This window comes from Peromyscus californicus, unplaced genomic scaffold (genome assembly GCF_007827085.1).
Source record: "Peromyscus californicus insignis strain IS unplaced genomic scaffold, ASM782708v3 Scaffold_3__1_contigs__length_106647218, whole genome shotgun sequence".
NCBI lineage: Eukaryota > Metazoa > Chordata > Mammalia > Rodentia > Cricetidae > Peromyscus > Peromyscus californicus.
This window is the reverse complement of record NW_026294551.1, coordinates 64,430,093-64,573,847: the sequence shown is the minus strand read 5'-3', so window position 1 is coordinate 64,573,847 and position 143,755 is coordinate 64,430,093. Positions and strand designations below refer to the sequence as shown.

General features: G+C 44.0%; 9 protein-coding genes across 9 annotated transcripts; 6 read left to right on the top strand and 3 right to left on the bottom strand.

Moving 5' to 3' along the window:
* Window positions 1-7,174: 7,174 nt before the first annotated feature.
* On the top strand, window positions 7,175-8,176 carry LOC128121356 (olfactory receptor 2A12-like). The gene has a single exon (XM_052755992.1). It carries the CDS (start codon window positions 7,175-7,177, stop codon window positions 8,174-8,176), a length of 1,002 nt encoding a protein of 333 aa, XP_052611952.1.
* A 4,389-nt stretch (window positions 8,177-12,565) lies between these two features.
* Window positions 12,566-15,191, bottom strand: LOC128121785 (serine hydroxymethyltransferase, cytosolic-like). Its single transcript, XM_052756779.1, has one exon. It carries the CDS (start codon window positions 14,901-14,903, stop codon window positions 13,467-13,469), a length of 1,437 nt encoding a protein of 478 aa, XP_052612739.1. The 5' UTR covers window positions 14,904-15,191; the 3' UTR covers window positions 12,566-13,466.
* An 11,380-nt stretch (window positions 15,192-26,571) lies between these two features.
* On the bottom strand, window positions 26,572-30,674 carry LOC128122593 (protein RoBo-1-like). Its single transcript, XM_052758232.1, has 4 exons — window positions 30,596-30,674; window positions 29,745-29,897; window positions 28,874-29,005; window positions 26,572-26,813 (listed from the first exon to the last, which is right to left on the bottom strand). Exons 1-4 carry the CDS (start codon window positions 30,672-30,674, stop codon window positions 26,572-26,574), a joined length of 606 nt encoding a protein of 201 aa, XP_052614192.1.
* A 12,304-nt stretch (window positions 30,675-42,978) lies between these two features.
* On the bottom strand, window positions 42,979-43,950 carry LOC128122592 (olfactory receptor 11L1). Its single transcript, XM_052758231.1, has one exon. The coding sequence runs from the start codon at window positions 43,948-43,950 to the stop codon at window positions 42,979-42,981; it is 972 nt and encodes a 323-aa protein (XP_052614191.1).
* Window positions 43,951-58,990: 15,040 nt separating this feature from the next.
* Trim58 (tripartite motif containing 58) lies at window positions 58,991-74,080 on the top strand. The gene is made up of 6 exons (XM_052756825.1): window positions 58,991-59,425; window positions 61,301-61,396; window positions 64,234-64,464; window positions 65,309-65,331; window positions 65,428-65,528; window positions 69,681-74,080. The coding sequence occupies exons 1-6, from the start codon at window positions 59,006-59,008 to the stop codon at window positions 70,268-70,270; spliced, it is 1,461 nt and encodes a 486-aa protein (XP_052612785.1). The 5' UTR covers window positions 58,991-59,005; the 3' UTR covers window positions 70,271-74,080.
* Window positions 74,081-83,440: 9,360 nt separating this feature from the next.
* LOC128122827 (olfactory receptor 2W3-like) lies at window positions 83,441-84,424 on the top strand. Its single transcript, XM_052758589.1, has one exon. The coding sequence runs from the start codon at window positions 83,441-83,443 to the stop codon at window positions 84,422-84,424; it is 984 nt and encodes a 327-aa protein (XP_052614549.1).
* Window positions 84,425-107,440: 23,016 nt separating this feature from the next.
* On the top strand, window positions 107,441-108,388 carry LOC128122591 (olfactory receptor 2W3-like). Its single transcript, XM_052758230.1, has one exon. It carries the CDS (start codon window positions 107,441-107,443, stop codon window positions 108,386-108,388), a length of 948 nt encoding a protein of 315 aa, XP_052614190.1.
* Window positions 108,389-116,913: 8,525 nt separating this feature from the next.
* On the top strand, window positions 116,914-117,834 carry LOC128123067 (olfactory receptor 2AK2-like). The gene has a single exon (XM_052759031.1). The coding sequence runs from the start codon at window positions 116,914-116,916 to the stop codon at window positions 117,832-117,834; it is 921 nt and encodes a 306-aa protein (XP_052614991.1).
* Window positions 117,835-132,284: 14,450 nt separating this feature from the next.
* LOC128123140 (olfactory receptor 2AK2-like) lies at window positions 132,285-133,205 on the top strand. The gene has a single exon (XM_052759185.1). It carries the CDS (start codon window positions 132,285-132,287, stop codon window positions 133,203-133,205), a length of 921 nt encoding a protein of 306 aa, XP_052615145.1.
* Window positions 133,206-143,755: the final 10,550 nt, after the last annotated feature.

Below are 143,755 nucleotides of genomic sequence, written 5' to 3'. Positions count from 1 at the left end.
CCAGAAAGCAGCCAACATCAACTACCAGGGAAGGGAGAAAAGGAATAGCAACCAGTCGATCAGAGCAACAAACGACAGCATCCCAGCAGTAGCAAACTCTTCTCAGTTCCAACCTTGAGTGCAAATAGCCTTAACTCACCAATTACCAGATGCAGACTAATTAGATTAGAAAGCATGGTCAGGAAACACGCGCGGGTAGGGAGGGCATCTGTAAACCACCGAGGTGCAAACCAGCAGGGCACCACAGGAGAGTGGAAGGTCGGAACTCAGGCTAAGCAAACAGAAGCCACCTGCAAGCTGGGGAAGCTGTTCTTATAAATGATACCAAAGGTTCTGAAGCTAATCACAAGAGTGAAAGGGAACTGTTACGTATCCGCAAAGGGAATGGAGTTTGCACAGACACCTGCAGAACTTTCTGCCCAGGAGATGGGAACACACATTCTTCTCAATGGCACACAGAACCTTCTGTAAAATTGGTGGCATTATAGGCCACAAAGCAAACTTTAATAAGTAAAAAAAAGACGTGATTTCCTGCATCCTAAAGGTCCCATGACTTTTCAAAACAGCACCACTAGCTGAGGATCAAGTGTGAGCCTATGGGGACACTTCACAGTCAAATCATAAGAGCTTCTATCTATTCACTAGAGATCACATTAGATTCTTAGCACAGTCACCAAATTCAACAGAATTGCAGGATACAAAGTCAACACATGATAACCAGTAGGATTTGTAGACTCTGTCAATGAACAATGGAAAAAATAAGAAAATAATGCCATTTACAACAATTTTCACAATGAAGCAGAAGATTTCTGCACTGGTAATGAAAGGACACATTTGATGCAAGTTAATGAGGATGGACAAATACAGACATCAATATTCATGACTGGAAGACTTGATGTTGTTTAAATCTTGATGCCTCTCAACATGTTGACACATGAAATGAAATTCCTGGTGAAAATCACAGTGGAGTTTACCAGAAGTAGAAAAATACATGCTAAAATACATGGACATTGTGCTGGCTGGTCTTATGTCAGCTTGACACACAAACTGGAGTTCTCTGCAAGGAGGGAACCTCAACTGAGAAGATGCCTCCATAAGACCTGGCTGTAAGGCATTTTCTTAATCCATGATTGATGGGGGGGCCCAGTCCATTGTGAGTGGGCCTACCCTTGGGCTGGTGGTCCTAGGTTCCCTAAGAAAGCAGACTGAGCAAGCCATGGGAGGCAAGTCAGTAAGCATCACCATTCCATGGCCTCTGCATCAGCTCCTGCCTCCAACTTCCTGCTCTGCTTGAGTTCCTGTCCTGACTTCCTTCAATGATAAATAGTGATATGGAAGTGCAAGCTAAATAAACCCTTTCCTCTCCAACTTGCATTTTTGGTCATGGTGTTTCATCACAGCAATAGAAACACTAACTAAGACAGATATCTTAAGGGATCCTAGATAACTGTTGTGGAACCTTGAAGGGGTGGAGCCTTGCTGGAAGAAGTGGGTCATTGGGAACAGGCCTTGAAGTTTGGCAGTCCCACTTCCTGTCTGTTTGCAGGTTCCTGATTTGAGATGCAGTATGAACAGCAACCCCCCCCGCCCCGCCCCAGTGTTCCTGTGGCTGTACTCTGTCCCTCATGATGGACTGCACCACTCTGAACTTTAATTCTAAGAAAATTCTTCCTTCCTTAAGTGGATTTTGTTGGATGTTTCTCACTTCAGATGAAAGCAACAAGAAAAATAGCTAATTCAGAATCCCATTTCAATTGGCTGGTAATAGAGATGTTCCCAGTTTGTTTCCATCCGGATTCTTCTCTTGCTTCTGATCACAATGAGAAAGGTTTCAGTCTTACACCACTGAGGAACACATTGGCTATGGATGTCCATACACAGTCATACTTCTAGTGCTATATCTATTTTATCTTATTTCTAATTGTTTCATTGATTTTTATCCCTTGCTGTTTATCGTGTGTTGAGGTATGGTGCTTATATGTGTCATAGTAGATGTGTGAAGGTCAGTTCTCTCCTTCCACTTGTGCGTCCCAGGAATCAAACACATGGCATCAGGCTCAGCAAAGGTGCATTTGCCTGCTCAGCAATTCCGCTGTCCCCATATTAATATTGAAAGGATAGCTTTTTGTTGTTGTGTTTTTCACTCTTTGGCTTTTGGAGGGCCTGCCACCCAGCTCCCAAATAAATACACAGAGTCTTATTATCACTTATAAATGTCTGGCCTTAGCTTGGCTTATCTCTAGCCAGCTTTTCTTAAATTATCACCTCTGGGCTTTTGTCTTTCTGTATTCTATATACTTTTCTTTACTTCTTACTCTGTGGCTTGCTGTGTAACTGGGTGGCTGGACCCAGGTGTCCTCTCTTCTTCTTTTCTTGCTCCTCCTTCTCTTTTTCTCCTATTTTTTCTCTCTGCCTGCCAGCTCCACCTGTTGCTTTCTCCTGTCTAGCTATTGGCCATTCAACTCTTTATTAGAACAATCAGGTGTTTCAGGCAGGCAAAACAACACAGTTTCACAGAGTTAACAAATACAATATAAAAGAATGCAATACATCTTTGCATCATTAAGCAAATATTCCACAGCATAAAAGAATGTAACATACCGTTAATATTCCACGACAGCTTTTATGTTTTTTAATTTTTATTCTCTTTCTTGCATTTATCTATTTTATACACTTATTTTATTATTGAGGATTTTGTTGATTTTTATCCCTTGCTGTTTATTCTCTCCTTCCTTCAAAGTGTCCCTCTCTGCCCTTTACTTTGCTTGTTCTGTGCTTTCTCCACTCCTGCTATCTTAGTCAGGTACCTAGTTCTACATTTACCCTAAACAGCTTTCAACATCACAGCACAATTTTCATTATTGTTTACCATTTGAGTTCTATAGTTATTGATAATATGTTACTATGATGTAATTAGTTGTGAGTGTATTTTTATATATTGTTCAACTTAATATTGTTACTGTTGTGGTAGTTTTCTTTCTTTTCTCTGGTTGATACTGGGAGTTGAGTCCTTAAGGGGAGACTCCTTGATAAGAAGATACTTAAAACCTGGAGATAACCAAGCCAAAAGATATGCAAATCATCACACAAGAAAACAAGAAACAAACAAACAAACAAAAGACAAGATGACTTCTCAAAAAGATCTTAATTTCTCATTACTGAAGTGTGTAAAATGCCAGAAGAAGAATTACAAAAGTTACATAAAAACTAAAAATTAACCAGTTATTCCAAAGAGGATATAAAGAAAAGAAGAATGAATGAAGTAAAGAAATCAATTCAGGATCTAGCTGAGAAAGTTAGAAATGCATGAAGAAGTTAGCACAAGGAACCAAGAATTTGCCGCCATCGATGAAGACGTCAGAACCACAGATGAAGGAGTCAGCACTGTGGATGAAGATGTCAACCTTATGGGTGAAGTCATCACCATCGATGATAAAGAAGTCAGCAGCATGGATGAAGTCAGCATCATGAATAAAAAAGTCACCATCATAGATGATGAAATCAGCACCATGGATGAAGTCAGCATCAGGGATGACAAAGCCAGCACCGTGGATAAAGAAGTCAGCACCATGGATGCTGATGTTAGCACTATGGATACAGAAGTCAGCACCATGGATGAAGTCAGCACCATGGATGATGAGATCAGCACCATGGATGATGAGGTCAGCACTGTGGATGATGAAGTCAGCACCATGGATGATGAGGTCAACACCGTGGATGATGAGGTCAACACCATGGATGATGAGATCAGCACTATGGATAAAGAAGTCAGTACCATGGATGAAGTCAGCACCCTGGATGATGAGATCAGCACCATGGATGATGAGGTCAAAAACCGTGGATGATGAAGTCAGCACCATGAACAAAGATGTCAGCACCATGACTAGAAATTCAGCAAGAAAATGGAGATAAGGAAAAATTAAATAAACAGAAAAGTCAGAAGGCTCAATGAATTAAATGAAATAGTGAGAAGCATCACGAGTAGCTGAGATCAAGCAGAAGAAGGAGTATCAAGGAGAGAGGGAAAGGTCAGGAAATAGTACATTCAAACATCAATAAAGGAAGAAGGCTGGAGAGATGGTTCAGTTACTAAGACACTCGCTGCTCTTGCACATGATCCTGGTTTGGTTTCCAGCACCCACATTGGGCAGCTTACAACCACCTGTAACTCCAGTTCCTGGGGATCTGATGCCTTCTTCTGTCCTCCATAGGCACCCACATACGTGAGACACACACACACACACACACACACACACACACACACACACAAATGAAACAAATCTGAAATACTGAAATAAATAAAAATTTAAAGAAAGAAAGAAAATAAGGAGCATGACTGCCACTCTCAAGCACTCTTGGGTATGAGAAGTGACAGAACGTAAGAATCCATGACGTAGAAGAAACTAGTACAGCCACTGTAGTAAACAGTAAGGGGCGTCTCTAAACACTGAAAATAGCATTGCCATATGATCCAGTTGTAGCTCTCCTGGGGCACACCTGCGGGGATGAAGGCACACATATCCATGTTTATTGTAGCACTACTCACAATAGATATTTAGAACCAGACTAGCTGCCTATCAACAGATGAATGGATAATGGCATGTGGTGTATATATTCTATGGAGCATTCAGCCACAAAGAGTCAAATCTTATCATATGTAGAAACTTTGATGCAATGGAAATTGTCACCTTGGGTGAAATGAGCTAGACTTAGACAGAAAAGCATTACATCTCTTCTCATATGCAGAATCATTGAAAGTAGAAGATAGACTGTTAAGTAAATGAAAGGGGACCAGAGGGACAAAGGGGAGGAGGGAGGAGAAAGAGGGCAGGAGAGGACACATGTGTTCAGAGCACAGTGTGTGCATGCATGTCTGGGCTGATCACAGTGAAATCCACAGATTCCCTGCAATACATACAATTGAATAATTATAATAAAAACCAAAAATACAAAATAAGAAAAATAGGGTGTCAAGAACACAATGCTTTTAGTTGTTGTCCACTTAAACTTACAAGTTGAGATGTTTTTCTCAGAGAAGAAATGCAATTTCATTATGTCACCATGAGTGGGAAACTTTAAGTTGCGTTAATGAATCATTTGTCACTGACAGTAAGTGGAAAAATAATTAATTTGTTTTTTGTTTTTCTTGCATGAAGTAACTGGTTCCCTTGGGGATCCACCTAAAACTTTACTCTGTTAATGGGATTTTAGAAAACTCAGTCGTCTCCAGTCTGGATTTATGTCTAGACACTAACTTTATTTATTTTCATTTCAGGAAAATCCTGGTAAATATAAAGTTGAGATGAGTATGAAAGGAGATAAAGAGAATGTGGATAACTATCGTGATAAAATCATGGGAGCTCAGGGAACAAGATCCATTTATTTGTGATTACAGCTGAGCAGCGCATGGTACAGTGAGAAGAGAGACTCTGGGTGTGTTACACATGCCCTCTCATGCTGGCAGATGGCTGTGGTTCTGATGCTGCCTCCTTTATAGATAGAGCCAAGAAACTGGTCTTTTCAGAAAATTTCATCTATACTTTGCCAATGTTGAGCACAGACTGATGGGTTTCCCAGCATCAGGGAGCTGAGCAGGTATGTCAACTGCCTTTCTCTGCCAAACTCATCTCCTTCCTCATTCAAAGAGTGTTTCTCTCTCTCTCTCTCTCTCTCTCTCTCTCTCTCTCTCTCTCTCTCTCTCTCTCTCTCTCTCTCTCCCCTCCCTCCCCCCCGCACCGTGTGTGTGTGTGTGTGTGTGTGTGTGTGTGTGTGTGTGTGTGTGTGTGTTCAAAAAACATTGGGGGAGAGAGTAGTTTTTTTAAAAAATCTAGGAAAGCATTTTATGTGAAATTTCTTACAAGGAAGTAAGAAAACAGAGAACTCTGGCAGGACAAAGAGGAAACACAGCCAGTGTGAGTGAGTGGAGACAGGAGCCATGTTGAGGTGGGAGGGATGTAACTGAGTAAGACTGGGCTCTGTGTCTTATGACTGACAGACTTCTGTGCAGAAACTATCTGCAAGCATCATGTTTTATTGCTGTGTTGCTATGCCAACACAAGCTAGCATTTGCACCTGTGTTGTGAGATATTCTACACATTACTGAGCCAGCCTAGACCTTTGAATTTCAGCACATTCAGAAACTTAATTCATAAGTTCTTAAAGAGGTGTTTGCTTCTAAGTGTGCATTTGGGAGGAATGGCCCTGCAAAGACTATTTTACAATGTGCTTAATATAACGAACAAAATCTTGATATTGAGATTCTGAAAGATAAATAGCAAGGCTTTCTTTTATGCAGACCTTCGGTTTAAATTTGTATATAAGATACAGAGGTACTCATGGAACTAGAAAGGGAACCATGGACCATGACAGGGGAGAAGAGATCTTCAGGCAGTGAGAGCAAAAGAGAAGGTAATGGAACGTATAAGGGTAAGGAAATGGGCAGAAGGAGGACTATATGGGGAGGAGGGAGAGCAGACAGATGGGAGTGAGGGGGTGTGGAGTGAGTAAGGAAGATAAGAGCGAAGTGTGTAGGAAAATGCCTGATGAAACACAGTGCACTGCATGCCAACTTAAAAATAACAAGAAAATTCTGTCTTTGAGACAACGATATCCTCTGAGACTATGACTAGAAATCTGAAAAACAGAAGTTTGGGTGAGTTAACTGTATTGCTTTTGTTAATCCTGACCTGGTTAACTAGTTTAAATACTACCTATAGTATTCCATCTGTATAAACCTATTGTCTATATAGACTTGGAATGTTAAATTCCTTGTTTGGCTCAATGAACTTTGTAAATATCAATTACCAACCTAGTTGAAGGAGAATGGAATTATTTTCAACATTCACATTTTCACTCATGATGTCAGACAAGTCACTCTATCTTGCAGAAGTTACTGCTGGCTTTTAAGAGTCAGATCATTAAAAGGTGCAGTTAGTGGACCACAGAGGGGTGCCCTGTAGTCTGTATGATATGATGTAGCAATGGCAAAATTATCTCTGTGGAACTACGAGATCTTGTGTAATTTCCCCAAAATGGTCAGTCATAGTTAGGGGAGTGGTGGGTTCCATTTGTGTCTGAAAGGGTCTCACGAGAGGCCATCATTTAAATTCAGGACAGGCATTACCTTCAGCACTAAAGCAAACGTGAAGGGACCCGACCTGACCTAAGAGTTTTCATGTGGGGTCCTTTGATGTCTTCTCGTTCGAACAGGGATGGCTCAGTAGCAGCCATGGGACCCCAGAATTTCAGCACCATCACTGAGCTGGTCCTTGTGGGGTTTTCTGATCACCCCCAGACTGAGATTCCCCTCTTCCTCTTCTTCTCCCTGGTCTACCTAGCGAACTGTTTGGGGAACACAGCTGTCATCATGTTGGTGGCTCTAGACTCCTCTCTGCAGACACCCATGTATTTCTTCCTCTGCCACCTGGCTTTCCTCAATGGATTCTTCAGCACAGTTGTGACTCCAAAGATGCTCTTCAATTTTCTTGCAAGCAGGAAGGTCATCTCTTACCCATTCTGCCTGGCTCAGACCTACCTCACCCTATTCTTGGAGTCAACCGAGTGCTTTCTCCTTGCAGTGATGGCCATAGATCGCTACGTGGCCATCTGCTATCCACTGAGGTACCTTCTCATCATGAGCTGGGTGGTGTGTATAGCTCTGGCAGTGGCAGTCTGGGTCACAGGCTTTTGTGCCTCAGTTATACCTCTCTACGTGGTAATCCTTCCACTCTGTGGTCCTTACATTGTTGACTATCTTTTCTGTGAACTGCCCATCCTTCTACACATGTTCTGTGCAGACACATCTCTGCAGGAGGCCATCATGGCCATCGGAGGGGCTGGCACAGTGCTATTCCCTTTCCTCCTGATTGTCCTCTCCTACCTTCGCATCTTGGTGGCTGTGATAAGAATAGACTCAGTTGAAGGCAGAAAAAAGGCCTTTTCAACGTGTGCTTCACACTTGGCTGTGGTGACCATCTATTATGGAACAGGGCTGATCAGGTACTTGAGGCCCAAGTCCCTCTACTCCGCCGAGGGAGACAAGCTGATCTCTGTGTTCTATGCGGTCATCGGTCCAGCACTGAACCCATTCATCTACAGTCTGCGGAACAAGGAAGTGCAGAGTGCCATGAGGCGAGTGATTGAGAGGTACAAAAAAGGCACAAGAATCACATTCTAGACCCTCAGGAGCTGAGCATTGTATTCATTTGCCTAAGGGGTTCACGCCCACATTCTGTGAGACTAAACCTCACCAGTGGCAATTTCTGCTTGCCAGAACTGCTGATGAAGAGACTCATATTTTGACAGATTTTCCCCCAAAACTTTTTGTTTTGTATTTGTCACCTCTATGAAAAAATATTGATGTGCATTAATAAGAAGTCAACATGTCATCTGTCAGCTCAATCAAATATGGATAATAGATCTAAGAATAACATGAGCACATGAACTTCATGTTAACAATGTTATCACTGATTGCATTCTCTATTCTATAGTTCTCTCTCTCTCTCTCTCTCTCTCTCTCTCTCTCTCTCTGTGTGTGTGTGTGTGTGTGTGTGTGTGTGTGTCTTATTTTGGTTTTGTGAGACAGTAGCTCACTCTGTAGCTCAGGTTGGCCTTGGCAGGGCTGGCATTGTTGATGTGTACCACCACACTTGGGGTTGGCTCAACTTTCTATCTGTTCATAAGACCTCACATTGTGACAAAGACTGGCCTCCTGGTCCCTAATCAACTGCACTTCATTGAGGGACTGAATCTCAAAGTAAATCCTAGCTCTTCCAAAATTAAAGGCAATGAAAATCACACAACGTGCCTGTGATTCAATGTTACAAGATGAAACTATGTAAAAGTTACTAATGAGAGACATCTTGTGATGCTGAATATTGAATCCAAAATATTTTGCATGCTGGACAGCACTGAGCTTCATCCCAAGCACCAATGAGCACATTTAAAGGAGCACAGACTTCCATTCTTGTATTTATTTGTTTGTTTGTTTGTTTGTTTAAACATCCTCTGCTTTGGACTATTTTAGAAAAAGTGTGTGCTTTCCTTAAATTTAAAATAGAAAGAAATACTGCTTTTATGAAGCAGTATGATCAAAGTTAGGTTCCCAGCACCCACATCAGGTGGCTCACAGTGATCTGTCACTCTAGCTCCATAGGAACTGATGCCCTTTCCTGGCCTGTCTTGGTAACAGCACCCACATGTGCACATCCACATCCAGACAAACACACATGCACATGAATATATATAGATAGATATGTATATATGTTAAACTTAAAAGATATTTTTAATTTATTTCATATGGATGATAGCTCAAAACAAGTAACAGTAAATTTTATTAACTTACTTATATGTACTTAAATAGATTAGTTATGATATATAAACAAGTACATATTTTAAAAGTCTATATATTGGTTGTTGTAATATTGCTAATTTTGGAGACAAAGTATACATTTAATCCCAGATTCTTTTTGCAAAGATTTCTATTTGAAAAATCAGGAAAGCTGATATACATGTAGATAAGCACGTCGTTTTAAAAGTAAACACTTGTCATTATTCTGAAGACAAGATGTCTCCTTTCTACTGTCTTACTAATTGCTGTTGGCAACTGATGCTTCCACACTAGTGAATATTCCTTTTTATAGGCAGGCAGTGCATTCAGGATAGATCTTTTTTTAAAAAAAAAATATTTATTTATTTTTACTTTATGTGCATTGGTGTTTTGCCTGCACATATATATCTGTGTGAGAGTGTCAGGTCTCCTAGAACTAGAGTTACAGACAGTTGTGAGCTGCCATGTGGTTGCTGGAAATTGAACCTAGGTCCTCTGGAAGAGCAGCCAGTGCTCCGAACCACTGAGCCATACCTCCAGTACCTCATAATAGACCTTATATCCACATTATAGTTAAATATAGAGCCTAAGGAACCTGGTGTCTCCAGTTAGACACTGCACATCTGTACCAGGAGTTCACTGGCAGCACCTCCCTGATTTTCATGAAGGGATCAAGGGCTAAAATTTCCAAAACTCTTCATTTGTTTCCATGTTAGAGTATTTGTTACATTTCTATGTTCAATGGCAGAAGAGTAGAGACGGAAGGCAATAGTGGAGTGAGGCAGAGGCACCTCCCAGCACTTGGAGACAGAGGCAAGTGGACCTATGTGAGTTCAAGGGCAGCCTAGGCTACATAGGGAGTTCCAAGGTAACCAGGGCTGTGTGGTAAGACCCTGTCTCAAAAGAATATGTATGTATACATATATATTATATACATATGCATTATATGAATATGTCATACATGTGTATATTTTAATATATTGTTTTAGATACATTATTTATCTATATTATGTTATTTTACATAATACCATATATTAGTTATAGTTTTTTATTCATCCTTTTTATTGTTATTAATTTTTTGTTTTATATCCCGACCAGTTTCCCCTTCCTCACGTCCTCCCAGTCCCTCCCCCCTGCTGCCCCTCTTCCCCTCCCCCATCCACTCCCCCTCTTTTGTTTCTCTTCAGAAAAATGCAGGCCGCCAATGAATATCAACCAGCCGTTGTTCATCCTTTTTAAAATTCCAATATTAATTACCAATATTAACTCTCGTATCATAAGCCCATAGCACACAATAAATGTGTCTGCATATCTATAAGCATATCTGTGGGTTATAGAATGAATACAACCTTAAGAAGATGAGAGTTCAAGGGATTTCAGAAGTGGCAGAGAGTGTGTATTGATAAGATAATGAACTAGACCAGTGCTGGGAGGGGCTGCTGGAGCTGCTGAGTCAGGTCTGAGGGAGAAGCTGCAGAGTTCAGCTTAAGGCCAACATCCAAACCTGTTCACATTAGGAAATGAGTCAGGAGCCAGGAACAGTGGGTCAGGTCCAGGTCCAGGAGGGCAAACAGCAGGGAGTTAAGCAGGCCTCATCAAAGGCAGAGAATCAAACCAATAGGAAACTCTAGGGACAACTAGGGAGTTCCTGCCCCTGACTTGCACAGCAGGTATCAGGTCATAGGTTGGTGTGTGGCCATGCTATCCCATTATTAGGTGTCTATCATTTTATGGGGTCCAGGTGAGAATGTGAAACTCTTTCCTTGTTCTGGTGTGTCTGATAAGTTCTCAGGCCTAGTTTTCTGATATGATTGTAATATAGCCACGTGTCCTCACACTCCCAATTCTCTCCAACAAACTTACAGGGTAGCTCCCTTCCTAGTCTCAGGAATAAGTCAGTCACCAGTCTGTACTGAGTGGGTGGTACACGACAGATGGAGGAGTCTCTGGGTCCACCCAGGGGCTGTAATCATCCTTCTCCCCTCAAAATGGAATCAAAATCTGCTTGTGCAGTGGAGTCTCCTAGCACAATGCACAGCTGGAAAGATCACAGTTTTATCCAATGTGAACCAGTTTCAGACACAGCTTGAGCTCACCATGCAAGTGATTCTTTTATGGAGTTCTTCTAGGTCCCAGAGGTTCGTTTCAATTCCAATGGAGCTAAATATTGCCTGCTGCTACATAAAAGTCCCAAGAGCACAGATTCTTCTGCTTTCCAGTGGTTCTCATTGCCTGTTAGTTCCCTAACCTCACGTGAAAAACAAATATAAAAAACTCATATTCTTTTCTTTAGCTTATTTATCTTTATGTGTCTGGGTGTTTTACCTGCAAGTATGTCAGTGTACCACGGCGTGCCTGATGCCCGTGGAGGTCAGAAGAGGACATCAGATCTCCTGGGACTGGAGTTACAGGTGGTTGTGAGCCACCATGTATGTGGGTGCTGGGAATTGAACCCGGGTCCTCTGCAAGAGCAGCCAGTGCTCTTAACCACTGAGCCACGTCTCCAGCCCCTGAATCAATTCAAATTCTTATACTGACTGTTAATACACTTGAGAAGCTACTGAAACTTGTACTTAATTCTGTAAAAATTAACTCATTCTCATGTTTGTTTAGACCAAGTAGTGTACTACGTCAAAAATAAGTATAGATTAGCTAGTGATGAAATGTGGATACAAAGTCTCAATGAGTTTAACAGATACGTGTATAAGGGAAAACAAGGACCAGAGTAGATACTGAGGACAGTGGTGACAGGAGGGCCGCAGAGCAAACTCCGTCTCCTGAGGATTAATTAGGAGAAAGTTTCTGCTCAAGTAACGATCGCACGGTCTTCCCAGAAATCTTAATGGGATTATACAAGAAGCTATTTTTTTTTTACTTTTTAAGATATTAATTTATATGAGTTCAAATATTTTTAAAATATAAAAACTGGTTGTATTTTTTAAAGCTATAATTCTTGTAGACATTCTGTGGGTAAAAATTGGATTGTGTGTATTAAGAAGTCACCAATGGTTTGCAATTCAGCTATGTAAAAATAAAGACTCTTTGGGAAGGTAGCATTTGGGCTCCTAATTATAAGAAGCTGGTTATCTCAGGAAGGTGGAACACAAAGAAAGCCTTTGGCCTCTGCTGATTCTGAAACCAGAATGGGATTTGCACATCATAGAAATAGCCAGTTCTACAAGGCTGTTTGTGTGGTAGGCATGAGCCCAGGACATCATACACACTGAACATGTGCAATACCTCTTAAGTGACACCTCTAGCCTTCTGTAACATACCTCAAGCTGCTGACTGACAGTCATTTTTCCTTTTTTTCTTTTCTTTTGAGACAGGGTTTCTCTGTGTAGTTTTGTGCCTTTCCTGGATCTTGCTTTGTTGACCAGGCTGGCCTCAAACTCACAGAGATCCTCCTGCCTCTGCCTCCCAAGTGCTGGGATTAAAGGCGTGCACCACCACCGCCTGGCAGGTTATTTTTCTTTAAAACTAAATGTTATGTGACTTGCTATTTGACCTGTACACATGTCTGCTCCTCATGTTTGCCTAGTGCCCTCAGAAGCCAGAAGAAAGTATTAGATCCTCTGGAACTGGAGTTACAGATGATTGTGATCCATCATGTGGGTGCTGGGGGTCAAACAGGGTCCTCTAGAAGAGCAGCCAGAGCTGAGCCATCTTTCCAGCACCTGACATTAATTCTTGCTTATACATCTGTCTAGTTTATATATCAAACTCAGAGCAGAAAACTTAGTGCTCCTCTGGCATCCTACTGGGCAACAGAACAGGAATAATAGAAAACACAAGAGTGAACCTGGACATTTCCTTACCTGCCACAGGGCCCACTGAGAAAAGAGAAAGGAGAATTCTGGGATCTTTAATAGCTCTGCCTCATGCTGCAGTCAATAAGTGAGATCAAATGGCTACATAGTACTTTTTTTCCCCAAATAATTCATTATATAAAGCTGCTGAGAAGTGAAGTTTCAAATTTATAGTCCTTAGTAGCCTGTCCCAGAATCTGAAACGAGAACAGCCGGTCAGAAACCCTCCACAGCACAGTGCAGGCTCAGTTGTCCACTCGAGAGGGGACAGGGCTCACGGGGTCCTGGAGCAGTCCTCCCCTCATGGGAGATGCTGGCTGTGCTAGCTGTCAGTAGTCGGGCAGGCCAGGTATTGAGAAGTTGGAAGCAAAACTCTCCACATCTTCCCGGAGAGTCCTCACAGCACTCTGGTACTTCTCATCCCCTGCCAGCTTCTCCTTGAACTCCTTGAGTGTCGCCCTCACGGCCATGTCGTTCTGAATCTGCAGAGTGAGCTCTATCCCTCTGTGGATAAAGCGTGCGACTTTTCGGAAGTCTTCTTCCAAAAGTCCACGGGATGTCAATGCTGGGGTCCCCAGTCGCAGTCCACTGGGCCGTAAGGCGCTCCTGTCACCTGGACAGGTGTTCTTGTTGCAGGCAATAGAACAGGCTTCTAGTACCTTCTCAGCCCTTCCGCCATCGGTGCCCATGGGACGGAGATCCATTAGGATCAGATGATTATCAGAACCACCTGTGACTATTTTGTAGCCCAGCTCAGTGAGGGCCTCGGACAGAGCCCTGCAGTTGGCCACCACCTGGAGCTGGTAGATTTTGAATTCTGTTGTCATGGCTTGCTTCAGGGCCACAACAACACCCGCAATGGCATGGTTGTGGGGGCCCCCCTGGAGGCCTGGGAACACAGCAGAGTTGATGAGTGACTCCAGCTCATAATGAATCTCTTTGCCAGTCTTGGGATCCACACTGCGCACACCCTTTCTGTAGAATATCATACCAGCACGGCAGCCTCTCAGGGTTTTGTGGGTTGTGGTGGTCACCACGTGGCAGTGTTCGAAAGGGGAGGGTACCACCCCAGCCGCTACCAGCCCACTAATGTGTGCCATGTCTGCCATGAGACACGCCCCGTTATCATCAGCGATCTTTCGCAGACGTGCGTAGTCCAGGTTCCGAGAGTAGCAGCTGGTACCTGCAATGATCAGCTTCGGGTGAAAGAGGCTGGCATTCTCCTCCAGCTGGTCATAGTTGATGTAGCCAGTGTCTGGGTACACCTTATAAGGCATAGATTCAAAGAAGATAGATGTAGCAGAGATTTTCTTCTTGTCTGTCATGAAGCCATGAGTCAAATGACCTCCATCTGGCAGGTCCAAGCCCATGATGCGCCCATGGGGCTCCACCAGGGCAGTATACACAGCGAGGTTTGCAGGGGAGCCTGAGTAAGGCTGGACATTGACTCCCCAGCACTGAGGATCCAGATGATAGGCCTGCAATGCACGCTTCTGACACAGTGTCTCCAACTCATCAATGAACTCATTCCCACCATAATACCTCTGGCCTGGATACCCCTCGGAGTATTTGTTATTTAAGCAAGATCCCAGGGCCTCCAACACAGCTCTGCTGGCAAAATTCTCTGAGGCAATCAGCTCTAATCCAACCTTCTGCCGGTAGCTCTCTTTTTTAATGATGTTGTAAACCTCGGCGTCACTGTCCTTGAGGGGCTGTGTCAACATCTTCTCATGAGAGGACCACAGGCTGACATCCATTTTTGCCATTACACTGGTTCAGAGTTGCCTAGTATTAGGAGGGAGGTGTATTTTTGTGAGAAGGTCTCAATCTGCGGTCCAGGATGGCCTCCAATTCGCTTGGTAGCGGGATCTGGCCTTACACGCCTGGTCCTCCGGCCTTAACGAAAGGGGCTAGGGCCGGCGTTGCTGGCGGACGCCTTTAATCCCAGCACTCGGGAGGCAGAGGCAGGGGGATGGCTGAGTTCCTGGAGAGCGCGCGAAGAACGATCCGAGTCCCACCGCCTGCCGGAAAGCCACACCGCGCTGTCTGGGACAACCCGCCAAGTCCCACAAGAAGCTATTTTTAATTTAAGATTTATTTGTATTAGTGTGTGAAGAGCCCAGAAATATAAAAATTGTAAGCCTGCACATATTCTAGGGAGATGGGGGCTGACAGCTACTGTGGACCAAGGTTAACCTCTAACTGTTGCCTCTACGTGATGACCTCCTTCCATATATTCCTTTGACCTCTGACTGTTGCCTCTACGTGACCCTCTGCCTTGCATTGTCTTGTATTCTTTCCAGCTATGGGGAAAACAGCTGTGTCAAGACAGCTATAGGCTTTTGCAAATATCTTTAAATAGTTGGTCTAACTGGTTAACACAAGATGAACAATTAAATTTATTTAATATAAATATATTGACTAAATTAGAGTGCCTATTAACTTGTTTCTCTTTAATTTCAAAGAAAACAGATGAATGGTGGTTCTCTCTCTCTCTCTCTCTCTCTCTCTCTCTCTCTCTCTCTCTCTGTGTGTGTCTGTCTGTCTGTCTGTGTCTGTGTGTGAAAGATGTAAGCTGATCAGCTGATCATCAGTTCTTTGAAACAGATTCAGTCAACTAAAATTTACTATGTTACTAAACACTTGGGAATAACAAAGTTTTTGCTCTCTCAGCTTTGTGTTACAAATTACAAGTGTTCCCAGGAATCCGGATCCCCTCCTGGGCTCTTAGTCTCTTTAATCAAAGAATTTAAGAATGGACTCAAATGGACACTAGAGGAAGATTTTTATTAAAGTTTAAAGAAAAAAACACCCAGGGCAGGAGGGCTGTAAAACTCAGCAGCTGCCCTGAGGAAGGAAATGGAGAAGGAAAAAGCCATGCCATTTGAGTTAAGCAACCATGGAAGTCCACTACATGCAGGACATGGCAGAAGGGACTTTAGGGAAAGAATAAGGAAGCCCAAAACATCGGAAAAGGGATGTTTAGGTTCTGGTCAGCATCTGAAAGAAAGATACAGAAAAAAGGAAAAGTCAGACCTTTCTGACTCTAAAAGGTTGACAGACACAAGGAATCTTCTGAGACTCAAAGCAACTTGTAGAGACTATGCTAGGAGGTGGGTGGGAAGGAAAGTACAGAATCTCATTAAAGGAATAATTATTCCACCCATCTTCTTAGCATACATTGCACTGGGTTGCTCTGCTTTCCTGGGAGTGATCTCTTCCTCCTGGGGTGGTCCTTCTCCCTGGGGTGGTCCCTTCTTCCTGGGATGGTCCTTTGGTCAGGTGATTGACCCATCGAACAGCAATGTTAGATCTCCACCCAAGAAAGATTGTAGTCTCTTGACTAGAAGGAGTTTTCCTTTCATTATTACTCTAACAGAAGTAATCTTGTTACTGGACTCTGACTGCCTTAATAAGCCAGGCTCAGCCTCAGTAACATAATTAAAAGAGCCACACTAATAGTGAAAAGCAGAAAAAGGAGATTTATTCAATGTGGCCATATCGGAGAGATGGAGAAAGAGATCCAGAGCTCCCCCTCCCCGCCCGACCCCAAGTTAATCTCAGTGTCTTGACATGAGAGCGATTGTGTGTGGGGACGGGGGAGTGAGTGCTCATGCCATGGCATTGAGGTTAGAGCACATTTTTTGTTTGTTTGTTTGTTTGTTTCTAGACAGGGTTTCTTTGTGTAGCTTTGGAGCCTATCTTAGAACTCGCTCTGTAGACCAGGCTGGCCTCAAACTCACAGAGATCTGCCTGGTGCTGCCTCCCGAGTGCTGGGATTAAAGGCGTGTGCCACCACCGCCCGGCTAGAATACAACTTGTTGGAGTCATTTCTCTCCTTCCATCATGAGGGTACCAACAATCAAATTCAAATTATCCAACTTGCCAGCAAGTACCTTTACCTACTGAGCCATCTCTGTGGCCCAGGAAGGGTAAAATTTCAACAGAAGGCATAATTAGGCAATCCTGGTCAGCATGTGGTCACACCTATCACTGACTCATCACTGTGTCTGTTCCTGTCTTTCCTGAAACGTGGCCAGAGGAGCTGTCAGAACTGTGTGGAATCTCTTTTGGAGGGCAGAGATGAGGCTTCCTTTCTGACTAGTACCAGGCTTCAGCCTTTTTCTTCTCTCAATATGAAATTCCTGGGGGGAATTCCAATTCCCTGGGTGTCTTGTTTTAACAGCCCAGATAGCCAGAGTGAGAGAGACAATATTTCTTTAAGAATGTTCCCTGGGTGTTACACACCCTGGATCACAGCACTAAGGAGGCAGAGGCAGGCAGATTTCTGAGTTTGAACCTAGTTTGGTCTATACAGTGAGTTCTGGGCCACCCAGGGCTAGCTACATAGTGAAATCCTGTCTCAAAAGCACAAAGTAGCACGTGTGTGTGTGTGTGTGTGTGTGTGTGTGTGCGTGTGTGTGTGTGTAAGTGGTAGACAAAGGCAGCCAGAACTCATCATTCAGTGTGAGTTTTGATGCATACAAGAAGGAATGTGATTCACAAAACAGCTCAAAGGGATGCTGATGCCAATGATGAGGCTTGTCTTGAACCGGAGGTCAGAGTTGAAAATACTTCTTCCTGTGAATGGACACTTCTTTCAGTGCAGCCTGGCATTTCCTACCTACACATCCACAGTGTGCTGGGTGTGACTGCAATGAATATGAGCTGAACTTGTCAGATTATTAGGAGCACTTGTAGAGGGAGGCAGACGGGAGGAAGAGAGGCTTGCCCCTACCTTAGGGAGCATTTTGTTACCCACACTTGTGAAATGGTCAAAATGCCTACAGGGGAAAGGTGTAATTCAGTCTCTTAAAGGGGCAGAAATGACTTTTGTGATCCGTAAGAGAAGCTGAGAAATGTAGTCTTTCAGGAGAAACTATCAGAACTCATGGATACCTGAAGCAAATTATTTGAAAAATTGGATGCCAAAGATTTCTGGGCTGATAGTACAACTGGATTAAACATCAATTCTTTGAGAAAAGGCTGTCTTTAGTGAAGGGTTTAAACTTCCCCACTTTTACAATGGAATTTAGGTTTCAGTTCTCTGAATGGGGCAAAACAGGTGTCTCTCCCAACAAAGGGCATTAATCAACACCACCCTCATTCAGGGACATGGGAAAGAGCACACACAAGGCCTCAGTCAGCCCCACACATGTCTCAGGGACAAATCCTGCAACCCCCACCCCACTTCTGAGTCACGTCCAGACTTGCCCAAACTTGCTCAAGTATGTCCAAGAGTAGTAAAACTGAACCTCAGCCAATTAAAAGTATACTAGTATAACTGCTGCTTGCTTAACCAATTATGTCTGAGATGATCTAACTGTCCCTGAAATTCCCCTAGTGATATTCCCAGCATCCTCCTAGCCGCTTCTGGAGTTCCACGGGCGCGCATGCACTGTCAGCATTCAGGCAAAATGCCTAGTCATAACAAGGTGGTCAAAACAAGGTAGTTGTAACAACCTTTTAAAACACGGGTAGGTTGTAAGAAGACATGATTGCAATGTGGTCTTAAGGTAAACATAACAGGTGACCATAATAACCTTTTGAAACAAAGGCTTTGGTTGCCATTTCCTGGAACAGGCAGTACAGCTACATTTGTAGCTAAGGTTCCCCATGGGGCATAGCCCAATCCTTGAGAAACAGAGTGAAAGAGTTAAATTCCTTACCTGGATCTGGCCTGACATCCATGTTTGTTAAAGGATTACGGTGGTGGCACACGCCTTTAATCCCAGCACTCGGGAGGCAGAGCCAGGCGGATCTCTGTGAGTTCGAGGCCAGCCTGGACTACCAAGTGAGTTCCAGGAAAGGCGCAAAGCTACACAGAGAAACCCTGTCTCGAAAAAAATAAATAAATAAATAAATAAATAAAATGTAGCTCCTAGGTAAATCAGGAGATAAACATTTGCTTAAGGGATTATAAAATAGGGAAATGTAAAGCCTGTCACAGTGGAGTTATAACTTAGAGATAGTAAAGCATGAGGTAGTAAACCCTGTCAGAAATGGGTCCTAATCCTAAGATTGTAGCTGCCTGGTCTAACTGGCCAACCCTTAGTTAAACTCCTTAGTAAATGTGCAGTTCTGCTTTTGTGACTTTTGTGAACATTTTGTCTGTCCTGACAAAATTGGTTGACCTTTGGTTGAACCCAACACCTTGTATTCCCTATATATTGCCTATGTGTTTCAATATGGAGGCTGCTCCCTTCTCCTATTCCTTAATAAAGTTTTTTTTTTCACTTTTGCAACACTATTGCCTCTAAGAGTTCTTTGATCTAAAATTGGGGATATAACACAGAGGTTTAATCTAAACAGGAATGAACCTAGTTTGTCTTTCCTGTAAGATGGCTTTAAGTCCAAGATGGAGGCAGACTGGAAGAAAGAAAGAAAGAAAGAAAGAAAGAAAGAAAGAAAGAAAGAAAGAAAGAAAGAAAGAAAGAAAGAAAGAAAGAAAGAAAGAAAGAAAGAAGGAAGGAAGGAAGGAAGGAAGGAAGGAAGGAAGGGGAGAGAGAGAGAGAGAGAGAGAGAGAGAGAGAAAGAAAGAAAGAAAGAAAGAAACCTTGAACTTCAGTGACTTCACTGGTGAAATCACTTGTGAAATCTCTTAAATAAAAATATATTGACTTTACAATAAAAAAAAAAGTGTCCCTGCTTCTCGCAGGCATGTTACCTACAATCTCAACCAAAGTGAAGAACCAGCCTGCCTCCATTTTAGGCTTAAAAGCCATCTTATAGTAAAGACAAAGGTTCATTCCTGTTTATGATTAAATCTGTTTCTCAAAGATTGGGCAATGCCCCACCTTAATTACAAATGGTTCTGTATGGCCTGTTCCAGGAAATGGCAACCATGCCTTTGTTTCAGGAGGTCGTGACCCCATTTATTTGACATATGCCCTTATCTTTCTCTTTCGTTTTCACTTCATTTCTTTATATTCTCTTCCATTTCATTTCTTTAACTATGTATGCATAGTACACACTCAAAACTATAAGAATGAAATGCTGGAATTTAGACTAGACCTCTGCTCAGGCTCATGTCTGCGACAGCCCTGCCCCTCTCACAGACAGGGGCAGACACCTCTGAGTAACTGAGTCTTTATCTAACAGACTTACAGGTGCAGGGTTTCTCACCTGGGGGAAATGAGTTTACGTCTGACAGGTGTTGGTGGCCACACTTCCTGCTCTCCATCCCTTGCTCTGCCTCCTACCTGGAAATCAGCCTGGCTGCAGGTTTCTGCTGTGAAAACATTCCCTTCCTCAGAGAGCTATAAAAATAAACTCTTCCTTCGGCCAAATGGGCCTGATTCTGCCCTTCAGAACCACCCCCATGCTGTCTTTCTCCATCCCTGGGACGTGAACTATTCAGAGCCCTCATCATGCTGTCATCTGTCTGTTTGTCCGTGGCATTAATAACTTTTCTAATAAACTTCTTATCCTCCACAATCCTTCTCAGGGTCGTCTTGAACCCTCATCTGAGACCGTAGGCACACACCTGCTTTTCTTCATTCACTCCCCTGCAGGACATTGAGACTGTGGTCTGTGTGATTAAAGCTAAAATAAATATGGGGTATCTCTGAGTTTAATGGAGGTCTTTTCTCTCATCTCAGGTAGGCTTTAGCTTGAGTTAGGATGCAGGAAGCTCACAGCCACACAAAACTTCCAAGAAGTCAGTGGCCTCCAGGTTCTTGACCTGCATAAATTCAAAGAATGAATTGATGGACAGCAGAGGAATCAGTTTTATTATAGATTCGTAGGTAGGAGTTTCAAGAGAAAGCAAAACTCCAGTACAGCTGGAGCAGATCCCTGGGGAATGAGCACCATTGAGGGTCACAGCCTTGGAGTTAGTAAGGCTTTATTGGATGAAGACATGGAGGGGGTGAAGAGTCAGTCCAGTTCCCACCCACAGTGTCTATATACATCTGAGTTTCAGTTACGTCTCTATGTATTGATCTCAGGAAAGGGTATTCATCTAGGGGGAGAGAAGGAAAAACTAGACACCCCACTTCCTGGCATCCCTGGTCTCTGCCTAGGGCAGAACCAAAGATATTTTGGGTTAATTACTTCCGGCATCTCCGGTCTCTGGCAGGGATGAAGCTGCTACCAGGGCCAAGGACATTTACAACTTTAGCCAAGGATGGGTACTGTTAATTTTCAAGGTCCTCTACCCTAAACTGCCTGTCAATTTCTATGTCCTATTCTCATCAGCAGGATCCTATGGGGACTTCTTTTAAGAGTATCAGAGCCCTGGGGTTCAGGAGGGGTCCTGGGTTGGCTCATACTTTTGAATAGGAGGTTTATTAGTGAGACACTAACACACGGACAAACAGGATGGACTCTGAAGGGAGTTTGGGCCCACGAGGCAAAGCAAGGGTCTATTGTCATAGCCTTTAGAGAGAAGGGGAAATCTCAGGACATATAGTTGCCAACACTATGCACCCGCAGGTTTTCCTCTGGCTCTTAAGTGGTGGTAGGAAGGACAAAGATTCGGCCTTTTATTAGTTAAGTGTCGACCATAGTAGATGAGCCACTTGAAGTTCCTGATCACTTAGGGAAAACCTCCTTTAGGGACATGAAAATTAAGAGTCATAGGCAAACTGTATTCATAGGGTGCCTGTCATTTCTCTATAAGCAGTGGGACAGAGGAGAAAAGTGAGTGTGGCCTAGAGTAGCCTCAACCTAAAACTTTACTTTTAAATGTTTGAGAACACCTCTTCTCCTGTTATTTTCATAATGTCTGAATTATTTGCTTTCCCACCAACTGCGTGCATGAGTTCTCTTCTTTGAACGTTCTGGGTAGCACTTAGGTTTTCTCTTCATGATAATCTTCCTTGGAGGCCTGAGCTGGTATCTCACAGTGATTTTATCTGGGATTTCCATTCACACTGGGGATCTTGGTGTCTCTGTACTTTGTACCACGTGTCCATCTGCTGTTGTGAAGAGGTGTTCAGGCCTCTTGTCCATATCTAAGGGGAAACTTTCTCCTTTGCATTGAGGTAGTTGAGCTCTTTGTATGTCGGGAGCACTAATCCCTTCCCAGATTTGCACTTTGTAAGTGCTGGAATTCCTGGCCGCTCCTCCAGCTATCTGACTGCACATGCACAGTTCAGTAGCTAAGTAAGGGGCCTTACAGCCTACATAATCCATGCACTGCGTGATCCTGCAATCTGCGAATGCATGACTTAGCTCAGTAAGACCATATGTGCATGTGCAGGGGAATCCATAAGAAGCAGGACACAGACCCCTCTCCTTCCTCTTTTTCCTTCTCCTTCTCTTCCTCTCTCTCTCTCTCTGCACATGTCTTCCACAGGCCTGGTCACGCTATCTGTCCCTCCCCTCTCCCTTCCAATAAAACTCTCCTCTGATAATGGGTTTTGTCATGCCTTGTGACCTAAAAGTGCCACATTAAAACCAACAGTAAGGCTTTTCTCTCATTGCATAGAGTGTCTCTTCAGTCTGTTGACTGCATTCTCTTCTGGGCAGGAATCATCTCACCTTCACAAAACTCCACTTGTCTGCTTTTGTGTTTTGCTGTTGCCTCTGCTTTATTGAGTCAAAGTGAAAAATAAATCAAAATTAAAAACTCTGCTCCCAGAGCCGACAGACCTGAGCTGCTCTCAACCATGGCCGGAGAAGCTTCATTTTACAGTGGAAGGAAGTCAGCCTTCTCACCCTGAGGGAGTCCCTGCAACACCCCATTCCCATCCCACTCCCCATCACATCTTCTCCTGGGGTTCAAAGTCATAGTCCAAGGCTGTACATTTCACAGTTCTCTTATCGGCTCAGCTAACTAAAACTTCTCTCTCTGTGCTATTAATGCTGGACCATGAGCTCCAAAGTGGTTAATGAGTTGGTGATAAGGATGGTATCTGGCAAAGAAGATGCAGAAGCCAAATGGCCACACTTACAGCAGAGTCTGGGGCAGGATTACCTCAGCTGTTCTTCCCTCTGATGACACCGGCCTGGAGCCTGCAGAACAGGTAAGAGGCACAGTGAACTGGCTATGTCACTTCAGGAAGAAAACTCAGTTACTCATCCATGTCACTCATCAATGGAAAATAGAGCACGCCCCCCCCCCCCCCCCAACTGGATGGAAATCTCATCTCTGTGCCGACCTCCTGCTCCCAGGGCAAGGCCTCAGCACAATCTCCATGGTAACAGCTATTCAGATATGTGCTAACCTGTGCTCACTGTGGGGACGCTGGCAGATCCTGCTGCAGGGACACCCTTCTAGGGTCAAAGAAGAGTGCTCAAAGAACTTGGGGTGATATCAGGGGTTCCCGCTCCTTGAAGTGTATCTCACACACATTTGTCATCAGATTGGTCCCACAAGCCCCCTTAAGAGGATTTCATTCTCTCCTCATCCTTGGAACAGAAACAATATTCTGTGGCATGTCCCAGTTAAAAACACTTCGGGGGGGGGGGGGGGCAGAATGACCCTTCTCCTGTCAGCCTTCCACCTGGAAACAGCCCTTGGAGGAATCCACTGCCTGTTCTCCAGGCTACTGGCAAAGTACTCTCCTATCTCACAGCTTGGGCTCCCCAGAGCTCTCTTCTCAGTAAGGACCTCACCACTGCTCCGCTGTGTTTATTTTTACGTTTCCCCATCTTAGGAAGGACCTGTCTCAGTCACTTCGCAGATGGACCTCACAGCTCTTCATTGTCGATGGGCTCTTCTTCCTTGACTGTGTAGTTTTTTCGGCAAAAGTCCTGTTAAGTTGCGCTTCCCTTACTCCTCACTTGCCTGCGCTGTGTCTGGAGCACGCCCTGTCTCTCTAGGCCATGCAGGGAGCACATTACAGAGCCTCCTTTGAATGAAGTCATCTGCCATCTCCAGCAGAGCTGAATAATCTTTTTCCTTTAACACCTACCCACTGCGCTACCTCTCAGCTCACCAGCTGTAAAGTGCAGATAAGACCTGACCCTGCTCTTAGGTCAGTGTGAGGATCACACCTCCTGAGGACAGCTCACAGTTTTATCACTGGCTGCCTCCTTATCTCCTCTGAGAGACCAGAGGGTGCTTCATGTACAATATTTGCTTCCCAAAGGAGGTCCTGGAATGGTCCATGGGTCAGATGCAGGTTGTTCTCCAGATGAACAGTAGATGACAGGCTAGCTGCAGAGGCCCAGCTGTTCAGGGATGACAGTCCCCTCCAAACATGCTGTGGTGTCATCCTGTGACTTGAAAGCCTCTGCTGCCCGAAGTAGAGAAGGCTCTAGCCAGTGGGAGCCCCAAAGAGGCCTGTCCTGCATTGTCTGTACTGTGAGTCTGGAGCAAACTCAACAGGAAGAGGAGACAACTGAGCTCTGTCAGACTCACAGGTCTTCAGAGCCTGCTGAGAGCCAGGATAAAAATTGCAGATGTTAATGTTGCATATGGCTGCAACCTGGAGCTCTACCAGACGACCACCTGGAGGATAGGGTAAAAGCAGAGGAGAAAGCAGACTGATAGAAGCCCATCCCAGTCAGAGTGAATGGCAAAAACAGTATCACCCTGACCCGACCCCACTCTTTAGGCTCAGTAAGAGGACAGTAACCAGATCCTGAGGAAAATACCCACGGCATAGGGAACAGGTCCAATATAAAGGTGGGGCTTCCAGCAAGAGCAGGTACAGGCAGGTGAAGGGGGTCAGTGAAGAAGACAGGTTCACGCTGGAGTAACATCCCCACTCAACACCTGCCATCCAGACGGTCACTGTACACTGCCAACCTGTGTTGGGTCCACAGATAAGGACTCTATGATACATAATCTTCTCAACTTCTTCCTTCTTGGCTGCATGTTGGTATTGGGTATTTCAGAGGGGCACTTGCACAGCTAGTCAGCTTCTTAGGGAAGCACACCAGGGTCCTGCCTGATCTCCTCCATCCTGGCTATCACCAGTCATACACTGTGAAAGTAAGGGGCTATGGCAGGTTCTCCTACACTTGAGAGCTCATCTGCCCCATGTCCCATGGGACCTGCAGGTACATGGCACCAGACACAGCGTCACTCTATGCCTGGGAGTCCATGGCTGCCATCAAGCAGGATGAAACTCAGGCTCAGGCCCTAGGGCAGAGCCTCCCTACTCCTGTACTTTTGTAGCCCCCACCCTTGCTCTTTGTTCCCTGGCTTCTGCTCTCTAATCATCTTCATCAAAGGTCCCTTCTGCTCCTTTGGTGAGAAAAGGCTGAGAAGCATTAGAGGCAGCAGAGAGGACCACCAGGTCTTTAGAGCACAGAGGAGCTCATGTGAACAGGCCCAGAGGATAGACAGAGAACCAGAGATGGCCTCTTTGGGTCAGTTTGGCTTAGCCCTTCCTGGAATGATCTAGAATGCCTTTGAGGTATAGGGACTTGTTTTTGGAAAGCTGCATGTCTAATTCCTGGCAGTAATGTTGGTCCTTCTTTCCTGAGAATGATGCTGAACCAGCTGGGAGGCTAGCCCCAGTGCATGGTGTTAAGAGTTCAGAGAACACTTGGTTCCTCAGGGACACACCCCATTGAGGGAAGTCAGAGCAAGAACTTAAGCAGGAACCTAGAGGCAGGAACTTAAGCAGAAGAACATTATTTACTGACTTTCTCTCTGTGGCTTGCTCAGCTTGCTTCCTTATATCACCCATAACAACCTGCCCAGAGGTGGTACTGTCCTCAGTTAACTGGGCCCTCCCACATCAATTATTACTCAAGAAAATGACTCCATAGACTCACCAACAGGTCAATCTGATGGAGACAATTCTTTGTTGAAATTCTCTTTCTCCAGATATGTCTAGGTTTGTGTCAAGTTGACAAAAAAAAAAAAAAAAAAACAAAAAAAAAAACAACCAGCACATTTGGGTTAACTCTTTTTATTCAAATTAAGAAAGAGCAATGAAGTGTGTGGTCTGAGTTATAAGCTGAAATAAACCCTTTCCTACACAAGTTATTAGAAACCCTGACTAAGAACCAACACTTAGGCTAATGCCAAAAAGTGTTTTCCTTGGTCTAGAAATGTGTCTCAGCAGTGCCATACTTCCCGAAAAGCATGAAGTCCAGGACTGTCTCCAGCATTACATACATACATGTATATATCTGCGCACACACATGCATATACATACACACAAATGTTTTCTTCTAGTGGTTTTACAAATTTCTCTCCAATATGAATACATTTCCTTCCCTTCCTTTTTTCCTTTTTTTGCCTTTCTTTATTCTTTCTTTCAGTTTTAAATTTATTTAATTACTGATTTGATTTGCCTAATCACTCTGACTAGGACTTCTAGTACTATATATTAAGGAGAAGAGGGGAAATGCTGAACTAGTCATCTCTGTATATTTCCTGATAAGACAAAAGTGGATATAAGTTTTCACATAAAGAACCAAAAAGTAATCACTAGTTTTTATTTGCTCCGTGTTTTAGAAATAGTCATCCAAACATGCCAATGGGTCCATATGCATAGGATTGTGAGATTGCCAGTTCCTGGATGATCAAAGCAGGACTTTCAGCAGGAGCAGAATAATGGGAGCTGATGAAATGGATTTGAGGGCAGGGTTCCCTTTGTTTGAAACAGGTGAGGTGGGAACAGTTGAAGTGGAAACAGGTGAGGTGGAAACAGCTTGGATGCATGAGACTTGGATTTGTATGTCATTGAGGACATCCATTTTCAAATTGCAGGTGTTTTCAGTTGCACAGCCTTTCCCATACAGCCTTAAATCGGAAGTTTTTGCATCTAAAAGAAAGATCCAGGAGTTAGCATTCTCACTCTCCTCTTATTTCTCCTCATCACCCAAATCCCTCCGGAAAGAAATGTGCCCAGAATGATCTTAAACAAGGAGCCTCTGTTCCGGTGATAAACATGAAGAAAGCTCTGTGCACCATCAGCTGAGCCTTAGTTTAAGGCATGAATAACAACACTGGGGGTCAGAACGCTTTCGTGACGAGAGATGAACTTAATATATTCTGGAAGGACACCAGCTGAAGGACCTCACAGGTTTGGCTAAATTTTAAATTGTATCTGTGCTCCATCCCAACTTAGCTACGGAAAATAGAAATGCTACAGATCCCCTCAAACTAGAATCCTTCTGCCAGGGTCTCTGAGTTCCATGGGAGGCTAATACTGTAGGAGCGTATCTCTCTATTTCCCATGGAAAATTGAAGTAGAAGGCTGTCCTGCTATGGATGGCATCATTCCACCCCCCTATTCTGTGTGACATCCCAATATCCTCCCTCATCTCAACTCATCTAGACAAAAGTCCTCTCCCCTACTCACCCTAGACCCTCCTGAAGAATGCTTCCAAATGTAAGGTCTGGCTTGCCTTCAAGTTCTCAGTCCCACAATTCCATGAAACGTTTCACATGTTGATCAGAAAAGAGTCACCACTGTTTCCCTCTAGGCACACAGAGCAAACCCCACAGATGCTTTTCTAATTCTTACCTGAATGATGCGTGCATCCTACACAACAAACATGTATCTCTTCTCACACTGGAAAATTATAAAACTTTTACTAAGCTCACAGTGACACTAGGGAAAACTCAAGAGCTTAACTATGTGACATCCAGAAAAGAAATCACCTTCTGTGCTGCCAGTGAGCCCAGGTCCCATTACAGGACATCACAGCAAGGCAGGTGCAAACACTTGTTTGTCTTTCCATTACCCCCTCCAAACACACACACACACACATCCTTTCTTCAACTGCCAACAAATGCCTGCTCCAGACCTTGGAGAGATAACCAAACGCTTGGCCCCACATTGCCCTTTGCTCTGTGTGGAAAACAGCTTCTAAGATGACCCCCTCCCCCAACTCACTCCAGCCCCTGACAGAGTGGCCTTCTGTAAGACCCACTCAGGTCATATCAGGATTGGTCTGTAGGGTCAACAAGATACAATGGATAAGAGGGACGAGATAAGACTCTTGAGAGGGGTCTATAGCATTAGGTGATAAGAAAGGATGGGATACAGGTAATGGACACACGAGCCATGACAGGATATGGAGCAAATTGCTTTTCTAGTTTTGATTTTTGTCCTGGATTTTGTTGTTGTTTCCGTTTGTGTGCGTGCGTGTGTGCGTGTGTGTGTGTGTGTGTGTGTGTGTGTGTGTGTGTGTGTGTGTGTGTGGTGTGTGTATGGTGGATAAGTGCAGACAGCTATAGTTGATAGTGAAAGTGTAAAAGTCAATCTAAATCTCCACAGCTTCAGGATGGCTACTGTAACTGTATAGAAGGTCAATGAACTGTGTAATCTTTGGAACTGGCTAATCTCACTACATGATGTTTTTTATTTGTAAGTTCTTCATAATAAAGTTTTAATTTAAAAGATTTAAGAAAACAAATAGGAGCAGAAATGATAATGTCACTTCAGAGATTAGATTATTAAAACCTACGGCTCCCCTTGTCAGTCTGGGTCTCTCTGTCTCATCATTAGCTTGGAGGGAAGTCAGCTGTATGTCATGAGGCCACCGCATGAAGAGGAATTGACACCACCAAAATTATAAGTGAACAACTAGAAAGCAGATCCTTCATCTGAAGGACCACAGCCCTGGCTGACAGCTGCACACAGTCCCAGGAGACGCTCTGAGCCAGAATCAGTGGCAGTGCTGGGCTCAGAGTCTAGATAGACCTGCAGAAACTGGGATGTAATGAATGTTTTGCTATTTTCAGCTGCTAAGCTTCAGATCCACAGAAGTAAATGGTGGGTGCACTATACCCTTGAAGAACACTCATACCTTAAATAGACAATAAGAAGAAGAAAATAAGATATATACGTAAAAATGTTTGAGGAAATACTCATACCCGTGCCAATAACCTCGATACACCTTTTCTCATTCCCTGTGCACTTCAGGGTAGTAACTGAGGAGCACGACCTGTCTTTCTCATTGTAGCAGGCAGTACATTCCACACCATTGGGTTCAGAAGACGAAGACGCTGAATGGAGAGAGAAAAGTTTTCATCTTGGGGAATAGGCAGAAGAATTAGCGAGAATGTGTCTATCCACTACTCATCAAAATAATTTTTTTTTCATGATTCTACCAAAAATCATTGCAGCCAAGATGAGCTGGAAGAAGGCGCGGGAAAAAGGCACCGGTGTGTGAGAGCAGGGAAGGACCGCATAGAAATCCATGCTGTCCTCACCTTCGTCAGCTGCTCTGTTCCCTGCCCTGAAGAAAAAGGCCTAGATAATTAGAGAAGAGATTATCTGTTTTCTAAAAGGATGCTGTTCATAGAGTGAGAAATGAGCCAGGTATGGTCACATACATCTGTACTCCCAGCTACTCCAACTTTTAGTAATACAACTCAAGCCTGGATGCATGCAAGACTCCATCTCAACAACACAAAAATCCCAGATGAGGAATAAAATAGATGAGGAAATTCTCTCAACTGGAGAAGCAAACTAAAGCATTTAAACCTACAGATTCATTGAACCTACTTAAAAAATAGATGCAGGACCAGTTACTGCTACCCAGCTGTCAGTCTGTGTATGCAAGTGTGTACACACATACTCAAGAGAAGGGCTTGTATCCAACCCAGACCCTTACAAATGAAAGCTTCAAGCAAAAAGGGAAGGCAAATGTCAGGGCTGCAGCCCATCAGCAGAGAGATGGACCCCTGGAAAGGCAAAGGAGCCCTGAGCAGGTGGCAGGGCACAGACAGGAACTGTACTCACGAGTTATGTCCTCTTGGTTGCATTTCTCAGTTGTGCAACACCTGTTCTCATAGCTAAATCTCCGTTGAGCCCCCAGTGTCGCTGAGAATGTCAGTGCACTGCATGTGTCTGCGGAACACCCTTTTTGCTTCGATATGTGGTCTGTAACTGCAGCTGTAGAAAATTGAACCACCCAGTAAATTTTCCTCCTGGCTAGCGGTAAAGAACCTGTCCCTTCATCCCCTCTGCCTTGAGCACTGCATTTCTCCAAGAGTCCCTCTGCAATGGTCTGTTTCAGAGAATGAACCAACAGAGGGACCATTTGCTACAAAGGGAGTGACTGGTGGTACAGTACTTGCTTAGCATGCGTGATGCCCCGAGTTTGATCCCTGACACTGTGAAAGTAAGAATGGAGTCATACCCAAATGGTCCTGACCATGTAGAATCTAGGCCCTACAACAAGCGCATGCTCCATCTCCACCACCTCCCAGAACCCCAGGCTCCCAGGCTCATCCTGGAAAGGAAGGAAGATAACCTGGAGGATGTTCAAGGTGTGAGGGTTGACTTACATGGTGTATCAAATTTCTGCATTTGGTTGAAGCAGCCTTTAGTGGTTGTACAAACATTTGTGGTCGAAGGACATGACTCACTTGTACATGAAGATTCTGTACACTGGTAATTGTCTGCAAGGAGGAAATGTACATCATTTGAAAGGTAAGCCCAGAGCCTTGTAATTGATGTTTCCTAGGAGCCAAGAAGCCATGAGAGGCTAGACAGACCACCAGAGTCTCATGTGGTTGGTGACCTCCCCAAGGCTCTGACTGCTCTCCTCCCCCTTCTTCAGGAGAAAGGAATACCACGTTTACTCTTACCCACAGAGCTGACGGGGACAGCGAAGATGGTAAAGACAAAGACTGTGAGGAGGCTCTTCAGGCTGCAGGACCAGGCCATGGTGACTTCTGAGAACACTGCATGAGGTGCAAGAGAGGACAGTGGGGTCAGAGCTATGGGCTTCAGACCTGTAATTCAGCAACCCACACACCAGACTGTGTTGTTTGTCCAAGTAGGCATTCAATCATTCATTTGTTCATTCATTCATTCTTTCTGAAAACCAAAGTTTATCAAACACCGGCTTTATGCTGGATGTGGCCATTTGGAAGGATAAAAACTGGAAAAGATACCATATCCTCTATCAAGGTATGGGGGTGGTGAGGGGTCTTCCTTCCCGGGATTCTTCTTGTAAGGGTCTAGAGAGCACTAGATCTCCTTCCACAGCTGAAATGGCTGAGTGAAGAAATGACTCCTCTGGAGGGCAGGTGGAGGCTCTCTATGTGCTAGAAAGTTCTGGGCCATGGTGTTCAAGAGCAATCTGCCCCTTAACTAAAGATACACCATATCCCAAGTCACCTTCCCCCTAACAACTGGCCTCCATCAGAGCCCACACTGGAAATGCTCACCAAGAAGTAGTCCTGCTCTTCTGAAAGGACTGCCGTGAGATGGAGAGGACAGCCAGTGATCTCACCAGAGAAAGGAAGAAAGGAATACTTTCTCTGCCCTCACTGTCTCTGACCTTTATAGCCCAGCGGAGTGGTGCCTGGCAATTAAGGCACTGTAATAGTATCTTGACATGAAGCCAAGTGCACTAAACTTCCTGGTCTTCTAGAGAGAGAAAGAGAAACTGTGAGAACAGCACTTCTTGGGCTTCCAGTTGGTAGGGAAGGGGTGGGGCAGGTTATAATGCCTCTGTGCCTGAAGTAAGCTACAGAAAAGTTTGGAGCACTCAAAAGTTAAAAAAGGATAGGAGGCTGGCCCACAGCATGTAGCAATCATCCTCCAACTTTCCTTGGGGCAAGTTCCTAGTATTCCCTCTTCCAATCCTTCATTTTTTTCCCTAGAGTCGGACCCTGGGATCTATTTATTTCTCTACCTAGAGGGAACTGGGTGTGTTCCTCTACAATTCACTTTTTCCGTCGATTTTGACACCAGCCTCTTGTTAGGGCATAGCTCACCATCCTTCTTATTTGCAGTGGAGAGAAAAGTTAAGCTAGAGGGATCAGTCCTCCTCCAGCCTCCTCTAATTATCCAGCCCTTGGACATGTTCTCTCAAAATTCAGGTGCCAAGGGCAGAGGGACACTCCCTTGGGAAACCAGTACGCAGAGAGTTGAAGAAGGTGTGGGTTACAGGGAAGGAAAAGGGATGTGTATATGCCTCAGAGGCTGGAGTGTAGAAGGGATGAGAAAGGACACCCCGATGGTCACAGAGATGAAGGGATGAGAAAGGACACCCCGATGGTCACAGAAATTAGCAGAGACTTGCCTGGAATTTCTACACAGGCCTGAAATGGTGGCGAATGTGTTCCTATTGTTCAATGTAAGTTGACAAAACATTTCAGGAGACACAGAAACATGAGCTGAAAGAGACTTGTCACACTCTCAAGGCATGTTGAGTGAAGATATCATGGGTTCCTAGCAATGAAGCCCACCTCAGTTCCTGGTTAGAGAGTGAACCATTGTTCAAGATTATAAGATGGCAGCCAAGACATGCTGTACACTCTCCCAAAATATAACCAAGGCCTTTTCAAAGAGTTAGTTTGAATCTTGCCTTCCTAAGAAGGAATCCAGTATCCATGCCTTGTGGCATTTCATAATGTGTCCCCAACTCCCACACCCCCCCATGCTATCACACTTATCCTTGCCCCCTCTCCCAGGGTCAAAGTCATAGCCAAAGACTGTACTTTATGGTTTCTTATTGATTCAGCTTAATAAACCCCATTTTATGTAACCAGTACTTTACTGTGAGTTCCCAATTAGCTGAGGAGAATAGAGATAAGGATGGTTACTGAAAATAGGCTATGAGCCAAGAGGTCAGACTTCCAAGTTACATGCTGAGTGACGTGCTGGCCTGGACACTGCTGAGCAGAACAGCAGCAAACTGAAGCCACTGTCGCTCATCCATGAGAATGGAGCATGGCCCCATCTACTAAACACCACAACTCCGACAACTTTCTGTTCCCAAGCTCAGTCTCAGAGAGTGTTTGCTCACACATGACAGAGCTTCTGGGATAGATACTGTAGGGTAGGTAATAGGGTCAAGGAAAGAACATGCTGACTTGACCCTAAGACCAGGGCCAAGGAAAAGAATCCCACCAATCCCTGAGAACAAAATCTCACCAATCCCTGAGTTTGCCCCAGGATCAGGCCACAGAATCCCACCAATCCCAGGCCACCCTGGAAAGCTCTGCCACCCCTCACAGGAAACCCTATAGAAAGCCTGCCTTCTGCTCAGTTTCCCCTGCTTTTCACCCCAGCAGAGGCAGCCACCTTTTTGTGTCTGTCCCAATAAATCTCTTGTGTGAGGTTTGTTGTGCAGTGTGTCTTTGTGGTAGTCCTTGGTTCTGGACTGCCAGGATATCTTTCCCCTCTTATAGATACACTCTTGGTCCCAAAGAAGAGTAGATATGATGCATAGAAAAAAACCTAGAGGCAGGGTCAGCCAATGGTGGTGCTCACTTTCAGTCCCAGCACGCTGGAGGCAGAGGCAGGTGGATCTTTGTGAATTTGAGGCCAGCTTGGTCCACAGAGCGAGTTCTAAGACAGGTTCCAAAGCTCCAAAAAGAAACCCTGTCTTGAAAAAAAGAAAAGAAAAGAAAAGAAAAGAAACTAGAGGCTTCACTCTGTCTGACCTGTATCACACACACATTAAGCTTCATTTGGTTTCCACTTGCTCCATTAAGGGCTCTCATTTTTGTGTCATTCTTGGACCCAGAAATGACATTCTGCCTGATATCCCAGATAAAGAGACTTCTCAGGAGAGAGTAGCTGTCTGGCTCCTGGGCACAGTCCTGAGAGGGACCCAAGCTGCCTGCTCTCCAGGCAACTGTGCTGTTCTTGGTCATACAACTCGGGCTTCCCAGAGTTCTCTTCTCATTGAGGCTCTCACAGTTAATGCTGCCACGTTTGTTAGTATGGAGCCCAGTTGTGCTGGTTAGCTTTAGTTACCAATGCAACACAACCTAGAATCTCCTGGGAAGAGAGTTTTCATGAAAAATTATCAATGTCAGATTGGCCTGTGGGCATGCCTGTGAGGGGTGCTGTCTGTAAGGGACTATGTCTGTGAGGGGCTCTATCTGTGAAGGCTGCTGACATAGGAAGACCCAGCCCAATGTGAGAGGAGCCATTTCCTAGCCATTGGGTCCTGAACAGTATAAACATTGAGAAACGCAGCTGAACAGAAGAAGCAGGTAAGGGTGAATTTGTTCTTTCTTTTCCGTGGTTGGGGATGTGATGTGACTAGCTTGATTTCCCACCATGGCTTCCCCTCAGAGATGGACCCGTAACCTGAAATTATAAGGAAAACAAAACAAAAGCCCTTTCCTTTCCTATGCTGGTTTTTGTCAGGGTGTATTTGTCACAGCAAAAGAAATGAAACAAGCCACCCATCTCATCCATAATCTGGCTCAGACCCAGAGCTCTTCATTGCTGATGGACGCTTCATTCTCCTCCACAGCTGAGGCAAGGTTTTGAAGGATCAGGAGCCAGACAGACCCCCTGACAGACAGACAGGGAGAGAGAGGGATCAGTTCAGATAATGAAGATGGCGAGCTTCTGGCCTTTCCCTCCCCTTCCTGTCCAGAGACAACAGCCTAGCGGGCTTTTCTCTATCAGGGCTCCCTTCCAGGTGACTGGTTCAAGGCTGGTCCTGAGCTGTGGGTCTTTGAGCCCTTCTTTCTTTGTTTACATTGACCAGCCCGAAAGCAGGGGAAGGAGACCCCTCCCCGGCCACTCAAAACACTTACAATCCCCAACCTTGCATATGGCGGTGTGGGTGGGTGGACATAGTCCCCTCTGTACCCCGCAGGGAGTCTTTCTCTCCGCGTGCCTTGCTGTGTGAGCTTCTTCACTTTTAATAAAACTTGACACCTGTTGCTGCCTACGGTAGCCGAGACATTTCCCGCCTTGTAATTCTTTAACTGGAGGAGAAAATAACCCCGATGAAGACACCTAGGCGATAAGTTTCATCACCCAGCCGGTTTCAGCAAGAGTCCTGTTGAGTTGGCAACCCAGAATCCCCCTTTAGCACTGGAGCTCCCATCCTCGGACCTGCGCATCTGCTCTAAAGTCCCCTTGGCTGTGCTGGACTTAGAACGAACTGACTCTCTTTCAGCTGCAGCAAGACACTTGACTCCACCTTGCCTCCCTTGCATGGAGTCTTACCATCTCCGGCCACACCGAACAATCTTTTCCCTTTAACATCACCCACAACTCGGCCTTTCTCCACTCTCCCACCTGTAAAGTAGGGAGAAAACCTGAGCCCACTCTTAGCGAGGATCACAGTGGGTCCTGAGCTCACTGAGGACTCACAGTTCTATCTCCAACTGACTCCATGTATGTTCTGTCCTCTGAAAGACCGGGCAGCACTTCCTGCAGAGTATCTGCTTTCTGATGAGACTAACCCTGGAATGCTCTAGGGCTCAGGTGCAGGCTGCCCACCAGACTAACAGCACCCCACAGGGCAGTTGCTTTAGAAGTTCAGCTGTGTGGAGATGACAATCCTTTTATTAGGGCATGTTGTGGTATCGTCTTGTGACCTGGGAGCTTTGAATTGTAGGTAGGACTCTGGCCAGTGCAGGTCCTGAGGAACAGCATGCTGGCGTGGGCTCTTCTCCTCTCCAATGGTCCTCTCTGGTTAGAGTAATGTGGTGCCTGGGCCATGAGTCTATAGCAGCTTGAGCAAGAAGAGGGGAGCTCAGGACACCACAGCCAAGCCTGCTGAAGACTGGAGTCCACTGCAGATATTCTCTGTGTGTCTGGAGTCTGTGACCCATCAGCACCCCTAGTAGACAGTGGGTCCTGAGGAATGGAGTGGGGGAGGAAAAAGAGAGCAGAATGTTGGTGATGCAGCCCATTTGGAATGAGCTGCAAAGACAGTAGAGTTCTCCATCCAGGATCCTCACCTGACTCCATCCTTTGGCTTCAACAGGGGCCTACCTCCTATCCCCAGAGGACATTTCCAGAGCAGGGAGAAAAAAAACCCAACAAACAGGTGTGGTTTCTAAAAACACCAAGTGCAGGCAGGTGAAGGGCGTCAGTGATGACAGATTCACGTTGGTGTAAACATCTCCACCTTGTACTTGTTGTCCAAGTGGTCACTGTGTACTGCTCAGCCAGAGGGAGCCCCTAGCTGAGGACTCTGTGACCTGGTTATCCTCTTACTTTCCTTCCTTCTTGGTGACCTTTTTTGTCTGGTGTCTTGGAGAGGCACTGACCACAGTAGGCAAACTTAGGGGAAGCACCCCTGGGCCCTGCCTGATCACCTCTATGCCTGGCTATCATTGGTTGCACACAGGGGGAGTGAGGGGCTCTGGAAGGTTCCTCTGACCTTGGGAACTTATCCTTCAGTGCCCCATGGTACTAGACATGATGTTACTCCATGGGTGGCCATGGTGCTATCAAGTAAGATGAAGTTACTTAGGGCTTAGGCCCTGGGATGGAGCCTCCCTACTCCTCTTCTTTGCTTCAGCTCTCACTTTTCCCTTTATTTGCTGACTTCTGCTCTCTAGTCAACGTCACTGATGGGCCCCCTGCTCCTTTGGTGAGGACAGACTCCAAAGAAGCATTAGGGGAAGCAGAGAGGACCCAGCAGTGTGGAGCAAGAGGCCCTGCCAGGTCCTCAGCATGGAAGTCCAAGCAGGCTGGGGACATGTGTGATAAGACAAGAAGAGGGCTGGAGCAGCTGAGGTGGCTTCTTCAGGTTAGTTTTCTGGAATCACCTGGGATGCCTTGGAGGCACAGAGGTTTGTTCTAGAAGCTCTGTGTCTGCTCCCGACTGATGGGGAGAAAGCCTGAGTGAGAGTCTTGCTGACAACCCTCCAAGTACACAGTTTTAAGGGTCCAGAGAACACTTGGCCCCCAAGCGTGAGGATCTCTTGACTCAGACAATCAGGGTTTACTTCCTAGTTCTGTGGTGTGACCTGCACACAGTGATTCAGGTTCTCTGTGACTCGATCTCCTCAAAAGCTTTGAGTCCTTCATGGGTGGTTGTGAGGCTTTCACAGGTTATAGGGAAACACTTACAGCAAATGATGCCTGGCTTGCTGAAGTTCTCAGAGTGATGGCTGTCCTAAGATCATTTATTTAGCACTTACTATGTGCCTTCCCTGTTAGGCAGCAATGAATGGGAACACACCTTCTTCTTGAAGAACGGAAATGAGAGGACAGAGGTGGGAAACTGAGTAGGAAGTCTCCTGCTGAAGAATCATACCAGGAGGCATGAGGGAGGGTCCTTTCTCACCCTGGGCAGAGAGACATCCACCGACAGGAGAGGGAACCCAGGAGTCCCTGCCGCTGCCCATCACTGACTAAGCTCATAATTAAGAATAATCCTACTGCATCAGCTGATACAAGCCCTTGGAGGCAAGGTGGGGAGCCTGAAGTGTTCCAGGGGAAAGGCTGCTAGGAAGTACAGAGAAGGCTGAGACACAGGGCCTCTGTACTAAAACCTCCCCGTGGGGGTATCCAGTAGAGGACTCCAAAGTGCAGGAGACACAGCACAGTCCTTCCCAAGAAGGACATCAGGTCCACCTCCCCCACTCAAGAAGTCCCTGAGCCAGGCAGAGTGAGGGCAGTCACGTAACAAGTGTTTGTAAGTATCTCTGAGCCACCAGAGATAAGCAAAAGGAAAGGGAGGATGGCCTTCACCACCAGAGGTGAAGTAAGTGGCTTCTGTGCCTGGGCATGAGGTGGGTAGGTACACTGTGAGAGGAGGCCATGGGGGCAGATCCAGAGCTGGCCAGCTGCGCACAGGCCAAGTGGGAGTTCTGGGATAAAGGCCACTTGCCCCAATCACCTGCTCTTTGTCTTCCAGCCCCCTTCACATCAACATTGACACAGACATGGGATACTTATCTACAGATTTGTGCTGAACCACCCTTTGCTCTCAGAAACTGAAAGACATACAAGGCAGGGACCAATTATACTCTAGAAGGTGTTGGTTTTGCTCACTAACAGCAGACCCTCTGTAAAAACTTGAGTTCAAGGATAAAGAAAAACACCACCCTTGTCCACACAATGTTTTCAGCCATAAAGACCAAAGGAGTAAGGCAGTACTCAGCAAATTAAGTTGATATCAGACGGGTCTCACCTTTTCTTTCATTTGTTGTTCCTAATCTTTATAGGTACTTAAATAAAATGATATATGTGCAAATGACAGGAAAGTAAAACTGAAAACTTTGAGGAGCAAAGGGGACTGATGGGAGCGGCAGGGCAGGGACAGGGGAGGAGGTGGGGGTGAAAATGTAGATACTCAGAGAACAGAACATGCTGGTGTGCTGAATGCCTCAAGAAACTCTGTAAAAGAAATAGAATAATAAAACATCAGCTTAAGCTTTTTGATCACTTGCAGATGGACAGTTTGGCATTTTTGCTAACAATTTATGACAACCGTGCATCTGAATAACAGATATGAACTCTGTTTGTAAGGCTATGGAAACATCTATTTCTTCAGTACAAAGGCATCAGGCATTTACCCTATTCATTATGTGGTTTGCAGAAAGTCTTTTCTGGCTAAAAAAATCTCTCTAACAGGCATGTAACAAACCCTGCTGGTTCTCCATTCTGTCCAGTGCCTGGAGGAGCCTCTCCCAGGCACTCACTTTTCACCTTGAGAAGTACAAAGGATCACAAGAGACAGACTTCCATTTGTAAGTGTGTGTGCGAGTGCACACAGACACACACAAGCACATACATGCATGCACACATACACACATCATAGCCTATCTTCGTTCTAAGCTGGAGAATATTTAGTAGACTTCTAATTTATTATTTGATCAGTCAACTCATCCCAGTCATTCAAACTGATTGTGTTTAAATCTTTATAAAAAGTCTTCATTTATATATAAGAACAGGGAGCCCAAAATAAAGAAACTTCTTTCCATGTCGTGATCTCACTGAGATTGCTGAGAGGATCACGTAATTGCTACTTGATCAGAATGTTCCTTGGGAATACACCTCAGACATTGGCTCCCCTCCACCTCTTCCATAATTGCAGTGTAATTTTTTACAGATATATTTTTGATGGTTCCAGTAACAACTGTTATTAAATTGTCACATTTTCTGTATCCACGTGTTGTCAGTGTTCAGTACAAACTGTGCCCTTAATGTGAGGCTGGATTTTTTATTTAAGAGTAAGTGTGAGTTGATATTTACAGAAGTAAGTAGAATTTTAATCAAAATCAGGCTGTTCCCCCAAAGATTTCAACAGAGATTATTGTAGAGGATTTTTTTTTCTCATGTGGGGCCGGAAGAATAACAAACCATAGAGATGACTGCAAGATCCACGAAGTTATGTGGACAGGAAATGCCCACTAGAGGTAGTAAGACATTGATATGAAGCAAAAGTGGTATGCTGGGGGCCTAAGAACACTGTAGGGAAAGGGAACAGTAAAAACTTCCCTTTGGAAAGAGCTGACCCCCTCTCTCAGGTTGACATCTTCATAGGAGAATGAAGAATTTAAGGCCAGCCTGGAATATATAGTAAGTTCCAGACCTTGAAATACAACATGGGATCTTGTCTATATAAAAAAAAAATCAATCAGCCAATCCATGGGGAAATGATGTTGTGTTTTCTGTGGTTTTCATGAGAGTAGAAAGGTTGATTGATTGGTAGTTCAAAGCCAGTTTCCCCATTTATCATTTAACTGTTGGTAAGATAGAACATTGACCAAAACTCACAGACAATCATATATTAATAAATTAACTGTGTTTTATTTTATAACACAATGGATAGTTTACATGGTTGAGTTTAGACAGTAGATGCATGTTGGTGTACAAAGAAGTCCTTCATGGTAGTAGACGGGCTTTGTCCAAGGTTCTGAACTAGTCTCCCCAACATTTCTATGACCAGAAAAACAACCAGATTTCTGAAATTGTTCCTTTAAAAAGATAACATAGGCAGGGTACACCTTTAATCCCAGGACTCAGAGACAGAGGAAGGCAGATCTCTTTGAGTTCAAGTCCAGCCTGGTCTACAAAGCAAGTTCAAGGCCAGCCAAGGCTGCATAGTGAGACAATGTCTCAAAAAACAGAGCATAAAAAAAGACAATATATGCACAATGAAAAAAATAGTATTTTTTTAATGTGATAATATAGTGCTGGAGAGATGGTTCCATATTTAAGAACATCTGTTGTTCTTACAAAGGGCTCATGTTTGGTTCCCAGCATTCACATGGTGTCTCACAACCATCCATAACTCCAGTTCTAGGGAATCTGATGCCTTCTTCTAACCTCCATTGCTACCAGGCACACATGTGGTACACCTACATACATACAGGTGAAAAATTCACACACATAAAATAAAATAATCTAAAAAAAATTAAAGGGTGATATTGGTTGCTTTAACCCTGCAACACAGTCTGGTGAAGGGAACTGAGGATTGGGCTAAATGTCAGTCCCCTTAAGCACACCTCTGTACAGTCTGGGGACACTAGTATTTTCCTTGGTGTGGTCCCCTGTCGGAGAAGAAAGGCAGCCTCATCAGAGTGCTTGTGTTGGAAGAGTCCAATAGTCCAGAACCTGCTGCAGCTCAGGCTTCCTTCTCAGGGGGCCTGTCTTCAGAATCACACACCAACCACTTTGCCTAGTGAAAGCTGAGTATAAACCGTGCCCTGTGAAACCATTAACACCTGTGTCCTCTAGGTCACTTCACATTATAGCCCATGCTGTTTAATGCTTCATTTAGGATACTCTGCTCACTAATTCCAATCCCTTGGAAAACAGTTTCTTTAACCTGATTTTGTCTTAGCACATAGCTCACTCTCCCTCAAGAGGGATAATTGCCCATCTACCGGCCCTCTTCCTCTTACATGCTGTCTCCACGTTCTTCAAATTCAGATCCACTGCTTTTTACTGATCTCTTTCCAGAAAAATAAGCAAATCCCCTCTCCATTTCCATAAAATAGTGTTGAAATGACCTCTCACCCCCACCACACATCCTACAGTAAATAAAGCATTTCCCGCTGTGTGTTGGCATGTCCACATTTGCCCACAGTCCACATTTGCTGAATCTTGGGCTCTGGTTAGCACTTCCAGTAATCATTTATATTTTTATGTACTAACTGACCTACCCCACAAGTGTTTGGATGTACCCAGATGCTTAAAACCTTACGATTTACAAAAATACAAGTGTCCCTCCAGCAAGACACACTTTTCTCGCCTTTCTAAAACACATTTCTCAGGACAACTGTTCACCGATGTCCCTGCCTGTGGTTCCTACCACTCATTCCCTCCTCCGCAGTCACCCTGCCCACAACGAGGCCACCACCCCGCAGAGAAACAGCAGCAGTGTCTGTTCTGAGATGCTTAACAAAAACTCCATCCTTCTGCCAGCCGACAGCCACTCCCATCCCTACAAGGAGTCTGCGCAGGAATTGCAGGAGTTGCCGCCCCCCCCCCCACACCCCTGTGGATGCTTCAGTTCTGTTTCTAGGCTAGGTTTACTTTTCCTTCATGTTTCATGTTCTGAAGCTCCTTCATGGCCTTTTCTCCACTTGGTTCTCTTGTGCACATTCTCCACCAGCATACTTCCTTTGGTGGGTCCTATTATTAAACCTAAAATCAAGCCAGTTTCCTCCCTGTCATGAGCTGCTGCAGTGGCCCTAACAGTTCTGTGGGTTCTCTTGTGCTAAAATCACTGAGATTTTTAAATGTAAAGTTTACCATTCAGTTGCATATATGCCACCCTTCAGTGATCATTTAGACAGAATTTTAAAATTCTGCTGGGCTTTGAACCTGTACAGTCGAGCCCTGCCCCCTCTCCAAATGCTTGTCTGGACTTGTGGGTTCCTCCATGCCTTCTTCTGTCCTCAGTGCCTGTCCTGCGCCTGGCTGCTCCTCTTGGTCTTCTCATCCGGAAGCGGAGGTTGAAGCCCTGTGAACCTCGCTGTTCTAAGCCCATGTGCTGATCCCTTTTCCATCTCCAGTACCAGCTTGTTTGATTGTTTCCCAGTGGTCACCTCTAGCAAACTCAAGTTAAGAGTTTCTTTGTGCTTTTTTTTTGTTTTTTAATGCATTTCTCTTCTTCCAGAGCAGAGCATCCATTAAGGAAATGTCTTCCTTCCCTGACCTTTTTGTGTATCCTGTCCGACAGTAACACAGACCTGGTATAGGTCAAGGGATTAACAATATCTGCAGGATTAATGAACGGATCACTGGCCGAGACCAACCCAGATCTCCTAAGTTTCATCTGAATTACGAAAACGGGAAAGTGAGTAAAGACGTGAATCCCAAGACATAAAGTTTTGTAACTCTTCTGTCCCCCCTCACATCTTTTTCTTTGTTTCTTTCTTTTCTAGATTGTCATTAATCAAAACACCTTAAAATTCTGAGTCATTGTTGGCAATAGTCGAGAGACAGCCCGAACTGACCTACTCTGGTGATGGGATGGCCAAACACCCTAATTATTGTGCTAGAAACCCCATCCAATGACTGAGGGATCTGGATGCAGAGATCCATGGCTAGGCCTGGGGGATCTCTGGGAGTCCAATTAGCGAGAAAGAGGAGGGTTTATATGAGCGAGAATTGTTGAGACCAAGGTTGGATAAAGCACAGGGACAAATAGCCAAACGAATGGAAACACATGAACTATGAACCAATGGCTGAGGAGCCCCCAGCTGGATCAGGCCCTCTGAATGGGTGAGACAGTTGATTGGCTTGATCTGTTTGGGAGGCATCCAGGCAGTGGGACTGGGACCTGTCCTCAGTGCATGAGCTGGCTGTTTGGAACCTGGGGCTTATGCAGGGACACTTAGCTCAGCCTGGGAGGAGGGGACTGGACCTGCCTGGACTGAGTCTACCAGGTTGATCTCAGTCCGCGGGGGAGGCTTTGCCCTGGAGGAGGTGGGAATAGGGGGTGGGCTGGGGGGAAGGTGAGGGGGGCAGGAGGGGAGAGAACAAGGGAATCCGTGGCTGATATATAGAACTGAACTGTATTGCAAAATATATATATATATAAAAATCTGAGTCATATAAAACAGAAGTGCTTGGCACTGCAGAGTTCTTACTTATCCTTTCTTACTGCGAGGACATTTCAAACCTTCGTCTCTATGCGTTCATTCTTCCTACAGCTACTGAATAACACCAGACTTTGTGTCTAAAAGGCTTTTTCTCTGATAGCGCCTTAGAGAAACTTCTGCACCCGGGCTGCATGAGTGAGAAACAAAGCCCAGTGCAGAGCCGGGAAGCACTGTGTGTGCAGGGGTCCCTAGTGAGCGAGGCCACTCCCTTTCACTTTTGCTCTGTAGACACTGCACTTCATTCTCATGACTTTTCTAACTGCCTCCTTGAAGTCTTTGTTCCTCAGGCTGTAGATAACTGGGTTCAGCAGTGGAGTGACCACGGTGTAGAAGACCGAAATGACCTTGTTGATTTCTGGTGACAGGTGTGCATTTGGACGCACGTACATGGAGATCATGGTCCCATAGTAGATGGTGACCACGGCCAGGTGGGAGCCACATGTAGAAAACGTCTTCATACTGCCGGAGGTGGAAGGGATTCTCAGAATGGAGGACACTATGAAAACGTAGGACAGGAGAGTTAGAAGGAAACAGATGCATAGCACAGCGATGGACAGGACAAAGATGGCCATCTCCGTCACATAGACACTGGAGCAGGACAGCTGCATTAATGGAGGGAGGTCGCAGAAGAAGTGGTTGATGCGGTTGGGCCCACAGAAGTCCAACTTAGAAATCATCAGGGAAGGCAGGAAGCCGGTGCCCACCCCGGTCACCCAGGAGACTGTGACCAGAGCGGCACAGTTGTCAGGATTCATGAGCAGGGAGTAGTGGAGTGGGCTGCAGATGGCCAGGTACCGGTCGTAAGCCATTGCAGCAAGGAGGAAACATTCGGTAGCACCAAAGAACACAAAGAAGTAGAGCTGGGCCATGCAGGCGGGGAAGGACAGCGTGTGGCCCCAGGAGGCCAGGTTGGCCAGCAGCAGGGGCACAGTGGTAGACGTGTACCAGATCTCCAGGAAGGACAGATGTTGGAGGAAAGTGTACATGGGAGAGCGCAGGCGCGGGTCCTCACTCACCACTATGATGATCACCATGTTGCCTGTGATGGTGAGGAGATAGAAGCACAGGAAAATGGCAAAGAGGAGGGACTGCCACCCAAGAAGGTTCTGGAATCCTAAGAGCTGAAATTCAGTGACCTTGGACAGGTTTTGGGGTTCCATTTTCTGTGAAGGCAGAACACATTTTGGAAAACATGGTATATACAAGGCATAAAGCATTTGCAACTTTTGTTGTCTGGAATGCCCGAGGTTAGTCTTTTAGTAGTTTGAAACTATTGTATAGTGTGTTGGTTACTTGTCGGACAAAATGCAACTTCTGGGAGGAAGGGTTTATGTCGGCTCACAGTTTGCAGATAGGGAGGGCATGGTGTGGAGGGCATGGTGTGGAGGGCATGGTGTGGAGGGCATGGTGTGGAGGGCATGGTGTGGAAGGAATGATGGGGAGGGCATGGTGAGGAGGGCATGGTGGGGTGGGCATGGTGGGGTGGGCATGGTGGGGAGGGCATGGTGAGGAAGGCATGACAGGTATGATGGGGAAGGCATGGCAGGCATGGTGGGGAGGGCATGGTGGGGTGGGCATGGTGTGGAGGGCATGGTGTGGAGGGCATGGTGTGGAGGGCATAGTGTGGAGGGCATGATGGGGAGGGCATGGTGTGGGGGGGGGATGGTGGGGAGGGCATGACAGTAGGAACATGAGGCAGCTGGTACCATTGTATCCACAATCAAGAAGGAGAGATGGGGACAGGGGGCTGAGCTCCCTGCCAAGCTTTCTCCTTTTCATTTAATCCAAGACTCCCGATCACGGGCAGTGCTGTCAGTCAGGGAGTCCTCTCACCTAACTGACCTAATCTAGACACTCCCTCCCAGACATGCCCACAGGCTTGTCCATTTGATGATCTCGATATCAAATTGACAATTAACATCAGATGCAGGTTTTCAGAGGGACGAATGTGTTAATTCCAGCTTTCCACTATACAAACACATTTTGATTATTTGGGTTTCTCTTTTCAATTTGGGGGCACAGGGTCTCACTAGGTTGTCCAGGCTGGCCTGGAATTCGTCATCTGCTGGCCTCAACCCGTCGTGTGCTGAGATCACAGGTGCCCACTGCCACACCCAGCTTGTACCCACATTTAAAGGAACAAGCTGAAAGGATATGTCAAATCCTGGGAAGAGATCGAGTCCCATTTCTTTGGCGTTTATGAAATACTGAAGTCTCAGATCCAAAGACACAAGGAAAAGACACATAGGAAGTAGCACACACACTTAAGAAGGAGGCAAGCTGTCTGAACGATGAGGGAGGTGAGCAGGATGAGAGTTCTGGTTCGTAACAACACATCGAAAATAAATTCTCCTACCTAAAATGTATACGTTTATGTTTGACATCGATAACATTGAACAATCTCAGAAACTGATAAAAACAACAAACCTTTATTAAAATGATGAATTTGTGGAAGAAAATGCCTTTCTTGTCTGAAAAGGAGAGAGAACGCACTCTCTGAGATCCTGGGAAAGTTTATTCACTCTTCCTTAAATAATGTTTCACTGACAATCTACTGTGTGTGTATGTGTGCGTATGTGTGAGCATGTGTGTGTGTGAGAGAGTGTGGATATGTGTGAGCATGTGTGAGTGTATGTGTAGCTGAGTGATCAGTTAATTTATTTCTCACTCCCACAAAGGCCCTTCTTACCTATTAGGTGACACAGTCCACCACAGAGAAGAAGGGTCTAGAAGTCAGTGTTTTCCAAACACTGCTTATGTTCCCTCATTTCCACAAATGCCTTCCTGGAAGATGTCGTCTTTTCCAGAGGGACTTAGTCCTCAGCTTTCTTTTATCCACAGGGCTTTCTTCTCATCTCTGCTCCTCAAGGGCCCCTGCCATGTCCCTCCTGACCGCCCCCCCCATCTGTCCTCATTCCTAATCCTCTTCATTTGTCTTCAACATCTCACAGCTAGCTGATTTCTCCCTTTTCCTGGCCCACTGGTCACTCAATGTCCAGAACCGCATGCTCCCTGCCAGCCTCCACATCCGCATCTGCATAGCCACCTGGCTGCATGCCTCTCAGTCAGCTCATCTTTCTGCTTCTTGCATCCTTCTAACTAGTTACTTATTTGTGGTTCTGGGGACAGAAGCCAGGGGCCCCTTCCTCTTCACTCTAAATCCTGTCGTGGCTCTTCACTCCCAGGTCCGTGCATGAAGCGAAATTCAGGGTTTGTGTTGACAATCACTGTACTTGGAACGCACGCTCACATGTTTGGTGAGAATTAGCATCTGAGTCTCCACATCAACGGATTCACCTTACTGCCTTTGGCAGCGCACACGTCTCCCTCAGTGCCCATGGTCTTCCACCTCACTGCCCATGGTCTTCCACCTCACCGAGGAGTATCTCACCTCCCTCTGCTCACTTACTCAGGGCAGGATTTGTGATTTTGTGTGTCTCAGACTCAGTACAAGATTCTTTTGTTATATCAGCTAGCTCCAGACGCAAATATTCCCAATTCCTATCTACCCTCTGTTCTACACTGCTTGCCCTGTGAGGAAAGTGCCACCTTCTCTCTTGAACATCTCCACCATGCTTTCTTGGCAGCCCCTCATGTCCCATCTGCAGTACCCAAAAAGGTAGCTGAGCTAAAATTTTAACCCACAGGCAGATCATACCGAGAGCATAGATAGGAAGTGGCCACCACTCAGCTTAGTCACCCCTGGGCATGAGCTGTTCTCTGACTGGCCACATAGGTTCTTCATCTCTGCTGTAGTTTATAGTTGGTTACTTCTGCTTTCTCCTTACGTGTTTGAGTAAAATCAATGGACATGTCATATTCATGTGGCCCTGCATTTTTAAGTCGTCTGAAGATGACATGTTTAAATCTTCACACATGTTATCAGGAGTGTTCTCCCTGGTGTTGTGTGTGTATGAACCAAGACCTTCGATCCACACAGATGGGAGTGTCCTCAAGGGGGTGGGGGGTGAGTGAAGAACTGTTGAGGCACGGCTATGCTCACAAATTCTCTTGGCAAATCAACAATGGTATCTTTAAAAAATGGTCCTTTCGTACCTCAGCTTTCTCTTGCTTTGCAATAAGTATGTCACCACTAGACTCATTAAAATGAACAAAAACATGTTTTTAAAGAATAGTTTCGACTTAAGGAGGAATGGTCAGACAGTTAGTGAGACCATAGCGACTCCAAAGTGGCATGTACTAAAATATACTGATGGGAAGTCGGTTTGGGTTCCCGCCCACCTGATGCCCTCCCACAATACACACCCCAGTGCACAGCATGCTTCAGAAATGATCTGCTTATCACCTCCTAAAGTACAGGGCCCTTGAATGGTGGCTGCTTCCAAATGTCCATGTGACTTCACTTCTCCTGGGCTGGAGAAAAGCTTCTGCCTTCCCAAATGCTGTGTTCTGAAGCCCTGGGGCATATGTATGACCTCAGTTCTTACGGTGTCACTCCCCTCTAAATTATATGAAGTCAACAGAATCAAGAATGTCACTGATCTTTGCAGTCCTGCATATAGTAAAGTGAGTGACCTCCTGGAGTCACTTTTCTGCTATTACAGTTTTATTGCTGGCCAGTTGAGGCGCACTTACCTGCTCTTTCATATAAACAGAGCATGAGTCCAGGCTGAAATGGCTGTGGCCATTAGGTATAACGCGCTGGGGTGAGTATAACTTTAAAATCTAACATTCAAAACCACAAACATAACAGAAAGTATGTGATGCTGGACCAACACTAGAGGACATACCGTGTTATTTCCTGAATGCCATTTCACCTACATGTCCAAGCTGCTCTCCATACCTGCTCCTCTGAGTGGTGCCTGGAGGCCTGCGGGGCAAGGTTCCCCTTGCCCAGATGAGTGCTGTGCATGTATAGTGAGATCTGCGACCTGCCATCTCCTGTTGCTGTTGGAAGCTGAGGGAAGCAGACTTCTCCTTTCAATAGCCCTGGGTTTCCTGGGGACATGGTCCTTCAGAGACCCTGGCTCCCTAGACAGTCTTGCATAATTTCCCAGTCAAGTGGGTAAATAATGAGAACCTCCTGCTGAGATCCAGCCTTGTCCAGGAGCCTTCAATGACAAAATTCATGGGAGAGATACCACTGTCACATTCTCTGTGGAATGAACTTTTCCAAAATTTTAAATTAGGGTAGGTTCCAATAATTTTAACGTAAGACTTCAGTTATACAAAAAGATGTTTTATTTAAGCCCAGTGGTCACGCAATTGTGATGAACTTCCTAAAGGCTATGTAACTTGTGTTTGTTGAGTGGAATCTCATTGTTCTACCATAATTACAGATGAGGTTAAATATTATGCGCCTGCAAATGCATCAGTTCACAAGTTGCACAAACCCGTGCCAGAGATCTCTGTGTCTGTGAACACTCAGTTATCTAGTCACCGATAAGATGATGTCATAGGACTTGGCCTGGGCTTTGACACTCACCGATGTTTTAGAAGATGAATTGGAAAAGGGACGATCTTAAACTCGTCTGCAATCTGGCAGAACTTGAAATAAAACCCACTGGATGAAGAGCTGCGTCACTTATTAATTTATTAATATTTCTAGTTAAAATAAATGTATACATTTTAATTTAAAGAAAATATTAAAAGGTTTTATGGAGACAAGGTCTCGGACTGGTCCTGAACTCCTGCTCCTCTGGCCTCCACCTCCCTAGTGCTGAGATGACAGGCATGTGCCACCAACCCCAGGAGATGACTGACAAACATGTGCTACCAACCCCAGGACATGACAGGTGTGTGCCACCATCCCAAGGAGATGATGGACAACCATGTGCCACCATCCCCAGGAGATGACAGGTGTGTACCACTATACCCACCTACTCCTGAAGACTTTAAAATCACCCATTTATCCAACCAACAAGAGTGCATTGCTGAATGCCTGGCGTCCTTTCAGGCATTAGGTACATCAACACTGTGTGGTGGTATGGACTGCCTCATTTAACTAATATTTTCAAAATAATATGATCTATGTGTATAGCTTTCATAAAAATTCAGAGGAGGAAATAAAATATAGACAAATCTACAACTTTTGAAATACCCATGGTTCTGTGCTCCAAAGCCAAGCACCTGTGTTCCTTGAGATTGCCTATGTGTCTCCGCTTACGAGGTTGACAGTTGGATTATAGTGTAACCTCCATCTTGGTTCTTTTTGTGACTACTTTCACAGTTAATGTTCATCCTAGGAGCCTTAAAAACTTTTTTTGAGGAAAAAAATGTTGAAATCTTGTTAATTATTTATTGTCACAGTATTATGGGCGTTAGTATGACTGGCCTAGAAGCAGCTATGGCTCACGTAGTTGCTCACAGTTTGGGGTGAATACCATCCAGACCTAAGACCTGAGTGCTGGCAGAGAGGGACGAAATGGAGTCTACAAAGCAGGTCACGAACTCATTTTCCCTGTCAGCTGCAGAAACAAACCAACAGAACCTTGGTTCCGGTCAACACCAGCTGGATAGGTGGAGACAGGAGACAGGAGGGTCCTGGGGTTTACAAAGTCACAGCCACGAACCAGAGCCAGCCAAAGAGACCTGGGACATGGCAGCGTGCAGTTAGACTCCTCAGGCATCAGGCCTCCCAGGTAAAGGTGTGACAGGGAGAGAGGGTGACAAGGAGCCGATGGCCAAGGTTCAGCCAGGTCACCACAGGCCAAGAAGGAGAGATTAGGTGGGCACACATCACCTCTAAGAAGGAAGTAGGTAATTATGAGTGGGAGGAAATAGCCATAAAGGCTTGTGATATGGTTCAGCATATAAGGGGATTTACTAATGATCCCTGGGCCCCATATGATAGAAGGAGAGAACGCCCACAAGTTGTCCTCTGACCTCCACATGCCCACCACAGCACATGTATATACACAGAAACACACACACACACACACACACACACACACACACACACACACACACACACACACAATTTAATATAAAAAATTAAAAAAAAAAACAACCAAAATCATAAGCTGTCAGTCAGGGAGTCAAGTCATCCTGGTCCCCACGTCTTAAGCTCACGTGAAAAACTGATATACATTTAAACGAGTGATTGCAACCATAATTGACATTATTCGTAACTTAACATCTGACCTTGCTCTAACAACGCCTGACTCCGGTGAGGCTGCCAGCGTCCTCTAATCTGCTTTACCATCACGGATCCAAAGCAACTGTGCCAATGGACATGGGCTGGAGCCTTTGAAACCATGAGCCAAAACAAACATTTCCTTACAAAATCAACCATCTCAGGCGTTTTATCACGAGGCTGGAAAGCTAACTTGTTCATAGACATGCAAACTTCCTACAGTACCAAAAGTTCCACCCAGAATATCTAGCTACAGAGGCCATATTTGTACACGTAACTTTTCCTCTCTAAATGCAGGGCATGAGAGAGTCCTTTCTGACCTGGTCAAAAAACACTGACGATGAAGACATTGAGCATAGCTCAGAGAGTGTCAAGCACTAAGGTCAGGGGCACAGTGTCTCTCTTGCTGGTTTTCACTTCTCAAGGCTGTGTTCTAGAAGCTTCTAGATAATTAGAATGGTCTAGGGATTTGGAACTAGTGAAAAGAAAAGAAAGAAGAGATATTTAATTTGATGCAGAAAAAGAGAGATAAGCATCACTTAGAAAAAAGGAATTGAATTGAATGGGTTTACAAGAGCAATTAATTTACTAATCTCCTGCATCTTTATAATACTTTTTTCTTTTTCTTTTCTTCCTTCCTTTCTTTCTTTCTTTCTTTCTTTCTTTCTTTCTTTCTTTCTTTCTTTCTTTCTTTCTTTTTCACAGAGTATAACTATGTATCCCAGACTGGACTGGACCTTGCAATATAGACCAGTCTGGCCTCACACCCACGAAGATCTGCCTGCTTCTGACTCCCATCTGTTGGGAATACAGTTGTGCGCCACCACACCCAGCTGTATGTAAATTTATAAATGCCATCAGCAAGTGGTGACTTTAGGTAAATATGTTTGGGTTTAAAGGGAAGGATGTTCTAAAACTCAGGCTTTCAGTTGTTCAGAAGACTATACACTAGATAGGCACCTACAAGGAATGATGATTTGACAGACAGGAGATACAGCTAAGTGTTTTCTAGAATGTAATCCTACCATCTCGTCTACAAATGGGTGTTTGTTTGCTCGTTTTACTAATTAGATGCATACCATTGACCAAATCTCAATACAGCTTTGCCAGTGTGAGGACAGAGGAGGAGATTTTTCTAAAAGTCAGATTCATTTCCTAAAAGCCCTGACTGTCTCAGAACACATATCAGCATTGTTCTTATTTCCGACTTGGTCTAGGAAACCCAGAGTCTGGTTGTTGGGAGAATCATCTTCTGGCATATTGGCCTTGTTTTGTCTTTTCTATAAAGAATTCGGTGACGGCTTGATCTTGTTGCTACATTGTGGGTGTATTTCTGTGGCACGGAGATGCTGTCACAAACACTGCCTAGCAGCATCTTCCAGGAGAGGGGTAGGTAACACTGCAATTTTATTAGTATTTGTTTGCATTCCAAGGGCAGACTAGGGCAAAATGTCTACTATCAGTTTAGAACCGTTCGCAAGCAAATGAGTCAAACCACTGATTAAATTAAAACAAAGACATATAGAAGAAGAATGCCTAACCTAGGACTCAACAGTTAGTCCTTTCAAGACGTTACATCTTGAAATTAGCAGATAATTTGTTATTGTCTTCACGAGCCACTTGGTGCATAATTAGAAAGTCAAGCTTTTGAATACCCTGCGTTGAATTCACAATGGAGAAGAGAGAACTTCAGAACAATTAGACCCTGCAGACAATTGGATGTGTTCCCCAAAGGTCTGCGCTTCCTTTTCTTCTCCCCTGTGGAGCCAGGTCTGGGGGAGCAGCTGCCTGTACAGTTTAGAATCCTTATCTCCATCCACAATACACACGCACGAGCCTTCTAAAAGACCCTGTTTACCACCGAAGGTGGAGGCCGACAGGCTTGCATAACTCACCAGGGTCCTTGACGGGGCTTAGCAGAGCACTGGGTGTGAACCCAGGTCTAGCTCAGCTTTGAAGCCTCTGCCTTTCACAATGGAACCCTGAGGAACATTATGGAAATCGCAGGTGCTGCAGTTGTGGAAACAAACTCAATCCTCCAAAGAAAGTAGATGCATGTTAGCTTTTCAAAAGGTACCAGGACTGCCATGCAGCCTGGAGCTAGTAAATATACACACATAGAGACCAGACATCAATCCCCAAATCAGAGTGGTGAACCGGGTGGGTATGGAGAGAGCATCCTCTACACAAAACTGGGGAGTTTAGGGGTACGGCTCCCTGCGCTGGTACTTCCTATCACCATATTCATCAGAGAAGATGTGCTTTTCAGACAAATTTCACAACCAAAATTTTTTGAAGAAATTTTATTTCTAAAAGCCAAAAAAAATAAACTTACATTATACTCTGTGATCTTTTGTGGGGCTGAATTTTGTCTTGTTTCTTTTGAGAATGTCACGTCTTGTTAAAGAAACCACCTTCAAACATCCTCTGAGGTTTCTCTCGATTTCATTTTCACTCTTAGCCCAAGTAGGGGAAGGTGTGTTAGATGGAAGGACTTTTTTCCTGGTCTCTGTGAAGGGTTCCTTATTTGGACAAGTTGGTAATAGGTCACTTTGTGAATGAGCACTGAGGGTGTGAGATAAGTGAGATCACTCAGCCATAAAATGACAAATATCTCAGTCCCCTTATTCCAGGTAATCTAGAGTCAATCATAAGCACAGGAAGAATGGTGAGGTGGGAAGCAGAGTTTGTTTAGTGGGCGCTGAGCTTCCGTTGGGTAAGAGAGGGAAGGAGCTTTAGAGAAAACCAATACGTTATAAATATCTTCAATGCCATTGAACTGTACACTTAAACTGTACACTTAAAATTCAAATTTTAAATATTAAAATGTAAGTACATTTAAAGGTGCAAATTTTGTAACGTACGTCTATCACAATTCTTAAAATTAGGAGAAAAAAATGTAGGGTACGGTTGCTTAAATGCAAACAAACTGAGGTCCTAAAAACAATCAGGAAGGGACTTGCTGAGTCAGTGTCTGTTGTCTCTGAGTTGGTGGTGAGAGACAGGGTGAGGGGTGGGGGAGGGTGGGGGGATTGGGGTGGGGAGGTTAGAAAAGAGAGGGAGAGGGAGGGGTGCGGGAGGGGGAAGGAGAGGGAGAGAAAGAGACATACAGTGGCCCAGAAGCACACTGACCAGGGAACTGGGCTGAGCACTGGGTGTGGCTCCCCCTAGTGGCACAAAGGTGGAACCAAAGAGCACTGGGGACATGTTGAAAAGAACCCACTGATGTTCTGGAGCAGTGGAACACAGACCAAGGAACCGAAGGAGTGAGGATATCTGGGGTACGGATGCCAGTGAACTAATGCAAGGTCAGAGAAGACAGGAAACAGATGGAGAGGAGGGTGAAGAGAGAGGCAACTCAGAATAAGACCTGGACCCAGGCAGCCTGACCTTGAGGTGGCTTGTGGGGCTGAGGAGGGAGCAGGGAGGGCAGAGTGGGTATCCAGGCACAGCCAGGCTGCATGGGAGCAGGCACACCATCAGAGAGAGAAGACCCTGAGAAAGTGCAAATTCCAATTAGATCCTCTTCTCCCTAGAGAGCTAGAAAGTGCCAGGGAAGCATTCTCACACATCACACTTATACTGCAATTCATCTCATTTCTGTCCACCGCTTACCTAGATGGGTATCCACAAGGGAATTTTGTGTATTTTCGAGAACGGTGGGGCCAGTGAGGTGGCCCGGTGGGTAAAGGTGCTTGCTGCCAACCTTGACGACCTGGATTTGAGCCCCTAAACACACATGGGGGTGGGGGAGGGAAGAACAGACTCTTACAAGTTGTTCTCTGACCTCTCTATGATACGTGTGCCGTGGTACACACATGCCTACACACACACACACACACACACACACACACACACACACACACACACACATACATAAACTCCATTTTGTTTGAGCTCACCTGCCCGATGCCCACCCCAACCCCACCAGAAGCATATTGTCTACCACACTTCTCATTAGCCTCCTAGGTACGGAAGTCTGGCTTCAGGTGAGGCCCGAGAGCAGCAGGTCCAGACATTTGCCGGATATATTTCACTGCCTCCTATTTGGTCGGATAGAACGATGCTACAGCACGTATCTGAGCGATGGAGATACAGAGCAAGAACACCTGTACCGTCTACAACAGCACAGATGGTGACCCTTGAACTCTCCCCTAGACAGCGTCTTTGATAAACTGTGTTGATTATGCTTGTCCACTTCCTTATTTATCCTGCTGGTATTTGTTCAACAGCCATATGTCTCCATCATTCTGTAATGTTCTGGGGGTAAAAGAAGTTTGTGAGAAATCTCCCATGACTAACATGGCTAGATTCTGATTCATCCTTCTCTTCAAATTGCAATTTCTTTTATTTTTCTTCAATTACATATAGTTGCTATATGGCAAACCTCTATTAAGCATGTGGTACCTATTTAATACTCTGAAGAACCTTAGAGAGAGAGACTTTAACACCGTCATCCTTGGATGTGAGATGAAACACAGCACAGGACAAGGCACAGTCTGCCCCAAACTACTCCGTTTGTAGCCAGGATCTACTTTGCTCTCCCTAAGCCTTCTGCTCCTGCTTTCTTCTCTGATGTCACATCTTTAATGTCTTTTGTATTTAGCTCTGAAGAATCTGTTTCAATTATCCACTTAACCCTGAGACAGATGGCCTCAAGAGCACTTTGACACTTTGCCCCACTAAAGCTCCAAGCCAAGACTTATCTCATAATAAAGCTCAGCTGCCAGGTCCTGAGTCGCCAGCCTGGCCACTCCTTGCAAGCTTATCTGCTACTGTTTGCCAGGGTCAGCCTTCCCGGAGACTTCTTAATCATCTGGACATGGCCAGCCCCTCTGTCCAGGACACTTTGGGGCCACACAGCCTGGAACAGGGGCTTTCTCTGTGCCAGCTTGTCCTCGCCTTTCCTGTCTTAGCTCAGAGGCCTTTGAGCTCCAGCCACCGGGGCTTCATGTTAGAGTCCTGTGCTATGCTCCCACAGACCCGGTAAGGAGCATTTCTCCTAGTCAGCACTTGTCCTTGTTACCCTGAGTCTGAGTTGGTCTCCACCAGCTGAGCACAAGACTCCTGGAGGGATGAGGTCCAATTTCCAGCCTTCTCCTTGCACCTTAGTACCCAGTGCTGCCTCTGAGACTCAAGACTCCCAACAAATACACCCTGGGGACAGGACGTATGGATGAACGTGGCAGAAGCATGCCAGCCACCAAACAAACAAACCCTCAGTAGAGTCAAGAGTGCTCAGAGGACAGACATTAACCACCTCACCATGCTCACCCTGGTCCTGCCTCCTCTCGGGACCAAGTCACAACACATCCTCTACAAAATTACTTTACTCCAAGTCTCAGCCTTTCCCATTCAACGGGTACTGTTTTCACGGGCTGGACTTGTTCATTCCAGAGGCTAAAGAGATGGCTCCGTGGTCAAGAGGGCTTGCTGTTGCTCTTGCAGAGGACATGAGTTCCGTTCCTGACACCCATGTCAGGTGGTTTGCAAGTACCTGTAACTCTAGCTCCAGAGGATTCTATGCCCTCTTCTGGCCTCCTCGGGCAGGAGGGCACTCGTTATACTATTTATACTGTTCTCATCCGTGCTGGGCCACACCCCAGTCATTACCATCCACATCATTCCATGCATCTTCCCTTGAAGTAGTAGTTTATTTCTGAAAGTAGAAAATCTCAAGTTTAGAGGAAGAAAGACTAAGGGGAAAAAATGAGTATTTTGTGTAAGATTTTTTTTTTATAGTGATTACAGCAGGAAAAGTCCATGGTGCCATTCAGAAAGTTGTGGGAGGAAGGAGAGCAGGTGTTCTCCACACTGGCATGAAGGACTCCTAAGAGACAGGCTCACTTCTGAATTTGCCCTATTATGAGGCCTATAACCCCAAGCCAGCTTCATGTGTAATGTCATGGGCTGACAGACTTGAGAGCTAGGTGCTGAGTCCACATATTCAAGAAACTCTGTAAGCTTCTGTTCATTTTAAATTTAGAGTTCATTTATGTGTGTGCGTGTGGGGGGGGGGGTGCCTCAGCTAGAAGACAACTCTTATTAGTCAGTGGTCTTCTTTCACTGTGTGAGTCTGGGGGACCAAACTCAGGTCAGCAGGCGAGCATCTTTGCCATCTTGTGGGCTTTAAATATTTTTTGGGTGGAGGGGAAATGTTGTTGGTTGTTTTTTACTCTTTGGGCTCTTTTTCTCTTTGGGGGTCTGCCAAAGACCCAAAAGAGTTAGAAACAACCAACAACATTTTGGCATACCAACATGAGACTCGAATTTCCATAGTGCCTGAGAAAGCTTAAAAAAAAAAAGAGGATATGGCTCCTTTAAGAGTTTCTGCCTGCTGGTGAGCCCATAAACAGCCAATATGTTAAGTAGGAACAAAAATTTGGTTTTCACTTAGTTTTTTGTTCTGTGGCAGTGCAAGCATTGGCATTCTAGAGCTCTAGGAAGGTTGGATGCAATTCCTGGACACGCACCTCCAACCAGCCACAAGCTTTAGGCTTGGATTTCATGGCCTGAGAGCAGGCAGAGCCAGTGAGAGCCACTTGGAGGATCCAAGTGTAGCTTAGCAGTTTGAAGTTTGCTCATACAGTCAAAAAAGACTAGAGAAACACAGTAAAAGAGGTCCAGACAGAAAAAACCTCTAAACAGGTTTCAGTGTGTTTTACAATGTGCATAGGCTTAAGAAAGAAAGAATATGGGTATAGACAGTCATTGAAAGAAATAAATGGTTTAAAATAATAATAAAGTCTTTAAAGAGAGAGTGAAAGTAATATGAAAGAAAAAAGCCACCTAAGATGAGAAACACACAGGGAGTCTGGATCCTATATAGTACTGTGTTGATTTTGAAGTTTTTGAAAGCTGATAAGCAAATAACAGCTGCTAAGAGACACCAGATTGAAAGAGAGACTGATGAGATAAACCAGCCTAAATATTTTAAGAATGTATTAACTTTAAAATGGAACTCAAAGAATATATTTGTCAAGTGGAAATCAAAAATGCTTTGGAGAAGAGTTTTTGCGTTTGTTCCCACAGGAAACAAGAGGCTGTGGATTCCTTCAGGAATGAGATGGATCAGGTTTGATAGTATATTGATGTAAATTTAAAGTTATTTTTGTTACACTGTATGTATGTTTCTACTCTTGTTTAAGGTATTATACCTATTAGTTTATTTTAAAATGTAAGGTTAAAATTCTAGTTTTTGAAAGCTATTATTATAAACTATTTAGGATAATCAAGAAACGCAGGTTAGTAGTTTGTCATTTATAACAATCAAATGTGTAGATATGTTAGGCATGTTTTCAAGATCATACAGAGATATATTTTAGACAAATAAATAGTCTTTAAACACTTCAAAGACCTATAGAATATGGCATTTTAAATGTTTTGTTAACCTAGGTCTTTTCATGACAATGAGACACATCTGCTCCTGGAAGCACCCATTTACTTCATAAAAGGATGATGGGCATTGAAGAAACTCCATAGGAGTTTGCTTTCACTGTGGCAAGATTAGCCATTTGGGCAAGAAACTGTTTTTGCTTTGACTGCTTGACTATGTGCTGTGCAGGCTGGACACACAGGACCCACATGACCCACCGGAAAGTGACTGTTGAACTTTGCCAAAACAAGGTGGGACAGTCTTTCAAATTTCCTGCTTCATTGAAAGTCTGCCAGATACTCAAGGCCTGTAGGCTGGAGATGGATGCCCCAACATTGCAGAGGAACTTTGGGTGACTGTCCAGGCAGGCAAATGTCTCTGTTGTTAGGCAATATTAATTCCTTCTGGGGTCTTTGATGGAGTTAAAGACTAAATAATTAGAGTTTCAGTTTTTCTTAGTTATGATAGAAAGTAAGTTAGGTATAAAACTTTGGACTCACTCTGATAAGATACTGTAGTATTTTCTCTGAATGTAATAAATACAAATGGACTGAATATTGTAAATGTAATTCTTACTTGATAACCATTTTTGTTGTATGCAGTTTTACTATGTTAAAGTTAAAACCTTTCATTTTTATTTAGACAAAAAGTGGAGAATGTAGACTATTATTTTAAGATGTGTTACATTTGTTGATGCTGTGGAACATTTGTTTAATAATGCAAAGATGTGTTGCATTCTTTTATGTTACATGTGTTTAACTCTGTGAAGCTGTGTGACTGTGCCTGTCTAAAACACCTGATTGGTCTAATAAAGAACTGGAAGTTCAATAGCAAAGCAGGAGAAAGGATAGGCGGGGCTGGCAGGCAGAGAGAATACATAGAAGGAGAAAAAGAAGGATCAGGAAGCAAGAGAGATCGAGGAGTGAGAAAAGAAGGGACCAGCCACCCAGCCAGACACAGAATAAGAAGGAAAGAAAGGTATACAGAAATAGAGAAAGGTAAAAGCCCAGAGGCAAAAGATAGATGGGATAATTTAAGAAAAGCTGGCTGGAAAAAAGCCAAGCTAAGACCGAGCACTCATAAGGAATAATAAGATCTGTGTGATTTATTTGGGAGCTGGGTGGCAGGCCCCCCCAAAGAGCAAAAGAGTGAATAAAACAGCCATCAACAGGGCAACTTAGCTGTCCTTGATGTACTTTTATGCTCTTGACTATTGGGAGGCTGAGCCAGGAAGACAGGGCGTTCAAAGTCAGACTCGATGGAAGAGTGAGTTCAAAACCAGCCTGGACTGCAGAGTGAATTCAAGCCCACCCTAGGCAAATTTAATAGAACCCTGTCTCAAAATAAAAGATAAAAAGAGGACTGGGGATGTTCCTCAGTGGTAGGACTTGCCTGGCTTATGTGAGGCTCTGGGTTCAATCCACACTACAAAACAGTGCAAACTTCAATCACCTCTAATGTTAGTTAGAATGGTGTAAATGCTGCATTAATATAAAATGATAATATTTATCAAACAAAGCTGGTGGAAGAAGGAATAGAAAAAAATAGAAAAGGAGCTGCTGGGTCTCTGAGGAAGTGACAGTCACTGGACTTGTTGCTGTCACCAGGAGTGGTTCTTTTTGGCTGCTGGATCTGGGCCAGCCCAGGAGATAACACCCCCCAGGGCCTGCTCCCCTGCTCATGGGTTTCCTTCCTTCTGTGCAGACCGCTAGGGCAGTAGGAGCTGCTGCCACCGGCCAGGGCCATGGCCACCGCGCCCGGGGAGCGGCTGCGAGAGGAGGCGCGGTGCTCCGTGTGCCTGGACTTCCTGCAGGAGCCCATAAGTGTGGATTGCGGCCACAGCTTCTGCCTGCGGTGCATCTCCGAGTTTTGCGAGAAGTCAGACAGCGCGCAGGGCGGCGTCTACGCCTGTCCCCAGTGCAGGAGTCCCTTCAGGCCCGCCAACTTCAGGCCCAATCGGCAGCTGGCCAGTCTGGTGGACAGCGTGAGGCAGCTGGGGTTGGGTACAGGACACCCCGGGACGCGCCAGTGCGCGAGGCACGGCGAGGACCTGAGCCGCTTCTGTGAGGAGGACCAGACGATGATTTGTTGGGTCTGTGACACTAGCCCCGAACACCGGAGCCACCACACTGAACCGCTGCAGGAGGCTGCCAGCCGCTACCAGGTGAGACGCAACTCGGGTCCCCGTGTGGAAAATGGGAAGACACTGGGGCAGGCTGAGCTGGGAATGTGAAGGGACATATTCCAAGCAGATCCAAAAGGTGCTACCGAGTCTCTTAAGTAACTCCCAAGCGCCTCCCTTCCCTGGTCTCCTCCCCATCCCTACTTGCTCACACTCCCCGAAGCTGCGGTGCCTTTTGCCCCTGGGAAGGGCATTTGCTAAGTCCAGCCTCTGATCACGACGGGGCTGGCGCAGCGGGTGGCTGCCCCCCGGCTGAGAGCACAGATGTCCTGTCTGTAAAGGGGCTCCCTAGTGCTTCTAGCCTTAGTATGTATTATCCCGGCAACCGCAACCGCAGAAGGCTGCTCTCTTATCTTCCTTCACATTTGCTGGACTCGTTTTAAGTACATTTAAGTTTCCATCTTCCTGAACAACCGTTACCAGGGATGCCAGTGTGGTCTTCCTTCCATTGGCAAGCTTAACCACCCTGTTGTAAGGAGCACTCGCTTTCTTAAGGTGTTTGCTAGTTTGTTTTCTCTAAAATTAAAAATTGGGGTATTTTCCTCAACTCGTTGGAAATATCCCTCATGATTTTACCGCTTGCTTCCTCTTGATTTTATAAAAATTCAGGCATGGGGTATTTTTTAAAATCAGATTTTAAAATTATGATCCTACCTGCTTACGTCACACAGAGCTTGGCTAGTGAGATGTGTGTGATACTGTTTTCAATAAATATTCGGGGGGGGGGGAGGTTTGGTTTTTTTTCTTTAATTAAATGCCAAACAAATACCATCTAGACCTCTCAGCCAATCAGCGGCAGCTGCCTAAGGCATGCCCAGCTCTTATCCTAACCAAACACAGATCCTGCAGAATCCGCCCTGTCACTGTGGTCCCCAGGCCTGCCCTGCTGTTTGTCACCTCCTTGGTGTGGCTCGTGGTTTCTTTGAGCTGACAGAGCAAAATATTCCAACAGCAAAGCAAATCCCACCGCAGCCTGGTCCGTCAGGCACCACCACCTGTTCCAATGCTGTTTTATATGCACGTTCTACACAGCGCTATCGTGACCCCCTTTCAAGCGTGAACCACGTGTATGAAGGATTTATTGAGTAACTTTTATGGCGGGACCCATGTTTTCCTTCCCAAAGCGTATTTGTGTATGTGTTCTCTGGAATCAAGCACACACACGCGCCCCCCTGCGGGGTCCTATTGCTGGAAGGAGGGAGTGTCTCTTGCACCCTCCCCACTCTCTGGGTAGGGGCGCTTGCTGGCAACATGGCAATCTGAGTTTGATCACTAAACCCACGTGATGGAAGGATAGCTGGCTCCTGCGAGTAGTCTCTGACCTCAATTTGTGTCTCTGGCACTCTTGTGGGGGCACACACACACACTTACACATATACACTAAAAAATGTAAAAGGAAATAAGCTCAAGTAATAAATAAGAAATATCATCATACCTCAGTCTGTCAGCAGTAGATGGCAATTCTACTACATCATAGTTTTTTTTTCCAAATTGGCATTATATTTTATACGACTGTGTATCACGTATATATTTATACATCTATTTATCAAAATGCAACCATTTATCCTCATAATTGTATTTCTAACCTTTAAGTATACTACAACACCTTATTTGTATTCTATTGTTACTTTTCACCTCACATTTTAACATTTTGTTTTACTATTGGAAAGAGTGACATAATGAGAAACTTTTAGGTGCATCTTGGTGTCTGGCACCAGACAAGGTGTCTGCTGAGTTTAGTGAGTACTGAATTAGGTCAGTGAGGGACGTCCAGGCTGCTCTTTGTACTTTACATCTAAGTAAACCAAAGGCCCGAGAGGATGCATCTACAGTGATCCCGTGTTGTCTTCCCAACAGAGGATGCTCCAAGCCGCTTTGGAACTTGTGAGGAAGGAAATGGAGGAGGCTCTGATGCAGGAGACCAACGTGGGGAAGAAGACCGTCATTTGGAAGGTGGGGACAGAACTGTGGCTTCAGGGAGCTTTCAGGCCAAGGGTGTGAGACATTCTGCCATCACACTCTCTCACACTCACGTTCTGACTCCCCATCTCCTCCACAAAGCACCACAGTGCCCTCCTGGGTCACTTTTCAATCCTGTTGATATGACCTGACTTATAAGTAAGTCGCTTTGCCCCCTGAATCTTACTGTCAAACTCATTGCTATAAGTCAGTCACCTCAATCCATGATTCACAGATCTGTGAGATGAATGAAAATCAACGCTATACAACATGTGTAACAGAGTACAGAGAACATCAACCACCCTATACACCGAAGGACAATCAGCTGTCGGCAGTCACGTACCCATGCATTCCTCTTCTGCACCTCACCCAGCCCTTTTCCTTCATTATACATCTTATTTGCATACCTGTGGAGGCAGCCTTTCTGAACCTGGATTATCTCCAGTTGAGCCACAGATTGAAGCATGCTGCCGCCACCTACTGGGCAGAGTCAGGAAACGCTGCGGAACACTGTGGCAGGGGAGTCCAACCTTTTGACACTGAGACACAACACTGTCATCTGCAAATGTGTTGGGCTGCATTCACAGCTGTCCCCAGCACACACGCAGTTGGCCCATGGGCTGTGGGCTGGACACACCTGCTACGGTGTATAACATTCTCCCCACACCTGTGACACAGCTGTCTGGTCAGACTCTCAATGGTGTCAGACTGTGAAACTTAGAAATCATGGGCACATTACGTATTCAATGTGTTGTGTGATATCCAAGATATATTCTTATTTTTCTCCTTCTACAAATAACATTTTCTATTCTTTTTTGTATTGTTCTAGATCTTTCCTTCTTGTTTTTGTTGAAAGTACAGTCTTTATAGATTATTTTCTCCCGTAAAAACTGTTTTTTTTTCCTTACATTTTTCTTCTGGGATAAGTCTTATTCCATTCAAATCACAGTGTCCAATATGGGTGAAGTTAAACATTGCTTCTCAAATTAATAATATCCAGGCTCATAATCCAAGGCACTTGCTCTTGATTTTGGCCTGCCCATGGACCTAGGCAATCAGAGTCCCATATCCAAGACCTGGGTCCTCACATCTAGACCCCATAATGGCTATGCTAACATAGATGTGATGCTAAGATTTCTGTTAAGACAAGTGCTCCTGCATGGTTTACAGTCAGTAACGGGTCCACAGGAGACACAGTCAACAAAGGAGATTTGATAAATATAATCATAAGTTCTAGAGGGTCCTTCTTCCTTTTGTAACTTTCACACGCAGAAGGGTGGGATGAAGGAAGATGGACTGCAAAAGTCTCTCCTCACCATTGCCTCTCGTGCCCCTGGTTTGAGCCACTGTAACCCCACAGCTACGTTCTCAGTCTAGCTCAACCATAGCATCGCCTCCCACATCGGGGAGTGTTGTGGGTATTTAACAGGAGCCTCACGTTTCGGAAATCAGGGCATGAAATTTCAATTTACTTGATTTTAGGAAGTGGCCATGACCATGTGAATGTAGTGATTTAGAAAATGGTGAAAAGAGAGGGGATGAAAATTGGAGGAAGTTGTTGTTTTAAGAGAGAGAACTGTTAATGCAGCTGGTTCTAAAGAAAAAAAAAGTATCCTGTCCTTCAGTGAAACCAGGAAATTATGAACATTAGAAACAGCAGAGAATGTAGGAAGTAGATGCTCTGGGGGATAATTTGCCTCTTACCCTTGCTTTACATCTGGTTTCCTAAATACTGATTTTGCAAGAACCAAACTGAGATACAGTAACCCATAATAAAATCTATTCCTTGGACCTCTTTAGGAGTTGTAGACATTAACGGTGGAAACCAGGATAATAATCTGAATCTAATGTGCAAGCCAGTGCCTGAGGGACACTTAGCTTGTTTTTGGCTGTACAGAAAATATTAGCCACCATTACCTTGTAGTAAAGAACATTTAGGGCCTGGGGTTCAGGGGCTAAAGTGCTTGTCATGCAACCATGCAGACCCGCATTTGGATCCCCAGCACTCACATCAAAAGTTTGAGGTGGTGATGTATTCTTGTGACCTTGGTGTTGGGGTAGGGGGTGGGCAAAGACGGGCAGATTCCTGGGGGTTGCTGGCCAGCCTAGCCTAAACAGTGAGCACAGGGCTCAGGGAGAAAGCCTGTCGTTAAAAATGAGGTGGAGGTGGAGAAGAGTAGAGGGGGATACTTAATGTAAATTTCTGGCCTCTGCATATGCACCCACAGGTGAGCACACCTCTATACACACACACACACACACACACACACACACACACACACACACACGCACACACGCACGCACATGCGCGCACACGCGTGCACACACACACACACACAGCACTAAAGAGACTGTTTTTACTCTCAAGCTTTGCACAGTTACAAATCCAGGTTTCTGTAATCTCTCTCTTGTTGCTTCTTGTAGATACAGTGTCTGGTAGAATAAACAGTAACAAGTATTCTGTGATGACTGGACACTGTTCATAGCTGGACCAATCGTCACTGACCTCCCACCCCACCCCACACTTCTGTCCTATTTTACATATGATACTGAAGCTTCTATCTAGAAATGCTTGCCTTCAAATCCACGTCTAATTGAGATCCCGGGTCCAGTAGCCTTTCTCAGACTGGTGCTGTCCAGCCCCCCAGCCCCCATACCAATGGTTCTGGCCCCTGCATGCTGTTAGAACACAGCCAACAGTCAGTTCGAGGGAAAAGCAGAGACGACTCTGGGCATGCGTCCCCAGCTCGGCTGCCCCACACTTGAAAGCAGGAGTCCCCAACTGATGCCTCAAAACATCCTCCGTGACCCAGCCTGCCGTGTCTCCCCAGGAGAAAGTGGAGACGCAGAGACAGCGTTTCAGGCTGGAGTTCGAGAAACACCGAGGTTTTCTGGCCCAGGAGGAACAGCTGCAGCTGAGGCGGCTGGAAGAGGAGGAGCGAGCAACCCTGCAGAGGCTGCGAGACAGTCGGAACAGGCTGGTCCAACAGAACAAGGCCCTGAAGGAGCTGGCTGAAGAGCTGCAGGAGAGGAGCCAGCGGCCAGCCCTGGGGCTGCTGGAGGTGAGGCGGGGAGTGGGGCGGGGGCGGGGGGGGGGGTTACAGATGTGAGGCTAAGGGGCAGAGGTGAGATCTTGTCATCTGGATACCAGCACCTAGGCATGCTTGCTCTCAGTAGACGAACTTAGAACTGATGCAGAAGGCATGAGAATCTGAGGGGAACCTTAGAGAGCCAGGTAGCTCACACTAACACAAAAACTTAATGATGCACACTAAACAATTGAGTGTTTACAAAAAGTTATATGTTGACTAGATTTTAGGTGATTCATATGCATATATAAACACATACACACAAATATATACATATATATATATTTTTTCTTTTAAAAGAGAAAGTGCTGCCAGATATTAATGGCTTCCTTTTTTATCAGTGTAGATCAAATGATCAGCTTTGGTGTGACGGATAAGAATTAGACATTTGATATTCCCTTGCAAAGGCATTAAGGGTGACATTTGTGTGTGTTTACCTCAAATAAATTCTTCAGATATTTCAATGCCTTCCCCCCAATTCTATCTTCATTAAGTACAGGGTTTAACTCTACCAAAAGAGCCAATTGGCAGAATTGTCTATTCCGAAAACAGCTAAACTGGTGGGTTGGGGGGGGGAACGGATGTAAACTGTGTGCAGCATGATTCTGTTCTGATGGTGACTGATCTTGTCACCTAGACTTTGATTGTTTAAAGCCTTCTTTTTCCTATAAAGAGCAGGGGTTCATTTTCCCCTGAAGTTTCATCTTAGGTGTTAGTAACTTTGAGATATTTCTACTGACATCTTTACTGTGCATCCAGCCTGACTTCAGAAAGAAGTCAGAGGCCTGACACATCCCTGTGTGTCTTTCCTTTCCAGGGAGTAAGAGGAGTCTTGACCCGGTATGTCTCACTTCTGAATCAGTGCGGGGTGGCTGGTGCGGGGGAGATAGGCCCCTGCTGACCACACTGACACCTGTGGGCTCTGCATACTTCCAGAAGCAAAGCTGTGGCACGGCTGGAACCAGAGGCCATCCCCTTGGAGCTGAAGACGGTGTGCCGCATCCCCGGGATGAGGGAGATGCTGAAGAAATTCCAAGGTAGGCGTCGGCTCCACCGCGCTCCCCTTCACAAGAGGGAGAGGCAGGAACAGGTCAAAGGAAATTAGTTTGGGCCAGAACTGGGGAAAGAAAAACCTCCCAATCTCCCTCTGTGCCACCTGTAAAAGTCTCACAATGTGTAGAAAACATAAACTAAGACTAAGGCGCGCGCGCGCGCGCGCGTGTGTGTGTGTGTGTGTGTGTGTGTGTGTGTGTGTGTGTGTGTGTGCAGACTCAGCTGTTAGATGCATTTTCTCCTCTCTGGCTCCCAGGCTTCTGTCTTATTCTTACCCGAAGCATGGCTGCATTTGTAGACAGAACCTTGATGTCTGGGCCAGGCTCTCAGTGCAGCTGACTCTGGATGTCACGCAGTGGTAACAATCAGAGCCCCAAATCCTAGAGGTAAAAGTCAGCCACAACTTATTTGAGAGCGTGCTATCATGAGTGGTCTGTGGGTCCCAGAGCTTCACCTCTGCCTTGGTGCTTGTCATCAGGGATAAGGACAAATAAAGCAAAAATTATCTTTTCTTCCCCCTGTTCTCTCACTGACTCCAGAGCCTTTGGTCACCGAAATGTGTTAGACTCTTCCCTCACACACTTAACCAGTGCCCCAGTGGGTTCCCCAGCTAGAAATCTAACCCAATTCCCTTTCTGACAAGATCAGCCCAGAGATGGAATCAGGCTGACAGTCCACCCCACAAGACTGACAACCCCCTCCCATGTAGGTTGTGGCCTCCATTTTAAACAGTTTTGCTTTTTGTTTTTTGTTTTTTGGGTTTTTGGTTTTGTTTGTTTTGTTTTGTTTTGTTTTGTTTTTTGTAAGCATACGAAGTAATGACTTTCTTTCTTCTAAAAGTGATTTCTATTCTTATTTTCCATATGAGTTGTTTGGCCTGCACCATGTGTGTGCAGTGCCCTTAGAGACCAGAAGAGGACATCAGATCTCCTGCACCTGGAGTTATAGACGGTTATGAGACACAATTGTGGGTGTTGAGAACAAAACCCCAGATTCTCTACGAGAGCACCCTGTGCTCTTAACCACTGAGCCATCTTTCTGTCCCCAGGAAATGGGTTCCTTATGACATTTTCATACATGTGCGTCATTGTACTTTGCTCATACTCAACCCCATCACCCTCTATGGCCCCCTTACCTCCTGTCTGTCTCTGTCCCTCACTCAAATATCACTTTGTTTTTGCTTTTATGTCCTATATCTGGATAGATGATAGATATTTCCCATTACTACTTTCATAGCTCTAGGTCTTCTATTAAGGTCTTTAATTTATTTTGAGTCAATTTTTGTGTTAGCTGAATGATAACAGTCTAGCTTCATTCTTATACATGGGAATATGATATCCAGTTTCCCAACACCACTTGCTGAAGACTCTTTTTTTCCCCCAATGCACGATTCTGGCATTTTTGTTGAGATTCATTTGGTTGTAGCTGTGTGGTTTTACACCTGGGTCCTCTCTTCTATTCCACTGCTCTACAAATCTGGTTTTGTATCAACACTAGACTGATTTTGTCACTATGGCTCTGTAGTAAAATTTGAGACCAGGTATTATGACACTTGCTCTTTCTGCTCAGGATTGCTTTGAGTTCTCTGGGTCCTATGTGCTTCCATATGAATTTTAGGATTGATTTTCCTCTTTCTAAGATTTCTATTGGATGTTTTAAAATTTAAATACAATCCTTTATTTATTCTTTGACAATTTCTTTTTTTTCCAGTGTCAGTTATTTTCTTATAATTTAATTTAATTTTACATATCAGCCACGATTCCCTTGTCCTCCCCCCCCCCACCTTCCCCCCAGCCCACCCCCCATTCCCATCTCGTCCAAGGCAAAGACTCCCCTGGGGATTGAGTTCAACCTGGTAGATTCAGTTCAGGCAGGTCCAGTCCCCTCCTCCCAGGCTGAGCTAAGTGTCCCTGCATAAGCCCCAGGTTCCAAACAGCCAGATCATGCACTGAGGACAGGTCCCAGTCCCACTGCCTGGATGCCTCCCAAACAGATCAAGCTAATCAACTGTCTCACTTATCCAGAGGGCCTGATCCAGTTGGGGGCTCCTCAGCTATTGGTTCATAGTTCATGTGTTTCCATTCGTTTGGCTATTTGTCTATTGGAATTTTGATGGGGATCATTGTAATCTTCAGGCTGTTTTAAGTAGCATAACAATTTCATAATAATAATTCTGCCAGTCTGTGGACAGGGAAGTCTTTCTGTCTTCTGGTGGTGTCTTTTGGTTTCTTCCCTCAGTGTGTTAACATTTTCTTTGTAGAAGCTCTTCCCCTCCCTGGGTAGATCCATTCCTGGAGTTTTGGGAGGACTTTTATTGTTATTTTTTGTTTTATTTTGGCTTTTTGGAAGTTATCATGGATGGTATTTTTCTTTCTCTCTCATGAAGATCATTGTTTGTAGATAGAGAAGATACTGATATTTGATGTATGTTTTGTAGCCCACTGTTTTGCTGAAAGTGTTTATCATGTCTAAAGTTTTCTGGTGAAGTCCTGAGGGTCTTTTAAGTATATAATTGTACTTACAGCTAAGTAGGAAAATTTTAATTTCTTTCTTCAGCTTTGTTCTCTTACTTCTTTATCTTGCCTTATTGCTCTGGCTAAGACTTCAAGCACTACACAGTGAGGACTGTGTGTTTTCTTGTCTCATCCCTGACTTAAAGGAAATGCTATGTTTATCTTCTATAACCTTTATTATGTTAAGATACCATGAAGGGATGGATATTCAGCATCATTAAAGGTCTTTTCTGTATCTGTTGAGATGATCATGTGATTTCTGCCCTTAGGTTTATTTATGTGCTGGTGTCTTAGTTGAGGTTACTATTGCTATGACCAAATTCATGGCCAAAAGCAAGTTGGGGAGGAAAGAGTTTATTTAGCTTATGCTTCCCCATCACAGTTCACCATCAAAGGAAGTCAGGACAGAAACTCAGGCAGGACAGGAACCTGGAGACGGCAGCTGATGCAGAGGTCATGGAGGGGTGTTGCTTACTGGCTTGCTCAGTCTGCTTTCTTATAGAACTCAGAACTACCAGCCCAGGGATGGCACCATCCACAATGGGCTGGACCCTCCCCCATCAACCACTAATTAAGAAAATGCCTTACAACCAAATCTTTTGGAGGCATTTTCTCAATTGCAGTTCTCTCCTTTCAAATAACTCTAGCTTGTGTCAGGTTGATATTAAGACCAGCCAGCACAGCTGGGTTACTCAATACTGATTTGTGTACATTGAACCATCTTTTCATAGCTAGAATGAACCAACATGGCAATGGAATATGGCATTCTTAATATGTTCTTAAATTTGGTTTGGAAGTATTTACTGAAATTCTCTGCATCCATTTTTATCAGAGAATTTTGTAATTTTCCATTGTGCCCTTCTCTGGGTTTGGTATTAGGGTGATACTGGCTCCGTAGAAAGAGTTTGGTAACATCCTTTCCCTTTCTATTTGTAGAACTGTTTGGGGAGTATAGGTGTCTACTCGTCTTTAAACAGCTGGTAGGATGACAGTGCAGTGGACTGGTTCTGGCCTGTACTTCTGACTGATCAGCTATCAGGAGGGTTTCTTTGGACTCCCCTTCTCAGGGTCAATTAATACAACTAATTTGCAGGCCTGCTTACAGAACACAGGGGAACACCACTTGGTCATTTATTGTGAAGGAGTTTCGGAGGATACAGAGGGACAAGCAGACAGAAATGATGAATAGGGAGCAAGGAGAAGAGGTTCAGCTTCTGCCCATCCCTACCCCTTCCCACACCAAACTCCTCCTTCCAGGAATCTCTATGTAGTTAGTGGCCTGGAGGCCACACATTCTGGTATCTTCCTTTTTATAGAAGTCCCACTGTGTCCAGCAGAGTTCTGTGAGGCCCAAATCAGGGCTTTTGCCAGGCTCAGTTTTTCTGGGTGAGAGAAAGTGAGAAACTGTTTGAGTGTTCTTAGTGGTACCTGAGTTTTCAGCAGCTGGAACTGAAGCTCAGTGGTACTATGTAAGACTAGGGTCTATCCTCAGCACAGTAGAATAAATGAAGAAAGGGAAAAAAGGAGAGAGGGAGGAAGGGAGGGAGAAAAGGGGGGCGGGAGAGAGAGAGAAGGTTTTGCTAGATCTTTCTGCTCATTCTCATGCTTGGCAAAACTCCACAGTGGACGTGAAGCTGGATCCCGCCACTGCGCACCCCAGCCTGCTTCTGACGGCCGACCTACGCAGTGTACAGGACGCGGAGGTCTGGAGGGACGTCCCAAGCAACCCTGAACGCTTTGATACCTGGCCCTGCATCCTGGGCCTGCAGGGCTTCTCCTCTGGAAGACACTACTGGGAAGTCATCGTGGGGGAAAGGGCAGAGTGGGGGCTAGGGGTGTGCCAAGACTCACTGCCCAGAAAGGGGGAAACCACACCATCGCCAGAGAACGGCGTCTGGGCCATGTGGCTGCTGAGGGGAAGCGAGTACATGGTCCTGGCCTCTCCCTCGGTGCCTGTGCTCCAAGATGAGCGACCTCGCCGCATCGGGATCTTTCTGGACTACGAAGCAGGCGAAATCTCCTTCTACAACATCACAAATGGGTCTTACATCTACACGTTCAGCCATCTCTTCTCCGGCATTCTCAGGCCCTACTTTTTTGTCTGTGACACGACCCCTCTTATCTTGCCACTCATGGCAGAAGCAGGGCCTGGAAACTGGACCCCCAGGGGTCTACTTGATCTCGCTGCTGCTGTTAGAAGTGAGGAATGCTGAAACCATCCGGAAGTGCTGTGCTTCACAGGGGTACTGGATGGATGGGGAGCATGGCTGTGCCCTGCTTCAACAAGCCACACCAATGCCAGCTCTGCAGGCCTGTTCTGTGGAAACTCTCCCATGGGGGCTAAGGAGTGGATCCCGGGTGGTTCACGTACTGAGGAGCTATGTGGAGGGAATGACTTCGAAAAGGCAGCAGGCTCATCGAACCCTGCTGCCAGATGTCTCGTCTTCCCTTGGTGCATTTTCACAGTAAGAAGCTAGAATTAAATGAGATTGTCCTTCCATCCTCAACATGGGATGCAGGAGTATCAATTCTACTTGTTTCTGATTGTTTTGTTTTTGAGACACAGTCTTCCTGTCTAAGGCTCTCCCCCAACTCTCGCCTCAGTGTCCTGGACACAGGTGTGTGCCACAATGTTTGGCTGAGAAATGAGATTGCTTCAAAATCAGCTGATATTATTCCCGTGAGACCCATAATTCTGAATCTTTTCTCCTTTTCCTTTCTCGATCTCATTCTCTCTCTCTTGTTGGATGTGTCACCCTACCTAGTCTGCAGTTCCTTCTAGATTAATAGGTTCAGAATCATTCCTTTCTACGTTTGTATTTCCTAACACTGCAGTCGATTACTTTCCATCTTTTCTGGTTTTTTTAAAAGATGTTATTTTTATGTGTATATGCATATATGCTTCTGTGTGTGTGTATGCTATATCAGTGCAAGTGCCAGCAGAGGCCAGAAGAGGGTGTCAGATCCCTGCAGCTGGGATTACGGGCAGTTGTGAGCTGCCCAACATGGGTGGAGGGAACGGAACTCCAGGCCTCTGGAGCAGCAAGAAGTTTTAACCACTGAGTCATCTTTCCAGTTTCTGTCCCCTTTATTTTAGAACCAGTTCTCAATTATTTTGAAGTTCATTACTCTAAATCCAATATCACTGATTCCTAGACCTCTCCTTTTGTCTTTGGATTCATTGTTTATTTTAAAATATTTTAAGTGGTTTTTTTTTTTTAAGATTTGCTTATTTTATGTGTATGGATGTTCTGCCCCCATGTATGCTTGTGCACCATGTGTGTACAGTGCCCGAGGAGGTCAGAAGAGGAATTCAGATCTCCTTGAGCTGGAGTTGTGAACAGTGGTAAGCCACCATGTGGCTTCTGGGAACCAACCCTGGTCCTCTGTAAGAGTAGCAAGTGCTCTTAACTGCTGAGCAATCTCTCTAGCCACTGGGTTAATTGTTTTTAAAGGAAGCTGTGCTCTGGCATTGGTGGTGGTACATGCCTGTAAGATTCAACCTCAAAAAAAAAAAAGTCAGATACCGTAGCTTAGTTTGTAAAGCACTAGGCTGTCTTGTTCAACACCCTGAACTCAACCCCCAGGACCTAAACAGGCAGAAAGTTCTCAGAAGTTTGGATTTTTTTCTTTCAGGAACTAGTAATGACTAGATGGGAACTGGCTTGAAAGCTTACTGTCCATTCAAGCTCCATCCACTCACAGGGACAAATCTCTCCGGGAAGGAAACAGCATGCACTTGCTTTCTGCCTCTTCTCCTGACACTGGTTCTTAAGACCTCAATAAATCATATCCTTTCTTGCCCAGACTCAGCTTCTGGGATGAATCCTAGAGCAGGGACACTGATGACACCCTCAAAGTTAATGGAGATTTGTGAGGTTATCATTGGCGAGAGGCCAGAATTTAACTCTTACTTAAATACTGTGTAAAGAGGGTGATGAGATGATAATGATATTTAACTTATTTTTCATGTATATTCTCTGTCTTTCCAACAAAGCCCTTAAAGGTCAGTGAAGGCTCACTTGCTCTCACTCCTCTCTGTATCTGTGTCTGGTAAATAAGTGTTAAATGTTAAAATGTCATGCTCTGAAATGACAGCCCTATAGGAATTATTGACAAATCCAGTTTTCTTTATCTTAATATTCCACCAAAAAGTTCATCTTCCTCTTCAACCTTACTTTAAAATTCAAGATGTTTTCCCTTTTCCATGGATATTTTATGGCCCATAGTATTACTTTCAATCATGTTATTGATACAGCTTTCTTTCTAGATTTTTTTTAATTGGTCATACGCAGATACTTCTCTGCTCTGTCTCTCATTTTCAGATAGGAAATGACAGGTCTTCACATGCCCCTGTGTATAGTTCACACACCATACAAGCCATCTTAGTGCATGATCTGGGTGGAACAGAGGGGCTTTAACCCATCAAGAGCCTGGATCAATGATTAGTCCGAGATGACATTTCCCATGGGATCTCCAACTACTCACAGGGACATGGAAATCATCTTGTTGGGACTGAGACAATGGATACATCTGAGTCCCAGGACCACCCTTCCTGCCATGGAGACCCTAGTTCCTGTCTCTGGTGTGTCCCCAAAACTCTGAGTTTTGCCATCTCACAGTGCCAACTAGCAAGTCACTAACCTAACATGAGTTATTAAAGAATTCTTCCTCTGTATTCTAAGATTTCAAATCTTGCATCTCCTACTTCGATCCTTCCCCTGCCTTTCCAATCCCTAAAATGCTCTCAACATCCTCTCTGGAATTCTAACCCACTGGCTGTAAAGTCCTCTAAATGGACACCTGTTTCCCCACTTTCTCTACCCTTTCTCCCAAACAACACCTTTTTATATTTAACCATTGACTTGAACTGTACAGGCATTTAAAACCCAGCCCGTCTAAAACTTAGCCCCAGATCCTACCACAGTACAATCACCCTCTAATTAAAAGCAGAAGAAAAGTCTCATATCTTGTACATGGCAGCATCTTTCCTTCAGTTGTTCAGACCAAGCAACTCCTTTACCGTGTTCTTGATCACACTGTCCACCTCTAGCCCCTCGGCAGTGACGGTGTGGCTCTGCTTCAAAGGGGCTGAGAGTCCAGCCAGTCTTGATCCCTGGCTGCGGCAATCTCAGCCTGCACTTTCACGCCCACCCTTCTGCATTACTGTACTCATCTCTCTGCGGTTTCCCAGCTGGTCCTTCCCTGCCCGCATTCTTCTTCAGCACATCCCCTCAGACCCCAGACAGGGCTGCCACTGCACTGACCCTCTCGGTAGAGTTAAAGTCCAGTGAAAACTTCACCCTTCAAGGTGAGCTCTTGGGCCCTCATGACCTGAGCCTGGTCCTTCTTCCAATTCTGTCTTCCTCCATCATGAGCTCCCTTTTCATTCTGCTCCAGCTACCTTGCCTCCATGGTGGATCTATAGCCAACCAAGTACTTCCCACCACAGGGCCTCTCCTACATCCAACCAAGTACTTCCCACCACAGGGCCTTTCCTACGTTCAACCAAGTACTTCCCACCACAGGGTTTCTCCCCAACTGTGATTGCTGATTGCAACTCTCCTTTCCCAGTACCTCCTCAACTGTTTCCTCCTCTCTGATAAACCCACTCTAAGTCTTCTCACTGAAGACCTCCTCTTTCCGCACACCTTCCCAGTTCCCCTTCACCAGGCTCATGAGGCTTGCTTACCCCACATAGTACATATCAGTATACATCATACACCATACTAAACTCTTATTTATGAAGGTTTATTTAATTACTAATTTATTTGTTCTTTTGTGGTGTGATGTAAGCATCATGAAGAGAACAGGATATTTATTGACAATGTGTTCCTAAGCATATCACAGGATCTCAAACACTGGTTGCATGTGGTTATGGCTGAATGCATATTTGTTGAATGAGTGGATGATTAACCTGGAAAGAGAATTAAAAGATACAACTAGAAATGTTTTACAAAATGCAATATATAGATGCTATTTGTAACCAGTCAGCCACCATCCAATAAAGGTCAATGCCAAGTGCTAAATGTGTCAAGTCTATTTTAGGTACAGGAAAAGAAATCTAAGTAGAGAGCCAGCTTTGGAGAAATACAGGATTCCAGCGATGGGATAGTGCTGCGTTTTCAGGCATGGTTTCATTGACCTCTGCTGGGGATTTGGGTCCCTGCATGTCACAATGACACTATTAGATTGTGTGTTGCCTCAGGACCCACAGGCCATGCGTCAGATGTTATACTGACTTGGAATGTGGAGAACCTCCTAGGAACTTTGATTAAAACGTTTCTATAAAGAAATTGACACCTGGGGCAAGGAGATGGCTCTGTGGTTGAGTGCCAGAGTTTAGGTCCCCAGAACCCATGTAGACGCCTTCATGGTGTCTGGGTCTCTCTTAGCGGTACGGCAGTACATTCCCTCATGGGATGTCTGGTACCTGCTCTCCTTTCCATCATCTCTATCTTACTGTGCACCCCTCTTAGTACAGACTGGACTTTCTTCTAATCTGCAATATTACCATTTGCCACTTTCTCTTCCTTCCTTTGCATCGCTCTGACAATTAGGAAACTCTTCTCTGTAAAGAATAATTACAAAGTCAACTGCCAACATTAGATTCGCTTGTCCTAAGCTATAACTCTCAAGCTGTGTCTACATATATTGATATCTATATTTCCAGAAGACTAGATGAGTTCTTTACAGAACTAATTTCATGAATATTTTCTTCTCCTCAAGTCTCACTCTACTGAATCAAGTCACTAGTTTAATATATAAATTTCCCAAATAGGCCAGTTTTCTCAGCATACTGAAAAGACCCAGAATCAGGAATGCTAAGGAAAGACAGAATTCAGCATTGTCCCTACCCATTAGCCCAACTTGAAGTGGCAGCTCCTACTCCCAGCATCCCACGGGACAGAGAAAGTGGAGGCAGTAGAAAATTTGTTAAACTTGTCCTCTCTCCCTCCCATCAGTTTGTGGCTGGTGTTTGTTTCTGGGGCCCTCTGTCACTCTATTCTGCTGTACATGGAGGACGAAAGGGTGTAGACAGCCAGCATGTGTGCACATACTCAGCTAGGGACCCGCCATGTACACAGTTGCTGGCAGGGAATATTTTCTGTAGCTGTAATTACATTTAGTCAAACGTGCCTGCATGGTCATTTTGGTGAATTCCTTAGCCAATGACTCTAACTCCATCTGCTGCTGGTCTCTGGGATTGCCTTGCTGATTTCAGGAACTTGGCCTCTATTAATTTTTTCCATTTAGTTTTTTTCTCTAAGTTTTTTATTGTGTGAGATCATTTTTCCCTCCACAACAGCAATAGAAACGAGGACACAGGTCTCTGGAGGGCATTCAGTGGGCGACATGTGCCTGACTATATGAAGTCCTGGACTTCATTTGCAGTACCACAGAGAAACAGTAAATATATGTGTATTCACAACTAAAGAAATCAGGGAGCTCAAGAAATTAGTTCAGTTTCTAAAACTAAAGTACAAACATATCTATGCCAATGTTTTCCCAAATTCAGTAGTAAAAATAAAGAAATGATACAAGATTACTTGCCAACTCATTAACTGAATCCTTCTACTGTCTAGAAGAACAGGCTCTTTCTTGACATAAAATTATTGGTTAAAGATATATAAAAAACAAACAAACAAAAAACGTTTGACTGGTTTTGAATAGATCTTAGGTTTTAAAAAGTGTGTAATCCTGTTCTGGGTAGAATTGGACTAGTTGTGCCTCAACTATCTTTTTAAGCCACATAGTAATTCTTGTGGACAAGGGGAAGAAGAAAATCAGCCCCTGTGTATTGCTGTCTTTTGAACAACAGCCGGAGTGCCCGAATTTTGCTTGCATGTTATATTAAATTATTTTTCTATCAAGGGACAAATTCTCCTGGCCCTTATTTTCTGGTTGGACCTGTGGGGACTGGAACACTGAGGTGGCACAGAACTACAACTTGAATGTGCTAATGACCCTGGTGGGTTCAGAAGATTGCCCAGAGCGTGGAGATGCTGAGAGGATGCTGTCCCTGCCTCCCTTGGGGATGCCGATGAGCCCACACCCACTCAGAACTCTCTCTCCAGTCTCCTCTGGAGAGCTGCCTGTTTGCAACTTCAGCATCCCCCTCTGTAAGCATCAGGACCCATCGGACAGTGGATGATGCCAAGCCAGGGGTAGGCACGTGGGTTTTCTCCACAGCGACTCCAACTGCAGCAGCTGTGTGCATCTAACTGGGGAAGACACTGCATGTTCTGGCCTAGATCACCTGTGCAGGGCCACACCTTCTGCATTGGGGTGCACAGTGGCACCAGCAGCATCCAAGTGCCATGGTGAGTAGATTGGGAATCTGAGAGCTGATCTCAGAGATCCGCACTTCTCGGCTGGTTTGTGAAACAAAGATGGGCTTAGCTCAGTGGAACAGCGCTCACCTAGCTTGTGCCGGTCCTGGGGGATGGGGGAAATGAGAATCACAGACTCACCCAGAGGACAGCAGCAGCAGCAGCACAGGGACACACATTGCATTGCTTCGCTGACAGGATTGGCTATAAAAACACTGAGTGGACACAGTATACATGAGCTTTTTGTTGTGTCTTAGTTTCGGAACTAGTTTGTTGGGAAAAGAAGACTGATTTTTGTCAGATAAAAATGAGATCTGAGATTTGAGTTTTACTTGGGTCCCCCAACCCCAAAACAGCAATAAAACGTATATTGGTTCCTCATTGGGAATTTGTGATGACCCAGACCCCTTGATCTGAGAACATAATCCAGTACCCATCATACTGTTATTATATTCAAACTGGGAAGTGGAGGGAGGCAAGATCTTTAGTCTTCTAAAGGATAAAATAAATTTGTTTTCCAAGTTTTAATTAAGTTTCAAATAAACTAAAATATTTTCTTCTGAATACTGCCAGCCCTCTAGGATCTGGCCAAGCCATGCAGTCTTGACTCATATCAAGTGTAGCCATTTCTGAGATGGATGGGTACACATGGGGGCAGCAGATCCCCCCTGTCTGACCCATCAGTACCCATAGGTAACACCGGTGTGACACACTGTCTGCTTATGCTCCCAACCACAAGTTATAGAGACGTTTCGCAGGGAAAGGGCCCCTCGGTGCAGGTGGACAGCTTTGCTGTCTTCAATGCCCTGTCACATGGTCTAAGAGCAGTCATCTTCAGCTTCCTCTTGGCCTTTCCACCTGTCTCCTCACCATCTAGGGAGAACCCAGGGCTCCAAGTTTAGTGTCTGCTCCTACCTGTAGTGTTTCCCTCTGAGTCAGGAAGAGAAAGAGAATGCATTTATCCAAGACAAGAAAACACACCCTGCTGCAGCAGAGTTAATCCATAAGCACCTGCCTGCTCTGTGTCCAGATGTGGAAGACGGAAGGATGTGCCTGTCTCAGGCTACCCCAACACAGGAAACTCTGCTTGGTGCATGAAAAAGTATCTAATTAGTTTAATGTCACTGGGACACATAGGGTCCCTTTTGCAGATCGTTAGCCTTGTAGATAAAAAAGAATTTAAAAATGGACCCAGAAGAAAACTCAAGGACAATTTTACTTTATTAGAGTTTAAGAAACCAAAGGGCAGGAAAGCTGGAGATCTCAGCAGCTGCAAGGAAGGGACAGAAAGAAGGAAGGGGGAGAGAAGGAAAGAGAGAAGAAAGGAAGGAAGGAAAGGAGGAAGGGAGGGAGGGAGGGAGGGAGAAAGGAAGGAAGGAAGGAAGGAAGGAAGGAAGGAAGGAAGGAAGGAAGGAAGGAAGGAAGGAAGGAAGGAAGGACAAACATGCCTTTTGAATTAGAAGTCAGGGAAGCAGCAGTCTCAGCAATGGAGTCTGAGCAGTTGCATGAGCTGGGGTTGGGGGTATGTTCAAAGGACAAGAATGGATTTTGACAAGTACCTGGAGAGAGGAAATAGAGAAAAAAGTAAAAAATGTACTCTTTCTGAGCAGACAGGCTTAGCAGTGAGGGCCTGTAAGCAGCTGTCCTGGGAGAGCCTTCCAGGGTCCGGGAGCAATCTCTCATTGAGGGGACAACTGTCCCCTCTTCTTATCATGTCCTCGGGAGTGTTGTGTGTCCTTTCAACTTTGGCTTCAGGCTTGCTTCCCTGAGGGTGAAACAAGATTTTTCTCCTTGTCTTAGGAGGTCTCAGTTTTGCTGGGACAAGGGAATCCCTGTTTTCTACATCAAAGGCATTAACCACCACTAACTAAGCCATTTGTAAGGTGGTTTACTGACTGAGCGTGCTCCTTGTCTCAGAAGAGGTTACCATGTTAGTGTTCATATGTCTCAGAGGGGTCTCCAGATGTTGGAGGCACCCATGTCAACATCAGAAAGGGTCTTGTCAGTCATGGGTTATAACATTTTCACCATGAAGTTGGCATAGACAAGTGTTAGACTTCCAATTGGTCTGGGAAGGGCTGGCCTTAAATAGCCCCTTTAATTTCTTTTTCTTTTTCTTTTTCTTTTTCTTTTTTTTTTTTTGTCTAGAGTCCTATCAATAAGACAACAGTTACACTGGTTCTGGACAAGAGGTGCTTGCATAGGGAACTGAAATCCTGGACCAAATGCTAATGTCCTGGGCCCAGAAAGAGTAAGGGGGCGGACCCTTCCTAGAGCCTTTCAGACAGCAAAGGTGCTATGTACCCCTTAGGAACCCCTTTCTCAGAGAAAGGCCAGTGCCAGTGGGAAGCTGCTGCAAGGAGATGGCACTCCTGTCTTATGTCTGTTTGTTTTGTTTTAGGGAGAGAGACAAAATTCTCCTATTAGAAAAATCAACAGCTCAGTAGAATCAAATTTGCAATAGTACTTTATGCAAAATCTGGGGATTCCGGTGATGGTTTCTGGCCTTGCAGAGACAGAAACCCCAAGTGAGCATGAGAGTCTCCTGAATTTTTTAAAGAGGGTGAGTGAGACAACATTTTAAGAGCTGATGCCATGGGAGCCACAAGTATAAACATCCCCTCTGGACATGAACATAAAAAGACACCAAACCCTCCCTGGGTATGTAGCTGGAAGGTTTCTCCAGCATCACCCGGCCGTGTGGTCCCTCAGCCGCTTATAAAATAATGATGCAGATGCTTAATATTAATTACCAATTGCATGGCCTACGGCAGGCTTCTTGCTAGCTAGGTCTTGTATCTAAAATTAACCCATTTCTATTAATCTATGTTTTGCCACGTGTTCCATGGCTTAACAGTCTGCTGGCACACTGTTCCTTCGGTGGTGGCTGCCTCTCTCCCCTCTCCTTTCTCTTCCTATCTGTCTGCTTGGATTTCCGCCTGCCTCTAAGATGCCTTGCCATTGGTCAATGCAGCTTTATTTATCAACCAATCAGAGCAGCACATATTCACATCATACAGAAAGACATCCCACAGCAAGGGTAAAGTCGTGCTTGACTGTTTCAGTCAAGAGAATGAATATTAGGAAGGACATTGGAACTCAGGCTGTCCTGAAAATCAGACCCAAGTCCTTCATATGCTGGAACTTGTTTTCTCAGTTCCCAATGCCCTGTTCTCTGACTTCTCCAGATTCCTGAGTCAAACACTATGAAATCCTTCAAAGCACTGTGTTGTTGTTACAGTGACTGGAGACCCTTTCAGCTGTCTGTGCTTTTAGCCTCTTATATCTTCCTTCCTAGTCTCTCTTCTGATTCTGTTAGTGTTTAGAAGAAAGCAAAAGAGAGTTGAGGTCATGATCTCTGAGAAGATAGTGCCAAAAATAAAAAAGATGGGTTAACATTTTATCACTCATAGGGCAGGAGAGATGGCTCAGTGGTTAAGAGAACTACTCTTGCAGCGAACTTGGGTTGGGTTCCCAGCACCCACATCAGGAAGCTCACAACCACCTATAGCTACAGCTCCAGTGGATCTGGTATCCCTTTCTGGCCTCTGCAGGCACCTAAACAGACACACAGACACAGAGACATACACACACACAGAGACACACACACACACACACACACTTATATGTGTACTTTTCTTAAAATAGAACAAATATCTGGAAATGATACAGTAGTAGGGTGAGGTATGAAATAAGAGCGATCCATTTTTACATCCTTCCCCCCCCAAAAAAAAAAATACTGGTAAGAAAAACCTACAACAAAATGAGAAATAAAGAAGTGACGTATAGAAAAACAAATGGTTTACAAACAAGTGACTTTTAAACATGAGAAACATTCTCATCGATGACTGAGGACCAGAAATCTAAAACATGAAGATACTGATGTATCTTCATTAACCAATAACCATGAGTTACATATTAGAGAGAAATATGCAATGAAGCATACAAATGGAATATGATACTTAGAAAATACGTCAATGAGTGATTAAGAAAATATTTATTGCCAGGCATAGTGGTACATACCTTTAATCCCAGTACTCCAGAGGTAGAGGCAGGAAGATCTCTATGAGTTTGAGGACAACCTGGTCTCCATAGTGAGTTCTAGGCCAGCCAGGGCTACATAGTGAGACCCTGTTTTAAGAAAAAGAGTATTATTATTTAACTTATTATTTAGTTATGTGTGTGTTCTCACCATACATTTTGTGTTGTTGTGTAGCTGAGGATAGCCCTGAACCTGTGTGTAGCCAAAGATGGCCTTGAACTCCTAATCCTCCTCCCGCATCTGCTTCCCCAGGACTGGAACTGCAGGAATTCACCACCACACTCAGTTCCCACGGTTTCCACAGACTCCACAGTGCCGCAGATAAAACCCCGGCTTCGTGTATGCTAGGCAAGCGTGGTAAAAGCGAGCCCCAGCTCCACGTTCTGTCTCTACATATTTGAACTGACTGTATCTGCGTGGACAAAATTTCAGTTGACATCACATGTCTATGCTTATTTGGATTTAGTAATTGCTCGCTTCTCATTCATAACAGCATTGTCTGTGAAATAACTAATGTTACTAACTATAAACACACTGTTTCCGGGGATCACCTGCCTGTTTTGATGCTGTGGAGATGGTGTGGAGGGTGAGCGTCCTCTGACTGAGGGTGAATGCAGGGTGAATTCCTACCCATGAGATGAATGGGGCAAAGAGGAGACACTTAATTTTAAATGCTGTAAAAGAAACACGTTTGTTCTATTAAAACAACATGTACAATATTGAGATGTATGTACACAGAAATAGTGATCTCAAGACTATGATTTCAACTTAAACTCCCATCAAGAATGCATGAATGGGCTCATGTCCCCATGTGGCACTGGTGCAGGGCATGTAGGCCACCTCAGCTTTCCTGTGTGCCAAAGAACTTAGGGAAGGGAAACTGGTAGAGAAATTGGGTTTATTTACACTTTTATGAACCTGGGAGAGAAAGAACCTTCCTTCCTCTCTGCCTTTCCTACAATGTGTTACAGTTTTCATAGAAAAGATGAAACAGAGGCCAGGGAATACGCAGTGTGCTATTTAGCTGTGAGATGGGTCAGCTGGTCTTCTCCCAGCAGGATGGGAACCTGGGCACTGGGCCTTCTCCATTTCTTGTTCTGGATGGCAAGAAGACACAGTGGGTGAAGGATCCTGTCACCAAGTCTGATGACCTAAATCGGATCCCCTAAACTCACATAATGGAAGGGGAGAACTGATTGCTCAAAGTTATCCTCGGGCCTCCAAAGGTGAGCGCGCACGCTCTCTCTCTCTCTCTCTCTCTCTCTCTCTCTCTCTCTCTCTCTCTCTCTCTCACACACACACACACACACACACACACACACACACACACACAAAATGTAATTTTTTTTTTTATAAAAGTCCTTAAACTGAGATTCAGTTTCTCTTTAAGCAACATTTCCCACATACTTCAGAGGGAAAACAAGCATCATGTTACTTGAGCAGGAGGCCCAGAAAGAGGTTTTATAAATATGCACTTTCACTGATGACATATTGTCTCCTACACCATTTTCCTACTCAGATATCTAAAACTACCTAAGCAATAATAATCAGAAGGTCAGAATGCATTTTTGGAATCAAAAGCATCCCAAATAAATAGTTGGACCCAGCTAGGTTGTCCACCACCTTCACTGGTGAAAATCTGGGTAAAACATTTGACTACACTCTAAAATAACTACTGGTGGCCTGCGACTGTCCAGAGATGTGCGGATAACAGTGACAGTTGGCTAGAGAGTATTTCGAGTGTCTCTGTAGTGCAGAGAGAAAAATGTATGAGGAGCTGAGTCACTTTTTGATACCACACAATACTTGGAGAAGGTTAGCTATCGAATTCTAGATGGCTGGTGTTTGGGGTGGATTCTGGACCCTTTAGCTCACAGCAGTAGCAGCAAGAATGTCTGAAATATTGAAGCAGAGCCACAGACCCCGGTTCACTTGACCCAGAAATGGCATCGTGCTTCACCTCCATATTTGTTTAAGCTCTTCTCTGCCGGGAATAATACTCTAGATGGCCTTTGTTCCTATCAATTTTGACAGACTTTGCTTATAATAGATTTCTTTATGTTTTGTAGTAAGTTATAAAGTGCATAATGTCTACATATAGTTTATATATTTGTAACATTCCAAACTTAAAATTCGTAAAGATATTGTTAGGTAACACCATTCTGTCTTTGAATTACCAAATTATGGGAAATCTTCAGAAAAAATCCAACATATTTATTTTTTAAAATGACTGTGTGTCAGTGAACCCACATGGGTTCAGGTGGGTGATATCCAAGTGTCCAGTCAGCTGTGCTGGGCATCTTCAAATCCCATTGGTTGATTATTTGGGACTATATTTTGTGCTCTGAGTATTTGGACAGGAGCTTGGGATCGTGGGTCTCGAGAGAATCAGAAGTTAAGTCACAACACAATTCATCTCTCAGTTCATGGAATTGGAGGTAGGGTAGAGTGAGTGGGGCAATTACTGGGTTCAAAACCAACTCCGTCCTGTTTCTACTCAGGACAAATGGCTTGCTGCATGCATGACTCAGTTCCCTTGTCTGTCAATATTGTCTACATCATTGTTGTAACTAAATGAGTAATAAATGATAGAAGCATGCTGTGGATATCGTTCTATATAAATGAAACACTGATTGGCCAGTGGCCAGACAGAAAGTATAGGCGGGACAAAGAGAGAGGAGAATTCTGAGAAGTAAAAGGCTGAGTCAGAGAGACACTGCCAGCTGCCACCATGACAAGCAACATGTAAAGATGCCGGTAAGCCACGAGCCATGTGGCAAGGTATAGATTTATAAAAATGGGTTAATTTAAAATATAAAAACGGTTAACAAAAAGCCTGCCACGGCCATACAGTTTGTAAATAATATAAGCGTCTGTGTGTTTATTTTATAAGTGGCTGTCGGACTGCCAGGGCTTGGCGGGACCTGGAGAAAAAACTCCAGCTACAGAAGCACTGTTGACTCTGATTATTGTCAGTATTCATGTCTTCTTCCTCAGGTGCAGTAGAGATGGGCACAGCCAACGACAGCACCTTCAGTCATTTCATCCTTGTAGGCTTCTCTGACAGGCCCCAGCTGGAGAGGGTCCTCTTTGCGGTCATCCTGCCTGCCTACCTCCTGACCCTGCTGGGCAACAGCACCATCATCCTAGTGTCAAGGCTGGACCCGCACCTGCACACCCCCATGTACTTCTTCCTCACACACCTGTCCTTTCTGGACCTCAGCTTCACCAGCAGCTCCATCCCGCAGCTGCTCTACAACCTCAGTGGGCAGGACAAGACCATCAGCTATGTGGGCTGTGCTCTGCAGCTGGTCCTGTTCCTGGGCCTGGGGGGTGTGGAGTGCTTGCTGCTAGCTGTCATGGCCTATGACCGCTTTGTGGCCGTCTGCAAGCCCCTGCACTACATGGTGGTTATGAGCCCCAAGCTCTGCGTGGGCCTGGTCTCAGTGGCCTGGAGCTGTGGGGTAGCCAATTCTTTGGCCATGTCTCCAGTGACCCTCAGCTTACCCCGCTGCGGGCGCCGCAGGGTGGACCACTTCCTCTGTGAAATGCCCGCCCTCATCAGGATGGCCTGTGTCAACACTGCTGCGGTAGAAGGCACAGTCTTCGTTCTGGCGATAGGCATCGTGCTGTCTCCCCTGGTGTTCATCTTGGTCTCCTACGGCTACATCGTGAGGGCCGTGCTGCAGATCCGCTCCGCTGCAGGGCGGCAAAAGGCCTTTAACACCTGTGGCTCGCACCTCACCGTGGTCTCGCTTTTCTACGGAAATATCATCTACATGTACATGCAGCCGGGGAACAGCTCCTCCCAGGACCAGGGCAAGTTCCTCACCCTCTTCTACAACATCGTCACCCCTCTCCTCAACCCTCTGATCTACACCCTCAGGAACAAGGAGGTGAAGGGGGCGCTCAGGCGGCTGCTGCTGGGTAGCAGAGAGAGAAGGGAAGTAAGGGCTGGTTCCAGACAGACCAGAGGGAAGCTGTCTTGGTGAGATTGGCAATGAAAACCGAGACGGACGGCAAGCTCTTAGGCAAACATTTTAATGAGAAAGAAAGGAGCCGAGAAAAACGTTCCACAGTGATTTGGGGGAAATTCAGGCTGCCCTGTGGCAGAGAGAAAGCAGGCGTGTTATTGGATTCTTGAAGAGTTCTGGGATTTGGTAGGCATGAGGATGGCATGTGTTTTAAATTTCTTCTTTATGGCTGACCGTTTGTCCTTACAATATCTTATAGGTGTTGTATGTGGTGAAATGTGCTCTCAGGGTAAGGTAAGGGGACAGCAGGTGCCTTCGATGCATTGTTGACAGACAATGGGGGAGAGTGATGGCGGGGAGCAGGCCTTCTGGTTTAGGGCCTAAGCATCCGTGCTGTCCTGTCCCCACACGCGTCCCTGTGCTAGTTTCAGGGGTGTGGGAGGGTCGGGCAGCTCTGGCCTGGACGTCACTCCATGCAAGGCCTTGGGTAGTGTTGGCAGTACCGGGTCTGATCAACTCTAGTCTGCAGCTCTCCATGGTTTGCATCTTCTGGGCTAGAAGCCTGTGTAAGGTCCCGAATCATCTGCTTTAGGAGTGAGCCGAGCATTGCTGGTCACCCAGCCCTTCCATCCTGTCCTGTCACGATCCATGAGCCGTTTGGTTCTGGCCCACTTAGGGTAACTGGGCACTGCAAGCAGGGGCAGCAGCCAGTCAGAAATCCTGGAGGAATTGCCGGGAATCCATGTGAGACGAGCCATCTGTTTTGCAGCTGATCTGCTCTGGTTGAAGGCACTGGGAACTTCCTGCCCCAAAGAAGACGGTGGGCCTGCAGCATTCCACCCCAAGATCACTCCAGCTCAGGTCCCAGCAGGCTCCCAGGCCTCTCTGCCTTGCTGCAGAAATCACCTTGGCTTGTGCAATATTTATCACTTGACCTTCCTCCAAAGGAATAAATAGTGTTTAATAAAAAAAAAATTCACCTCCCTTGTCAGCGTGACTAGGTTTAGAATCACACAGGAAACCAAGGGACTCCTCAGAGTGGGTCAGTGAGAGCGTTTGCAGAAGCTTCACTGAGGGGGAAGACCCGCCCTGAAAGTGGGTAGCACTGTCCGATTGGCTCCGGGCCCCAGACAGATCAACAGGACTAGGAAAGAGGAAACAAACAGGAGGCCACATCTCCTTGCTGTTTCCCAGATGTTAGGCCAGGGGAGCAGCTCAGCCAGGCCTTCCTGACAGGATGGACAGAATCATCTGAAACCCTGAGCCTCCGGGCATGCCTTCTTTATCATCACGAAGTGACTTAGGCACAGCAATGGAAAGGTAAGTAATGCAACCAGGAAAACAGTGAAGGGAACTTCCCACCAACGTGTTCCTTGGTGCCAAGGCGGATGTGACTTTCCTTAGAATTTTATTTCACTTGTTTATTTTTTAATTTCTTTTTTATTACATTTTTATTAATTTCTTTATTTAGTGTGTGTGTGTATGTGTGTGTGTGTGTGTGTGTGTGTGTGTGTGTATTGGTCTGCATGTTTCACAGTGCATGTGTGGAGGTTAGAGGAATACTTGCAGGAATCAGTTCTTTCTTTTAACCATACAGGTCCAGGAGCTCCAAATCAAGTCAACATTGGCAGCAAGCACCTTTACCCACTGAGCCATTTGCCAACCCGGGTTTTCTGAATGGCATCCCAGGTGTTTTATTCATAGGAACAAAGTGTCTCTCCATGTCCACCACTCAGCATCAACTTCAGCATAGTTTGATGCTTTATATTTCCAAAATTCCCACCTAAAGCCCTTTGTGGAATGGAGTTGGTTCTTTGCTCTGGTTTGCCATCCCTCACCCCGTGTCTGTCATAAGATTCTGGATAAGCAGAAAGGGAAGTGACCTACGATAACAACATGGGGGCATTAGATGAAAAGCGGCTTCGTTATTTCTCGGGTTTGTTTTCATTTGGTCTGTGAGAAAACCTCCACGTGCATTAAGTCCCTGCCGGGCTCTCCTATGGTGTAAGCTCAGTGTTTGCTTGTGGCTGGTCTGACTGCTGTGACTCCCACAGTAGACTCAGAACGGAGGGCAAAGCCCAGCAGCATCTGCTCCCAACCCAAGACGTGGAAAGGCTTACCTTACTGCACACAGCTGTGACTCTATTGCCAAAACACCAGGAGAGAAACAGAGGAGAATCTTTGTTTTTCAAATTATTTTATTTATGTATTTATTCTGTGTTTTTTGCATCATGTATCTTGGTTCCATTTGTTCCCCATCCCTTCACATCCATACCCGAATAAAACAAAATTCAATAGAAAAAAAATGGAAGAAAAAAATGACAAAAAAATTTTAAAAAGGGAAGGAATTAAAAATCTCATCATGGAAGCTGCAGTGTGACCCAACAAGTCACACCATATACCCCCTTGTCCACACATCTCTACTTGCCAGTGTTCATTACAAAGAGTCATTGGTCTGGTTCGAGGCCCCTGGTCTCCACTATGTGTTTGATGCTGGGCCCCCACTAGGACTCTTCCTGGACATCCTGCTGTGTTGTGGGGACCTTGCAGCTTTGGCTCTGCATGTTAGGTCCGTATATGTGCTCCAGTAGATCACAGATGGGATAGATGTTGGGGCAGGCCAAGTCATAACCCTGAGTCTGGGCCTGGGCAGCTGTAGGGTTGATCCTCCAGATGGGAAATAGAGACAGCTGCAACACTTGGGAGAGCAGACCCTGCACCCCACCAGGGCAGCACAACAGAGCCAACCCTGTTAGTGGAGGTATGGGTGAACCAGCCCCAAAATCGTGAGCATGGGATAGCTGTTCCCATTATTCATCTGCCTTGTGGCAAAATGGGCAGAAGAGAGTTGCCACCCCCATCAACCCCTGAGGCAGGTGGGAGAGCTGTCCCTGACCCCCACTAGCTGCAACACTCAGAAGAGCAGGCCCTGCACCTCATCAGGGCAGCACACTTGAGCCAACACTGTTAGCACAGGTGTGGGAGAGCCAGCCCCGAAACTGTGACTTTGGGAGAGCTGACCCCATTACTCACCTATCTTGTGGTGACAGGAACAGGGGAGGAGAAATCCCTCCCTCCCTACATCCCTCTCCCCACCCATCAATGCCAGAGGCAGGTGGGAGACAGGAGGGAGAGATGACCCTGTGATCATAAGAGTGGGAGAGCTGCTGGGCAGTGGTGGTGCATGCCTTTAATCCCAGCCCTCAGGAGGCAGAGGCAGGCAGATCTTTGTGAGTTGGAGGCCAGCCTGGTCTACAGAGCTAGTTCCAGGACAGCTGGGGCTACACAGAGAAATCCTGTCTTGAAAAACAAAACAAAACAGAAAAGGAGTGGAAAAGCCATCCCTGACCCCCAACAGCTGCAACACTCAGGAGAGCGGGCCCTGCACCTCACCAGGGCAGCACAATAGAGCCAAGATTGTTAGCCCAGGTGTAGGTGAGCCAGCCCCAAAACTGTGACCATGGGAGAATCTTTTTTTTTTTCTCCAGGAAAATCATGCAGCTTTTCTTCCAAGACAAAGCAGAGAAGTGTTGGGAAAGTATCCTTTGTGATGTCTATCCTGCCATGCTCCTCGTGGCTCCTCTCCATGAGCCCTTGCAGTGTGTCACACACTGTCCTCACAGATCCTCTAATCATGGCTGTGCCTCCAGGGAGACAAGATGCATCTCTCAGCAGACCCTCTAATCGGAGACTTCTCAGGCTGCACTTGAGCAGAGGAAGTGTACAAAAGAAACATAAGCCCCTCTTCATGGAGAGTTGCTTCCATCCATCTTCTCAGTAATTGGTTTGGCAACTTGAAATGGGCAATGAAGATAATGAGGGCAAAGAAAGGGCAACTGCTCACTCCTGTGAACTTGATGGAGGAGACAGTGCCACCTGGGGAATGCTTCACTTACTCTTGACAGCAACAAAGGGCTTGAGAAACCCATCCTGTCCTACTTAGCTTTAATTGTCAATTTGACACAGCCTAATGTCATCCGAGAAGAGAGCCCTGACTGAGCAATTGGCTAGATCAGATTGGCCCATGAGCATGTCTCAGGTTTTGATTGGTTCAGGAGGACCCAGCCTACTGTGGACTGCACCATTTCTTGGACAAGTGGATCTGGGCTAAATAAAGAAGTAGCTAAATGTGAGCTTGTGTATGGTGATATTTTACTTGTATTAAAATATTATTTGTATGTTAATAAATAAAGTTGCCCAGGGGTCAGAGCTATTAGCAAGCCATAGGAAAGCAAGGCAGTGGTAGCGTACGCTTGTAATTCCAGCACTTGGTAGGCAGAGCTGGGTAAGTCTCTGTGTGTTCAGGGATACAGCCATTATTGGATACACATGCCTTTAATCTTAATACCAATCATGGAAAACCTGGAGGCCTATACAGACAGGCTGTGAGGAGGCGGTCATGTGGTTGGGTTTACAACCAATGAGAAGGCAGGACAGGAACTCTATATAAAGACTTTAACACAGGGGTAGCTCTGGTTCGGAGAGGTAGGACCACCGCAGGAGGAAGGGTAAGGTTTTAGCTCTTAGCTCTGACCTCTTGGCTTTCTTCTTTGCATTGGTTCTGTGTTTATTATTTAATAAGAAGGTTGGATACATCTACATTTGGCGCCCAACGTGACAAGAATTCATTAAAAACCGCTTGGCTTGGCTTAGCGGCAGGTCGGGTTTCCAGCCTGGGCGGCCCGGCTGCCTAGCTTGGGCCCAGGCCTGACTGACCCGCAGCTGGAGCTACTTGCAACTGCTACAAACAACTCAGACCTGCCCTGCTGAACAGGGCCCCTGCCTGTAAAGCCAAGGCTTGACTCGGCTCAAGCAGCTACACTTTCTCTCTCTCTCTCTCTCTCTCTCTCTCTCTCTCTCTCTCTCTCTCTCACTGGATTCACACCTCGAACACCAGGTGGCTGTGAAATTCCCTGGGATTCTACTGTTCTACCCAGACTTGGTAAGTCAATTAACATATCTATTTAAAAGAGAATTTTTTTCTACATTAAAAAAAAAATGGGCTTTATGTGTACATTGGAAGAAAATTGGGCTTTGTTTGAAATTTTAGGCACTCTGACAATGGAACAACTATATGAAAAGATTAATATTGATCGAATTATTCAGTTTATTACTTTTCTTATCCTCATTTTACTATTTAAAAAGATCGTCAACTTAAGTGCCAGGATAACAGTCTTAGAAAAACTTGTTAAACCGGTAAAAATGAATTATAGAGAAATTCAAATTCAGACAGAAGAAATAAATAGTGAAGTTGTTTCAAAATTGGATCGTAAGGTTACAGAAAGAAAGCCAGTTTTCACACAATCACCCTTAATTTATCCAGTAACCGTACAGCAGCTACCTGATGAAGAGAATGAACAAAATACTTGGGTTCCAGTTGAAATGTTAGACTTACGAAGATTTAAGGAGGCAATAGCATCTTATGGCATGCACTCCCCATATGTAAAGCAAATGTTAAACACCTGGTCAACTTGTAATAGGATTATACCAAAGGACTGGCGGGAATTGGCACAGGCTGTTCTTGAACCCGGACAAAATCTCCAGTGGAAAATGTGGTTCAGTAATGAGGCTAAAAATATAGAAAGACAATGGAGGGATAGCAGAATACAAGTCTGCCAGGATCAGCTTATTGACGAAGGCCAATATGCTTCAGTACAAACACAATGTTCATATGATGTCCAAACCCTACTTCTATGTAAAACGGCAGCTTTGAATGCATGGGACAGAGTTGAAGAACCAGGAAAAAAAACTGAGTCATTTACAAAGGTTATACAGGGCCCCAAAGAATCTTTCACAGATTTCTTACAAAGATTGACTTCAGCAGTACAAAAAATGGTCCCGAATTCAGAGGCTAGTCAGATAATAATTGAATCTTTAGCCTTTGAGAATGCAAATGCAGCGTGCAAAAGAATAATTAGGCCGTTAAAGGCAAGATCTGCACCTTTGGAAGATTGGATTAGAGATACAGTTAATGTAGAGGCTTATGACCATGATGATATGTGGGTAGGAAAAGCAATTTCAAAAGGTTTGAGCAATGTTAGATGTTTTGGATGTGGAAAGCAAGGACATTTGAAAAGGGATTGTAAACAGGTCATTCCTAGAAATAATGTTTCTTCAAGGAACACTGGCAACAGAATGCCCCTTCCTTCTGGAGTATGCAGAAGGTGTGGTAAGGGAAAACACTGGACCAACGAATGTAGATCAACAAGGGACAGACAGGGTAACCCTCTGCCTCGAGCTTCGGGAAACTCCCAGAGGGGCCTCAGGCAGGCCCCCACAGTAAATCCAGTTCAAACCTTTCCTGCAGTTGTAGAGGAAACCCCTACTCAAAGCAACTAAATAACCAAATGTCTATTGGAATAAATCATGTTAGTCGAGATGATGAAACAGAGAAAATAGGAAATACAGGAAAAAACATAAAGAAAATTTTTTGGCAAACTTCTATTAATGAACAAAGACCAAAACTAACAATAAAAATAAATGGTGTTTTGTTGTCTGGTCTGGTAGACACAGGTGCTGACATTACCATAATTGCACCAGAATTTTGGCATCCAACTTGGCCTCTTCAGGAGGTAAACATTCAACTCTTAGGAATTGGGACATTATCTAGAGTGAAACAAAGTGTAAGATGGCTTGAATGTATAGGTCCAGAAGGACAGAAAGGAAAATTAAAACCATATATGGCTAACATAGCTATGAACCTGTGGGGTCGAGACTTGTTACAACAATGGAATACTCAGATTAATATCCCTCCAATCTCAGAAACAAATCATAAATTAGTACATGTTTCTGAGAGAAATATTAAAAGATATTATTCTAATGAGTGCTCACCAGCCATCCATGTCATACAAGAACAGGGCACAACAACTGATAATCTTCCAAAAACATTAACAGCTCTACCTTTAAAATGGTCAACAGACAAGCCTGTATGGGTTCAGCAATGGCCTTTAACAACAGAGAAACTCCAGGCTTTACAAGAGCTGGTGGAAGAACAGTTAAATGCTCATCATATTGAAGAATCAACCAGCCCTTGGAATTCTCCTGTATTTGTTATAAAAAAAAATCTGGTAAATGGAGAATGGTAACAGACCTTAGAGCAATTAACAAAGTAATTCAGCCAATGGGCTCTTTACAATCTGGAATTCCTTTACCTACTCTGTTACCAAAAGGCTGGCCTGTCATAGTTATTGATTTAAAAGACTGTTTCTTTTCAATACCCTTACAAGAAAAAGACAGAGAAAGATTTGCTTTCACAGTGCCTACTTATAATAATTCTCAACCAGTTAAAAGATTTCAATGGAGGGTTCTCCCACAGGGAATGTTGAATAGCCCAACTTTGTGCCAATATTTTGTAAAACAGCCATTAGAAGTGGTACGTAAAAAATTTCCTAAATCTATAATTTATCATTATATGGATGACATTTTATTAGCTGATTCAAATGCAGATACTTTAGAAAGAATGTTTGAAAAAGTAAAGAAAATTTTGCCTTGCTGGGGATTACAAATTGCTTTAGAAAAGGTACAAAGAGGAGATTCTATTAATTATTTAGGATATAAAATAGAACTTCAAAAAATTAGACCTCAAAAAGTGCAAATTAGGAGAGATCGACTACAGACTCTTAATGACTTTCAAAGATTATTTGGAGACATTTCTCATCTAAGAACTATTGTTGGGGTAAAAAATGATGAACTGAATAATTTGTTTAAAACCTTAGAAGGTGATAAGAACTTAAATAGTCCAAGAGAATTATCACCTGAAGCTGAGAAAGAATTGGCCTTGGTAGAAAAGAAAGTACATGAAGGGCACGTAGATCGTATTGATCCAAAGCTGGATTGCATTTTGGTTATTTTACCTTCTAGGCATTCCCCAACAGGAATATTAATGCAAAGGGAAGATATTATATTGGAATGGATATTTTTACCAAATAAACCAAATAAAAAATTAAAAACTTATGTGGAAAAAATCTCTGACTTGATTTGGAAAGGAAAATTGAGACTTCGTCAATTAGCAGGAATAGACCCAGCAGAAATTGTCGTACCTTTAACTAAGGACGACATTGAAAAATTATGGATAGAAAATGAAGCTTGGCAAAAAGCTTGTAGTAATTTTTTGGGAGAAATTAACAGCAAATATCCCAAAAGCAATAGAATTGATCTTATAAAGAGAGCTGATTGGATCTTGCCTCGAATTGTGAGGAAAAAACCCATATCTGGAGTTCGTACATTTTATACAGATGCCAACAAACAAGGAAAGGCAGGTTACAAATCAGAAAATTTAAGTAAAGTGGTTCAAAGTCCTTATAATTCAGTTCAAAAATCAGAATTGTATGCTATTCTGTTGGTATTAATGGATTTTTCAGAACCTCTCAATATAGTAACTGACTCTCAGTATGCTGAAAGAGTAGTATTACATATTGAGACTGCAGAATTTATCCACGATGCTTCAGAATTAACTTCATTATTTATTCAATTACAAGATACAATCAGAAAAAGGAGTCATCCTTTATATATAACTCACATCCGATCCCATACTGGTCTGCCAGGCCCTCTAGCACAAGGCAATGATGAGATTGATAAATTATTGATAGGAAATGTGCTGGAGGCCTCAGAATTTCATAAAAAACATCATGTAAATAGTAAAGGTTTAAAAAAGGATTTTTCTATAACCTGGCAACAAGCCAAAGAAATAGTAAAGAAATGTCCTACTTGTTCCTTCTACAATCAAACGCCATTACCAGCAGGATGTAACCCAAAGGGTACTCAGAGGAATGAAATCTGGCAGATGGACGTGTTTCACTTTGCAGAATTTGGAAAACTGAAATATGTACACCACACTATCGATACTTATTCAGGATTTCAATGGGCAACTGCTTTGAGTTCTGAAAAAGCTGATTCTGTAATGACTCATTTGCTAGAAGTTATGGCCATTATGGGTATACCTGCACAAATCAAAACTGATAATGCTCCATCATATGTCTCTGTTAAAATGAAACAGTTTTTTGCCTATTATAATATAAACCATGTTACAGGTATACCACATAATCCTACAGGTCAAGCAGTTATAGAAAGATCAAACAGAACTCTAAAGGATATGCTAAATAAACAAAAAGGAGTAACAAAAACCCCCAGAAATAGACTACATAATGCTCTATTAACTTTGAATTTTCTCAATGCCAATGAGAAAGGAACAACAGCTGCAGAGAGACATTGGATAATAGAAAAAACTACAGAATTAAATCAACCTATATACTTTAAGGATGTGCTGACCTCAGAATGGAAACCAGGGTATGTGTTACGTTGGGGACGAGGTTTTGCTTTTATTTCTACAGGAGAAGATAAGCTGTGGGTACCATCAAAATTGATAAAGGTTCGATTTGAACAAGAGAGACCTCTTAATTAGAGGAGGTGATAGTTCATCAACTATCGTAAACATCCAATTTAAACTAACTTACACCAGTAACACATGCCTTTTCATTTAATCAGATAACTTGTCAAAAAGGAACATCCCCAAAAAACCTTGGGGAAAGGTTTTTGTTTTTGTCTTTTAGGAGAATGAAGGTTAACGAATTTGAAGAACACTGAACAAATGAGACAACTGAAGAAAAGGAACAAATCATCTATCCTAAGAAACAGAGTGAAATGGCGTATGGGTATGTTATCTAAAAAAATTTTATGTCTTCCTAAATGTTTGTTTCTGCTTTTCTTTAAAGATTTAACACTATTTAACTTCTAATAGTCCCAGTTCAATTAAAATTTAAAGCTGACTTTGGAGTTGGAGAATGGCTCTCTCCTTCTTTAAACTCAAGCATGTTGTTAAAAGGAAAATGCAAACTCCCTGTATCATGCCAGAAGAAAAGAGCCATCTTCTGCTATGGGACAGGAGAAAAGCCAAATTAATTAAGGGACTATTCTATTACGAATCTCAACTCTTTGATTCTATTCTGATTCTTTAAACTTTTCTTAAAGTATGAATTTTATATCAAAATTTACAAGATCAATATATATAGATATATACATTTTAAACTTTGTTAAGATATAAATGGTCATATAGAGTACTAACTAATTCTAAAAAGTCGCATATATAGTCTTTGTGTTCGAGTCTCTTATCAGTTTTTTGCAGGAAATCACGGTTAGGCCTAACATCAACTGAAGTCTCCAGGAAGAAGATGGGGCCCCACAACAACAACAATTCCACGTGGACAATAATAACATCACTAAGCTGACAAACATCATCTACAGATCAGCTTTGAACTACAAAGTGCTCAGAGCAATTTTGAGAAGAGCTAGCTGAGATGATCCAGTCTCAAAGACTACTTGAATAAGGATTTGCGATAAACCCTGAATTTTGGCATTATACACAGACTGGATAACGAAGGATATATTTACCTTTCCTAGAATTTGACAATTAACCTAAAATTTTTCTTTCAGGATAAAGATACCTTCGCCCATACCCAGCAGGAAGCAATTTCAAGAATACGACGCCCACATTCCCAAAGAGGTGGTGTGGGGCGGTTGGTTTTTTTGGTCTTTTAATGGGTTTTGGGTCTGGGATAATTTTCATTGATTAGGGGGGTTGGTTACAAGTTGTTGTCAAGGGTTAGGAAAAAGGCTAAGCAAAGGAGATTAGATTTAAGGTTCTTATTAAAAAAAAAAAGAAAGAAAGAAAAGAAAAATGTAAATACTTTACATTGGATTGGATTGTTTTATATTGTATACAAATTATATATATTGAAATTGATATTGTTAGAAAATGTTATATATATTTTTCTAATTGTACCGTTCATCTAACAATGTAATGCAATTTTCTGATCCTTGAATGTTATTACCAACTATTAGGATATAAAGAAATGAAAGTTAGTAGTTAGATATTATAATAGAACTTGTAGTTATATTAGGTATGTTTTCAAGATTGAGTAGATATATTTTAGATAGACAGGTTATCTTCAAACCCTTCAGAGATCTACAGAATATGGCATTTAAAATGTTTTAATAACTTAGAAAATTTTTCTTTTTTGTTATGACTATGAGACATGTCGGCTCCTGGCAGTACCAATCTACTTCAGAGAAAATATGGGCATTGAAGAAACTACATATGGAGTTAACTTTCATTGTGGCAAAAGTTAGCCACTGGACAACAAAGTATCCTCGAATCAACAGGACAAAATGGACAGACAGGACATAAAACAAAGGATTACTGATTCTTGCCAAAACAAGTGTGGTTATGGCTTTATCAAAAGGCATCTTCAGAGGCCAGGACAATATGGCACCATCCCTGAAGTGGCCTTCGCAATTCGAAAAAGGTACAGTGCCCTTTTCTTCGAAGGCAGCTGAACAGGCAGTGGGCCGATGGCCTCTGATATGCAATGGAACAGCAGCTGAAACAGTTATTCTTGAAGAGTAACTAAGCTCATGCCTCTCAATAGTAGACTGGCATTTGATAGAGGGATATGGAGAAGAATGGGATGCTGAGATGAAGCCATATATACACAACCAAGAAGAATGGACAGCTGAATTAAAAAACCATCAACAATTTCCAGAATTTAAAATCCTGAATCATGACATGACACTAGTGGAATTCAGGTGTTTCTGGTACATGGACTACTCTCACTCAATGTGAGGCTGAACTGTTGACCTTATGTACATCCTACTTCACAAATGAGTCTGTCAGATATGCTAAGCCTATAGGCTGAAGATGATGCCCCAGCACTTCGGAGAAACCTCAGGTGACTGTCCAGACAGCTGTCTGTTTCTGTCAACTCACAAATTTTTTGGAAGTTGCTTATGTGCACTTCCTGTTTTTATTTTTGTTAGCTAATATTATTTCCTTCTTGGGTCTCTGAGGGAGTTGAAGATTAGTTAGTTATAGTTGAAGTTTAGTTAGTTATAGTTGAAGATTAATTACGATACATTTTGGACTTACCAAAATAGGATAGATAATGAAATTATTTTCTCTGAATTTGTCAAATACAAATGGACTAGACATTGTTTAGGTATTTATTACTTGTATATATTGTATATAGTTATTGTACTTTTGTATATAGTTTTTCTTATATTAGTTATAAGCTTTTTCTTTTTTTTTCTTTTTATTAAAATAGAAAAGGGGAAATATGGTGATATTTTACTTGTATTAAAATATTATTTGTATGTTAATAAATAAAGTTGCCCGGGGGTCAGAACTATTAGCAAGCCATAGGAAAGCAGGGCAGTGGTAGCGTACGCTTGTAATTCCAGCACTTGGTAGGCAGAGCTGGGTAAGTCTCTGTGTGTTCAGGGATACAGCCATTATTGGATACACATGCCTTTAATCTTAATACCAATCATGGAAAACCTGGAGGCCTATACAGACAGGCTGTGAGGAGGCGGTCATGTGGTTGGGTTTACAACCAATGAGAAGGCAGGACAGGAACTCTATATAAAGACTTTAACACAGGGGTAGCTCTGGTTCGGAGAGGTAGGACCACCGCAGGAGGAAGGGTAAGGTTTTAGCTCTTAGCTCTGACCTCTTGGCTTTCTTCTTTGCATTGGTTCTGTGTTTATTATTTAATAAGAAGGTTGGATACATCTACACTTGTGAGTGAGCCAGCAAGTGGCTGTCCTCCATGGTTTCTACATTAGGTTCCTGCTTGAGTTCCTGCCTTGACTTCCCTCAGTGATGGATTGCCTGTGACTTGTGAAAATAAGCCAAATGAACCCTTTCCTCCTCAGGTTGCTTTTTGTCAGAGTGTTTTAGGACAGTAACAAATAAAACTAGAGCATGTCTATACTCAATGACAGAGGCCCTCCTGTTCAGATTCTGCTAATTCGTGGTTTGTGTAACTTAAAAATGGCCAGTTCTAAACTCCACCCTCCCATCTGTGTGAAGTTGACTTTCATTCCTCAGGGATTAAGTGTTGATCTGGGGATGTAGTTCAGTTGGTGGGGTGCTTGCCTAATGGGCTGAAAACCTGGAAGGGGTGGTGGGTATAAATCTATAATCCCAGCACTTGGGAGATGAAATCGGGAGGATCAAAAGTTCAAGATCATCCTCTGACTACATAGCAAGTTCAAAGCTACATCCACAGAAGGCCAGGCTTTCTCTGACTCAGCCTCATTCCCACGGTCTTAAAGAGGCAGGTGCCTTAAGTCTACAACAGACCCAGCAACAGCCACAGACAGGAAAGCCTCATGGGGAGGAATTCAACGCATGCAAGTTGTGATTTCTTTCACAAAAACGGACAATAACTACAGCTGCCTGTGAGCATCAGTGTCTCTCCATACTTTCTCCCAGGGTGATCTTAAGGGTGGGGGACAGTCACCATGGCCTCCATGATGGAGGAGTCTACTGACTACCTGGTTGTTTCTCTGGGGTAGCAGTTCCGGCCAGGAACCTTACATGGTGAGTATTGTTACCACATCACCTTGATGAGGTGATACCCACTGACAAGCAGATGTCTGATTCCTGCATTGACACCTCAGCCATTTTGCCCATGGGCCTTAGGACGAAGATGAGTTGAGAAAAAGCCAACCTCACAAAATTGGTTCTTCCATTTCCCATCCCTCTGCTCCAGTAGCCGCAGCTGTAACACCTGTAACAGGTCTGGCATATTCTTATCCTCAACTTACAGAAAACATAGCTGAGGCATATGTGGGTAGAGCTGATAACATATCTAGAAAGAAAAATCCCCACACCTTGTATTTAACCCAGAAACTTTACAAATTTGTTCTTCTGCTTCCTAATGATTCTGGAGAGGGGCCAGTGATTGAAGAAGATTGTGGTATCCAAGTCTCAAGCTGAGATGTAAGGCAGAGAAGAAAGGTGTATTAGGTGGACATAGTTCTCATTAGATGTCTCAACACATGATTCCACAGAAACCTTTTAGTATATAGTTAGATAATCCAGGCATAGCAATAATGAATGCTTGGGGCCATCTAAGATGTTCTTGTTCTCCGTGAAAAACAGGAGAGATCTGGCTTGCACCAGCTACAAGAACACCATAGTCCTTCACTCACCTGAATTTTCAAACTAGGTCAGCTGCTGGATACAGAGAGTGAGGGCAGGTGTGAGGACAGGTCAAACATCTCCCACATTGTTCCTGAAGGTCAAGAGTTGCTATTTAAATGAGCATTACACAGAGTATAGGAGAGCATGCTTTGATGGGATAGTAAATACAAGTGCCAATGAGTCAATTACTGGCCACGTAATGGGATTTGGTGGGAAATAATTTAAAAATATTCTCTTGAGGTTTCTTTATTTTATATTATGTGTAAGTGCTTCGCTGCATGTATATCTATGCACCACATTTGTGCGGTGCCCAGAGAGGCCAGAAGAGGATATTGGACCCCTGGAAATAGAGTTAGGAGTAGTTGTAAGCCACGTGAGTGCTAGGAACTGAGCCCAGTCACTTCAACAAGTGCCCTTAACCGCTAAATCATCTCTCCATCCCCAAGTGGCAAAATTCATCATACAGAAAAGAACTGGAATAGAAGTATTTAGATTCATAAACCCATGAGGGACGCTAACAGAAGAGTGTTGTGCACAAAATGTCAAGCAATACTGCCACCTGGAGGAAGCAGGAAGAGGTGACATGCTCTGTCCTTAGTTTAAAGAGGAAAGGATGGAGTTAAATTACTTGCCTCCAACTGATGTCTGAGCACCTGGGTTCAATGCCAGGCACCTACACAGCAGAAGAAGAGAACGGACTCCCACAAATTGTCCTCGGATCTCTGTGTATGCCCCCCAAAATAAATGATATACTTTTAAAAATGTGTGAGGACAGGAATCATTGTCAAGCTTATCCAAAGGAAATTAGAGCTTAGGCATTGTAGTGACTTGTCAGCAGTGGTGACAATCCTCATTGATGCTGCTGTCCTATGTGGAGTCCTATGTTCCTCCTGTGTCTTCCTGCACAGCCTTTATTTCCTCATTCCCCAGAGTACACAGGCCACATAAGCAGGGAGTGCCTGCAACTCAGCAGCTTTCATAAGGGAGTCAACAGCTCCCCTGGCAGTGACAGGGTCTTTTCTGGGCACACTTTGGTCAGCTTGTAAGCATAGGCAGGGACCAAGACATGGATCCACAGTGACACCAGCGGCCACTGAGTTTGAGGGGGTACCTTCAGCTTTTAGGAACCTCAATGCAGGTAAAAATAAATCATTGGCTTTCACAAAGAAGAGAATTTCAGAATGAGTTACTAAGAGACAGAGTTGGGTTTATCCAAATTTTTAGATTCTTAAGTGTGAGGGTTAAGAGAAGTAAGGTGCTGGGGGAAGGCACATGGGTATGGGCTTCTCTGAGAGTCAGACTTTATTGTGTTTACAACATAGTCACACAGACTATCACCTTCAAAGGCTTATTCAGGAACCTAACTGAGACCCCAGGGCGGTTCTGTTGATTTTCTATGCATACAAGTATTTATTTTTTCTGATATAATCATAATATTCTAAATGACCTAGCCTCTGTTCCTTTTGTTATAGCGTTACGTTTGTAGTGTTAAATCCTGAGCTCTGACAGCCTTGACAATCCAGGCTTGGCCATCTGTTCTCAGTTAGCCAGAACAAGAGAGAAGTGAAAAAGCAAAGACAGAAAATGTATTCAATGTGGTCACATTGTGAAGAGAAACAAAGAGGCTCAGTGGTGCCCAAGTCCATCTCCAGTGTCGTGACATGGAGTTTAGCTTTTAAGAGAGCAAGAGGCATGCAGAGCTAAGCAGTCCTGGTCAAGGTGTGGGGAAATTCCAGTCCTTTGCATTTGTTGTCCCAGTGGTCTGACAGCTGAAGTGAGGGTCACAAGTGTCTCTCTTTAGAATGTATTAATTCCTACAAGGATGGTTTCAGTAGCCTCAGGGGAAATGAGGATAAACCACAGTGTCCCTAAACTCTACGAGCTTGTTCATCGAGAAGAGGATAACAAAGTTTATGCAAGTGAAAAGTGCAGAAATAAGTTCACTGTTGGGCTTGGGAAGCTGGCTCAGAGGACAATAAAAGCACTTGCTGTCCAAGTCTAGGAAACTGAGTTCAATCTCCAGATGTGCAGTAGCACACATCTGTAATTCTGGCAGTCTATGATGAGAAGTGAGGCAGAGACAGAAGAGCCATGCAGAAACTCACAGGTGAGCAAAAACAAAATACACAATGTGACAGACGTGACAAGAGACCCCGCCTTAACAAAGCAGAAGGAGATCCAGCCCCTGAAAGTTGTCCTCTGACCTCCACACAGGCACTGTGGCGTGTACTCACTCACATTCTATCTCTCTCTTACACACACACATGCAAAAGCAAATAAAATAATACCTTGTCTATTGTCTCAATTTTACAAGTCACTCATTAATTGTGTTTCAGTGCACAAAGCCCAGTATGCAGAGACCTGACTATGTGTGGTAGGGTAGTGTGGTAGTGATGATGATGGTGAGGGTGGTGGTGGTGATGGTAGTGGTGATAATGGTGCTGGTGTTTGGTGGTGGTGAAGGGGTGGTAATAGTGATGGTGGTGATGGTAATGGTAGTGGTGATGAGATGATGGTGGTGGTGGTGGTGATGGTGGTGGTGGTGGTGGTGGTGATGGTGATGGTGGTGATGGTGGTGATGATGGTGGTGGTGGTGGTGGTGGTGGTGGTGGTGGTGGTGGTGATGGTGGTAGGGTGGTGGTGGTGATGATGGTGGTGGTGGTGGTGGTGGTGATGGTGGTGATGGTGGTGATGGTGGTGGTGGTGGTGATGATAGTGGTGGTGGTGATGATGGTGATGGTGATGTGGTAATGGTGGTGATGGTGGTAAGGTGGTGGTGGTGATGATGGTGATGGTGGTGGTGGTGATGGTGGTGGTGATGATGATGGTGATGGTGGTTGTAGAATGCTGTGGACCTGTAAGGAGGTGAGATCACCCTTCAGAGAGAGAATGAGCATAGCTAAGTTTGAGCTGTGAGTTTACTCCTGTCTCCAGGGGAACAACTGTTAGCCCCAGGACTCATTACACTGTTTTCTCCCCTGGCTCCATCATCAGGTAATTAGTGTGTTTTGTTTCCTGTGTGCCCCACCTCTGTCTGTCAGACTAGGAGGAAATAACAAATATCTTAGTTCACAAGCACAGGACCAGTAAACCGAAGGTTCTAACTAATCTTCTTGTCCAGTTTAAGACTATTTTCATGAAGTTATTAGGTTGGTCAATGCAGTCAAGCTATTAAATTATTTCTTTGGTATCACAAACTCTGTTAAAGGTTAAGCTATGTTTGCATAAACAAGTTACTAAACACAGACTAGTTTGCTCGTTCAAATGTATCCAGGGAACTTTCAAAGGTAAGATATGAACACACCGAAGTGCTAATGTATGCACCACACTTCCAGGTACAAAAGAAACCACCCACTACAGTTCCCATTGCTCTTCCATGAGATGCTTAGTGGAGCTCCAGTATGGGATGGTGATCATTCAGTGACTCGAGATGACAAAATGCTGCTTAGAAAAAAGGATTCTGTATTTGCAGGCATCGCCGATAATCTTGTGTCTTTGAGTAAGGAGCTCATAAGTTCATTTCCTATCGAGAAGGAAGAACTCTGCCTTCCTCATGGTCTGCCACAGGCGGGGAGAGAGACACGGCCATACAAAGACGAGAGGAGACTAATTGGCTTCTGCCTCTGCGCCTCCCAAAGGGCACACAAATGATCCATGGGGGATTTGAACCCCCACCCCACCTCTGCACTGTCTCCTCTGTCTCACTGGGGAGACCATGGTTCTGGCATTTTCTCCTCACAACCCTCTGCAGGGAGGTTGTAGATCCCCGGATACAAACAGGGAGAAGTGAACTCTAGGGATCTCCTTCCTTCTCCCTTGGGTGTCTTCCTGTGTTACGACATTGAAGAGAACCACTCACAGTCCATCAGCTTCAGGCTGGACGGAAGAGCAAGAGGGCATCAGGCAGAACACCCAGAGCAAGCAGTGCTGAGGTGACAGTCTCCTCTCCTGTTCAGACACTTCAATCCACTTGGCGACATGCTGCTGAAACCGGTGAGTAGGGTTGGGGGCTTGAATTTCTCCTGAAACTTTATTTCTCTCCTTAGTTTGTGCATCAGGATGCTGAATGAACAGCCTCCTTCTGGTCTTTGAGGATGATCCCATGATACAAAGCAGAGGCAAACATTGTTTCTGCTCTTACAGAATTCTGTTTTCAGAGCTGAGGACTGAACCCAGGGCCTTGTGCTTGCCTAGCCCTACACTGAGCTAAATCCCCAGCCCCTCTTACCGGATTTGACAGTAACGCCTGATGCCAGGTCATACTCACAGGTGAATATACACTAATTAACCAATTCAAAGGCTAGGTAATAAAACCATATACAGTCAGACTTCGATTTATTTGAACTAGTCAGCCAAAAAACATACCCCAGAAGAAGTAGATTTTTAATTATGTGTTAAGTAAAGTGATAGACAAGAACTTGTACATCCATCCATACTAAATAGATGTGTAAAATATACTTGTTATCAAAGACTCATGAAGGATACTCTGAAAACAATGGGTTAATTGGAGGAAAACACCACACAGAAAATATTTGAATCAAATTAGGAAGAAACCTAACACTTGGGGATAGGGAGACAAACAAAGACATTCCAAGGATGATGAAAGATAAGGAAAAAACAGTACAACAGGCAGGTAACGGAAAACCACTCAGACATCCATGGTAACAACAACAAAAAGACTGTGACTCAGTAGTCGTGGCTGAGTGGTGGGTACTAAATGCAAAATCAACAGCGCTTGTTTGCAATGGGGGCAGTCATGTGCAGAAGCCCTTTACTGAATGCAGAATCTTAGACCACTTAGACCCTGACCTCCTGCAGGTGCCCATTTCTGTAGCTGCCACTAAGCTGTTTCCAAAAACAGAAGTGAAACACAACCTGATTTCGTGTGTACAAAGAGCACGGTGGTCCTCCCAATTTAGTCCAAATAAACAGGTGAACACAGTGTCTGGAACCAATTACCTTTGTTCCAAAGCAGATGTGTTGGAAACTATGTATTGTTCATCTGTCATGTGTGTCCTTAAGACCAAGGAAAGAAAAGAGTAGTAAGCCAATCTTTTTCTTCTACTCAAAGGTTATATGGGATAAAATGATAAGCCAAACTTAGAGACAGTGCATATATTTGAGTAGAGGGGATGGATGTGTGTGGATGTCCCGGGAGACTCCAGAGCTCTTTTGCAGGTCTTTGATCTTATAGAGAAAAGAATTTGAAAAATAAGTCAGGGAACCTCAAGGATCATTTTATCAGAGTTTGGGAGATAAAACAACAAGCTGGAGAGCTAGGTAAGTGCCCAGAGGAGGGAGATAGATAAAAGGAAGAGAGAGACCCAGGCTTTCTGAATTAGCTGTCAAAAAAGCAGGCAGGCTCCTCAATTGAAATCTAGAGCATCTATGTGGGGGAGGAAGGTATGCTTTCAGAGGGGGGAGAGAGAGGCGGGGGTGGGGGAGAGAGAGAGAGAGAGAGAGAGAGAGAGAGAGAGAGAGAGAGAGAGAGAATGACCGTCAGGTTTAAGATTTTGATGATGTTTAGGAAAGGAAGCTAGAAAGAGAAGAAAGAAAAAGCAGGCTTCATAGTGAGTGTCTGCAGGCAGCTGGACCCGAGGTGATGCTCCTGGGTCGGCCAGTGCTTATCTCATGATGGCAAGAGAGCAAAGGTCATTCTTCCCACTTTCTTTTTTCGTCTTCTGGGATAGCATGTCTCTTTCCATCTTCTGGTTTCAGGCTGGTCTTCTTTAGGTTGAAAACCAGGATTTTTTTTTTCTTTATTGGAGGGTTTCTTCTGCTTAGTCTAGACCAGTGGTATTGGTCTAGAACCTGTGGGTAGTGACCCCTTGGGGGATCATATGTCAGATATCCTGTATACCAGATATTTACAATACAATTCATAACAGTAGCAACATTGCCATTATGAAGTAGCAATAAAGTAATTCTATGGCTGGGTGTCACCCCAGCATGAGGAAGTGTCTTAAAGGGTTGCAGCATTGGGAAGGGTGAGAACCACTGGTCTAGACAGAGGAAGCACCCTCTGGTGCTTCAGGACACTGGTGACACAGGACACTGTCATCCACTGTGGCTGGCTTCTCTGTAAACAGGACAGTTTTTTTTTCCTTAGGCTTTTTTGTTTAATATTAGTCATATGAAGTTTACCTAAAACCTTGGATTAGATAAAGTTTTACATTTCAGAGAACATCGACTCCTTAGTTAATTGGGAAAAGTCAGTTCAGCTCCTTAAGCTCCGTGAGACGTCAGTGTGTTTTGTTGACTGGAGTTATGTTAACTACTACCTGAGAAAGAGTGGCTGATGGGTAAGGATTGTTTCTAAAATGGAAAGCAGGAGAAAGTCAGGTTCCTGTGTGTGGGGGAAAAAAACCTGGCAGCAGTAAGAAAGAAATGAAGCATAAAAGGGCATTTCCTGCTTTTGCCAAGAGCTCACTCCTTCACCCCACTACCACACAGAGAAACGGAAGGGGACACGGCCGAGTGCTTGCCTTACTCATGCCATTGGTTTACATATCAATATTCTACCTAACTTGTACCAAGTTTCAGTACTCTTCCTCAGGTGGAGACAATTACATGGTTCTCCAGTTCAGCCGGCATGCACCGCTTCTCACAGGCGGCAGACAGGTGCTGACATCAGCAGTCATGGCTGGAGGAGGGGACTCTGGTGGGAAGATTTGGGCTGACATATTTGTGGAATAAACAGATTTCATTCAAAGCTGCGATTCCTCCAAGAAGAATTAAATTTTTTTAAAAAAAATTAAATACAGGAGGTCCTTTAGGGGCCAGTCATCATCTTGATAATTAATTAATTAAAATCATCTTAATTAATACAGAATGAAGGTTTCCTCTTGATCACACATCAAGTGCCAGTCGTTAGAGCCAGGGGATTATCCTAATCATGATCTAATTTGAGAAGTTATGTTCACAAGACATTGCATTACCACAAGCAAAACCCCAGGTGTGGGATAAAACATTGGAAACAAATTCATCAAAGACCAAGTGTGGAGGGTGGCTGAAGATCCATACAACCTGAGGTGGAATCAAACAGGTAGATGAGTTCCCATTTGGTGTGGATTACAGATCTCTGAAAAAATGGGCGTGGTGGCTCATGCCTGTAATCCCAACACTCAGGAGATGGAGGCAAGAGGATCAGAAGTTCAAGGTCATCCTGGACTACATAACAAGGTAGAAGCCAGCCTTGGGGACATGAGACCATGTCGCAGAAGGGGATGGTCATGCCAGAGAGATAATTCAGTGGTTACAAACACTGGCTGCTCTTCCAGAGGATCTGGGTTCGGTTCCCAGCTTTCACATAGTGGCCCACAACCGTCTGTAACTCTAGTCCCAGGGGATCTGACACCTTCTTTGGCCTCCTAGGGCACTGTACCCACACAGTGCATAGATATACATGCAGGAAAACACCAAAAATATATAAAATAAAAATAAAGGAAAGTAAAGATTATGGAGATGCAGAGACCCTAATGTGTGCTTTCTTAAGTCTAAGGGGAGACAAGGGAGAAGCTAATCTTTCCAAAACTTCAGTGACTGTCCAAAGTTACCAATCATTCTGAACCAGTTTCACTCACAAGCAAATGTGGTCCCAGGACAAATGGTCCAGTTTCTTTCCAGAGTGAGGCAGAGCAAACCAGTTTTAGCTTGTTTCCATGGAGCCTGGTTCAGGGGATGTAGGAGTTACAGGAAACATGTAGGATTTTCTTTTTCCTTTTTTTAAGTGCTCTTGAAGCTAGCTGGAGTGATATACGCTAACAATCCCAGTGCTCCAGAGGCCAAAGCGGGGGAATCATGAGTTTTATGCCAAACTAGGCTAGATAATGTTATGGAGTTTACGACCCCTGGAAAAAGAACACAGACTCAACCCAACTGTAACTAAAAGATATATTGATTAGCTGCTAGCAGGATGAATAATCTCTGAGCTAAATTTGAGATTGCTGTGAGAAGTAGAGTGAGGGAAGGATTTTCAAAAAGGAAAAACTTCAAGACCTCCAGTATCTACACAAGCAAGCAAAAACTGGTTTGTTCTGCCAAGGTAAGTGACCCTAAACAATCTTTGGGTATCTGTTTAAGCAAGTTACAATAGCCAAAAAAGCAGTTAGTCACACCACAGCATACATTTTTGGGTGGGGTTCACCGAGTCAGGGTTACTGGGAGTTTATCTTCCAGGGATGGGAGTCAGAGACAAATGTCTAGTGGGTACCAAGATGGATGCCTGGCATAAAATGGAGTTTCTTTAGCCGTTATAATAGTGATGCCTTGTTCCAAAGAATTAAAAGTAAAATTATTTCCTCAAAGTTTGAAATTTATTTTCATATTCAAAAGATATGGCTGGACCAGGTAGTTTGCCATGAGTTTGAAGCCAACCTCATCTACAAACTGTATTCCTGAACAACTTGGGCTGTGGAATGAGACTCTGTCTCAAAAATATATGCAGAATCTTTATTTCAGAAGATGGACCAAGTATATTGTTTGCCGATGTAACCTATCCTTTTTATCTTTAACATGTTTTTATTTCTAATTTTGCCCAAAAATTTTGTTCATGTAAAGTGCCAGGCAGTGGTGGCACACACCTTTAATCTCAGTACTTGGGAGACAGAGATAGGCAGATCTCTGTGAGTTTGAGGTTAGCCTGATCTACAGAGAGAGTTCCAGGACAGCCAAAGCTACACAAAGAAACCCTGTCTTTAAAAAAAAATTATTTTCAGGTTTTTTTGTTGTGTTCTGACAGGATTTTTGATTGTCAAGTTTGAAGTATTTTATCCACTATTATAAGTAACCCAGTAAACTATGCATGGATGGAAAGTTTTCATAGAAGTTCTAAGTATCATTAGTAATACTGAATTTATCTATCTATCTATCTACTATCATCTATCTATCATTGATCTATCATCTATCATTGATCTATCTATCATCAATCTATCTATCTATCATTGATCTATCTATTATCTGTCTATTGACTATTTTCTATCTATCAATCATCTATCTATCATATATATATATATATATATTATATATTCCCATCTTCCTCAGGTGCAGTAGAGATGGGCACAGCCAACGACAGCACCTTCAGCCATTTCATCCTTGTAGGCTTCTCTGACCGGCCCCAGCTGGAGAGGGTCCTCTTTGCGGTCATCCTGCCTGCCTACCTCCTGACCCTGCTGGGCAACAGCACCATCATCCTGGTGTCGAGGCTGGACCCGCACCTGCACACCCCCATGTACTTTTTCCTCACACACCTGTCCTTTCTGGACCTCAGCTTCACCAGCAGCTCCATCCCACAGCTGCTCTACAACCTCAGTGGGCAGGACAAGACCATCAGCTATGTGGGCTGTGCTCTGCAGCTGGTCCTGTTCCTGGGCCTGGGGGGTGTGGAGTGCTTGCTGCTAGCTGTCATGGCCTATGACCGCTTTGTGGCCGTCTGCAAGCCCCTACACTACATGGTCATCATGAGCCCCAGACTCTGCCTGATTTTAGTGTCTCTTGCTTGGGGCTGTGGTGTGGCCAACTCTTTGATTATGTCCCCAATGACCCTGTGGTTACCTCGATGTGGGTACCGAAGGGTGGACCACTTCCTCTGTGAAATGCCCGCCCTCATCAGGATGGCCTGCGTCAACACGGCTGTCATCGAAGGCATTGCCTTCATCCTGGCGATAGGCATTGTGTTGTCCCCTCTGGTGTTCATCTTGGTTTCTTATGTCTACATCGTGAGGGCTGTGTTAAGTATGCAGTCATCCTCAGGAAGGCACAAGGTCTTCAACACCTGTGGCTCACACCTCACCGTGGTCTCACTTTTCTATGGAAATATCATCTACATGTACATGCAGCCAGGAACCAGTTCCTCAAAAGACCAGGGCAAGTTCCTCACCCTCTTCTACAACATGGTCACCCCTCTCCTCAACCCTCTGATCTATACGCTCAGGAACAAGGAGGTGAAGGGGGCGCTCAGGAGGCTGATTTGGGGGAATGTAAGTCTAAAGGAAAAATTATAGTCGAAGAACTTGGAAACTCCCAAGATGTTAAAACCCTACAAAGTTTGGGACCTTTAACCATGTTCAATACCACTCGCATCTGTCCGAATCGAAGCCGAATTCTCGACAGGCTTTTGGCCCATTTTGTTTTCTAACATGAGAACTGTGAAGGAGTCTGTGAGTTCTAATATTCTAAAACAGTATGTATCGATGCCAGGTCTGCTGACCACCCCAATGCTCAAATGCCAATGTGTACCGCTGAGGAGGGCTAGGAATGAGGACCATGCCATGCTCTTAAGTCAGTCTGGGAGGGACAGTGAGTAACCAATTCAGAGAAAGGGACTTTCCTTAGCACAGGCTTTCTGAGGATTTAGTCTTCACTTCCCACTACATCTCATTCTGAGATGCATAAATCCTGGCAAGAGACAATCAACATGGACAAGAACTTTCCCCTGACCTTTATTGTGCTCTACCACAAGACCTTTCCTCATCATGATGTGTCTATGATACTTTCATAACCACTTCCTCATCCAACAGCATTATGGAAGGAGCTATGTTTCTTTTAAATTACAGTTAATTGTTTATTTATTTATTGGAGATGTACATGCCATGGCTCATGTGTGGAGGTCAGAAGACAACGTGAGTGGGAGCTGGCTCTTTCCTTCAATCAGATGGGTCCTGATGACTGAACTTAGGTCATCACAAATGGCCCCAAGCACTTTACTTGCCAAGCCATCTCACCGGCCCGTGGAGGGACCTTTCTATTCTGGGAAGTGCTTCCAATGCAGAATCAAACACCCAGTCAAACCTGTAGTTACTGAATCTGTGAAATGGACCTGCTGCTTGTGTGTGCTGATGACTATGTGTGTCAAGGATAAAGCTGCCATTCAACGATACATGGCAAACAAAGAGACATGCACAGCAAAGGGGATAAGCACGAGATACGGGAGGCTTGACAGGGACATCGGGGGACAGCTTTGAGGTGGCATTTTATCTGTGTGATAAAAAGAAAGATCCTAGACGTCTCTCCTGCACCAGGGAAGTTCAGGTTTCTTCCTGTCAGAGTGAACTTGGATGCTTTAAAGGACAGGAAAAATAGGAGCACATGAGAGAGAGCAATTGCCAGTCAGGAGGGTCCCGTGTGCAGGGCTAGTGAGTAGGATCTCGGAGTACAGACAAAAGGAAAATAAATTCAGTAACATGCAACACAGTTTTCCAGAGCCGTTCCTGCTGCTTGAGTGGATACAATGGATGCTACAGGTCAAAGGTGAAAGGACAGAGGTTACTTAGGAAGGGGAGAGAAGAGGGAGAGCCCGGGCCTATGAAAGGAATATGCTCAATATGCAGTATACACCCATACAACACTTAAGGCATAAAGAAAATGACATAAGAGATGCGCGTGAGCGTTTGCATTCGTGGAGAGTGCGCTTGGCTCTCTCGGCTGCTTCCTTTTCTTTTCCACTGTAGGAACTGGTCACTAGCTCAAGTGTGGGGAGATGCAGAATCATGGCATGGGGTAGATTGAATTCTTTACTGAGAGTGAAAACTTCTGTTTTGGTTTTTGGTTTTTATTTCTTTTTGGCTATGATCCCTGTCCTTTCAGCATTTGGTGAGAAACACTCACAATGAAACTTTTCCACATGCTTTGCTGTAGTTGATTTTTTTTTTTTTTTACTCTCTGCTCTTTGAGGGCCCACCACTCAGCTCCCAAATAAATACATGGAGACTTATTCTTACTTATGAATGCCTGGCCTTAGCTTGGCTTGTTTCTAGCCAGCTTTGCTAACTAAAATTATCCCATCTACCTTTTGCCTCTGGGCTTTTACCTTTCTTTATTCTGTATCTCTTCTTTCCGTCTTATTCCATGGCTGGCTGTGTGGCGGGTGGCTAGTCCTTGGTCTCCTTCTCCTTCTCCTTTTCCCACTCCTCCCTCTTCTCTTCCCCTCCTATTTATTCTCTCTGCCTGGCAGGCCTGCCTATTTCTCTCTCCTGCCCAGCTATTGGCCATTCAGCTCTTTATGAGACCAATCGGGTGTTTTAGACAGGCAAACTAACACAGCTTCACAGGGCTAAACAAATGCAGCATAAAAGAATGCAACACATTTTTGCATCATTAAGCAAATACTCCACACCATAAACAATTGCAACACATCTTCAACTAACATTCCACAACACTTTTGCAAATTTCTCTCTGGAGGTATGAACAATAAAGTTCATCTGGGCCTGAGATTTACAAATGCATATGGCTGAACATAAAATATATCTATTTGCCATCTATAAAAAGGAGATTGCATTAGTAGTTTGCAAATGACGGAGCAAGGGACTCATATTCCTAGAGTAGTCAAATGTTTGTGATGAAGGTACATGCAGAAGCCAGGTGCATGGCTCAGTTACTAGAGTGGTTCCCTAGAATGCCCAGACCTAGTGTGGTAACAAAGACCTGTCATTCTATCACCAGAGAGGTGGAGGCAGGGGGTCAACATTAGCTACATAATGAGTTCAAGACCAGCACAGGATGCATGAGACTCTGTCTCAAATGTAAAAAGAAGGAAGAAGATCTATCTCAGCAGTAAAGAGCACTTACTGCTCTTGCAGAGGACCTGGGTTCGATTCCCAGCACCCATATAGTGGCTTACAATGATCTGTAAACGGCAGTCCCAGGAGATCTGATGTCCTTTCCTGGCGTCTGCAGGTGTGAAGCACAAAAGTGATACACAGAAACACATTCAGGCAAAACAGCCATACATATACACTTTAAAAAAATATTGTTTAAAGGTACACACATGTATAACTTCTGACACCATCATGGAGAAACTGACCAGAAGTATATCAGCTGATGCCAGTTCATGCTGCAAGACAGCAAGTTATATTTATATCTGGCTTAAAATAACCAAACCCATAAATATTTTATTTTGTTAAGTTTGGTGTTTATTTACTTATATGTTCATTTGTTTTGAGTGAAGGTTTCATGTAGCCCAGGCTTCAAACCCACTATGTAGTGGAGCATGGCTCTGAATTTCTGCTCTTCCCACTCTCACCTCCCAAATGCTGAGACTGCAGGTGTATGTCCCCATGTCTGGATAAAACTACAGTATCCTTTAGTATTGCAAATAATAGTTGTGAATTGTGAACGTTTAGAAAAGAGGAGCCTCAGCTCTTATGATTACTATTATAGTTCAGGAAGTGATATCATCTGGTGGTTCTGTACTGTGTTCTCACCTCCTCAGGAAAAATTTATTTCTGTAAATAACATTTATTTGCACTATATTAATTCTCATGATAGCTGGGCACTGGTGGTGCATGCCTTTAATCTCAGCGTTAAATCTTGGAAGGCAGAGGCAGGTGGATCTCTGAATCTGAGGCCAGCCTGGTCTACAGACTGAGTTCCAGGACAGCCAGGGCTACACAGAAAATCCCTTTCTTGAAAAAAAAATCTTTTCATGACATTATAAAGCTACCAGGAGTGTTTAAAGCAGAAGTGGAAGTGTTCAGCAGTTAAGGGCACTGGCTGCTCTTCCGGAGGACCCGGGTTCAATTCCCAGCACCCACAGGGCAGTTCATAACCATCTGTAGAATCCAGAGGATCTGACACCCTCTTCTGGCCTCTTCAGGCACCAAACATGTACATGGTACCTGGAAACACATGTAAACAAAATACCCATGCACATACAATAAAATGACAAACAAATAAAATACAGTCAGGAAAAGTGATACAACCTACTAGAACATACCATACATCTACAAAAAATGGATGAAGTTGGTATTCAAGACAAACAGGGTGTTACAATTATTTTTATTGCCGCTGTAAACCAGCTACATGGGAACTTTATGTGTAACTAACAGTTTTCCTGGATGAGACCATTCATGGCTTGGTACAGAAATGATGACAAAGATGATACACATAAATAATACACCTTAGTTATTGGCTGAACTTGGAATTTTAATTTAAACACACAAGGAAAAGAAATAGTAGTAAAATTAAGAGAGAGTATAAAATAAGCAAAGGGAGTGAAAAGATTTTCTGTGTATCACTTTTGTGCTTCACACCTGCAGATGCCAGGAAAGGACATCAGATCTCCTGGGACTGCCGTTTACAGATCATTGTAAGCCACTCTATGGGTGCTGGGAATCGAACCCAGGTCCTCTGCAAGAGCAGTAAGTGCTCTTTACTGCTGAGATAGATCTTCTTCCTTCTTTTTACATTTGAGACTAATGTAAGGCTAAACTTGCAGAGTGAAATTTGCATAAATCCAAACATCAAAAGCATGGTGGTGGTAGCACTATGATTATAAGGTAGTAGATCAAGGGATCATTAGTTAATAAGGTAAAAACTTCAATGGATGTGGAAGAAGCCATAAGATCCAGGCCTAACAGGTAAGAGATACCATAAATGACACTCCATATAAGAATGTTTAAGCAAGCCGGGCGGTGGTGGCGCACGCCTTTAATCCCAGCACTCGGGAGGCAGAGCCAGGCGGATCTCTGTGAGTTCGAGGCCAGCCTGGTCTACAGAGTGAGATCCAGGAAAGGCGCAAAGCTACACAGAGAAACCCTGTCTCGAAAAACCAAAAAAAAAAAAAAAAAAAAAAAAAGAATGTTTAAGCCACAGAAAGATACAAAAAAAGACTGTTAAGGTGTACAAAATATTCATTTCAAGGTTAATGAAGCACACTTTTCACTTGTTAATCTACAAATAAATAGCAATAAGGAATATACAGGAATAATAATCATCATCATTTTTAATCTACTATTGTACACCTAAAAAACTGTCATGAAAAATGTTTCGTAGAAAAAAGTATGAATATTAAAAAATGGTTTAGTGTCACTTGTAAAGAGAGAACTAAAATTGATTGGGTCAAATTTTTACAATTAACCCAGTAAATATTATCAAGGGCTATATTGGTACTGAAGGTTTTTCTTAGAAGTGTACTATTGTCTCCAGGTAAAAGGGTAACATTTGTATTAATAGATTAAAAATTAAGCACGTTACCTATGCAAACTGGGAATGACTTTGGGATAATTTATTTCAAACATCCAGTTTTTACAATGCTGTTAGGATGTTGCGATTTATTGAAAAATAGCTCAAAATTCAATATGCAGTCAACATTAAGCAGATTCATTTTTTCTCTTCTAATGAAAAACTATAACTCCTTTAGATTTAGCAGGACTGTTTTGGCAGCAGGAAAAGATTGCCCTTTGCCGTGATCTGATGTCCTCTCCAAGCTGGGGCACAGTGAACTGTTATTGATTCCGACACCCAATGGACCTGTGACTTTCATAAACACGATTCTCCTACATCTGTGATCATACTGAACATTTGAAGATGGTCTTCAGAGATATGCAACACAAGCCAAATCCTAGGTTGTATAATTCCTTGAAATACCATAGTTATGGTGTTTCTAATATCTATATAGTGCAGCTTATTTCTTACACTTCCATTGCAGACAAACATGTTAACAGTATAATAGAATGAGCCTTTTTTCAACTTATCAGCTTCAGTTGTGACTTGAAAATATGCTTTGGACATTTATTCTGAACTCTTAAATTCTACTGTGCAGTGCAAACAGAAGTTCTAATAAAATGGCATCTCTTTTGCACGTGATGTGTTTATTTAATTGTGGACAAGAGACCAGGTTTTCCCAGAAGGATTCTGAAAGAATGCCTAGGAGGTCCAATCTTCCACAGGCAGCCAGAGGATTTCAGACCTTAAAAGTCTTCCATAGATGCTAGAAATGGTATCTCTTTCCCACTTAAGTCCTTAATGTTAAGTGAGGTTTATTTTCTGGGGCAAAAAGCAACTCTCTTACAAAATCACAGTGGGCTAACAATTTCCAAAATGTGCTTGGAATTAGAGATTTTAGAAACCAGGGTTTCTTCTTTGATACACAGATTAAACAGCTTGATTCACTGGCTATTAACATTGTATTTAAAAGTTAGTCATGGAGGTATAGTTGTGGCTTTCTACCTATTATCTCTGGGTGTCTTATCTTTCTACATATTTTTGTACAGGTTCACTGTTCATTCTTATCTAGTATTCCATTTTTGAGAAGAAATCCTAGGGATTTATGTGTCTCTAATATACAGTTGCTTATGCCATAGTTAAAATTATGTTAGACTTAAATTTATGAAAGGACAGGGAGTCTTCACATTTGGTCATCTGGAGGAAAAGGTCACCACGGTCCTCACATTCAAAAGCTCAGCTTGGTGGAGGACAGAATTCTGGCTTGGTCCCAGCACACTCCCTCACCTGACAAAGGAGCCTTGCAGATAATGAACTACTGAAGTAAAGCCAAATTCCCTGATGAATTTGCTACTGATCTTGTTGAGGAGACCCTGAAGCAGTGGTGTTCTTGCTGGGGAAGGTATGTCTTGGCATTATTGTGTAAAGTTCTACTTGTACATCCAAACTCCTGAATTGAATCAACTCCTGGCTACCTGCATATTCCAGGCACCACTTTCAAATTGTCTGTAATGTCAAGGTACATGAGTGCTGTCCTTTGATATTCTCGAGCATGTAACCTTTCTCACAAGGAGAAAGGGACTGACTGGGGTTCTCCCACTTTGGGAGGGCAAGTTTGTCCACAAAACATGCCGTTTTTCAGCATATTTAGAATATTTTCTGATTTCAAAATTAATTATCTTACACCCAGAGTGATTTAGGAGCAAAATAAAACTGTGGGAGGTGTGGGTTAACCGAAGTCTTTCTGTAAAAAGTAACAACCATTTTCTACATTACTCTATTGATTTCTGCTTAATTTGTTAATTACTGGGGTGAACGTGGTAATTTGATGCATGTGTTCAGTGTGTCAGGATAAACATCAGGCCAGCTGACATCTTTTACATTGATTCCAAATGACCCTGACACAGAGTCTCATCTAGTAAAGGAGGTGGTTGTGACAGGGATCCAATGGGAGTGAGGAGCTCGGGTGTGTCCACTGCTCCAGGCTCTCTCAGCACACTTTGTCCTCCAAAGGGAAATTACTGTATCTGCAGCACACTGTGTTTGGGATGGCCTAAAGTTCCTCATCAGCAACCTGAGGGGAGGTCGGTAACTAGGGCTGCTAGTTGAGTTTTGTCTGTAGACGTGGAGAAACCTGACAAGGTAACTTCCAGCACATTGAACAAACTTGAAATTCTGCTCTTAATGTAATGAAGAGAAAGGAAAATGTATTTTCCCAGTTTCACAGCATTAAAAAAAAACTTTAACATATGCAAGAATTCAGTAGACACTGACTAATGTTCTAATGATGAGAAACCAGGACAGGGCTGGTCTTGGTAGCCCAGTATCCCAGCACTCAGGAGGTGCAGGAAAGGACTGAAAGTTGAGAACACACCTGGGCTACTGAACAAGATGAAGTCCACAGTCTGACTGCATAGTGAGATCTAGCCTGAAAAACCAATAACTAAGGGTGTAACCTAGGTGTACAGTGCTCACCTGGGCCAGGTGTTTGTGCACACACACACACACACACACACACACACACACTGTGGAAATCAGCACAGAATTCCACATTTTTGGCAGTGACTGGTGCCAGGGTCTGGATAACATCTGAAACCCAAGGCAATATAGGAGCAAAATGAAACTGTGGGCACTTTAGCATTTTACTAGCTTGGGAATACTGGGGAGATGTGGGTTACCTGAAGTCTTTCTATAAAAAGTAACAACCATTTTCTACATTGCTCTATTAATTTCTGCTTAATTTTCTTTCATAATTAGTATTTTGAGAATTTGAAAAATATTGCCCAGTTTTTCTGTTACTTTAAAGCAGTCTCTTTGCTTTATGCAATATATATATATATATATATATATGTATAACATAATAAAATGCTTAATGTGGTGTCACATGATGTTTTCTTGCATTATGTAATCCTCTTGTAGCCATACTACATCCTCTTAATTTTTACATTGCATAATGATCTCAGTGTCTCATTCATTTCCTGTGTAAATTCTGTGTTTCTATTTCCTAAGACTCTCCTGTCAATACCATTGTTCACACAGATAATAGAACCAAGTGAGCTAATGCCATCACGGATAGAGAGAGACCCTTGCTCTAGTCTCTGACCAGGAAGAATTTGCAAAGAGGAATAGAAATTTTGCTGAGAACCATGAAACTGCTTATTTTATGATCATTTGAATTTCATTCTGTAATCTTAGAAGGTTTGTTCTGATTTCCTCCGTTATAACTTAAAAAAAACTTGAATCAAGAGGGGACTGAAGACTCCATCCATGTAGAAATTATAAAGACAGAGAATCGGGAATCCTTTCTTGAAAATGAGTGTGTCTACAGGCATGCATTCAAACAGCAAAGTCTTACACTAATATGTATGATTGCAACTTGCAGGTTAAGCAAAATTAAAAACATTAAAAATAACTAAAAAAGTCTTTTCCCTCCAATAGCCTGAAACACAGGAGAGAAGAGAGATTGCCCTAGAGCTATTCCAGAATAATTTATCCCATGATTGTCGATGGATTTCTTCCCAACAGGAGTCCTTACCAGTACATGCCTTTTCCAGATTGTATCTGTTTTGATGGTTCAGTCTAAGCCATGGAGATAGGAAATCACAGCTGGAGGACAGACTTCATCTTGGTTGGTCTTTTCCAGTATGGCCAGATGGACACTCTCCTCTTCACAGTCATCACCATCCTCTTTGCAGTAGCTCTGATAGGCAACACCACACTGGTCCACCTCATCAGACTAGACAAAACACTCCACACCCCCATGTACTTCCTCCTCAGCCAGCTCTCCATCATCGACATGATGTACATCTCCACCACTGTGCCCAAGATGGCAGCTAACTTCCTGTCAGGCACCAAGACCATTTCCTTTCTGGGCTGTGAGATCCAAGCCTTTGTGTTTCTGAGCCTAGGTGGGTCTGAAGCCCTCCTGCTGGGCTTCATGTCCTATGACAGGTATATAGCCATCTGCCGGCCCCTGCACTATCCTGTGCTCATGAGCAGGAAGATCTGCTGCTCCATGGTGGCCTGTGCCTGGAGCAGCAGTTCCGTCAATGCTTTGGTGCACACGCTGTATGCATTTCAGCTTCCATTCTGTGGATCTCGGATTGTTAACCACTTTTTCTGTGAGGTTCCATCTCTCCTGCCATTGGTGTGTGAAGACACATCCCAATATGAGCACACAATCCTCATGAGTGGCCTTGTCATTCTGCTGCTACCCTTCCTGGCCATTCTGGCTTCCTATGCTCGGGTGTTGGTTGTTGTATTCCAGATGCGCTCAGGGAAAGGGCAGAGTAGAGCTGTGTCCACCTGCTCCTCCCACCTGACTGTGGCCAGCCTGTTCTATGCCACTGGACTCTCCACCTACACCCAGCCACACTCCATGCATTCTCCTGCAAGGGACAAGGTGGTGGCTGTGCTTTACTCAATTGTCACCCCTGTTCTGAACCCATTTATCTACAGCCTGCGCAACAAGGAAGTCATGGGGGCCCTGAGGAGACAGATGGGATGATGGATATTGAGACAGAAACTATGGCTTTGGGTCACCTTGTGGACTAATCTCAAAGCTGGTCTTGAACACTACCTGGGAAGATGGCATGATTGACCTTCCTGTGGAAGTTCATCAAGTTTGTCTAACTCACTGAAGAAGAGCATGTCCACTCAGTGTCACATTGAATTGGTTCTGAGGGAGATCAAGGGCTTTGTCCTTAGCTCTAGGACCTTTGGCTGCCTGTCAGCCTGGGTTGGCTTTCTGTGGAACTTTATCACCCTCTACCCTGATGCAAGGCACTGTGGCTTCTCAGACTGTGTGAGTCAGTACAGTCACCTTCTGAGCACTCACCTACCTCTTGCTCTAGAAGCTCTTACTGCAGTTTTTTAGTGTAGCTGTATGTGTGCAGATACTTTACATCAACGTGGAATGTCTTATTGGTTTTCCTTTGCAGGTACAACTATTATATAAGAGTGCGTGTCTGTTTTTATACTATGACATATTTTAGGGACAATTTTGAAAGAAATAGGGAAGGAGATAAGTTACTGTTTCCTTTGGTGCTTGTGTGACTATTACCACACGAATAAGATTTCTAGGCTCCCCTAAGCTGTTTGATGATGTCTCACCAACTCCCCTTTAATAATACCTTTCTCCAAAATTCACTAATGGCTTTGTAACTAGCATCATCAATGGATCTGTCTGTCAGTACACTCTGACTGCCTCCACAAACACCTTATGCTGATTTCCCAGCATCATGCTAGTTCATGAGAAGGACATTAGGACACACAGAGCCAGAGTGCATCTGCTTTAGAAGTCCATAGATGATGTCTGTATTTTGTCCATGGTTAATGTGCAATCAATGCTGAAAGCATTAATGTTATTTCGAGGAAATTTCCTGAATATCATTTTAAGAATAAGATTTTTTTATACAAGTTTTCTCTATGTAGTCCTGGCTATCCTGCCACTCCCTTTGTGGACCAGAATGGCCTCAAATTCACAGAAGCTCTCCTACCTCTGCCTCACATGCACTGGGGTTAAAGGTGTGAGCCAGCGTGCACAGTTCTTTCTTTCTTTCTTTCTTTCTTTCTTTCTTTCTTTCTTTCTTTCTTTCTTTCTTTCTTTCTTTTCTTTCCTTCTTTCTTTCTTTCTTCCTTCTTTCCTTCCTTCCTTCCTTCTTTTTTTTTCTGCAATCAGTGGCTTTTGTTTTTGCTTTAATTTGAAGTTACACATGCATATGGATGCTGGGAATTGAACCCAGGTGCTCTTAACTTAAGTCAGTGCTCTTAACTGCTGATCCATCTCTCCAGTGCCTCTTAATTTTTAAAATGTTCAAATCATTGCCATGTAGTCCACGAATTGATAAATGGAAATGTCTATGCACCTATGCAGTAGTATAAGTATCATGACAAGTAAGTCTCAGTGTTAGAACATACATGTTGTGGGACTAGAGAGGTGGTACAGCCGTTAACAGCACTGGCTGCTCTTCTAGAGGACCTGAGTTCAGTTCCCAGCGCCCATGTGAGGTAGCTCACAACAGTCTGTAATTTCAGTTCCAGGGTGTTCGAGGCCTGTAGCCTCCAGGGGCACCAGCACTTATGTACACATATCCACATCAATACCTACCCTTATACATAATTAAAATAATAATTATAGATACATGATGTGAAGTATTTTAGAGATTCATTATTGCTTCTTTGTAATGGATGCCAATAACTAGTGATAATTTTAATGACACTTAGAAACACCTGTTCTTGGTTCTAATAAAAATGAATTGCATCCATGCATGTCTCACTTTTGTTATTTTATTTTCTTGTGGTTTAACGGAATCCATAGACTCTCTCAAAATCGAGAGACTGAAGTCGCAAAGTATCTCCAGTACTCTCCCCTCATGTACCCCCCATCGTTGCGATCTGAGGGTGATCTGTCCCTACAGATTCCTGCATCTGAATACTCGGTCCCTAGATGGTAATGGTGTTTGGGACAATTTGGAGCCTTTATAATATGGAACCTCAATGAAGTGGGTCACTGAGGATGGGTCCTGATATTGTGTGCCCTGACTCTATGTCCTGTTCTGTGCTCCAATTCCTGAGTACAGATGCGGTGTGACCAGCCAGCCTCCTGGCCAAACCACGTCTTCCTCATCTTGATAGCTGTGGGTTTTTTTTGTTTGTTTGTTTGTTTTGTTTTTCGTTTTTTTTTTTGTGTGTGTGTGTTTGTTTGTTTTTTTCAAGACAGGGTTTCTCTGTGTAGTTTTGGTGCCTGTGCTGGATCTCATTCTGTAGACCAGGCTGGCCTTGAACTCACAGAGATTCTCCTGCCTCTGCCTCCCAAGTGCTGGGATTAAAGGTGTGTGCCACCACCGCCTGGCCTTGATGGCTTATTTTACTGGGACTGCACACCAAAGCACGTTTCTCCTTCTGGTTGCTTTCTTTGGGATGTTTTATCACAGCACCAGGAAAAGAAACTAAGACAGAAATTGGTACCAAGTGGCAGAGTCGTTGCTGGGAGAAACCTGAGCATGTGATTCTTAGGACTTTGAAACTGTCTTTTGGCTAGAATGGCGAGTTTAGTTCTTTGGGATAGAAAAGCACTAGTGTGCTGGAAGTGGAACTTAGTGGGCCATTCTGGTGGAAGCTTGGAGACAAGAATACCAAGAGACATGTGGGGAATACACGTATAGCTTATGAGATTTCAGAAGAGAACAAGGATTCTACCAGGAACTAGGCCCCCAGCCATTCATGTGATATTTCGGCCAAGAATCTGGCTTCACTCAGCCTATGTCCTGAGAACCTGAGAGAGGTTAAATTTCTTTAAATTTATTCTTCACTCATACAATACATCTTGACCACAGTTTCCCCTCCCTCCACTCCTCCAAGCCGCACCCTGTGGTGATATATTGTGTACCCCAATAAAGCTTTCCAGGGGATCAGAGGACAGAGCCAGCCACTAAATTAGACATAGAAGTCAGGCAGTGAGTGGTGGCACACACCTTTAATCCTATCACTCCGGAGGCAGAGATCCAGAGGCAGAGATCCATCTGGATCTCTGTGAGTTCGAGGCCACATTGGGCTACATGAGAGAAACAGAACCAGGCAGTGATAACACACGCTTTTAATCCCAGGAAGTAATATGGGATTAGAAAGGTAATAAGGCATGAGGAAACAGGAACTCACTATCTTGAGGCTGAGGATTTCATAGAGGTAAGCTAGTGGCTGGCTCTGTCCTCTGAACCTCTGGCAAGCTTTATTGGGGTACACAATATATCACCACACAACCCCCAATTTCTCACCTTGCCCAGATCCACTCCTCCTCTGCATGCCTTCAGAAAAGAACAGGCCTGCAAGGGATATCAACCAAACATGACATAATAAGATACAATAAGACTAGGCACAAACCCTCATATCAATGCCAGGCAAGGTAACGAAGTAGGAGGAAAAGGGTCCCAAGGGCAGGTAAAAGAGTCAGAGACACCCCACTCCCACTGTTAGGAGTCCCACAAAAACACCAAGCTAACAATCATAACATATATGCAGAAGACATAGCGCAGACCCATACAGGCTCCATGAATGCCGCTACGGTCTCTGTGAGCCCCTATAAGTTCTGCTTGGTTGATTCTGTGGGCCATATTCTCCTGGTGTCTTTGACCCCTCTGGCTCCTACAATTCTTTCTCCTCCTCTTCGGTGGGGTTCTCTGAGCTCCAAGGGGAGGGATCAAATGGAGATCTCCAATTTGGGTTCTCTCTCTACTTTATTTGGCTGTAGGGTCTCTGCCTCTGCTCCCATCAGCTGCCAGAGGAAACCTCTCTGGTGACAATTGAGCCAGGCACTGATCTATGAGTATAGCAGGATATCATTCAGGATCATTTTATTGGGGTTTTTTTCTATCCTAGGTCTCTGGACTATCCAGCCTCCAGTTCCTGGCCATCCAGGCAGTTTAGGGCATGGGCTTCCTCTCATGGCATGGACCTAAGATTAAACCAGTGATTGGTTGGCCACCCCCACAAGTTCTGCGCTTCCATTGCTCCAGCGCAACTTGCAGGCAGGACAGATTGTAGGTAGAAGGTTTTGTGACTGGGTTAGTGTCCCAGTCCCACCAGTGGAAAGTTACCTGGTTGCAGAAGAAGATGGCCAGTTCAGGTTCTGTATCCTCCATTACTAGGAGTCCTCGCTAAGGGTCACCCTCATAGAATCCTGGGAGTTTCTACTGCACTGTTTCCACACTGCCCCTCAGATGTCCCCCAAATCTAATTGTGTCTGCCTGTACTCTCCTCCCTCCATTATTTCTCCCCTAATCTGACCCCTCCTGCCCCCATTCCCACCCGCTCCAAGTTCACCCACTACATTTGCTCTGTTTCACCTTCCCAGGGAGATCCATGCATTCCCCCTTAGAGCCCTCCATGTCACTTAACCTTTCTGGGTCTGTGGGTTGTAGCATGATTATCATCTTTTACTTAACAGATAATATCCGCTTATCATTGAGATATCAGACACATATTTTCTGGGTCTGGGTTAGAATGAGGTTAAATTTAAATATAGTGGACTAACTGGTTGGGCAGAGGAAAGGTGTGAGAGCAAGCTTAAAGTTTAGACAGCGTACACAAAGGGACGCTGCTGTAACTATTAAAGGGGTTAGAGCCATTGAAGAGCAGCTTGGTGCTTGACATGGGGACAATGGAAAAAGTATCTTGATGGCAAAACCATACCCCTCAAAGGGTCCAACTTGTAAAGAAGCAAATTTTCATGAAAAGGAAGAGCCTAAACTGAGATCTTGCTCCTTGAAAGCAACTGCCTAGGAGATGTTTCTCCAGGGTCAGCACTGATGCAGCTGTGGTCAGGTGGGAGATGGCGCAGACAGGCTCCGTGTTAAGCTAGCAGCAGAACTTTGCAGAATTCTCCACATGGAACTGGATTTGAAAACACGAAAAATGAAAAATTGGAGTAGGGCATGGAAAGCAGCTGAGGTCAGGCAAGTGTGTGGCATGGCCAAAGTCCCTGCATGAAGCTGTGAAGGTGAAACCTAGACTGAATGGAGACCCTAGAACTGTGGGACATCTACCAAGTATACTGTGGACATAATGAGGAGCAGGCCCAAGACAGAGGCTATGTGTGCTACAGGCAGCCAAGCTGAAGCTGTAGGGACTACCTAAGCCCTTGGAACTGAGAGGATTCCAAGTCCTTGATGCCGGACGTGGAAATGCAGGGTTAGGTGTTTGCCTTGCTGGATTTTGATCTTGCTGTGGTCTGATCTTTCTCCTTTAGATGGGGAATATGTATTATATACCATAATATATTGAAGGTATTAGTTTGGCTTCTTATTATTTTTATTTTATAGGGAGCTATAATTAAGAAATTGCCTTACGTCTCAAGAGCATTCGGACTTTGGACTTTTTGACAGTTTGGGGACAGTTAAAGACAATGGGGACTTTTGAAGCTGAACAAAATACACCTTGCATCACGAGATGGCATTGGGAACCAGGCATGGAATGTGCAGGTTTGGAATGAGGAATGTCCCCCAAAGGCTCACATGTCTGAACACTTGGTCCCCAGCGGCTGGTGCTGTTTCCAAAGGTGCAATCTTCACAAGGAAGAGCCTCACTGGAGGAAGTGGGTCCCTGGGCATGGACTTCGGGGTTTTGTAGCCTGGCCCCACTTCCTGTTCTCTGCTTTGCTTCCTGAGCACAGCCTTCCGCCGGTACCACCCACCTCTTCCTGCTGCCCTGTCTTTCCCACCGTGATGGTCTACATCCTTCTGGAGCTATGAGCCAAAATATACCCTTCCTCCCGTAGGCTGCTTTATCGGGGTGTGTTACCACAGCAACAGGAGAAGACATGAGCATGCGTGTGGTTCTGAATTTGGGGTCTTACAATATTTATGTTACCACCAAATGTACTTGGATGGAGAATTTCAGAACGTTTGCTTTCAGGTATTCTCAACAACAAAGCAAGTTATTCATGCTGTCTGCCATTCCCTTGGAAATAGCTTCCCCCCCCCCAAGTGATTTTATTTTACTATAGTGATGTTGTTTATTGTCACAATAACTTATTGTTTCAGTGGAGGTATAATTTCTTTATTCGTGTTTGTATGTGTCTATGTGGGTGAATGTGAGCATGATGGGAAGGAGGGGTGTGGGACTGCACACACACACACACACACACACACACACACACACACACACACACACGATAGAGGAAGGAATCCTACCTCCTCTTCTATCACTCTCCACTTATTCCTTCAAGACAGAGGCTCTCCCTGAACCTGGGGCTCATGTTTTCTCAGCTAGACTGGAGACCAGTAAGCCCCAGTAATCCCCCTGCCTCTAACCTCTGGGGTTACAGGTGTGAGGGAGAGGCCTGGCTTGGTCCCTGGGTGCTGAGATGCCAACTTTGATCCTTATGCCTGCCTTGAACTCTGCTTGGCCACCTCGCCAGTTTCGTGGTTTTGTTACTAAATATTTTCTTCTGTAGCATTGTGAGACCTCTTCTGCAATCCCTAGGGCTTTCCACATGCCGGATTGTGGGAATCCTCCAGACCATGCTCAACGTTGTTTTCTGTTTCTATTTTTAATTTTATTTATTCTGTGTGTCTTTTACATCATGTAGCTTGACCTCATTCATTTCCTTCGAATCTACCCTCCACCCCTGCACTCCCCCCCCAAATAATACAAAATTTAGAGAAAAAAGGAAAGAGAAAAAACAATTAATTAATTACTTTTTTAAAAAGGGAAAAATTTTTTAAAAATCTCATCATGGAAATTGCAGTGTGACACTGTGAGTCACGCCATGAACTCCTTTGTCCACATATCTTTACTTGCAAGTGTTCATTGCAAAGAGCCATTGGTCTGGTTCGAGGTCTCTGGTTTCTACTACCCTATCGATGCTGGGCACTTGCTTGGGCTCCTTCTGGATATCCCGTTGTTGCCCTGTGTTATGGAGATCCTACAGCTTTGGGTCTGCAAGTCAGGTCCCTTCCGGTGGTCCAGCAGATCATAGATGGGGTGGATGATGGGGTGAGCCACATCATAATCCTGGGTCTAGGCCTGGGAAGCTGTGTTCTCATCAACAGAGTGACCAAAATGCAGGGCAAGCTTTCTCATGTGTTGTTGCTGGTCATGGCTTCAGCTCCCTCACCATCTCAGCCTGCTCCCTTCCTGTCTTCAGATATGCCTCTGTCCACAGGACCTGAATCGTTCTGACTCTCCTGTCTCCTATGAACCACCATACCATATCCCTGCTCACACCAATAGTGTCCCTCTGTCCCGTACTGTAAGGTACCAGGTGGGCCTGTGCTCTCCCCTGCCGCCCCTCTCTACCCCGAACCCAGAGTGGATAGCCCCAGATCCATTCGTAGGTCTCCTTGTCCCTCCCAGGTCGCCCTGGGGGTATGCTGGGCCATGCTACCTTATCACAAAGAGATCACCATAGTGCCCAACCGCCTGGCACCAAATGCTCCTGGTTGGTGAGTTCGGTTGCATGGGGCAGGGTGGGAGGTTCTCTAGGCTCCGGTCAGGGGCAGGGGGTTAACCCATCCTGTGGCTGGCTGGGTCCTGCCCAGCCTGGCTGCATGGCACATGGCCATTTTCTGTTTCTTAAGATGAGATCCAATCTATGTATTTGTCTTTTCACATTCTAGAAACATCCTCAGTATAGAATCCCTACCCAAACTCTGGGTTAGCATTCACTGAAAACTGGACGATTCCCGCCATGGACACAGTATTGTGAGGAAAATGGTCCAAACTAATTAATAGCATATGTTATAGTGAAGGACAGGAGATTAAAATCATGTGTATTGGCTAGGACCATAGGAGCCAGCTGCCTATGAGGCAGGCTGAACCCATATCGGCTTCCTCTGGATCTGAGCTCCAGTCCCCACTCTGCCCAAACCTCTGCCCCTTTCTCCCTTCCACCTGAGCAGAAGGGTCACTGATGTCATTTCAGTGTACAAGGAGATCATTCTATTCAATCTCACTGCAATTCCCCTAAATAAACTTTGTCGCAACAGGAAGAGATTAAGTGGATACCTGGCCACAATCTAATTTCTTCTCTATGGGGGTCCAACAATGTATTAGCACATTTGAATGTACCTGGGAGTTTCAGAAGTGTGAGTCTCCTTCAGTCACCAAGATGGTTTTCAGGGGTCAATGTTATAATATCTGAAACATACCAAAGCCTGGATTATTTAACCCCTTGGAATAACGTATTGTTACTTTATGTTGTTTTCCAAAGATCTGCATATTTCAGTTTGTTACTTACAAGCAGTTGTGTGTACCTCACATGGACATCAAAGCCAGAAAGGGTTTTTACACTTTCAATTGTGACTGTTTCTAATTGGAACAAATATTTTGAGCATTAATTATGAATGCTATTTTAAAGGCTTTTCTGAAATGAAATGCAGAAACCAGCTCTAATGAAGCACATCTTTCGTACACGGTGTGTTTAATTGTGGACAAGAGACTAGTTTTCCCAGAAGGGCTGAGATGAAAACCCTGTGAGTTCCAACCTTTATTAGGTAGCCAGACCATTGGAGACATTCAAAGCACTTGAGAGGATGAGAGAAATGACAGCGTTTTGTTTAAGTTCCACTTTCCACTGACGTTTTTAGTGCTCATGGAACGTTAGTTAGGGCAAATGCAATGTTTCCAATTTCATAGAGTGGTCATAGTTCCTAAAATATGGTTGAGATTAGAGGCTGTAGAACATTAGCCTTTCCTCTTCAGAAGACTCAGCTCTGGTGGATTTATCTCTCAGAGCACATCACTTTCCTTTCCTGTGTCTCTTCGGTGAAAATGATCATATATATCATAATTTTATTTAAAAGTTCATTTAGGAAGACACAGCTGTGCTCTCCAGAGCCTGTCTCTCAGGTAAACTGTCAGGAAGCTCTTCTGTGTCTGCCTTTGCAGGTCTGATTCCCTGTAACTGTCCGAGAGAAAAGTTTTATGTGCAACAAGGTGATATATATGCCATAGCTGAGTTATTATTGAATTCTTAGATATTCAAGGAAATGACAGACAACCCATATACCTAGACATCTGGAGAGAAGAGCCCATCATCATTTCCCATGTTCAAGGCTCAGGTGGGTGGAGTCCAGAGGGTTGGTTCACAGTGGGTTTCTTCAGCAGTCAATGAGCTGGACAGCCAGTGAAGTACTGAAGTGAACAGAACAGATTGGGAATCATTGAGAAGACACAAACCAGCCCCGCCCTGCTGGCTCAGGTATGTCCCACAGGCATCGCCCTGTGCAGAGCGCTGCATCCTTTTCTTGTAGGCTCATGTTCTGATTTAGATTTATTCCAAGCTAGGAGCCTTTCCAGGTATTGCTCTAAAAATATCTGCGTTATTGAGGTGTGTGCATGGAGGTAGTGTTCTGAAGAGTGTAACCATCTCACAGTTTTAAGGATGAGGGCTGCGGCTCAGTGTCCCAGCATGGGAGCACAGGTATGGTAGTCCAGTGAATTTTCCACCTGAGGGAACAGGACCTGGCAGAGTCCCATTCTTTCTCAGGGCAAGAAAGCACATCTCTTCCTTGTTTTGACCTCGGGTTTTAAAACCACTGTTATCATATAATTACATTCCAAAATATTTCTGATATGCAGGAGATTCTATTATGTTTTTAAAATATTTTTAAAATAGAAAGATTTTCATTTACTTCATATAGTAAATATTTGTATTTATTTGTATGTTGCATGGTACATTTCATTCTTCTCTTGATTTTTGACTTTCCTAGTGAGGAAATAGTTATTTTCACATCCCTGGTTCTATTTCCATGCGTTTGTCCAGGTCCTGGAGCCTTAAAGAGTTACTGGACATGGTTAAACCATCCCGTGGTACAATGCCTGACTAATCAGTATTCAGAACTCATACTAAACACACGGGCCAGTGTGAACGGTGAGGCTGGGAGGAGAGGCGGCTCTGTAGTGGAGACACTTCCAACCTGCTGCTCATTTTGTTGATAGTAAACTCCTTGCTGAGTTTATGATGGTCAGGAAAAATACCAAATCACCTCCTCTGTGTTAGAAGCTCTGGGATTGGCTGCCAGTGCAGTTTAAGTGGGCAGGACTGTATGCAGCTGGACGCTTGCTGCGGGGCTCAGCTGTGACCTCACAGGTGGAATGGCATCACCACCATTGACAAGGGGGGCAGGACACTGCAATGTGTTTAACATGGTGGTGGATGTGGTGTCAGATGCTCCTTCTCCGTGTTTTTTGAATGACTTGTGATTTTAATTTACTGAGATACAGTGTGTTAACTTGCTACATGTTAGATTGCAGGTGGCTGACTTATTCTATGTTGATTTCAAATAGCCCATGTAGGACTAGGGATTTAGTTCAGCAGGAACAATGTACGTCTAGCCTGCAGCAAGCCTTGAAATCTACAGGATTTCACAATGTGGGTGTGATGGTACACACTTGTAAAATCCTAGCACTCGGGAGGCAGAGGCAGGAGGATAACAAGTTTGCGGTTTTATGTTTGGATACACAGTGTTCCAAAACCAGCATGAGTTACACAAAATTGTGTCAAAAAGTTCAAATGACCCTTTATTCAACTTCTCACCTGGTGAAGGAGGTGATTGAGACCCAAATCCATCAGGAGTGAAGAGCTTAGAGTATGTATGCCTGCTGCCCTGGGCTTCTCAGGACCCTCTGTCCTACACAAGAGAAATAGCCGCTTCTGAAACATCTCAGATTGGGGATGGACTGAAGTTCAAGCCATCAGCATCTGGAGGGGAGCTTACAGGATCAATGCTGCTGCTGTTGTTGCTGCTGCTGCTATGGCTTACAGTGACGATATTTGTTTTCCAAGGTGGAGAAACCTGACTAGGTGATTTCCAACACACTGAAAAAAATTCTGCCCTCATTTGTGGTCAAAGGAAGAAAATGGCAATTGGGACTTGTCCAGCTCCAAAGACTTTAGAACAGCAGTTCTCAACCTGTGGGTTGTGACCCCAAAGACCTTCGGAAAACACTGATATTTACGTTAAGATTCATAACAGTAGCAACATTACAGTTATGAAGTAGCAACAAAATAATCCCAAGGTTGAGGGTCACCACAACATGAGGAACTGTATAAAAGGATTGAAGCACTAGGAAGGTTGAGAACCACTGCTTTAGAACACATAAGGGCTCGTGGGCTCTGAGTGTGACTAACACTTCTGGTGATCCAAGGTCAGAGCATACTTGGGCATGGTGGTGCAGGCCTCTGATCTCAGCACTCAGAAAGTGGAGGCAAAAGGATTACTGGTTCAAGGTAAGTGTAGGCTCAAAATCCAGATCCAATCCAGCCTAGTTTCAGGGCAAAGCTCTATGTCAGAAAAACAAGGTCTGATGCTGCAAAGTGGTACAGCACTTGGCTAGCCTGTCCAGCGCTCTGAGTTAGAGCCCCAATGACAGAGAGAGAGAGACAGAGAGAGACAGAGAGAGAAACCAACACTCTTAGCAGTGACAGACATCATGATCTTGACAACACCTGATACCCAGGATTGACTCTCAGCCATTGAGAGCAATGGGAGAATTTTATCACTATAAATGTAGGAGCAATGTGAAAGCCATGGGTAATTCAGCATTTCTTCTCAGTAAGAAGAATAGGGGGAGGGGATGCATGGGGTAATTCCACAGTCAAAGAAGACACACAAACACAGACCAGAGAGTGTCTCTGAGCTTCTCTAGGGATTGCTATTATTATTTCACAGTTGCATTCATGTAGCATATTTTACTGCATCGTGAGCAACAGGCATTATAGTTGTGCACGTGTGTCTAGGTTTTACAAAGAAAATCTGTCACCAGTGCTCAGAGCTGAGCTGTGAGCAGGTCACATCACCTCACAAACTATGAAGCTTCTTTTTAATGTCATGTGCAGTGTTCCAGGTTGTTCTCAGAAAGCAACCTCATTTGACCCCTTTGTGTCCCCGAGTCATTTTGTTCTTAGAATTACAGACTCAGGAAATTCTGCTACGTGCTTACTAGAAAGGTGAAACTGTTAGTCCCTAAGGTATTAAATGATAAAAGCTAAGCTAAGTAACCCACGTGCACTAAGAAAAAGTATCCCAGTGCACAACTGACTATGTTCTCAACATAATTTTATCTTGATAATTTCATGAGATGGCGATGATGATGATTTTTAGACAGGGTCTCACTGTGTAGAGCAGGCTGGCCTGGAACTCACAGAGATCTGCCTGTCTCTACCTTCTGAGTGCTGGGAATAAAGGGATTATTTTATTTAACTAACAGTTATGTATATTTGTGCAAACCATTCAATAGACTTCTATTTTCTGCTTCGTGCATCACTTATTTACAACTTATGTTCCAGTTACTCAGGTATTTAATTTTCCTGCTGCTGAAGATATATATGTGTTACATATTTTATCACATATTATGTAATATATAGGAGATTTCATTTTTAATATTAAGGAGATTAATTTTTACTTCTTTAGAATTTTTGTCAGCACATGTCTTTTCAAGAACAAATACTAATACATTACGGTAGCCATGGAAGGGATAATCATTTCAAATATTTGAAAAATGTTTTCCATTTTCTTATCATCATTTTAAGAGCATTTTTTTGTATTTTTATTTATTGTTTAAAATTTCATACAATATATTTTCATAATTTTCTTTCACTCTCCCTAACCCCTCAGCTCTTTCTCCATCTCCCAACCCACTCCCACTGCCCCTCCCCACCCATCCAGCTTCATGTTCTTTCTATTAAAAAAATATCAGACCCAAACAAAACACAAAAAAGGCCGAGTCCAACTTGTGTTGACCAACTACCCTAAGCATTGGGCAGTTCTCTGTGCTTTCTATAACACTTGGAACTATCCTATGACATCACAATGCACGTGGTCTACTTTGCATAGTGTGTGTATTTCAAGATGAAATTCTCGCACAGCTGGATTCCTCTTTTTTATCTCTTCCACAAAACCTTACACCAAATTCCCTGTGTTACCCTCTTGCCAGCACTTTTCACATCCTTCTGGCTTGCTTTTTATTTCTCAGTTTTTATGAGTTTTTACATCATGCTTTGAAATGTGTAACCCTGAAGGTTGAGGGTCCATTATCACAAAACCATCTGCTGTCATAGAGTCTATGATAGTGCCAAGAAGTACTGCCTAGTGAGTGTAATACATAAGCTATTCTTACTATAATCATATTAAAATAGAGCCTGCATATCATTAGGTGTGTTAATAATGTGAGGTGTCTTAGGCTACTGCAAATGGGAAAAACCGTGACAAAACTCTGCTACTTTGATAATCCTAACTCATACAGTCAGACTGCTTAATGTTTGCAAGGTTTTTTTTTTTCACTTTTCTATTTCCAAAACAGTAAAATGGTTCAGCCTCATTGTAATAATTCCATTATCTTTGTGTTTCAGGAATGATTGTTCTCTGTGCTCAGATAGTCAAGGTCAAATAAAAGCCAAGAAATATGAAACTATTTCAGACCATTTCACCAGGTTTTTAGAACCAGCATTTACCAGGGCGTCAGTCCTCCTGCTGCAAACACGGAGAAGCCAGGCTTTGCGTCAGCCCAGAGCAAAACTTTCTGTTCTACAGTTTTGATTTAATAATCTGTGCACAGTACCTCAAAGAATAAAAAGTACCAAGTCAAATTCCATCAAATTATTTTCCGTGCATGGGTGCTTGGCTTGTATGCATGTCTGTGTGCCGCTTGTGTACCTTGTGTACCACGGAGGCCAGAAGAGAGTATTAGATTGCCCTGGAACAAGAGTTGCAGACAGTTGTGGCCTGTCATGTGTGTTCTGGGTCTTGAACTTGTGTCCTGTGAAGGAGTAGCCAGTGCTCTTATCTGCTGAGCCATCTCTCCAGCTCTGACTCATTGATTTCTTACGTCATTGTCCCTTTTGCTCCAGGTTCAGTTTACATGAATAAGTTAATTCTAATTCATAAGGATTGAAAACTTCTATGCAGATGCTACAAAAACCTTAATTCCTACTTATAATCGAAACTAAAATGTGGAATCAAGAATCATTAATTTACACTGTATTCGATCAACTCTGCCATACTAAATTAGTCACAAATGTAAGAGAATGTTTTCACTGCCAAAAACCCAAATTCCAGCCCCTCAACGTAAAGAATCGACTGAGAGGAACACAGTTTTTGAAAACAAAGTAGATAAACAAGTTAATTTGCTGTTTGCATTTCACTTTTGCAATCCTGAAACCCCTTTGTTTCCGTTTCCTCTTTGTGTTTACAAAGACCTTGTGAGGGAAGAGTTTGCAGACTTCAAACATGAGACGTGACCAGGAGCAGGGAAGGGGATCCCCTGACTCACTGCCTGCGTTCTGCATTTTTCAACATATGAAAGCTTGATAGACAGGATGGAAGAGAGCTTGCCTGAGAGCTATTCCAGAAAAGCCTACCTCATATAATAATTGCCATTTACTTTCTCCCCAAAGGCAGTCCTCATTAGATCATGCCTTTTCCAGATTGTATCTGTTTTGATGGTTCAGTCTAAGCCATGGAGAAAGGAAATCACAGCTGGAGGACAGACTTCATCTTGGTTGGTCTTTTCCAGTATGGCCAGATGGACACTCTCCTCTTCACAGTCATCACCATCCTCTTTGCAGTAGCTCTGATAGGCAACATCACACTGGTCCACCTCATCAGGCTGGACCGAAGACTCCACACTCCCATGTACTTTCTCCTCAGCCAACTCTCCATCATCGACATGATGTACATCTCCACCACCGTGCCCAAGATGGCAGCTAACTTCCTGTCAGGCACCAAGACCATTTCCTTTCTGGGCTGTGAGATCCAAACCTTTGTGTTTCTGAGCCTAGGTGGGTCTGAAGCCCTCCTGCTGGGCTTCATGTCCTATGACAGGTATATAGCCATCTGCCGGCCCCTGCACTATCCTGTGCTCATGAGCAGGAAGATCTGCTGCTCCATGGTGGCCTGTGCCTGGAGCAGCAGTTCCGTCAATGCTTTGGTGCACACGCTGTATGCATTTCAGCTTCCGTTCTGTGGATCTCGGATTGTTAACCACTTTTTCTGTGAGATTCCATCTCTCCTGCCATTGGTGTGTGAAGACACATCCCAATATGAGCACACAATCCTCATGAGTGGCCTTGTCATTCTGCTGCTACCCTTCCTGGCCATTCTGGCTTCCTATGCTCGGGTGTTGGTTGTTGTATTCCAGATGCGCTCAGGGAAAGGGCAGAGTAGAGCTGTGTCCACCTGCTCCTCCCACCTGACTGTGGCCAGCCTGTTCTATGCCACCACTCTCTCTACCTACACCCAGCCACACTCCCTGCATTCTCCTGCAAGGGACAAGGTGGTGGCTGTGCTTTACTCAATTGTCACCCCTGTTCTGAACCCATTTATCTACAGCCTGCGCAACAAGGAAGTCATGGGGGCCCTGAAGAGACAGACGGGATGATGGATATTGGGACAAAAGATGTGGTTTTGCAATGCCTGGTGGACTGAAGATTCCATTTAAAACTGGTCATAAAAACCATCGGGGCGATTGCAAAGATTGGTCTTCTGTAAAAGCACCAGAGAGACTGTGTTCTCATCAAGCTTGTATATCTAACGAAGCCACAGCACAGAATTTTGTCCTCTCAGTGGTACCATGGTACTGATGTTTCAAATGGTCCTGTATCCAGGACCCTGAAATACAGTCCATAGGAAATAGACTCTACCTAAACATTCAACATAGCAGTAATTTATACAGTGTCTAAGGTTGACAAAGAGAAAATCCTAACACCTGCTCACACTCCCCTACTCTCTCCATCAGAGGACGTTCTTATGTAAGCATTTCACCTAGGGCCTCCAGCAAAGAATCAGACCAGGAATATGTGGGTAGAAATAAAAAAAAAAAAATAGAGGCTAACTCTGCTATTAAGAAGGAATTAGTTCAAAAGCTCTAAGCCGTGAGGAATGTGACCCTACCGAGGACAGCTACATAGCAGAGCCTCTCCAACACTTGTAAACATAGCAGTTTTGGTGATAGAAGAGTTAGAGGCCTCCTTTTTCTCCACCACAATGGCCATTCTGTTCATATTCTCAGCCTTGTGTGGTGGGGAAAGAAGGGACAAGATTTACAAGGTATACCGAAGAGAAGATGGTGTCAGACAAAACACTCCTGAAGATATAAGGTAAGACCCTTAGCCAGGGCAGGGATGAAGCCAGTGGTGGCCAGCTCACAGAACTCGGTGGCTACTCTCTCCTTTCCAGCCAGAGGAGACGTGAATCACTGAGAATGCTCAGTTGCAGAAACCTCTGAAGACCCCATCTGGGGCCTCAGCCCTCTACTGGATTTCCAGCACAACCTGTGTCCTCATATTTAGTTCAGCTCCCAGAGCCCATGTTGGGTGGCTCACATCTGCTTGTAACTTGTAACTCCAGGGGAATCTTACACCCCCTTCTGGCCTCCTGGGGCACTGCATGCCGCACGCGTGTTTTATACTATTATTTTATCTAATTCTGACCATAATGAATCTGATATTTAAAGGGATTTAGAGGGTCAGTTTTTATCTGGGGATTAATCAGAGGTGTGTCTATCCAAGCTGAAGAATCCAAGTTCTGACTCTTCACATTATATTCCTGTGACTGAAGAAAAAAAAAAAATCCTACTGTATTAAAGACCAGAAAAATTAGACTATTAATCCTCAGCTTTCAAAAAGATGCATTGGTAGATGACTTATGTTACTTTGGGGACTTAAGATTCCCCATTATTAAGTCTGGAATTCACAGAGATTTTAAGACAGGCCATAGGAATTAGAAACTGGAAAGGAATTCCAACTGGGAGTAGCGATGGGCTGCTTCAGGGGTCTTGAGGCAGGAGAAGAACTCATCTTCCAGGAAGAAGACTATATCCATACAAATCAGTCTTGGCTCAATTTTTTAAATTCATTACTATTGTTGTGTGTATAATGTGTATGTGTGAACACGGGTATGCACATGCCACAGGGCACCAGTAGAGATGGAAGACAGCTTTAGACATCAGTTCTGGGTTCTGGGAAACGGGGCTCAGGTTCCTACAGCAAGCTCCCCTGCTGAGTGGTCTCTCTGGCCCTGGCCTGGCTATTGCTTCATTCACTTTCCTGTAAGAGGCTCTGTTCTGTGAGCAAGGCTGAAATAGATCGAAAATGCCCCTTCTCTCAACCTTTGTGCAGAACTACAAATAAAGACTTTTCTATTTTCTCTATATTGTCTGTCACTTCCTCTTTCTGCCAGTGAGCATTTGAACCTGGTGCCAGGCCTGGTGACCAGAGCAATTGATCACAGGCCTGCCCCTTTAAGATACTGGTCATTTTGGTGTCCAGATCCCACAGTCTAAAGAAATCGGGCCACACCCTTCTGCAGGGCTCCTTCTGGAAGCTAAAGTTAAGAAGCTGTTCTGTGTTGTGGTTTTACACCTCTAATTTATGGGTCTCCCAGAACCTGGCTCCTCCATTCTCTGTCACATACACTCTCCCAGACTAAATCATGTGATGTAAAACTCCCAAAAGCTCCTGAAAAATGATAAAGTCAGATATTTCCTTCATTCAGGCCACATGTCTGAAGGCTCACTTCTCTGTCCCTTCCGCACTCTCATGGCGGCCTCATCTCTCTGTCTCACTCTTCCTTTAAGCTGTCCCTCTTAATGAAGCTCCTCTCTGGAAGAGAAGCCCCTCTTTCTTTTTTGGGCCATGTTATGCTGTTTCTGATCAAATTATACTGTTCTTTTTTCAATACTGTCCCACCTCCAGGCCTCACCACAGTCACCGGGCCCTTTCTTCTAATGACTTCATTCTTGAAGAGTCATCGTGTGTCAGCTCCTTTCCCAAAGTAACTGGTCCTGCCTGGTTCTTTCATTTGACACAGAATTCTGGTTATAAATTCATGCAACATTTTGTTTGCAGATAAGAGCAGCAACTGTTTTTTTTTTGTTTGTTTGTTTTTTGTTTTGTTTTGTTTTTTCCTATGGGAGAAATGTCTATTATCACAATGCTCATATAAAATGCTGTCAGTGGCCGGGCGTTGGTGGCACACACCTTTAATCTCAGCACTCAGGAGGCAGAGCCAGGAGGATCTCTGTGAGTTTGAGGCCAGCCTGGTCTACAGAGAGAGATCTGGGACAGGCACCAAAACTACACAGAGAAACTCTGTCTCAAAAAAAAAAAAAAAATGCTGTCAGTATAGCACAATTTCGTCTTCAATTTTAAAATTCACAGAGAACTGCTAGAATTATATTAAATATATCTTATTGCTAGGGTAGGCAATGATTCAGGAAATTGGGAAGGGAGGCAGATTCCCAAAGAGACAACTTAAAAGTTTCAAACATTAGCTTTGACACACAATCTTCAAATTGATTGTTACTGGTTAGTTAAAAACAAACAGGGGTCAGGAAGATGGCTCAGCATGTAAACACACCTGCTGTTAAGCCCAGCGACCTGAGTTCAATAGCCAGGACCCCCATAGTAGAAGAGAACTGACTCCGATACCCCATCCTCTGACTTCCACCTGCGTGCTTTGGAATGCACATTCTGTTCTTGGTTATGTTGGTTCTGGGCCCATGGAAAGGCAGACTTCACTGTAACAGGAATATGCAGCAGAAACAGCTCACCTCATAAAGGGTGGGAAACAGAGTAAGGGTCTAGGGATCGGGTACAACCATCAAAGACATCCCTTCCCCACCCCCACCCCCCCACCCCCCCGCCACTGCTGTACTTCCTCTAACCAAGCTCTACCCTCCACAATTTCTAACAATTCCAAGAAGGTTTCATCTTCCATATTTCCACCAGTTCTTACGAGTCTGCTCAAAAATGACTCCATTCTTGGATTAAAGCATCAATCAGTCAGAGTCTTGGCATGAGACACACCAGAGATTTGCTTCACTCATCTCAGCATCTTTCAGAACAACCAAGTTGATAAGATTGACCATCATGAGGCCACAGATGCTCTTATAGCGACCTGTTCTATCTGGGTCGATACAGCAAAAGTTCCCCATAATACCACGCGGCATTGAAACTGCTTGACTACAGAGAAGAAAATATTCTTCTATATATTCCCTTTACAGAGATGGCCAGGTGATTTTTAAAATAGTCTTAACATTTTCTTTAGTTAACTAATTAATTTTACATCCTGGCCATGGTTTCCCATCCCCCTCTCCTCCCAGTCCCTCCCCCCACAGCCCCCTTCTGTCCCCACGCCCAATCGACTTCTCTGCTTCTGTTCAGGAAAGAGTAGGCCTCCCATGGATATCAACAAAACATGGCTTATCAAGTTACAGTAAGACTAAGCACCTCCCCATGTATTAAGGCTGGGCAAGGCAACCAGTAGGAGGAGCAGAGTCCTGGAAGTCAGCAAAAGAGTCAGAGACAGCCTCTGCTCCACTGTCAGGGGTCCCACAAGAAGAACAAGCTACACAACTGTAACATATATGCAGAGAGTCTAGGTCAGTCCCATGCAGGCTCCCTAGTTGTTAATTCAGTCTCTATGAGGCCCTAGGAGGCCAGGTTAGTTGATTCTGTGGATTTTCTTGTGGTGTCCTTGACCTCTCTGGCTCCTATAATCCTTTCTCCCCCTTGTCTGGAGGATTTCCCAAACTCTGCCTGATATTTGGCTGCGGGTCTGCGTCTGTTTCCATCAGTTGCTGGATGAAGCCTCTCTGATGACAATGGGCTAGGAACCATCTATGACATTTTTACTTCCTGAACAGGACACCAATAGTGCAGACACGAAGACCAACAATCAGTAAATGGGACCTCATGAAACTGAAAAGCTTCCATAAGGCAAAGGACAGCCTCAACTGGACATAACGGCAGTCTACAGAATGGGAAAAGACCTTCACCAACCCCACATCTGACCAAGGGCTGATTTCCAAAGTATACAAATAAACTAGACATCAAAATATCAAATAATCCAATTTAAAAATGGGATACAGATCTAAACAGAGAATTCTCAACAGAAGAATCTCAAATGGCTAAGAAACACTTAAATGTTCAACTTCCTTGGCCATCACGGAAATGCAAATTAAAATTACTCTGAGATTCCATCTTATACCTGTCAGAATGGCTAAGTTCAAAAACACAAGTGACAGCTCGTGCTGGAGAGGATGTGGAGCAAGAGGAACATGTCTCCATTGCTGGTAGGAGTGCAAGCTTGTACAGCCACTTTGGAAACCTACATGGGCAGTTTCTCAGAAAACTGGGAAATCAATCTGCCCAGTCTACCACAAGACCCAGCTATACCCCTCACAGGTGTATACCCAGAGGATACTCAATCATATCCAAGGACACTTGTGCAACTATGCTCATAGCAACTTTATTTGTAATAGCTAGAACCTGGAAACAACCTAGACGTCCCTCAACTGAGGGATGATAAAGAAAATGTGGTACATTTACACAATAGAGTATTACTTAGCTATTAAAAACAATGACATCAGGAAATCTGCAGACAAATGAGTGAGGTAACCCAGATCCAGAAAGACAAACATGGCATGTACTCATGCATAAGTGGATATTAGCTGTAAAATAACGGATAACTATGCTGTAATCCACAGACCCAGAGAGACTAGGTAACAAGGAGGGTTCAAGGAGGGATGCCCAAATCTCCCTGGGAAGGGGAAATAGAGGAGATTTCGTGAGTGTACTGCAGGCAGGTGGGGATGGAAACATGAGTGATCAGGTTGGAGCGGGGAGAGTACTGACAGGGACTAGTGGTCAGGTAGAGACATGGCACAAAGAAATCTCCCAGGAATCTACAAGGATGACCCCATCTAAAACTCCTAGCAATAGGAAATATGTATCCTGAACTGGTCATCTCCTGTGATCAGGCAAGTCTTAATGTCTTATATTCTAACAAATATGAGAACTTCTTCATGCCTAAGTGTCAATTATAAGTAAGTCAGAAGTTTTCTGATTTTGCTAAGCTAAGACTGGTTGTTGAATATAATATAATCAATGAACTAATGATACTGAAGGATCTCAAGGGATAGCAAAAGATTCTGGATTCTGGATTCTAAAATCTGGATTCATTTTAGAGATGCATAAACAGTATCTTAACATCTATTGTCAATAGTAAGAGTGTGCCTGGGGTTTAAGAGATGACTCAACAGTTAAGCAGGTATTGGTCTTGCAAGGGACTCAAGTTCAGTTGCCAGGACCCATCAGGTGACTCACAACTGCCTGTAACTCCAGCTTCAGAGGATTCAGTGCCCTCTTCTGGCCTCTGTGGATATTTCACTCATATGCACATGCCCCCACAAAGACACACACACACACACACACACACACACACACACACACACACACACGTAAAAATTAAATAAATATTAAAAATAAAAAATTGTTTTCTTAATTTGGGGTTGAATATCTTAATTAATTGTATGTTAAGCTTTTTATACAATGAGCACAAAATAATTGTTCTTGTTTATGGCATACAACATGATACATGTATATAGTGTATGATGATCATTTGAGGGTAATTAACATGTCTGTTACCATAAACATTTATCATTTCTTTATGGTAAAAAATATTCAGAGTCCTCTGTTCCAGGTTTCTTTGAAATGAATAATGTGTTTTTATTAATACCAGTCACCTTACTGTGTAACAGAACACCAGCAAGAATGGCTTGATTGTTCTTCCGTATGCCTATAGGCACCAATCTATTTAATTACAAGATTCAAAGAGCTCTGTATGTTGGCTTTAAGAATTCCTGTATAATTGTGAGAACACAACTCAAGCAGACTTTTCACTTCTCAGCCAGCTCATACCCAGAAGTGTGTGTCCAATCAGTTTCAGCTTAGTTCAGTAGAATAACATAGATTGAATTTATATTTTTAACCAGTTAAGGCATTAGACAAACACCTCCCCTTATACATAAATCAGAAGGCCAGGTGGGAGCAGATACCTTTTGGGTAAAACTAATGCTTCTCAGTAACCTAATGCTGTTCAGTAACCTCTAAATAAACCAGCCGGGGTTAGATATCTTAGCCCTTTTTATAGATGATTAGCCTGAGTCTCAAGCATTCAGGTGACTGTGCCTAATCTTACAGCTACAAACTTTAATTCTGCAGTTGAGCCATCCCCATTTTCAAAGAGTAGCTTTATAGGCCAAGTATTTCTCACATTCTGTGTCCATCTCCGTCTCACTTCCAGATCATTCCACACACATGGATTGTCGCTAATGCACAGGCTAATGTGACTGATGCATTCCCAGGAGTGAGACCATGAGTTTACTACCACAGGTAATGATATTAAAAAATGGATCCCTTTCAAACTGGCTGTCTCCTGATGTCACCAATATGGGTCAGTTACATCAGGGATCAAATATCCTGGGATTTGAAAATTAACTTTAGGGAGCTGATATACAGAGAACGTAGTTTCAGCTGGATTTCACTAACGGTGCTCTCACTGAGGATTCTGCACTCCGACTGTGGGATGACCTGGACTGTGAGCAGGTGTGCTTCATACTGCACAAGTGGCCCTAAGCTTTGGGTGTCAATTCATAGGATCAGAGTCACAGAGTCAGGATTGTCCTGCACAGCTCCGGACACAGGTAAGTGCGAGCAAGGATTGCAGGTGGTGTTCTCTCAGGGTTTTGTTACAATATATTCCACTTACACAATTTTAGGGACTATGCCATAATTCATAGCATTTTTGAGAATAGAGAAGCCAATGTATCTACACCTCCCCTCATAACCTCTTAAGCCTGCTCTCCTAACTCTGACATCACCTTTTGTAAAATCCACAAAGCGTGATGGTGGTCTCTACCAATTAACGTGATATGAAAGATCATTGGGTTGTTAGATGTCCTGCTGTAGCAGCCCAGTGGTCCTCCACGGCTTTTCTCATTACACATTGTAGAGGAGTATTAAAAAACCTTTGTGAGTATAATTTGTTTCCCCCTTTCTTTTAAGTTATTTCTTAGGATAAAATCCAGGACAACTCTCAATACTTCCTCGGGACAGAATCAGCTCTGTTTGCACTCCTGGTTGACTATAGATTACAATAGTTCTGTTTTATTTTCACTTCTGCCCTGAGAAAGACTTCAGTACAACCCAACTTATAGTGTGAAACACAGAGGAAGGCTCAGTATTTTATTAGTGCATAAGCATGGTAATTGTCTTAATTGTGCTCTTAGTGTCCATTGAGACTAGATATTTTCAGTACTTAATTGAAAACTTATAAGATTTATAAATTTTGATTATATATAGTTTTTCTTAGCAAGGTGAAGTTATTCAGACAATACCAAAGAAGTTTAGTCCAACCCTGAGATAGACGGTGCATTTTACTCCATCATTTCAATAATTCATGCACTTCCTTCTAGGACTAGTGACAGTTCTGTCATTAAATTGTATTATTATTATTATTATTATTGTATGTGTGCATGCACACACAAGTGAGAGGACAATGTTGGGGAGTCTGTTCTCTCCTTTCACTGTTACACAGGTTCTGGGGATCGAATCCAAGTCCTCAAACTTTCGTAGGATGTGCTTTACCCACCGGGCATCTTGCCGGCTCCAGCAATGATTCTTGAGCAGCTTCCTTGAGAACAGCAATTGGTTAAGTACTCCATTTAAACTACCATATTTCATTAAAACAAGTCTATATAAGATAGTTAAGTCCCTACTTTAAAATACTGACCCTCCCCCCGGGACTTTTTTGATCTAAGACAGCGGTTCTCAACCTTGCTAATGCTGCGACCCTTTAATACAGTTCCTTATGTAGTGGTGACCTCCAACTGTAAAATTATTTTTGTTGCTACTTCATAACTGTAATTTTGCTACTGTGATGAATCATAATGAAAATATCTGACATGCAGGATATCTGATATGTGAGACCAGAGGGGTTGAGAACTGCTGTTCTAAGAGATGTGTTTAACTTTAAAGTGCTGTAATCACACGGATACACTCCAGATGTGGAATCTGCAGGTACATGAACAAGACCATGGATCCACACTGACTCCTGACAGGATGGTAGCCTCCCTGGAATGTACATACTGGGTTTTCATGTCATTTAAACAACAAAAGTGTGCTGGTTTTCCTTGGCCAAAGCAGCACAACTGTAATAATCTTTTATAGTTTTTATTTATTTATGAGTTCACAAAAATGCTGCTCTGTGACATGCATTTCTCATCCCAGGACTCAGGAAGCTGAGGCAGGAGAACTGCAAGTTCCACGACAGCCTGGGCTACCCAGTAAGACCTTGTCTGAAAAATAAATATCTGAAGTCAATTGTTCCTTCCTTCCATTTTGCTAAAGCATATTTTTGGTAGCAAAACAGCCTACTACTGCCCCTACGTGGGGTTATATGTGACAGAGGATATAACCTATCTGAATTCAACTTATCAATTACTTGAAAGTTGATCATTTCATCTAGCCTAGGCATTCAAGAGTCTATTGTTTATTGTATTTTTCTTTTTTGATTAAGACAATAAATACGAGAGGGAATTTATCTGTTTTCTGTGTATAGCATAATGGAATACAAAAACAACAATTCTTTTGATCTCCAAATTTAGCTTGCACTTTATTCTTTGAAATCACATTATTATATTCACCTGAGTAAATATCTTTGTCATGAAATGACACATTATAAGATTTTGTTTGTTACCTGATTGCTTCAAACTTAAAATAACTTAAAAATTTGAAGCATGAATAATAGTTCTGTGACATATAAACATTTTATTGGCTTTTAGAAGGCAATACTTTAGTGAAGGTGTAGAGAAAACTCTCATAAACACTAACTATAGACTCTCAGACATCAGAGTGACTGTATTAACTGCTGTCATGTAGAATTACTCTCCAGTCAGAAGAAATCCATGAAACATGAATGACAGGAGAGTCCAAGGAGACACTGAAAACATTTTCATGTTATTAAAACATAAGGGAAGTTCTATTGTAAGTTAGTTCTGAGATACATTTTTTCTTAAAAATAATTGAGTATGAGACATCTATTTTCAGATAATTGTAATAGTTCTTTGTGGCTATGGGAACCAAACCCGAGGTTTCACACATGGAAGGTAAACACTCTACCACAGAGCTGCTCTACTGATCCTGGAAAAATACTTTCATTTAAACTTATTTTAAAATCTCTCTCTCTCTCTCTCTCTCTCTCTCTCTCTCTCTCTCTCTCTCTCTCTCTCTCTCTCATGTGTATGTCTGTGTTTGTGTCTGCATCTATATCTATATGTGTGCGTGTCTGTGTTGATGTTTATGTGTGTCTATGTCTGTGTGTGTTTGTGTCTGGTCTCATGGGTGTCACAGTATGTCTTCAATGCTATCACACAGGAATATCAAATTTACAATGATCATAGATGCCTTTCATGTATTAATAACTGCTAACCTTCCCAGTATACTACACTAGTGAAACACAGGCCAATGTCTGAAAAACAATAATGTGCTGTAGTGTTCCAAACACATCGTAGGTTTAAAACGATGCAATGAAATAACTCGAAATGAGTGAAATACATTGAAGAGATATGCAATAAGTGTAACTATGATAGGCCACTATACGTAAGTAACAAAATACTTAAGAAACATTTTTAATAGAAAACAGGAAAAAAGATTTTCTTCTTTTTTTTTTTTTTTTAATAGAGTCTCACTGTGTACCGTTGGCTGTCCTGGAACTCACTATGTAGACCAGTCTGGCCTAGAACTCACAGAGATCCACTTGCCTCTGCCTCCTAGGTGCTGGATTTAAAGGTATGTGCCAGCACACCCAGTGAGAACAAAATTTCACATGCAATTTTTCAGATTAGCTCAAAGGTTAAGGGGGCCAGAGTTTTTCTGCCTCAGCATGGAACACACATGTCTTAAAACTAACAACACTCTCAATGTTCCATGAATGACGGCTATTGTTACACCTGACAACACTCTCAAGGTTCCATGAATGATGGCTATTGTTACACCTGACAACACTCTCAAGGTTCCATGAATGATGGCTATTGTTACACCTGACAACACTCTCAATGTTCCATGAATGATGGCTATTGCTACACCT

Coding starts and splice junctions, on each gene's coding strand:
- LOC128121356 (XM_052755992.1), top strand. CDS start 7,175: ATGTGGGGTCCTTTGATGTCTTCTCGTTCGAACAGGGATGGCTCAGTA.
- LOC128121785 (XM_052756779.1), bottom strand. CDS start 14,903: ATGGCAAAAATGGATGTCAGCCTGTGGTCCTCTCATGAGAAGATGTTG.
- LOC128122593 (XM_052758232.1), bottom strand. CDS start 30,674: ATGGCCTGGTCCTGCAGCCTGAAGAGCCTCCTCACAGTCTTTGTCTTT. Junction 29,006..29,744: donor CAACCAAGAGGACATAACTC/GTGAGTACAGTT, acceptor CTCTCCATTCAG/CGTCTTCGTCTTCTGAACCC. Junction 26,814..28,873: donor TATCGAGGTTATTGGCACGG/GTATGAGTATTT, acceptor TCTTTCTTTTAG/ATGCAAAAACTTCCGATTTA.
- LOC128122592 (XM_052758231.1), bottom strand. CDS start 43,950: ATGGAACCCCAAAACCTGTCCAAGGTCACTGAATTTCAGCTCTTAGGA.
- Trim58 (XM_052756825.1), top strand. CDS start 59,006: ATGGCCACCGCGCCCGGGGAGCGGCTGCGAGAGGAGGCGCGGTGCTCC. Junction 59,426..61,300: donor AGGCTGCCAGCCGCTACCAG/GTGAGACGCAAC, acceptor TCTTCCCAACAG/AGGATGCTCCAAGCCGCTTT. Junction 61,397..64,233: donor AGAAGACCGTCATTTGGAAG/GTGGGGACAGAA, acceptor GTGTCTCCCCAG/GAGAAAGTGGAGACGCAGAG.
- LOC128122827 (XM_052758589.1), top strand. CDS start 83,441: ATGGGCACAGCCAACGACAGCACCTTCAGTCATTTCATCCTTGTAGGC.
- LOC128122591 (XM_052758230.1), top strand. CDS start 107,441: ATGGGCACAGCCAACGACAGCACCTTCAGCCATTTCATCCTTGTAGGC.
- LOC128123067 (XM_052759031.1), top strand. CDS start 116,914: ATGGAGATAGGAAATCACAGCTGGAGGACAGACTTCATCTTGGTTGGT.
- LOC128123140 (XM_052759185.1), top strand. CDS start 132,285: ATGGAGAAAGGAAATCACAGCTGGAGGACAGACTTCATCTTGGTTGGT.